Below are 143277 nucleotides of genomic sequence, written 5' to 3'. Positions count from 1 at the left end.
CAACTTTTTCAAATCTCAATACATATTTTTTAAATCCCAAAATAATAATAATATTAAAACATAATATTTTAAACTTTAAAACAAAACACAAAATTCTCATCTCACCCTCCAAACCTGCCCTAATAATATTCGAATGAAGCTGGACGCAATACCTTCTTTAATCAAATGAGATTAGTTTATTCACTTTGACTGTCTAGATCTCATCGACGGAATAGATTTAAGAGGCAAAAGCCTGAAAATTGGAACATCGGATTTTTAATTAGAGCAAAAGATCAAATGCAACCATGCATGTTTCCCAAATATGTTAAACAGTAAACTCACGCTTGTCGTTTTGGACGAAGCGACCCGTCGGAGTTACACCGTTTGCTTTTTGATAGTGGATGGGCCTGAAAGAGTGGAAACTATATAAAGTGATCGATAATGAAGAGTCAAAATTAGGAGATCAGAACATGAGTTGAGCCATTCTTGAGTAGTACTTGTGCAGCTAGTTTTCATTGTGTGCATTGTTTGAGAGAGAGGTTATACGTTGCTAGAGAACAATAATTTCTATTTGGTGGATGCGGCCTTTGGCGTCAGTGACGTCGTCTTTTAATTAAGACTGATCTTTTCGTCTGGTACTGGTCATTCTTTGAAAAAATTGATAGAGCAGCGTCTGAATTAGCAAAATCATGTTTGATCAGGATCATAAAGAGCAGTGTTTAAAGTGCCCTTTTTTAATTAATTGTATCATGATTATTGTATCCTTTTTTTTTATATCACGATTATAATTGTATATATCCTAATTTAATTGTTGTTGGTCTGTAACTACGTACGATATCTGGATTAATGGAACTAATGACTAATAATAATTAAAAAAAAAAAAAAAAAAGGCCGAGGGCACCTACGTACGTAACACCAACGCTAGCTTTTGTCTGTAAATTTAAAGTTTGACAACGCAACCGCAGCCAGTTCGGCGGCTTTGCGAAACTTAATTTGCAACTTTATCACTCTAAAAACGATATTGCATACACACACAAATATCGCTTGTGGCCGTCAGTTAAAGTTCTCTGATCTCAAGTTTGTCATTCATGATGAAAAGGACTGAAAACCAACAGAAGAAAGCTACTGGCTATGAGTTTGGTCTTGCGCCCTTTGTTGGCAGAAATGATCTTGAACTTTGTGGAATCTGGTGGTTTAGAGATAGAGAGAAAGAGGGGAAGCAGGCTGGCTTGACGTCTCTGAAGGAGAGGGAATTCAAAAGCAGGCCGGATGGGAGTTTCAATTCATGTTTCGTTGGAAAGTAGGTGCGGTGAATGGAAAGGAATCACGAGAAACTTGCGTTTTCTTCTGGAAAATTTATTCCAAAGTCTTACTTTTGCATATATATAATATAATATATGGTGCAAATGAACTTGTACACTTTTCTACGCCACAGCATGCATATATGCATGCACCTCTCTCTCTCTCTCTCTCTCTCTCTCTCTCTCTCTATATATATATATTATTAATGTTGCAGTATCAATTTGTGGCATGATCCGAAAGACAGTGTCCTAGTAACTAATTAGCCATGCATGCATATGATCCTGATCAGTAGTACTTCAATGTATCTAGTTAATTACTATTGATATCTAATTTAACTCACGACCTCGTCATTTCTTCCGTCTTTTTTTACAAATCAACAATCATAGAATTAGGAATGGAAACAAATTTAAAAGATAAGACTTCTACAATCTTGAGATGAAAAATAATTAGGTATTTATTTATAAAATATGAATCATGATGTGCCACAAAATATCACGCATGCCCTTAAAATTGTTCACACGATGCACGTAGTACGTACGTGAGATGTGTTTATAATTAACGTAATATTATATATAGTCATAGAGTGTGTAAGTATTATACAATCATTTTAAAATTAAAAAAGAGCAGAGTCCACTATTAAATTTTTTTTTTTTTTTTATATGGATCTCGTATTTATAACTTATATTTTTCAAAGAGATTATGAGGTACTTGTGTACTATAAGACTGTAAATATCAGTTATCTTGTAATTATATTAACTAATAATTATTTCTTAAAATAAATACCACACATATAGTGTTGTTTACACAATGCATTCAACGACAAACAATTTTGATTTAGAGCATTGGCATTGGCTTCATCAAAATTATCTTTAAAATTTGATGAAAATTTGATGTTTTCCATAAATTCAAAACATCATTATACATAACTCCACATTAAATTAGTTATTGGATTCATCAAAATTATAATATAATATATTTTTTAATAATATATATATTTTTTATATTTTACAATTACACTAACTTTATAGATATTAATAATTTAATTTGATACTTAAATTATTATTTTTTAACTAATTTTTTTCTCAACCTAATTACACACATCATACTTATGTGGCTTCATCATCTATTACTTGTTTCCTGTAATTATTGCTTGCTAGATTCAATAGCTCTCATTCCATCACTATATATCAACTACGTGTTTACTTGTATTGGTATCCGCATGCGAAAAATAAAAATACGGTTATGGGATTAAATCAGAATAAAAAACACATTTAGTTGGTTAATAGTAGCACTTCAAAATTCAAATATAAAGAATATTTTATATAAAAATTTAAAAAAATTATAATGATGAAATGAAATAAAATAGGTTAAAGAATATTTTTATAGTACCCAAACTGTAACTCAAAATTTTCAATTTATGTTCTGTCTAATTCAATGCAACTGAATTTAAAAGAAATAAATTATATTTTATATCTGACTAGGCTGATGAATTCAATGTAAATTATGTAATGCTCTCAGGGTTGGGGTTATATATCGGAGATTGATTACATGAATGGCCCTTCCTACGGATTAAGGAGGGAAAGAGGCAAACTAAAAAAAAAAAGAAAAAGAAAAACCAGAGAGATCGCATCGGCCAGCAGTAGTACTACTGCAGATAGAGTCAGAGCTAGCAGACAACCTTAGATAAAACCCGCTACAAAGGCAGACGCCGCTCTCCACTCGTTTATTTTCAGCATCACAATACCATGACGTTTAAACTTCGCATCTCACCCTCTTTCTTCTAAAAAATGATTCTCTGAACTCTGATCCATAGAAAAAGACACTGCCCCTTTTCTCCCTCTCACCCACCTCTCGAACACCGACTCTCTCGATCTTGAAAAGAGAAACGCAGGGAAAGATGCTACCGAGGTCTAGGAACGGTGTCGTTTGGATCGAAGGAGGAAGAGGAGGTGAAGAAGCAGAAGACGCAGCCTGGACCAGAACCAACAATGAAGGCGAGCTCAACAAGGACGACGATATGGGTCTAGCTCTTCCTCTCTCTTCCTTCAAGTCCATGCTTGAGAATGACTGGTACATCAACAACAACGCCCTGAACCCACCTTATCAGGACCTCCATAACCATCTCCCAGGCCTCCCAAACCCGCAAGATGTCAGAGACATAGGCTTCTGCTCGAACCCAAACGACAACAGTAACCTTATTCTGCAGCCCCTGGACTCGTCCTCTTCCTGTTCTCCGTCACAGGCTTTCAGCTTCGACCCCTCACAGTCACAGCCTCCCTTCTTGCCCAACAATTCTTGCTTCTCTTCCCTTATCAACGCCGTTTGCTCCAACCCGTTTGACGATGCATTCGACTTGGGCCTCGAGACCGGGCTTCTCGGCCTGTTCAACCCAGCTGCTTCGAACTCCCCTGCCATGATGGGCTTCACAACCTTGGATTCTCAGCCACAGATTGGTGCTCCCAAACTGAGTTCGGCCTCCGAGTTTCAACGAACTCGGTTGCCGCCGGCATCCGACACCACCGCAGGAATCGGTGGCGGGTTTAGCCCCATGGGTTTCGAGGGGTTTGATAATTCAGGCAGTGCTCTGTATCTGAACAGAGGAAAGGCTTTGAGACCGCTCGAGGTCTTCCCTCAAGGGGGTTCGCAACCCAATTTGTTTCAGAAGCGAGCGGCGCTTAGACAAGGCGCTGAAAAGTCAGGGAATTTGGAGGTTTCGGGTTCGAGATTCAGCGAAGACACGGATAATTTGAAGACTCAGAGCACGAAGAAGAGTGACGTTTCGGGCGACGTTGATGAAGCGAGCCTCGACGTTTCGAGTTTAAATTACGATTCGGATGAGTTCGAAGGTGGCGTTAAGGAGGAGGAGGATTTTAAGAATGGCGGAAGAAATTCTAATGCCAACAGTACTGTCACTAGTAGGGATCAGAAGGGAAAGAAGAAGGGGCTTCCAGCGAAGAATCTGATGGCGGAGAGACGGCGGAGGAAGAAGCTTAATGATAGGCTCTACATGCTTAGGTCTGTTGTACCCAAAATTAGCAAGGTAAAAAGTGATCTTGTCCTTTAAATTTTAGAGGTATTATAATTTTGGACTTTGCTTCGTTTGAGTACCTTGCCTTCTATTTCAATCATATGTACTGGTTAGTAGTTATCATATGACTTCATTTTCTATAGGATGGCCAATGTTTCGCATTGAGAAATAATAACCTGGAGTCTGGATGTCGTTTGTGTCTGTGTTTAGTTATTTGGAATGAATTCTCAACGAGCCTGTTAAAGTCAAAGTCTTTTTTTTTTTGATAAATTAAAGTCAAACAGTCTGTTATCCTGTCTTTGGCCAAGAAGCGCTGAGAATGAGGTCCCTTGTTATCCTCTCTCCCAAATAACACAAGGAAATCTCAAATTCTGTTGAAAACTTGGAGTAAACTAATTTAAGTTTTTGAATTGATTTATCATCTCCAACCGCATAGCATTTGAGGTTCTGTGGCAGTCATTATCTGGGTGCTTTTCGGCCTTTGTTAATTCATACTCCAGATTATATCCTTATTTGTTCACAGATGGATAGAGCCTCGATACTTGGGGATGCCATTGACTACTTAAAGGAGCTTCTGCAAAGGATCAATGATCTCCATAATGAGCTGGAGTCATCCCCACCTGGATCTTTGCTGCCACCTTCTACAAGCTTTCACCCTTTAACGCCAACTCCACCTACACTTCCCTGTCGTGTCAAGGAAGAACTTTGTCCTGGCTCCTTGCCAAGCCCTAAAAGCCAGCATGCAAGGGTAAATTTCACTTGAAGTGTGCATCCAATTTGACATTTTCAGGCTTTTAGTCAATTGCTTTATGCTTGTAAGTTTGTAAATGTGCTGTGAACTCTCACCTACATAAGGATGTGGATGCAAGTATTTTTGTTGATTTTGAGTCGTAAACATGAATGAACTGAAAATGTTTGTTGGTGTCTATACAGCTCTATCTTGCATCAATTCAGTTTGGCCAACATGGAAAAAATCTTTAGAAGTGGAGTCCTAACATATTTGTAGTAGACCACAGTGATCACATTTTTACATTTAACAAACTTTTATGGACTTGATTTTTCTAAATTCAAACAAAATCTTAGCAGCAAATGCTTTGATATGTGTTTGTTCCCCTTGGGGCAAAGCCTATTTACAATGTAATGCTGTCTATCAACTTGTAATACACACTGCGTGGTCCAGGATTTGGGGCTTATGTTTATCAGTGTATGGGATGGGCGAGATTTCTTTCTTCTTCTGCCATTTGAACTGAGACTAGGATGTATTGGTGGGACTAAGCCACCATTTATAAAGACCACGTATTAGACTCATTAGACCATAATTGGGGAATGCCCATGAGCATGCCGTAGGCCCCATAATATGCACTTCCTTATCCGAGACACAAACTCTACTCCTTATGTGCCGAAAGATCGAGTTTTTCATACATAACAAATCATTCCTTGTGATAGTTCAGGACATTGGTTTGATTTTCAAGTTGGTTTTGCATATTATAGGTGGAAGTTCGGGTAAGGGAAGGAAGAGCTGTCAACATCCACATGTTTTGTGCCCGCAGGCCAGGTCTCTTGCTTTCCACCATGAGGGCCCTGGACAACCTGGGGTTGGACATCCAGCAGGCTGTAATTAGTTGCTTCAATGGGTTTGCTTTGGATGTGTTCCGAGCTGAGGTATGCTCCATTTCTCTCATACCAAAATTCAGGTTTTAATGTTTTTACACAATTCACCTTTTGAGTTATGAAGCACGCGAAACATTTTTTATGTTGCTGGTTTTGCATCTTTTTCACTTCTCATCTGGATGATATTGAGATGTGATGAGAAATTTATAAATAGTAGTGAGGTAAAATGTTTTATTGAGTTTTGAAAAATGAAAGAAAAAAAGGTAAATAAAATATAATAAAGTTAAATTTTTAATATTATTTTTATTTTATAAATAGAAAAAAGTTGAATTATTTATTGTGTTTTATTTAGAAGTTTGAAATTTTTTAATGATTATATAATGAATAGATAAAAAAGTTAAGGATTTAGGTGAGGTTCGGATAGTGAGTTGAGATGAAAGGTAAAAGTTGAATAAAATATTATTATAATATTATTTTTTAATATTATTATTGTTTTGTTATTTGAAAAAGTTGAATTATTTATTATATTTTGTGTGAAAATTTAAGAAAGTTATAATAATTAAATGAGATGAAATGAGTTGATATCAACTAAGAAACTAAATGGGATTTTAAAATATTTATATTTAAATGATATTTGAAAAAAAATCGATGACCGAAAGATTTTATTCCCCCGGAGCTGAACGTTTCTGTCCTGTGTATTGGAGCAAAGTGTTGTATAAAGTATGGTGTGTTTATCATTTTTAGCTAAACAAAATCCCCGAAATGATGGTTTTTTTCCCTCTCTCATGGCTGAGACAAGTCTTTTTTTTTTTTTTTTTTTTTTTCTGATTTTCATGCAAAGTGCAACTGGATGTCCACATGCATTGGACTTCACATGAATTACTTATAACATATTTTTGGCATCCCCCTGGCCCTGGTGTATAAAAACTAAAAAGAAAGTTATTTGACAGCTAGCTCGTCTAATTTTTGCATCTTCATGGCTGTGTCATATTAAGGTCATCCAAAGACTTGACTACTTTTGTCCACTGTTCATCAGCAATGCGGGGAAGGAGAGGATGTGTTGCCGGAGCAGATCAAAGCAGTACTCTTGGATTCTGCAGGCTACCATGGTATGATGTGACTCTAGTACTTGGTGAATACGGCCACTTACAATCGAGGAGGAACTAACTGTAGTGCTGTTACCTTACTGCTGTGCCTCGCGTAGTTTAGTTTGTAAATGCATTTGTCTTCCTCTGGGTCTTGTAACTTGTTGGTGAAGGTGCGCACATGCCCAAGTAAAGTCGGTCAGCTAATGCTAGAAGCTTGATCTAGTTATATATTTAATGCAGAATGAATATATTTATATATATATATATATATTATATTATATTATATTGTAGTCGTTCTTCAAAGCTTGGCAAAGTTGTGGTGTTTACCTCAAGTGTCTTATCAGATTTGGGAATAAAATCTTTGGCATCTATATGGATGCCAGAACAGAACGAAATGGCTTTTATAATCTTTCATTCTCTGTCTCTCCAATATCTCATTCTCCCTCCTCTTTTCTAATATTTTTATTTTCTACAATCTCATCCTTATTTACCATTTCTGTCAATTTGCAATTAACTCATTCTTGTTTATCTAGTTTTAATATACTACATATAAATACAGGTTTTTATTTTTTAAATTAATACGGCAGAGAAAAGAGGACATGACTTGCGAGAAAGCTTATTATTTATTAATCCTTATTAAATAAATAAAACGCATATCTAATATCTATAGTTAAATTTATGTATACGAATTAATACGTAAAATCATTTATAATTAAATTTTTACTTTATTAATAATGGGCCGAGTATCTACGCCCCCACAGAGAGGTCCCAATCGGATTCAACTCCCGACTTGCATTTAAATCATTGTCCTGTTAAAATAAAAAAAATTATCCACCGACTTCTCCAACATCTTGATCAAAATTAAAAGATAATTAAAATTTATATAATTTATATAAAAAAAATCCTGTATTAAATTGGACATCTTTAAATAATTTAGATTTCAACTAGAATACTTCACTAAATATAGTTAATTATAATTACTTCATCACATATTAAAATATTCGTATCTTTCCAAATAAATAAATTAAATTAATTAGAATATAATTAACATTTAACATTTAAAATATAATTATTATTAACATTTAATTAGTAGAACTATAAAATGTAATAAAAATAAATTTATTTAATTAATTATTAAATTAATAATATTTTATTATTATAGAAATAATAAATGGATAATCCAATATGGAGGTTGAATTTAAATAAAATAGAAAAATATAAATTTATGTGATATTAACTAAAATTTAAAGATGTATTTAATCAATCCAATGAAAATACGCTTAATATATATAATCTACAAAAGAGTGGTATACATCACGTACATGATGAATTGCTTTATTTATTTATCTGATATTTATAACAACAATATTGATAATAATTTTATTATCTTTTATTAAAATACATATATAGAACAATCAAATATTATATGTTTTTTTAAAAATAAATATTTATTATGCTATAAAAATTTATTTGTGTAGGTATAGAAGGACCAAATCTCATTTAAGTTTTGAGTTAAGTATCTAATATTAATCTTATCATGTATACGTTAAATATGGATTATAAAAATTCATTATTTTAACAAACTATATCATTACAAATTGCAATGGTAAATAATTGTCCCGTTACAATAGCTTTAGATTCAATCGCGGACGTCCGCTTCAACGGAGAGTTTCTCGTCTGAACGATTTAGCTGTGTTTCGATTGTGGAGTATTTTGATATCATTCACTGTTATTTAATATTTTATTATATATCAATCACTATTTATTTTTATATTTTAATATTTTTTTTAATAAGATATAAATTATTTTTTATAAATTATAGTGTAAAATAATATATGATAATTGATAAAAAGAATTATTCTTTTATTATTATTTTTTATTTATATTTTATTACTATTTATTATTATTTAATATTTTATCTTTAAATTTTCTTAAACTTTTTTTACTATTTACAAATCTATCTGAAATCCTCTCACTACGATAAGAAAACGAATTAATAATAATAATAATAATAATAAAGATACTCCGGTCTCTGCGAACTGTGGGTATATTTATTTTATTTACCAAGTAAACAAACACGTTTTGCCATTCAAACGGTCTTCTTCCTCGAACAAGAAGTGGGAGGCGCCGCCGGCTATTTAGTCCGTCTCGCGCATTCCTCTCGCATTCTGTCTCTGTCAATTTTACTCTCCTTCTTCCTTCTCATTCTTCATTCTTCCACAAGCTCTGCTTTTTGGAACCGCTTTGCAGCTCGTTATCAAGGTTCTTTCTGATCTCTGTGCTTGATTTATCCTCTCAAGTTTTTGGTTGCATTTCTATTTTCCTTTTTCAATCTCTCCTACTACCCAAGACGCGCAATAAAAGCGAAATATTAACTCCTATAAAAATACGTTTTATCTTTTTTCTTTTCTATGATTTGTTGGTTCGTTTTTGAACGGCTTGTTTGAATGTTGGAATGTGCAGATCGAGCCGCTGAATTTGGTAGCAATTTTTGGTGAACGTCTTGTTTGGGTTCGGATCTTTTGAGATTTTCCTATATTTAGCGGCTGAACTCTGTATCAATTCCTTGGAATAGCTTGGTAAACCCATTAGCTAATTAATAATGGTGGCCGCGTTGCAAATTGGTGGAGCTGAAACTTTGTGTCCTGTTTTATCGAGAAGATCTTCCTATGGCCGGCCTCCATGGTCAAAAAGCCTTCGTTTTGCTACTTCCGTGGCTTCGGTACCTGGTTTTTCGTATTCGACTGTGAGAAGTTGTTGTACAACCACAGTCGTGAAGGTGAGTTGCGAGGGAGGGATGGTAGACGTTCTTGAGAGGAAGGCAACCGAGAATCAGAGTTTCGGCAAAGCGGATAATCGGTTGACCTGTGTCATGAAATTCGGTGGCTCGTCAGTGGCCTCCTCCAGTAGAATGAGAGAGGTTGCTGAGCTTATACTCAGCTTTCCGAAGGAGAGGCCGGTAGTTGTTCTCTCGGCGATGGGAAAGACGACTAATAAGCTTTTATTGGTACACATATAGTTCTTTTTATGTTTTTCTTCCGTTTTTCAATTTTGGTAACCTGTTATTTCAAGAATTCGTAATGGAATGGTTTCGTCTTTTGTGTTAGGCTGGAGAAAAGGCTGTCGGCTGTGGTGTTACCAACATATCAAGTATTGATGAGCTGAGCTTTATAAAAGAACTGCATCTCAGGCAAGAATAGTGGATTTTCGTCCTGTTTTTCTACGTGTCATAAAAAAACCATAATCATATAATAAATTTGGTCTGACTAGGCGCTTTTTCTTATTCAGGACCGTGGAAGAACTTGGAATAGACAAGTCTGTCATTGCAAGTGAGTTACTTTCTTGTATGTAGGATCGGCTCTTGGTCAGAGCGATCGATTTTGAGTCACATAGTGAAAACTAAATCCAGTTAGGTGTAATGAAACAAGTCATATAATTGTGTGGTATGCGTCTATATATACTCTCAGTTTTGCGTCTTCATGCAATAGTTGTGCTTGGTTGCGTTGAGCAATAATTATGTCCTATTTTGATGCTCTTGATATTAATATGCATCTGTATCTGAATATGTCTTGAAGGGTTCGGTTAAATAGTCTTCTTTGAAATTGGTGCCTTAGAACGGGAAGTAGTACGAAATATAAATGACGTGAGAAATTTTGTTACTGTTAGTTTCTCGAGTATCTAATCTTTTGCTTCATAAGCAGCTTCAAATAGAAATGAAAAGAAAGAAAGAAAAACATATTAAGCTATGGCAAACATTTTTTGATAAGTAGGAGGGTCGGCCAAAACGAGCCAACCCTGTAAGGTTCCACAAATTATGTCGGCCATATGTCTTGATAGCCATACAGCACTCACCAGTCAAGGGCGAGCGTGGCATAATTAGCCAACCGACCCTTTTAACATGGATAGCACCACCGTAGAATTAATTTTTAAAACTAGATTTACTCTAAAAAATGAAAAAGGCAGCTTCGAATACATAAATATGGGTCCTCATACTTTGAGAGCTCCATTATGTACTATGATAGCTTAAGCGTGGTTTACTTTAGCTAGTTGGTTTGAACTTGTCTGCTTGGTGATCAAGTTGAGATTCCTGTTTGAGAGGAAACCTCAAGAAGGAAATGATAAAGGCACGACCAATTTTTACAATTATTTTACAACTATGTTTTAAATGGAGGACATTTTTGTAGAAACAAAGTTGCAAGAGTATCATTATTTTACAAAAATGCCATTAATTTAAAAGGAAGTTGTAAAAAAGTTGTAAAAGAGCTGTCCCTATCACTACTCCCTCAAGAAATGCTTTATCCTATAATATATTTTAGGGGAGTATTTCATTACATCATATTTTCAAAGGAAAGCTTTATATCCTATAATAGCTCTTATGGAGTGGGCTTGTGGAAACACATTAGAAGAGGTTGGGAGGTTTTTCTTCGACACACCCGTATTTAGTTGGGTGATGGCTCTAGGATTAAATTCTGGAAATATATATGGTGTGGTGATAATGCTTTACAAGATCGTTTTCCTCCTCTATTTCAAATTGCTAGTGTTAAAGAAGCTCTAGTGGCGGAGGTTATGGAGATGTTGGGTGGGCAATTTCAATAGAATATTAGCTTTAGTAGGGCATTACAGGATTGGGAGATGGACAGCTTGGCAGATTTTTATAGGCTTCTGTATTCTGTGAAGCCAAGCAATCAACAAGTAGATGGGTTATGGTGGCTACCTGATGGAAAAGGCGCATTCTCGGTTCGTTCTTTTTATAAAGCTCTCTCCCAAGAGCCCAGTACTCAATTTCCGTGGAGAAGGCTTTGGAGGAATAAGGCGCCCCCTAAAGCCATTTTCTTCGTGTGGACAGCATCACTTGGTAAAATACTCACGACTGATAATTTGAGGAAGCGGAGGGTTATTTTAGTAGATTGGTGTTATATGTGCAGGGGTGGGGGTGAGTCAATAGACCATCTTCTGTAGCATTGTGTGATTGCACGGGTTTTATGGTATGAGGTACTTAGTAGGGTAGACTTGGCGTGGGTCATGCCGGAGAAAGTGGTGGCAGTGCTGGCTAGTTGGCCAAACATTGGAGGTATACATCAGATTAAAAGGGTTTGGAAGATGATCCTAATGTGTATCATGTGGTGTCTATGGCAAGAACGAAATGCACGGACGTTTGAAGACAAGGAGAGATCGCTAGAGGAACTGTTAGCATTATTTTATAGCACTCTTTGTATTTGGGCTATTGCAGTTGATTTTAATGGCATGGCCCTTCATGATTTTCTTGTCTCTTTGGCATTCTCTTAATCAGGGTCCTCTATTGTAAATACTGGGCTAGGCCTATTCTTTGAGTAATATATCTTTTTATTTATCAAAAAAAAAAAAAAAAATTAGATAGGGTATTATTATGCAAAAAATAAAAAAAAAAGCTCATCTATGTCTTCAAAACTTGAACAAAGTTGGCAGAGAGTTCTGGTTGTTCTAGACATCTTGAGTAAAGTCAAGAATGAAAAATGTAATACCCCACATCTATGGGGAGTATGATGAACGAAAGTTTGTTGAACCGGATTCCACATTGCTTGACAAAGAGAAGTTCTTGGTATTTATAATGATTCCAATAAAGCTCATATTGTAACTTGGATTAGTCCTTTTGGGTATAAGACTAGATGTAGCTTAGGCTTTTCTTGAGTTGTTACCAATGGTGTAAGAGCTAATCCCAGCCTGGGACTTGAGCCATGCCACGTCCCACGTCTCGTTTATTATCCTCAAGGAATAGGTTAAAATATTTGTATCAACCTCTCTTTATTTTTGGACTATTATTGTCTCCTTGCTTAACCGGTTTTGTATCTAAAAAAAATGCAGCACACAAGATTTATAAAAGACTAGATGATGGTAATTTATTATTGTCTCTATGGCTTAACCAGTTTTGTATCTCAAAAAAAAAATAAAAATTGCAGCACACCTAGAAGAATTGGAGCAGCTTCTGAAGGGAATTGCCATGATGAAAGAGTTGACTCTACGAACAAAAGATTATTTAGTTTCATTTGGAGAGTGCATGTCCACTAGGATCTTTGCAGCATATTTGAATAAAATTGGTGCTAAAGCTCGCCAAGTATGTTATTTCTCAAATACTTGTCTACTCTTAATGCAATTAGCAAGTCAGTATTCTCTAATAACTGGTACATGAACTTTTAACTCCTTCAAAAAAATGGTTAGACCTGGATTTGCTTTTTGATTACCTTGGTAAAAAGCCATTCTTGATAAGAGAATTATTTTTTTATGCAGTATGATGCATTTGAGATTGGTTTTATAACCACAGATGATTTCACAAATGCGGACATTTTGGAAGCAACATATCCCGCTGTTGCAAAGAGGTTACTTGGTGATTGGGTTTGTGATCCTGCAATACCAATTGTTACTGGCTTCCTTGGAAAGGTTTTTTTTTTTTTTTTTTTTTTAACACTGTCCAGCTGCTTTCTTGATTATCTTATTTGGAGAACTCAAGAGTGTTGACTCCACTTGAACTAGACTTTCCTGCGAGGATTCTCAATGTTGTCACTAATTTCGTTTTCCTTTTTGTAGGGCTGGAGGTCATGCGCAGTTACTACGATGGGTAGGGGTGGCAGTGATTTGACAGCTACAACCATTGGTAAAGCACTGGGATTGCGAGAGATACAGGTCAGTGCAGAGATTTAAGGTTTGCACGTTGAAATTTTTCATGAGACTTGCATATGCCTAAGTGATGAGCCACAAGGCCACAGGGGATGAGTGGGGTGGAATTGGGAAATGCATAAGGTTACTTTATTGTCTGTGAAGGATAAAATAAAATAAAACAGCCTGTACATGCTTGGAGAAAGATATTTATCACACAAGTATGCATGTAGACAAAGACACAGATGACTAGATAGTGCCAAATTAAGTGCATACCAGCTATTATTATTATTTTTTTTTTATAAGTAAATAGATAGCTTTATTGAATAGAATGAAACTAGGTAATGGCCAAGTACACAGGAAGTATACAAAGTGAGACGCCAAATTACATTCTAGTGTGCTGAAAAGAAGATAGAGCTATTATTCTTTTCACAACGCATGTGAAAGTATCTATGCAAAATTTGAACAGGATTATGGAATTTGTTTTTGTATAAGTTGCATCTCTTTTTTAATATAAACCTTTACAGGTGTGGAAAGATGTTGATGGTGTTTTAACATGTGATCCTAACATATACTCACAAGCAGAACCTGTGCCATATTTGACATTTGAAGAGGCTGCTGAACTTGCATATTTTGGTGCTCAGGTATCATGATCTTATACCTTATTACCCAGTCAAGTTGTGGAGTACAGCTTCACTTTTATTTTGCTTGTTTGTTTGCTAAAAGGTCAAACTCCGTCCAACAAAGTTTGAGATGTGTTTTTATTGGATTTAGTGAAAGTGGATGGTAGAGAGAATTTATTTGGATAAAAATTCTTTGAGATGTGTTTTGTAGTGGAGTTTGTGAAAGTAGACAGGTAGATCTGAAAAGTTGTTTGAATATAAGTTTTTTGAAATTTGTTTTTTGGGTTTTTGTGAACGTTATTTTGGTTTTTGTGTTTTTTTCCACAGAAAACTAAGCAAATAATTAGATGATTTTTTAAAATATATAGATTTTTTCATCTATAGATGTATGAATTGAAGTTGAAATTTTTTTTACTTGTCAAAAAATAAGAAGTTGAAATTTTTGAAATTTTTTTGAAAAAGCCTTGAACCCAAACATGCTGTATTGTTATGTTTGGAATTTCTTTGCTCCATTCACTTGAGATTATTTGAACAAAATAAATTTGTTGCGCTAAACCTCCGTATCTTCAAATTTATGTAATGTTCTCTAGCTAGGCTGTTTTTATTAGATGAAGCCATGTGTATTCATTCAGGTTGTGTTGTGCAGTAGTTGAGTGTTCCTTGGACATCCAAAAGATAGCTTCCAAAAGATAACCATAGCAAAATTATTTTCTTTTCACTTTTGCAGGTACTGCATCCGCAGTCCATGAGACCAGCCAAAGAAGGCGATATTCCTGTTAGGGTTAAAAACTCTTACAATCCTAACGCTCCAGGTACTCTTATAACCAGGACAAGAGATATGAGTAAGGTTTGTAACAATTTAGTGTTGTTAACTGTTGTATGGAAGACCCCGACTAGTATTAATTTTTCCTTTCTTCAATTGCAGGCAGTATTAACTAGTATTGTTCTGAAACGAAATATAACTATGCTGGATATTGTTAGCACTAGAATGCTTGGTCAATATGGCTTCCTTGCTAAGGTGAGAAAACTTATGAAAGGTGCTCTATTTCCTCTTGATGACTGAACTATCATTTAATTTGCTTGTTGCTTGTACTTGAAGGTATTTTCGACATTTGAAGATTTGGGCATATCTGTGGATGTTGTAGCTACCAGTGAAGTCAGTATTTCCTTGACACTAGATCCATCAAAGCTTTGGAGCAGAGAGCTAATTCGGCAGGCAAGCGTATGATATCTTGTTCCTTGTGTTATAATTTCTTGCATCAATTTAGGATTTCTATTTGTATATACCTTTTGTTCCAAGCATTTCATAGTTTTCTTACAAATTATTCTTTTGCATTTGGGAAGCAACTACTATATCTGTTTTATAGAAGATGCTCTCCTGGCTAAATATGCTACTACAATTATGGGTTTTGTTTGTTTATTAACAAGTAGCCAAATCTTTTCAATGTAGGAACTTGACCATGTTGTGGAAGAGCTTGAGAAAATTGCTGTTGTGAACCTCCTTCAGCACAGATCAATCATTTCTCTTATTGGAAATGTTCAGAAATCGTCGCTTATACTGGAGAAGGTGATGTGTTTGTTTTGCAGATTTATTTAGAGAATCTCTCTCCAATACTCTTAGAAACTTCTTAAGTTGATTGCAACTGTTGGCAAACCTGTGTGCATGAGCCCCATGTCACAGGTTCGATTCCCCCTGGGATCAAATTGCGATTTAAGTGGGAGGCCATGGCGGTGGGTTATTGTGCTAGTCTCCCAGGGGGTTTAGGTTCCATGGGTGAGTTATAAGGGCTCTGCCGTTGGGTGGATTTCATTTTTTTTTTCTTATTTTTTTTTTAAATTAAATTTTGTGAATATTCATCTCTTCGAGAGTTTTGTTGAATAGTTTGTGGTTGTGGAAAGTTTAGGACATGATTTGCTCAAGTTTGAAGGAAGAATGGTTTTAACCTGGATCTCTTATAACGAGTTTCTAAATTGAAGTTCTTTCATATTCTTGGTTAAGTTTTGGGTTAGATTTCTGAGTACTTTTTTCATGAAATTCAACATAAAGTCGTTGCCTTTTGATGCTTTTAGGCATTAGCTTTCTATGTTTCTGTTGATGTTATCGGTCATACATGCAGCTTAATTTTAACCCAGGTGCACAAACACAAACACATGTAGCTGAATTTTCATAAATTGCAAATATTAAACAAGTAGGAATCAATATCCAAGCACTGACATACTTATCAAAAAAATATCCAAGCACTGACATACTTATAAAAAAAAAATACCCAAGCACTGACATGCTACAGGGTCCAGTCATTATGCAGATGTTGCTTTTAATATTGTTATTATGTGTGTCCATTATGGCAGGCATTCCGTGTTCTTCGAACAAATGGAGTCAATGTTCAGATGATCTCTCAGGGTGCATCTAAGGTCTCTCCCACGACTCTTTTCATATTTATTTAATTTTTTGCATATATGTTACATTAGGGTGTACTTCATATTAAGCATCAGACCTCGGCGGGGGTTACTAAGCACCACGACTTGACACTTGGGAAATTTTTATTTTTATTTCCATAAGTCCAGGACCATCAGGCATATATTCTGATAGGAACTTGGACATTTTCACTCATTTATATGCTCAGAAAAAAAAGAAGAGACATTTTTCATTGAAAAACTATTCTTCATGTACAAATAAAGTTCTCTCTCTCTCTCTCTCTCTCTCTTCCAGCTTATCAGAATTTTTTTTTCCCATATTTTGTGTCCTTTGCCCTTTTCTATGAACAAGATGACAAGTCCGATAATGTTCAAAACCATAAGGTTCTTAAGACTTTTGTCTTGCACTATGCAGCTTCTATACATGACACACTAGTCTTTTAATTTGAAAAAGGGATTGCATTATAATTAAGTAAAAAGTCTAGTTTTCTCCTTATATCTTCACGAGTCAGTGGAGTCATTTGAGTCCCAGTTATCTGATAGCCGTGATTATAAACAATAATTGGCGATTTATGTATCTGTCTCACCACTCTGTTTGAATGCTCGTCAGGTCAATATATCGTTGGTTGTAAATGACAACGAAGCAGAGCAATGTGTCAGGGCCCTCCATTTGGCCTTCTTTGAGAGTGATCTTAACTAAACAAGTTTCTTCTGATTCAACATGCCCTCTTCTCTTGCGCGTTGATGGCGCCTTCGATCATTTTGTAGCAGTTGCAATTTTCTCAAGGTTAACTTATTTGCTGTACTACTAGTTAGTTCTCAACATTAGCTCTATGTGTAACTTGATCTCATTGCTCAGGGGACGTTACTTTCCCCCTCTTGTTGTCCAATTAAGATATGCCGTTGTTTGATTCAAAAAAAAAAAAAAAAACAAGATAGGCCATTGTTATCGCCATCTTGTTTCTTCAAGAATATATCATATTTAACTCCAAAGTTATGGATAATGATGATTTTGAACGTCTGCTGCATTTGTGATTTGTGATTTGTGATTTTTTTTTTTTTGGGACTTATTTGCTTCGAAATATGACATGGTCGAGGTTCGGTAAGAAAATCCATAGGAAAAACTCTCTGACAATTTCTTGACTTTTTAATTTGTTTGTATTTGTATTTTTATTTTTTGGATGGCTGAAGGCTAGTCTAAAAAAGCCTACTATGCCGCCTCTATGGTACCACTCAGTGTACCGCTTTGGAAATTTTTTTATTTTATAAAAATATTAAAAAATATTAAAAAAATGTGAAAAGAAAAATGAAGAAAAAATAAAAACTAAAAAATGCCGTGCGGTAAAACCGAGTGAGAGTAGCTCGACTCTTTTGTTAAACATCACCATTTAGGTCTAGAGTAATGCTATAAAATTAAAAATCACACTTACGTTTCGTTCTCATCCAATCGTATAAAATTTGGATACATTTAAAGAAAATAAAATAATAACTAGACAAGTGGGGCCTTTTTGGAGTTTGGACCATTGGACTTTCTAACTTTTGCTTATGAGAAGTGGGATAATATTAAAATTTTGTGAATGGTAATAAGATATTATGAATTAAATATTTTTTAAATTTTGGAAAAGAAAAAAGAAAAAATTAAATAAAAAATATTATAAAATTAAAATATTGTTATAATATATTTTTATAATATTACTTTTGTATGAGAATTTGTAAAAGTTTAATTGTTTTTTATTTTTTATTTGAAAGTTTGAAAAAATTATAATGATTAGTTTGAAAATGTTTGTATTTGAATTATTTTTAAGAAAAAAGTAAGATGAAATTATATGAAAATTTTAAAATGAGATATATTTTTTAATAAGCTCTTGAGTATCCACATCCGCCTCCCCATAATTATTACTCTTTAGCCAAATTTTAGTAAAAAAATTAAAAATTAAAGAAAAGTGGGCTACATTAGACTCCCCAAACTGATTTTTTATTTTTTTAATTCTAAACTTAATTATATATTTAGATATAACTTTTATTCCTGCTCTTTCTTCAAAACTAGAAATAATATCATAAAAATTAAATTTTCTTATTTTTATATCTTTCAATAATATTTAGTAAAAATTAAATATTTTTACTAAATATTTAACTAATTTTCATTAACACACATTTTCACAGTGTTATCTACCCTTTCAATTCCCTACTAATTATATATTTCTAGATTTTTTTATTTCTAATTTAATTATATATTTCTAGATTTTTTTTATTTCTAATTTAATTATATATTTCAATTCCCTACTAATTTTTAATATCTAACAGTTACAAAATATTATCGTTGAAAAATGTGAATTTTGTCAAAAATCATATTACTCTTAAAAACATAATAATTTTGAAAATTTTATCATGCTCGTAAAAGAATAATTTAAATTTTTATTTAAAATATATGCTAGAGAGTAATAATTCAAAATATAAGGAAAAAAATAAAAGAGTAAATAGTTAATATTGTAGAGAGGAGTGAGAGAAAAAAATAATAAAGATAATAGAGAAAGCTTATTTTAGTAGAATAAACAAAAGAATAGGAATGAATGAAATGTAGAAGGTTTTGAAAAAGAATATTGTTATATTCATAAATGAATTATATAAAAGTAATTCTATAAATTGATGTGATTTTATTTGATTCGTTAGATTTATTTTAAAATAAAAATAATTTTATAATCTGACGAATCACATCAATTTACGTTATTTTGTGTAATTTTTTTGTGGTCAGAATATTTCTTTTTAAAAGATGAATAAAATTTAAGAAAGAGCCGTGCTACACAGAACTCCACACTCTATATCACTTAAAAAAATATGTGATTTTATTTTTTTATCCTATTTGAAATATGATATATGAAGATAAAATGATAAAATGATATATTTTTAAGTGGTATGGATAAGTGTAAAACTTCTGTCTAAAATTTAAAATATCCGAAGAAAGATAATTTTAAATTAAAATTTAAGGGAAAATTTGCGAATGCTGGCGTGGATTTGAGAATCCTGTCAAGTTCTTTACTTTTCGCATACTCTCCTCTAATGAAACCATTTAGAACGATCAATGCACTTCAAAGCCTTGCTTCTTTCAGACCCTCTCAAACTCCAAAGCCTCCCCTCTATGTCGACACCCTTATCGATGCCCGTATCGTCAAAACTGGCTTCAATCTGGAAACATGCCTTTCTAATTTCCAGGTCCAGAAATTTCTCGGAAGAGGTGAATTATCAGAAGCCCGTGAGCTGTTTGATAAAATGCCTCACAAAAACACCATCTCAACAAACATGATGATTTCGGGTTATGTGAAATCAGGCAATCTTTCTCATGCTAGGGAGTTGTTTGATGGCATGATTGAACGTACCGCAGTGACATGGACTATCTTAATTGGCGGCTACTCACGGTGTAATCAATTTCGAGAAGCATTTAAGCTTTTCGCCGGGATGCATAGGTGGGCGACGGAGCCAGATTATGTGACCTTTGCAACTTTATTATCTGGATGCAGCGACACGGAGACCACGAATGAGGTAGTTCAAGTTCATTCCCATATCATCAAACTGGGATATCATTCGGCTCTCATGGTTTGCAATTCCTTGATTGATGCTTACTGCAAAACATCTCGCCTGGATTTGGCTTTTCAACTCTTTAAGGAAATGCCCGAAAGAGATTCCGTCACTTTGAATGCATTGATAACTGGGCTCTCAAGAGATGGGCGTAACGAAGACGCGATAAAGCTCTTTATGGACATGCAAAGTTTTGGCTTCAAGCCTTCGGAGTTTACCTTTGCAGCGGTTCTATGTGCTGGTGTCGGGTTCGATGACATTGTATTTGGCATGCAAGTTCATGCTTTTGTGGTGAAAACCAACTTTGTTTGGAATGTGTTTGTGGGAAATGCTTTGCTCGATTTTTATTCGAAGCATGATCGGGTGGGTGATGCAAGGAAACTTTTTCACGAGATGCCGGAACTGGACGGTGTTTCATACAATGTAATTATCACGGCTCACGCATGGGATGGGCAACTCAAAGAGTCTCTTGATTTTTTCCGAGAATTACAATTTACCAGATTTGATCGGAGGCAATTCCCTTTTGCAACCCTGTTGAGCATAGCAGCCAATACACTGAACTTGGGAATGGGTCGACAAATTCATTCCCAGGCTGTTGTGTCAACAGCCGATTCAGAAGTTCTGGTTGGAAATTCTTTGGTTGACATGTACGCCAAATGTGGCAGATTTGAGGAAGCCGAGAAGATATTTGAAAATTTGGCCCACAAAACCACGGTTCCATGGACTGCCATGATCTCAGGTTATGTTCAGATGGGATACCATGAAGAAGGCCCGAAACTGTTCAATGAGATGCGTAGAACCAATGTAATTGCTGACCAGGCCACTTTTGCAAGCGTCTTGAGTGCTTCCGCAAATTTAGCTTCACTCTCGCTAGGGAAGCAGTTACACTCAACCGTAATAAGATCAGGATTTATGTCAAATGTATTTTCTGGAAGTGCACTCGTAGATATGTATGCAAAATGTGGGTCCCTGAAAGATGCACTTCAAAGTTTTCAAGAAATGCCTGAAAGGAACTCAGTGTCTTGGAACGCTTTGATCTCAGCTTACGCACAGAATGGAGATGGTGAGGGCACTCTTAGGTCGTTTGAAGAGATGATACAGTCAGGTTTCCAACCAGATTCAGTCAGCTTTCTCAGCGTCCTAACCGCTTGCAGCCACTGTGGGCTCGTTGATGAAGCATTGGAATACTTCAATTCCATGACTCAAGTTTATAAACTTGCTCCCAAGGGACCACACTATGCATCAATGGTTGATGTGTTGTGTCGCAGTGGACGTTTCAATGAAGCAGAGAAGTTGATGGCGCGAATGCCAATCGAGGCTGATGAGATTATGTGGTCATCGGTACTTAATTCGTGTAGAATTCATAAAAACCAAGAATTGGCTAAGAAAGCAGCAGACAAACTTTTTAACATGGAAGAGCTTAGGGATGCGGCTCCATATGTGAACATGTCCAATATCTATGCAGCAGCAGGACAGTGGGAGAGTGTTGGGAAGGTGAAGAAGGCGATGAGGGATCGAGGAGTTAAAAAGGTCCCTGCATACAGCTGGGTTGAAATCAAACATAAGATACATGTATTCTCAGCGAATGACAAGTCCCACCCACAAATGGGGGAGATATTGAGGAAGATTGATATGCTGGGGAAGCAGATGGAAAAGGAAGGATATGAACCCGATACGAGGTGTGCCCTTCATAATGTGGATGAGGAGCTCAAGGTAGAGTCCCTCAAGTATCATAGTGAACGCTTAGCAATTGCATTTGCTCTCATCAGTACACCAAAGGGGTCACGTATACTGGTGATGAAGAATCTACGAGCTTGCACAGACTGCCATGCTGCTATCAAGATTATTTCTAAGATTGTTGGGAGGGAGATTACAGTCAGGGATTCTAGCAGGTTCCATCATTTTAGAGATGGCTTTTGCTCCTGTGGGGACTATTGGTGACCTTCTAATAATACCCCCCAAGCTCCCCCCATTTCGTGCGGACAGAGCCAAGATTATAAATTAGATGATTTTTTTTTAAAATAAAAAACTCATTCAAATTGCATGCTTAAAAGGAAGATTTCCTTGTGCAGACTATAAATTATCTACCCCAGCTTTAAAGAGGACAAAGCAGCATTCACATTGTAACAGCAAATCAATATTCGTTTAGATGTTGAAGTGATCTCAAATGAATATATTGAAATATGTATTTAATGAATGAAATAAGTTGATATGCGATTTACCGTTTATGAAAAATTAAAAAAATAACAAGTCCGAGATAGATTGAGATGATGTTGACATCTAAACTCAATAATATAAGTATTTTGGAACCTGTTCATGCGCATAATCAATTTGAAGGCATGTCATATTCGTTCATCAATTAATTTTGATCAGTCCTCTATTAGTTTTGCACATATAAATGATGTCTCTCATTCCCCTTTTTTAGCGTACATAATGTAAAATTTGTTTTGCCTTTTCTAGTCATTCTTCAGCAAAACAGAGCTGGCAGCTCCCAAATCCGAATATACATAAAATTCAGAAGAATCTGATTCCAGGCAAACGCAACCATTCTCCCCCCAGAAAGAAAAATACATAATTTTCGCATTTAACTGTCAATTAAGAAGCATACAAAAAGTGAAGGCCAAACCAAAAATACAGAAAACAATAAAAAGCAATAGACTGATCTTTCACAATTACTTCTTTTTGTTGAGCAGATCATCAGGAACGACCTTGAGTAGCTTCTTCTGCTTGGACTTGGCGATCTTCTTCAAGGTCTTGGGATTTGTGATCTTCTGCAGCTTCGTACCGGACCTCAGAATGTTCTCCTGCTTCTTCTTTTCCCGCTCCTCCCTCTGCTTCCTCTTCTCCACCTTGTTCGCCCTTATCGCCTCCTTCAGCTCCGTCATCCTCTCCTTGTACGCCCTCTTGATCTCCTTCTGCGTCTTCCTCTCCTCAAAGCTCGTGCCCTTCCGGCTCACCTTAACCGCGGACGCCCTTTGCTTCCTAGCCTGCTTCCACTTTCGCCCCGACGCCTTCCCGGCTATCACCCCGTCGTACGTAGGCTTCCCGAAGATGGGCTTCTCCGGGTCCTCCGCCGACGCGACTGCAGATTTCTTCGCCGCTGGTTGAGAAGTGTCATCCTCGTCGATCTCCATGGATGCCGACGCTTCATTGCTCTGATTCATGGATTGCTCTCGCTTTCGCTTGTAGGTCTTGCCGCCGAAGCCTTCGTCAAGGCGCCGGAAATCAATCGTGCACGCCATAACCAATCGAGTTGCTACACCCTCGCCAAAAGATGGGGAGTCTTCTAGGGTTTTAGATTTAGTAGGGTGAATATGGACTATGGAGGCATATATGTCTTTGGAAAAAGGGGCCGATGGGATTGGGTCAGGTGAGTAAGTTTGGCTCAATAGTGTCAGTGTGGGATTCTTTTAATTTTTTTAAAGAACCGACATTTGGGGAGGAGAGGGGGTGTTCTCCAAGGTCCGGCCCAATACAAGTCATTGACCATGGGGCGTATAGAATCGGATCCTTATCCTCTTCACTGTTTTGTTTTGTTTTTTTTTCGGTGCTTAAAAATTTTACAAACCACATTCTTATCCTGTTCCAATTTCACTGTGGTGAGATGACATAATCTGTCAACTTTTTATTATGTTTTTTTTTTTTAAATTTAAAAATAGAAAGGGATCCAATGGTGTAATTAATATATGGCATAGTGTGATCAAAGTTGGACAAAAGTCTGATTTTTAACATTACTCCTAATGTTATGCAATAGAATTTCTAATTTTTCTGTTTTCTTATAAAATAGATACAATCTTAAAGTGAGTGTGTAAGATTCGTGTACTTCATAATTAAAAATTAAATTTTTTTTTTATTTGAATCTACAAATATCAATTTTTTTTTTTTTTTTTGTAAATAAATGAGTAAAACTGATTCAGAGCTCTTGAATTTATTTTTCTTCAGATTTTGGGGCATCGGGTTTCTTGAATAAATTCTAATAGGTGGTATCTGTGCAGTTGTTTGTAGAACCAGCTAGGATATTACGGTGGTGGGGTTGCATCCTCTTGTTTGTTGCTTTGATGCCTTCCACAATGTCAGTCGAATCAAATTTGATCACTTTTAAGACGAGGAATGCGCGTTCATTTTGAGTTGGAAGTTCCCACAAAGTATATTTATTATAGATTGAGGAACATATGCAGTTACACAGGGTAAGTAGAGAAGCTGAAGCATATACATTGGTTGAACACTAATATATGTGTTATTAGACAAAGCAAGCAGCTTTCCTCTAATAGACCCCTTTCTGATACTCGCGCTCACAGAAGATTCCTCCAAGATCATCACAAGCCTCTCCTTGGAAAACCCTGCAATAGACATATTAATATAAAGTTTAGTTCGCCTACTGTACAAGTGAAAAAGTCATTGAAGAAGTTGAAATGAATAACAAATAAATCTGGTCTTGATCAAATATTACGTCTTTGCATCTGTGTACTCGAGATATTCTCTGTCAACATCCTCGGAACCGATTCTGGCTGTCCTGTTTGTGGCCTCTGGTTGGAGCCTTACTTCAGGGTATATGTCTGCCAAACAGGCTTCTCCACCAATAGTTTCACAAGCCTCTGCTGGAAATACACTGAAGAAGAACAACTTTCAACAATTAAGTTGGTGTGAAAGAAACCACACGGTACCGTTGATTTCCCACGTTTAGTTTTGTTAACATCAATACATCTCAAACATTAGACTATATAATAATAAATAATAATAATAATAATCGAATGAAAAGGTTTGATGAAAGGTGAAACTAATGACTCACGAGTTTATGGAACTGTAATCAACCGTGGTAGTATCATTAGCATTGGCAGCAGGAGTTGCTTTGATTGAGGTAAAGCGAGCACCAAGCGAGCTAGTTTTAGGAGGAAAACTGGTCAGTAGGGAACAGTTCTTGGAGGGTGTCAAAGGGACAAGGTTTGGAGCAAAGGTTAGAGCTGCCTGCATTTTGAAGTAGTGGGTGTGAAATGTTAAGGTCATCCAGTAATGGGTTTAATCCTCGCAAACAACTACCATTCCATATATATACTAATACCATAGGAAGATAGGGTTGGCTTTGGCTACTAATAGTGCCAGATATTTGTGCATCCGGATAAGGCTTACTTTTACTCCTTGGGGGACCGTCTAATAAGTGATGGAGAAGCTTTGGCTTGTTGCCATCAAGATGGAGATTTTTGTGAAATCTCTTGGGATTTTCCAATCTCACTTTGTCCGGCCTCCTCCCCTCTATTTTAAAGATCAGTCTAATTTTATATAATACGCCATATGAATAAATATCTGCCGCAGTTGCTGCCATGGCATTGATGATTGATGCACCAATGCCTACTACGATCGGAGAGTGAATTATCTTTGTTCCCTGAATTTCCCATTAAAGTTGGTCTGGGTCATGTCACGTAGGAGGGGCAAGAGAAAGGACTTCTTCAGCTATACGAAGTCAAGATCTTATAAAAATAACGCCCTGCCTGCGAGTGGACCCCGGGCAAGCTACACCAGCACCTTTAACACTGGAAACTAATAAACTATATCAAGCTTCTGTTTGATTAAAATCATTTCATGGTTGAAAATATTGTTTCCAGAAATTTTGCTCCGAACAACATTGAAAGTAATGCTTGTTCATATCTTCCACCAACCTAAATTAATAAGGCCATCCATATGGATTAGAACACCAAGCCCCACCGCAGAGGCACCTCTTTATAAAAATAAGCATGTTCAGGAACCAAGGCACAAAGCACTACCTTGGAATATCCTCCAAAATTAGATAAGAATACATGTTCCAAGATGATGACGAATGATCCACCACCCCAATTTCATTAACTTTTGGGAGAACTTTCACAAACTACAACTCCTATCAGACAGATTTCTACCCTACGATCGACTGTATTAAGATAAATTCAAGCCCAACTGAAGAGCCCACAGAAACCTACAACTGCATAAGTATCTCTGTAAACTTAACTCTCAAAGTAGAAATCTCCACGAAGCGAGAAGCACCCAATCAATGAAACTGACATAATGTCCAACTCTTTTTACATGTGCGGAAGTCAATAAAGGCTTGATTAAAAGAATTTGTTACACGAACTGGAAGTTAATACAAATCCTTGTCCAAGAATAAGGTATTATCCAGTTAGGCCTGCTCTTGACCAGCCAGAATGTAATACTGCAGAGAATGACCGATAGAAGGCATTGCTTATAGCCTTATGCCTCAGATTTTAAGGAATGCCTTACACAGACTAGATCATCCAATTTATTGCCATCCATCTTGTATAAGGAGACACCCTGCATTTGGATGTAGTGATCCTGTGCTTCCTTCCTTAGACTCTCAAACGGCATAAGTTCCCATTTACAGTAATTTGAATACTTCCTGACATCGCTCATGTCTGGAGATCCTGAGACAGGTCCACTGTGGTCAGGGTCCACGTTGCCCCACACCTTGCAACTACCAAACTGGCCCAAATCATCCACCTGAACAGCTTGACTCCTCTTTAAGTGCAAAGCAGCAGCGTGAGCTCTGCTTATCATATCTCGACTAGGAACATCTGACCAGTCTTGCTTCCTCTTGGATCTCATGGGAGAATGGATCCTAATAACCTGAGGTATAAACCCGAGCCAGTGGAGATAATGATTGGTGTATATAGTTTGTGAACTCTCAGAGGGAAATGGAGCGGTTAGAAAATTAAAAAGGAGAAAGAGAGAGTTTATCCTTACGCCAAGGCATTCTAGAAGCTGGTAGTATGCTCTTCCTTGAAGTGGATTGTGCCCTTTCCTAGGTGTGGAGAAGTATCGTGTCCTATCAGAAAGATTACAACCTATATGAGCCAAAATGAAACGGAATAGTTTGACATGTAAAGAACATAAGCAGGTGAAAACAAAAGTTTGAAAATCAGGATTTAGCTGACCATTCAGTATAACCAGGATCAACAGTAAAACCATATATGTCAACAATGTCACACATGGAGAGTGCTAGTTCTATAGATTTCATTCCAGTTCCCTTGGCACCTCGACGTAGCACAATACCTTGGAAAAGATAAACAGGATTTGAAATACTCTGCAACAAAAGCAATCCTTGTTAATCACGTCTCCAACAGAGACTCACAATTAGCGATTCAGTAAGTAGCAAGTATCCAGCCACACTAAAACAAGAGCGATTTACTAGGACCATTGTAACAGGTGAAGGAACTTTAAAGAATTAAATAGTACTTATTTTAGGTATCTAGCGTGCAAACTGAAGGATGGTCTAGCACATGGGTAGAAGCACATCTTCTTCTTCTTCTTCTTTTTTATAAGTAAGAGATTACTGCTTTATTTTTTTTTACAAGTAAAAGTAAAGTTCTATTGATATCAAAGGCATCACCCAAGTACACTGGTAGTATACAACGAACATGCCTAATTACTACTAAGCACTAGTGAGAGATACAAGCAACTCATGAAAATTGTCTGTATTACAAATAATGGCTGAAGCCCAAGAGAGTAAAGTATTGTAAAAAAACCACTTTAGCTCATCCAAAGAACGCTCCATGTCTCTAAAGCACCTCTTGTTTCTATCCAGCCACAAACACCACATAATGCAATGACGGATCATTCTCCACACAGCAGTGATGTGGGCATTTCCCCTAAATTCCTGTCCAGCCCCTCAGAAAATCCCTAACTCTTCTAGGGATAACCCATGCCACCCTGATCTGATTAAAGATCTCATTCCATAAATACCGGGCCACAATACTGGGCCACCTTGCAATGTAACAAAAGATATCCACTGCTTTATATTTATGCAACCGCCCTATAGCTGCAGTATTTGAATGGGATGAACAATAAATGGGTACAGAGAAGCTGGCGGTGGAAAATACTGAAACGCTGGGTGCAGGGGACATCCAAACAGATGCTGGTACCTTGGTGATCTTTACGTCCAAAGCATCCGTACACAATAATAAGGAGGGGGAGCTTCAGCCAGCGGCGGGTGAGGTTCTGGACGTAGCAGATGGTATGGATAATGGTGATGAAGATCCTTGGGATAAGCCTACCCCTTTGAACTCACTGCATCCGTTGAATGATCAGATGCAAGCATCAGCTTAGGTACTACTCAAAGCCAAGGAGATTCAACTATGTGTAGGACTCCCTTGCATTGGGTTTGAAGATTAATTCATGGCTTTACTTGCATCTATTGAAGCTGGACACTCCAACTCAAATTCAGTCATGGAGTGTAACTCAGCCAAGAAAAGAGAAAGGGAATTAAAGAGACTTACTTGGTCAGTGAACTATAAAGCTTCAAGTCGTGGTAGGACGAAGGGAAGGGAAACATCTGTGGTTTTATGAAGCTCAAAATTGTCCCAAGGAATGTAAGGGGGCTGAGCAAGTTAGAGAAGCACACCAAAGTCAGAAATCAGCTTTGTGGATGGAAGGTAGACTTTGTATGTTTACAAGAGACAAAATTGGAGTTCATTTCCCTTAGCATAATACAGAGTTTGTGGAATTGTTATCAAGTGGGTTGATCATATTTTCCTTCTAAAGGGGCATCGAGGGTGGTGGAAAAGATGGATGATTGTGTGGAGGATTTTACGGTCGCCATATCTTTCAAGAATGTAGAAGATAGATATCAATGGGCCATTGCCAGTGTCTATGGCCCTAATTCAAATATTGTGAGATGAATCTTGTGGGATGAATTGCCTGGTCTTTGCATCCCATGGAGCCTTCCTTGGTGCATTGGGGGTGATTTTAATGTCAATTGCTTCCCGAGCGAACGATTAGGAGGTCCCAGCTTTAGTTCTGTAATGGTGGATTTTTCTGACTTCATTTACAAGCAAGATCTTTTGGACATCCCTTTAGTTGGTGGCACCTTCACATGGTCTAGTAATAGAGAACACCCATCTTAGTCAAGAATTGATAGATTCCTCATCTCGCTTGATAAAGTAGCACATTTTTCGGATCTAATCCAAAAATGACTTCCAAGGTTATGTTCGGATTACTTCCGTATTATCATTGATTGTGGAGGTAAAAGATACTTCAAATTTGAGAACATGTGGCTGAAATCGGAAGGCTTTATTGAGAGAGTTAGACAATGGTGGTCATCCTATCTCATACATGGAAATCCTAGTTACGTGCTGACTTGTAAGCTGAAGGCTTTAAAGGAGGATCTGAAGAATTGGAATGAGCATATATTTGGAAATGTGGAACACCGAAAAAAATCTCTCTTCAACAAATTACAAGGTTTGGAGGGTGTGGAGGGAGGAGAGGGGTCTTTCAGAAGAAGAAAAGGCTCACAAAAAGCTTGTGATCTCAGATATTGAAAGGATGAATTTAATGGAAGAGATTTCCTGGAGACAAAAATGGAGGGCTTAATGGGAGGATCACGTCGAAACCTCTTGAGACCACAGATCTCACCACCAACTATTATGAACCACTACTCTTAGAATAGTTCTCTTGGAGACCGAGCCTAGAAGGTTTTGTATTCGAGTCGCTTGACCATCAAGAAGTAAGTTGGCTAGAGAGGCCATTTGAGGAGGTGAAGATTTGTAAGGTGGTGAAAAGTATGGCAGGTGACAAAACTTTGGGTCTGGATGGGTTCACTATGGCTTTCTTTAAGGCATGCTGGGAAGTAGTTAAAGATGACATCATGAGTTTCATGAAAAATTATGTCAGCAAAGCCGAGGGGAGAAAAGCTCTCTCTAAATTTTTTCTCTCCGTACACTTGAGAAAAAATGTTGTTTCTTTTTGCCATTGGTAATTTTCTGCGTATGGTGGAAATATTCCTTGGTGTTTAGTTCTTTTTTTTTTTCGGCGTTTTATGAATTGTTGTGCCATGATGGTGTCAACTAGGAATGTTATCATTGATCAAAAGTGCTTTGAGTTCAAGAAGGTTACTGAAAGATGGTGGAAAATCACGGAGAGTAGTTGTCGCATTGTGAAATACATTATCATTGATCAAGAAGCATTGGGATGGTTGACTGTCATGGTGAAGGAAGGTATAGCCTTTGGGGGATCCTCTGTTTTTCTTAGAACGAGAAGAGTTGGGTCTCAGGTCTTGGTGGTGCAGAGACAGCCCAATGCATATGGGAATTTAGTCAAGAGAAGAGGCGTGGCTTAGTAGTGATTCCGGAAGGGAATATGGGGGTAGGTTGGAGGAATTTTGGTGGTATGTTGAAGGAACTTGCTGATATATCCTCTGTTTTGGGGGGGAATAACATAGGAAGTTGTCCATGGTTGTTTCTTCTCTGTTGCAGGGGCACCTTGTTTTCTCTTCGTATAGAGAGGCATTGTCACAAGAGCCAAAATTTGCAGAAAGGACAGTAGTGGTAAAGGCGCAGCAAGGCAATGGGAATGGCACTGGCAGGTGCATGTCGGGGCTGGATTTGGAAAATCTGCTGCAAACAGTGTTTGATATGGAGAAACAAGTGGGTACTTTGCAACTTAACTTGGCACATGTGAAATGGTGCGTGGAGGAGGGGTTGAAGTGGGGTCTAGAGTTGGGCCAGGAAATAGGCCCTTGCAGTGGGGCTGAGTGCTGTGGGTTATAAGGGGAAGGACTTGGACTTAGACGGGCCTCAACCAAGGCCATTTCATGTGGCCCAGCAGGTTGGTTCGCAGGCCCATTCGCGTGGCCTTATGGGGCAACAGGCCCTCTCGAATCCACTAGCCCAGGCCCAGCCGCTGAATCCCATTTGGAGACGCAAGGAGTCAAGCGAGGTCACTCCCTCGTCGTCGAACGGGCCGCAACCTCCACTGCCGGTGGTGGCCTAGAGGTCGACGTTGTTGGTAGCGGATTCGCCTGCGAGGTCTGGGACTCCGGTGATCGTGCCTGCAGAGTTTAGGAATTCTGTCTTTACTAATCCCGTGAGACCCATCTCATCGTCGGAAAGTGCACAGAAGCCGGCGTGAGAGTAGGGGTCGTCGTCGATGGTAGTAGGTTCACCGGCGAGGTCTGGGGGTTTGGAGAGTGAACAGGCAGCTTCCAGAGCTTTAGTTTCGAGTAGTCAGTTTCTGAGAAATGGTTGTGTAGTGCCGAGAAGGACCTGCTATCGCCGGAGTCTGCACAAAGTAGTCGAGTGTGGTGGTCGGAGGCCCCACTGACTGTTTTGTGCCGTCTGTCACGCCGGAATGTGGGCTTTCGAATCTTGTGAAGGATTTGGGCTCTCAGAGAAGGTTTTCTCCTCTGAAGATGGGTTTTTTTTATGGAAACAAGTTGGAGGATTGTGTGGGAGGGGATTTTGAAGCTGGGATGGGACTTTCTGAAACCTTTGTGGCACCTAGTGAATCTGTTGCAACTAGTGTCTCAGGTTCAAAGTCAAACATGCAATTGGCTCTGTTTGTAGTGAATCTGTTGCAACTAGTGTCTCAGGTTCAAAGTCAAACATGCAATTGGCTCTGTTTGTAGTGAATCTGTTGCAACTAGTGTCTCAGGTTCAAAGTCAAACATGCAATTGGCTCTGTTTGACAATAATAGTGCTGGTGGAAAGGGGGCTGTTTTAACCCCTCTGTGTACACTTCCTCCCAGTTCTAAATACGGGAGTAGGCTGTCAAATTGGGTGTTTAAGAAGGTAGAGGAGTTACAAGATGTTATTGGAATCTCTTTTGGAGGTTAGGAAAAACAATTCAAAGCCCTTCTGGTGGCACTTGAAGACAGGGGCGGTCCTACGCTGGTAGTTGGGGGGGGATAGCCCCCCCCCCAAAAAAAAATTTTTTTTCAAAAATATGCTTTAGTACATGGTTTTATCAAAGATATCCTAATATAAAGATTATTTGCCCCCCTCTCCCCCCCAAAAAAAAAACATTTTCAAAAATCTCATTTAGTATTTAGTTGTCTAGGTTTCTTTTACTTTTTTAATAATTTTTTCATAATTATACCTATTTTTTGTCATTAATAAAATCTCATATTTTTTTTTTTTACATCTCAGAAGAGGCAATAAAATATCTTGATTTTTTTTTATAAGCTATTTGGTAAATTTACAACCTCATTTTTCTTATTTATTATACTTTTCCTTTTAAGTCTTCCACTAGTTAGCTTGTTTGGATTAATTTTGTTAGTAAATACATATATACTACCATCAAGTTAACAATTAGGAGTGAATGCAGCAAATCTCGCATAGCTATTTCTATCTATATTATAGAGACTTTACAATATTCAATCTTAGATTCAACAAAAGAATTTATCTTTGTTTACTTAATTTTTATCATTTGCTTCAACAAATCTTACATGGTTATTTCTATCTTAATTTTTATATTTCACTTGAGTCCGATGGAGCTCAAGTGAGAGGGTTAGATTGGTGGTTTTAATAATTTAGTTCGTTCCTAGATAACAACCTTATATGATTAATGTTAAATGTCGGTGACACACTTTGCTATCTTAAATTTCGGTTACTGTTCACTACTACATATGACACACTTTGCTAATCGCCCCCCCACGCACCAAATCCTAGTTTCGCCTCTGCTTGAAGATAGCCACTCGAAGTCAGCCACAAAGCGGGATAGGGAACTTAAAAGGCTAAATTGTTCCATCAATTATGATGTAAAGGAAGGGAGTGGCGGAATGGATAGATCGAAAGGGAGGGGCAATCTATGTCCAAATGACGCCTAAGATTTTATCTTGGAATGTACGGGGCTCAATGATCGCAATAAATGTCTTTGAATCAAATCTTTATTGCGAATGTGGAAGGGAGATGTGGTGTGTTTTCAAGAAACAAAGTTGTGTTTTATTGATAGAAGAATTGTGCGGAATTTATGGGGGTGCTAGTATGTGGGTTGGTCTTATTTAGCCTCTTGGGGAGCCTCAGGCGGAGTATCATTAATGTGGGATAAAATAGTGGTTGAAGCGATTGAGGAGTGTATTGGAGATTTCTCGGTTGTGACTTTATTTAAAAATGTTGTTGACGGATGGGAATGGGCACTTGTAGGCTCCTATGGTCTTAATGTGGATAGGGAGAGGAGCTGGTTGTGGGAGGAGTTGGCGGGCTTATACTCTCTTTGGGATATGCCGTGGTGCATGGGGGGTGATTTTAACATTACTCGCTTTCCAAGCGAGCGATCAAGGCATTATCGGAACATTGTGGTTATGGAGGAGTTCTCCGAGTTCATTTTTTATCTGGATCTCCCCCTGGTAAGGGGGGAATACACTTGGTCAAATGGTTGAGTGTGGTCAAAATTGGACAGATTCCTCGTCTCTCCTTCATGGGAAGCCCACTATCCGGAAGTTAGTCAGAAACGGTTAGCTCGAATCAGCTCATATCATTTTCCTATATTACTAGATTGTGGGGGTATTCACAGGAGTCGCCAGTACTTCAAGTTCGAAATCATGTGGCTAACATCGGATGGATTTGTAGAGAAGGTGTGTGCTTGGTGGTCATCGTATCATTTTCTTGGTACTCCTAGTTTTATTGAAACAAGACCTGAAGAAGTGAAACTTGGAAGTTTTTGGCCACATCAATGATCAAAAGTCAACACTGTTAGAGGAATTGCAGGAGCTAGAGGGCAAAGAAATATTGGGAGATAATTCGAAGGAGGTGTTATTGAGAAAGGGCACGGTTATGAAAAATTTGGAGAGGGTTTTGTTGTCGGAAGAGATTTCATGGCATCAAAAATCCAGGGCCCTTTGGTTGAAAGAAGGTGATATGTGTACGAAATTCTTCCATAAAGTGGCCAATTCACATCGGTGAAACAACGCTATTGTCGCTACTTTCAGGCTCTCTGGTGCTATCTTCTCCCCCTGAGTTAGAAAATTATATTGTGCACTATTATGAGACCCTTCTCTTAGAAACGGTTTCTTGGAGGCCGAAGTTTCGATGCCTTGTCTTTTGAAGCAATTGACTCTCAGAATGTGAGTATTTTGGAGAGACCTTTTGATGAAGAAGAGATTTAAAAGGTTATCTCTGGGATGGCTAAGGATAAAACACCAGGTACGGATGGGTTTTTTATGGGTTTCTTTCAAACTTATTGGGACATAGTGAAAGGTGATGTTTTGCAGGTCTTTAGTGAATTTCACTCTTTTCAAAAGTTTGAAAAATCTCATAATGCGACGTTCATTGCTTTCATTCCTAAGAAACATAGGGCTTCAATTATTGAGGATTTCCGCCCTATAAGCCTAGTTAGTGGTGTTTATAAGATTATTTCAAAGGTTCTAGCCAACAGGTTAAGCCCTATGCTGGAACATATTATCTCCAAGCCTCAGAACGCTTTTATTCGTGGGAGACAAATTCTTGATTCAGTGCTTATTGCAAATGAATGCTTGGACCATAGATTGCGGGAGGGAGGTTCAGGTATTCTTTGCAAGCTTGACTTGGAAAAGGCGTATGATCATGTAAACTGGAAATTTCTCTTATACTTGCTTGAGAGGTGTGGCTTTGGAGATAGGTGAATTTCCCGGATGCGTCATTGTATTTCAACCGCCTGGTTCTCAGTTCTAGTTAATGGTACACCGGTTGGTTTTTTTTATAGTTCCCGAGATTTAAGGCAGGGAGATCCTCTTTCTCCTCTTTTGTTTGTTATAGTTATGGAGGCCTTAAGTCGGATGGTGCAGGCTGCTGTTGGTGGAGGTTTCTTATCTGGTTTTCAAGTGGGCAGTGGATCTAAAGGCCCTATCACCATTTCACACCTTCTTCTTGCAGATGACACCTTAGCCTTTTGTGAAGCGGATAATAGCCAGATCCAAACCTTACAAGCATTGTTACTTTGCTTTGAAGAAGTATCAAGGCTTAAAGTGAATCTTGGTAAGTCTGAGATGGTTCTGGTGGGTGCGGTCTCAAATATCCTTAGTTTAGCAAGCTTATTGGATTGTAAGGTGTCCTTTTTACCAATGAAATATTTGGGTCTTTCGATGGGTGCAACTTTCAAGGCTAGAGCTATATGGGATGGGGTGGTGGAAAAGACAGAGAAAAGATTGGCTGGCTGGAAACGGGTGTATTTATCGAAAGGGGGTCGTCTCACTCTTATCAAGAGTACCCTTACTAACCTCCCCACTTATTAGGGCTGTACAAGAAACCGAGAAACCGACCTAGACCGGCCGCCGGAGCTCGGAACCGGCCGAAACCGGTGAATAACCGGTCAGCGTGCGGCAGAAAATAGTATAAACCGATATTGGCCGGTTCGGCTTCGGTTCAAACTTGGTTCAAACAGCTGAACCGGCCGATTAAAGAAATGTTATTTTTTTTATATATTCTGTATTCAAAACGACACCGTTCCACTTAAACTGTTAAAACCAATGTTTTGAAAATCGTTTCGTACCGGCCGGTACGGCCGGTATTTGCCGTACCGGCCACTGGGCCGGTACAGATACTACCTGTATTTCTTACCGGCCATTTCAACCTGTGTTTCGGCCTTTACCGGCCGATATTTCGGCCTTCAATTTTTTTTTTTTTAAAATTTTTTCAAACTACAAGCTCATTTTTTGACCCATAATTCAGATTAGACTATTTATAATTTATATATATATGTATTTATATATAATTTATTTATATATAGACTATTATTTTGAAATATAATTTATTTATATATCGACTATCCCGAAATGCTATCCCGAAACGCTATCCCAAAACGGTACCGGTACCGAAATATTTCGTTCCAATGCCTTGACCGGTACAGCATCTGGTATGATATTCAAAACATTGGTTAAAACACAACTACAAATTTAAAACGACGCCGTTCCACTTAAGTTTGTAGTTGTGTTTTAACATAACTGAAACGACGCCGTTTGGTATTAAACCAAACGACGTCATTTTATTCATAACGTATTAAAAAAAAATTAAGTAGAACGACGCCGACCAAACGGCGTCGTTTGGTCGCCGATGAACTGACCGTGAACCGCCAGAGAACTGCCGGTGTCGAGACGGCTGTTGTTTCTTCTCCCCATCGATCGGTTTCGGCCGGTTTCCTCCCCCAAAAATAAACTATTGGTCGGCGTCGGTTTTACCCCAAAACCGCCCCGATGGGGTCGGTTTTCACCCCTACCACTTATTTCTTATCTTTGTTTCCTATGCCTGCAGGGGTGGTGAATAGGAGCGATAAACTCTTTAGGGCATTCTTATTTTTTTTGGGGGGGGGTATGGGGGAGGAGAAGAACTTTCATTTGGTTAGTTGGAAGACAATATGTGCCCCAGTTGTATATGGGGGGGTTGGGAGTGTGTAATTTAAAAACTTTTAACAAAGCTTTATTGGGGAAATGGCTATGGAGATATCACTCGGAGGGAGGATCATTGTGGAAGGAGACTATCGACACTAGATATGGTGCTGCTTGGGGTGGCTGGTGATCCAATGAAATGAGAGGGGGGTATGGTGTGGGTTTATGGAAGTTTATAAGGAAGGGCTAGCCTTGTTCCGAAAAACAGATTCGTTTTTAGCTGGTGAGGGCAATCGTATCAGTTTTTGGCGGGACGTGTGGTGTGGTGATCATGCATTGGAAAGGGCTTTTCCGGCACTCTATCGTATTGCAGCTAATAGGGAGACTTCAGTGACAGATATGTGGTTATTTGTTCCTGGTTCTCATCAGTGGAATATTCTCTTTATTAGGGATTTTCATGATTGGGAACTATCTATTATCTCAGATTTTTTAAGTCTATTATATTACATGGGGACTCCTCTGGCACAGTGTGATAGTTTGAAGTGGAGGTCTAATAATCACAAAAAATGTATTGTTAAGGCGTATTATAACATTTTGGTTACACAGGACCATAATCCGTTCCCTTGGAAGAACATTTGGAGGTCTCGTGTGCCCTCTAAAGTAGCCTTTTTTGTATGGAACACCGCTCTTGGGAAGATCTTGACTACGGACAATCTGCGGAAAAGAGGATGTGTAGTGATGGATTGGTGTTGCATGTGTAAGAAGAATGGAGAATCTGTGGACCATCTCTTACTACATTGTGAAGTAACAAAGGTGTTGTGGGATGAGATCTTCCAAAGGGTTGATGCTGCTTGGGTTATGCCTTTGAGGGTGGTGGATTTGTTGGGTTGTTGGATGAAGATGCAAGGTTGTCAGCAAGTGGCAGTAGTGTGGAAGATGATCTCGTTGTGCATCATGTGGTGTATTTAGACGTAAAGGAATGCACGTTGCTTCGAAGATAAGGAACGCTCAATAATTGAGCTAAAGAATTTCTTTCTCGACACCTTAATGCTTTGGTTTTCCACTATTGTATTAAACGGAAACAATGTCCATGATTTCTTGTCTTTAATTTATCGTACTTAGAATGTTTTTAGGTGTTCATCTGTATATTTCCTGTATACATGGCCTATGCCTATTTCATTTATATCAATAATATTATTTCTTACTTGTAAAAAAAAAAAAAAAAAAGTTTCAAGAAAAAGGTAGTTTTGAAAAAAGCCTTGATACTTTCATTGCTCGCATTCAAAAAAACCGGGTGTGGTGGAGATCAAGGATCTTCGTCCCATTAGCTTTGTGAGTAGGATGTACAAAATCCTTTTGCAGGTATTGGCTAATAGATTGAGTGCGATGTTGGAGAAGATTATCTCAACACCCCAAAATGCCTTCGTAAGAGATAGACAAATTATTGACTTGGTTCTCATTGCCAACAAATGCTTGGATGGTATAATCAAGTCGGGTGAACCAGGGTTATTATGCAAACTTGATATGGAAGGCATATGATCGAATTAATTGGAATTTCTTGTTACACATGCTCACAAGGTATTTGGTGAGAAATGGTGCTCCTGGATTAAATTTTGTATATCCACCGCATGCTTCTCCATTTTGGTGAATAGTACTCCAATGGGTTTCTTCGGAAGCTTGAGGGATGATCCCCTATCTCCATTACCTTTTGTTTAATAATGGAAGCTTTTAGTAAAATGATTGTAGGTCTCCTGGAAGGCAAACTTCTATTTGGATTTCTCGTGGGGGAAGCAAGAACCAGCACTCTCGAGATGACTCACCTCTTATCTGCGGATGATACCCTTGTCTTCTATGAAGTTAACCAAAATCACATTCAGGCTTTGAGGGCTCTATTACTTTGCTTTGAAGCGGCATCAGGTTTGAAAGTGAATTTAGCCAAGTCAAAACTAATTCCAATTGGAAATGTTCCAAGTGTATGTTCCAAGTGTATTGAGCTTGGCCGATATTCTGGGGTGCAAAGTTTCAACCTTGCCAATGAAGTATCTCGGTCTTCCCTTGGGTGCTTCATTCAAAGTCGAAGTTTATCTGGGATGAGTTGTTGGAAAAAAATGGAGTGTAAATTGGATAGCTGGAAGAGGATGCACTTGTCTAAAGGTGGTAGAGATACGTTGATTAAAAAAGTACTATCTCCAACTTGCTCACATATTTTTAATCATTATTTCCACTACCTAGCAAGGTGGCTCACCGGTAAGAGAAATTGCAACAAGAGTTCTTATGGGGGGAATGGATGAAGAATTCAACTTTCATTTGGTGACTTGGGCTACGGTTTGTACTCCGACACACAAGGGAGGGTTGGGAATTTGGAGCTTATTGGCTTTCAATAAGGCCTTAATGGGTAAGTGGTGGTGGAGATACCAATCATGCATAGGTGTTGCTCTTGTATATGTCCCATGTACTTGGCTATGCCTACTTTTCTTATTATAAATTTCTTACTTACTGATAAAAAAAAAGCCTCTAGAAAATACGGAATTGAATTGCCTGGTGAGACAAGGTTTTAACCTTAATCATTGCATTGAAGTCTCTGTGTGTCACACTTTTAATTATTAGTACCTCATCAGCTGCAAGAGAAAAAAAATCAGTGAGTCATAAAACTCAGTATCATGCAACAGCAAGTTCATATTACGATTATACCATCAATGATTTCGAACAAATGGATATAGACAAATCTAAACAATTTTCTTTCTTTTTTTCTTCAAACTAATTAAATTGGGCGAGTATGTAGTCAACCAAGGACCAAGATTCAGATTGTAGGTTTCCATTGAAAAGACTAAGCACAAACTAAGAGCGTTTCTGTGAAAGTTGGATGAAAGGATAGCCACTACTACTAAGAATCTTGCATCATCATTCACACATCTCACAATACATTAATAATCGGCTAACAGAACATCATCCAACAGGACAAGACAAACTTGAAACTACCATGCCAATATTGAAACGCAAGGGCAGCACAATTATTGTTCCCATCATCATATTGAAACAAAGGAAAAAAAAATCATACAGCATAGGATTTTAAGAATTTTGGTATAAAGAACTTACCAGACCCTTTTAAAATAGTAACCATATTACGAGCAGCACCCCTCACTACAAGTCGAAAGTCCCTCTTCAAACCAACATACTTGGCATATGTCTACACAGTATAAGAAAAGGCAAGATGAGTAATTCCAGAAAGATTAGTACTGAAAACCATTATACTCAAAATCACCTACACTATAGTGGATGCCCATAAAAATAAGGTATGAAGAAAGAAGCATCTAAGTTATTCCAAAGATTGTTCCCGGTCTTCAAAACTCCGACCGTTCCTTTCAAGCAAATGCACCACATAAGGCATTATATATGTCTATGGAAAATGTCATAAGAATTCAATCATCACCTCAAATTGGTGGAGCAACATCACAGTACACTTAAAAAGACAAACATGAAAAGAAAAAACCTTACACTACAAGCAAAATCATTTACACCTGAAATATGGCAACCCTGCCTTTTCAATTGCCAAAATCCCCTTTTCCTCCCTCGGAATATCCTCCCGGGTAAAAAATGCACAAGTGAAGCCTTTACAGTCTGATTTAGCAAAATATGTGTCACTTCATTAACCACCCAGAAAACATGACTCCATAAAAAAAAAAAATTGCTTACAAATATCCAACAGCTCCTCTCAAATGTACCGTACTTTCCAAGGAATTCTTCCTTTTCCATACAGCCACTCTAGAGTCAGATTCATCTTTAATGTGTAATTTCAAACAAAGTCAAAAACCATCCAAGATAGCTCTAGTTTCTACCAGTGTGTCATGCGATCACCATAGTGAGATGAAAAGGAAGCAATAAAAGAACCATGTGCATCCCTAATAATTTCTCCTTCACCACACATCCCCTGATTTCCATAGCAGTTTCCATCCACATTAATTTTAAACCTCCCAACAGCAGGTCAACTCCATGATAAAATCTGCATTCTAGGTACTTGTGAGCTAAATTGACAAGCCTCCAAACTCTGCAGTAATAAGCAATCCCATTTTTGCCAACTTTTTTTTTTTTTTTATCAGTAAGAAAACTATATTGCTCAAAGAATAGGCCTAGCCCAGTATATACAATAGGGAGCCCTGGCTAAGAGGGCACAAGAGAGACAAGAAAATCATGAAGGGCCATGCCATTGAAATCAACAGCAATGGCCCAAGTACAAAGAGTGCTATAAAATGATGCTAACAGTTCCTCTAACAATCTCTCCTTGTCTTCAAACGTCTGTGCATTACGTTCCTGCCACAGGCACCACATGATACATATTGGAATCATCTTCCAAACTGCTTTAATCTGATGCATACCTCCAATGTTTGGCCAGCTGGCCAGCGCTGCCACCACATTCTCCGGCATAACCCAAGCCAACTCTACTCTACTAAGTACCTCATACCATAAAACCCTTGCAATCTCACAATGTAATAGAACATGATCTACCGGCTCTCCCCCTCTCTACACATACAACACCAATCTACTATGATAACCCTCCGCTTCCTCATATTGTCGGTAGTGAGCATTTTGCCCAATGATGCTGTCCACACGAAGAAAGCAGCTTTGGAGGGCGCCTTGTGCCTCCAAAGCCGTCTCCACAGAAACTGAGTGTTGGGCTCTTGGGTGAGAGCCTTATAAAATGAACGAACCAAAAAAGCACCTTTCCCGGCGGGTAACCACCAAAAACCATCTTCTTGTTGATTGCTTGGCTTCACAGAATACAAGAGGCTGTAAAAATCATCAAAACTGTCCATCTCTCAATCTTGTGCTGCCCTACTAAAGCTAATATTCCAGTGAATTTGCAACCTTTTAAACTTTGAAACTTTAGACATAGCTTCAAACAAAAGAGTTTTAGCCTTGAGAAAGATTGCCATCTTCTCCTCCTTAACATCCTCCATGCGAGCTTTACATGGTCCAACCACAAACACCAGCTAATTATGGGTAGCTTTTCAATAACACTTTACTTTACCTTACTTATAAAAAAATGGTAGTTAATAAACCAATCACAGCACCCAACTGTGAATGAAAAGATGTCATGCAAAACCACTTGGCTGGTGTTTGAATGAAGTGATCATTGTCCACGCTTGGCTGCAGACAATGATCACATCTAGAGGACAAGGGAATATTTAACTGTTGCATGGAAGAATCAAAAGGGAGATCCTTATGGAAACTTTTCCACATAAACACATACATTTTACAAGGAGCATACGTGTATCACGCCCATTTACACCAACCAGCACGCTATCCATGACCACTGATTCTATTCCAAGCACCCCTAATTTCAATGAATTAGTCATTAACTGCCCAGTCAAAGCCCCCTACCGACTCGTCAATAAGCTGAACACTCCAGCCATTGCCAGTCCACAAATCAGCAACCTTAATTTTGGGACAAACAAAATTCTCAACTCTGTCATCCAATGAACCCAAACCAGACCAATTATCATACCAGAATTTCATCTTTCCTTAACTCTCCTTTGTATACTTCATGTGTACTTGGGCTTCATCTATTTACTTGATTTAATAAAATTTTCATTTTACCTATAAAAAAAACTATATACCATATTTGGAGAGGTATGGTATATATGTATGTAGAAATATGAATATAATGTGAGCAGAAACCTCACATACATTGATGATAGGGAAACAAATCACCTCATTAACAGGAGCCTCGTTGTCTCGTATAACAGCATCATGACTATCAATCTCTTTCCCAAAATTCGTTTTCAAGAGATCTCCCGAGTTTCCAACAACCGCACATTTGCGAAACTGCCGGGGATGAAAAGGGGGTTTTGCAGGTAAAATCAAATTGAGGTGTTCCTCACAAAGGGTCCGATTATAGCATTTATCTGCTCCCCTACAACCAAGAAAACAAAGTATTAAAGATATTTGATGCATTCTAGTAAACCAAATAAGAGATGGCACATATAGATCAGAACCATACAATTGTGCTATCCTTTTTGCAGCATACTCTAGCCACCCATCAGGTCGAGCATCAAGATACTCTCTTGTCAACACTGTAGTCATGTTACGATACTGCAACTCATAATCATCAATACCCCATATTCTCCCAAAAAAGATAATTACCCAGATGGAAAAGGACAACATCTGACCTGTTCCCATAATAGAATCGCCTCACAAACATCATATGTATACTCCAAGGGTTCATATATCTTAAACTGAGCATTGTACTGCATTCATTAAAACTAAAGCATTAGCACTCAGAAATTTATAACAAAATGCATCATAGCAAGTCGGAGCAAGAGAGTAAGAGAGAGAGACCCAGGTGCTGTTAGTGCCTTTGGGGAATCTAAGAATCAATTTGCAGTGGTCAATACTATGTGCAGTGAGTCCAAGCCCTCTGTTTGCCTACACCCAGTTCCAAGCTTAGTATAGTACATGCACACTGGCATAATGAAACAACACAGATAGATGACCAGATATATAAAATAGAAGTGCCGTTCTTTCCTCAATCGTCGGATTTTTCTGAGCACTTCTTTTATAAAATCAATAAGCATGGATACAATATCGCAGAGAAGAAAATAAATGTGCCAAGTATACTAACAGACCCGAATATAACAAGTTTTAGTTCAAATCATATCCAACTTGGCGAGTTGATATTGAACCAAGTCAAATACCCCAGAAAGCATTATTGAGAGAGATAATTGAAATGAACACTAGCAACTTATAAAAAAAAAAAATGAACACTAGCAGATAAAAAGAAATCGAATTATGGAGACAGAGAGAGAGAGCGAGCATATTTAAGTATAGCTGGTGAGAGAAAGTAAGATATTACGAGATATATGGAATTTTAACGAGGGATGTGGGAAATGATTCTGTGCTAACCACGCATTGCTGAACACTGGACTGGAATTCAGATAAGACCCGAGCTTCTGCCGTGTCGAGATCGGGTTTCTGATTCTTTCCGTGCAGATCAGGTTTCTGATTACCTGAAGAATTACGTAAAAATTTCGGATTATACAGAAAATGGGAAAAAGAAAGTAAATAGGGGGGAGGGGGGTTGGGAGTGAAATGGAAAAGAATTAAAAGTGATAAGAGGAAGATGCTAGTGTTAGAAAGATATAAGTGAGAAGAACCTGAGAAGAAAGAGGATTGGATTGCAAAAAATAGAAGAGAGAAGAGTACAACAGCGCACACCAGATGGAGAAGCGCCGGTCTTTTGTTGTTGCCGGATGCCTTGTGAGCTCTCATCGAGAAGAACCACTCACCAACAGATAGGAAGATAGACAGAGGAAAGAACACGGGTCGGGCATTTAGAAACCAATCGTCTGCAAACGACGCCGTTCTTTTTATTAGCGCACAGCCTTCCATGACTCCGTCTTCATCTCTGTCGCTGAAAGTAAGAAACCTTAAATCTACTACAATTTTTTGTGATATTTATTTTATAGAATGAAAATTAGAGGAATGATGAGGTTTAATCAGAGATGGAGGATGTGATTTTGTGAATTGTGTGCTGTGGAGACTTGATTGTGCATGTGGTTCATTGGTTTGAATAGTTGATGTTTGATTTGTACAGTGTGTTCGTGTGTGAATCTCTCCGTGATTAGTTTATTTTTTTCATTTTTTTCAAAACCTTAAAATGATTTCGGGTTTCAAGGATAAATAATTTAGAGATTTCAATCCTTGAAACCTCTAAATTATTTTAAGATTTCGGATTAGGGTTCCAATTACTATCAATACTAAATTTTGAACAATTAAACTAATGGTAATAAACTGATCTTAGGTTAAAAAATATATATATATATTACATTCCAATTACTATCAATACTTTCTTAGTTTTTTACCAAAATTATCAATTTATACTTTAAGCTGTTAATTAAATTTTGAGGATTTACATTAATGTGGGATAAGATCTAATCATTAATATCGTTAATTAGTGCGTCTTATTTTTTGTTTTATCAACATGAAGGGTTAGAATTTAAATCAGGTGGATGAAAATCACTAAATTTTATTAATTAATATATGATGCAAGTTGTTTACTTTGATAGTCTAGTACGTACGTATTCAAATTATAAAAATAATTAATAGTAGTTGAAGTATAGAAATTGTAGCTTAATTCCCCGAAAATATCTTTGTATGATCTATTAATATTTGAGATGATTAAATGTTACTTATGTTAGAAAAGTATACATACTTTGCGCTCAAGCTCATGTCTAATTAATACATTATCACTTTAAATTGTGAATTGAAAAGATTTCTAATAATTTTCTTATGCGTTCCGCTATTTTTAAATATCGATCTAATTTGTTTTAGTTTTACAAGCGTAGTCATAGAATCATTTGGTTGTGTTTTTAATTGAGTGTTTTTTTTATATACTTTCACATTCTTATATTTTTATGTAAAAATTCCTTACAACTTTTATAACCCATTTTAATTGGGTATTTAATTTTTTTTATGTTTGATGTTTTTAATTTTGATATTTCATTTTTTTTTTATGCTTGATGTTTGATCTTCCAACTTACAATATATATGTTAATGCTTGGATGTTAATTGTTTGGTATGTTGCTATGTTTGCTTTAATTTTAGATTTCTTGTTTGTTTGAGTTCATGAATATGCCAGTAGATTCTAGTGAGAGCTCTCATTTTCATACCCAGGATACCCCTACACTTACCCGTACTCCTACTTTTACTCGTACCCTTACTCCTAGCCCAACACCTACCCCTACAGCACCTTGCCCCACCCCCAAGCTCAACAAGAAATATGCTTCTATAGTTTAGACTTAATTCACCAAATTAGAGGGTGGTGACCCCAATAACCCACGAATCAAGTGTAACCATTGTGAAAAAATTTATGGATGCCACTATAGGAAAATGACACCTCACAATTAAAGGTGCACTTAGAAGAGTAATGTAAACAAAGTCCAATATTAAGATCATTACAAGAGAAGAGCTAATTTAGGCTAGAAATTGGACTTAAAAAAATGAGAGATGAGACTAGTGGAGGTGCAACTTTGAGGGGATATACTAAGTATGATCCCAATGAGTGTAGAAGACACATAGTTCGTATGATCATCATGGACGAGCTACATTTTCAAGTTGTTGATGGGAAATGGTTTCAAGCGTTTGCTTTGGAACCAAGGTTTAATATTCTTTTTTGCCACACAGTGGCAAATGATGTAAAAAAATATTTTTGGCCTAAAAAAGAGAAGTTGAGGGGTGAATTGGCCGGTCAATTTGTTTGTCTTACCATTGATACTTGGACATCAGTCTAAAATTTTAATTATATGTCTTTAACTGTGCATTTTGTTGATTGTAATTGGACATTGCATAAGAAAATTATAAATTTTTGTCAAATTACCAATTATAAGGGTGAGACAATTGGGAAGACCTTAGAGGCCGTAATAAAGGAGTGAGGGTTGACTCGAGTTCTTACAGTCATAGTTTATAATGTCTCGTCTAATGATATCGCATTGAGATATCTGAAGACATATCTTAGAGAGGCAAATCAGACAATCTTGGGTGGTGAGTGTTTGCATGTGAGATGTGTGGCACATATTCTGAATCTTATTGTTACCGATGGTTTGAGGGATCTTCATGACTCGATTGCTCGGGTCAGGACTGCTGTGAGATGGCTGAGATCTTCTCCTTCGAGGTTGGAGAAATTCAAGGTTGTTTCAAGGTCTATGGGCCTAACATTCAAGAAGGGTATTTGTACTGATATGCCTACACGATGGAACTCAACATTTTTTATGTTGGAGGCGGCCCAAGAATATTAGTATTTGCACTATTGGGTGATGAAGACATCCAATATGTTAAATATTTTGATGATCATGGGGAATTGGGAAAACTCGTAGATGATGATTGGGATATTGTATATAGTTTTATAAAGTTTTTTAGGTTTTTTTATGAGGTCACAACGACAATATCTGAAATTTTGTACCCTACATCCCATCAATTCTGTCAGCAAATAGTAGGGTAAAAGAAGAATTAGATGGCATGGTCACATTAGGATGCGGGAGATGGCATTGGTTACGAGGTTAAAGTATGAAAAATATTATGGAGATTTTACTAGGACGAATATTTTGTTATATGTAGCTATCGTCCTTGACCTGAGCTTTAAGATGGATGACATGGTATTTGGATTGAGCCTTGCATATGGACAAACATGGGTAGAGCTTATTGCAGTAAGGGTTTCCCTTAGTAGATTATTTGATGAGTTTACCGTCTTGCGGAGTGGTAATTTTGCGGTACCTACATCTACCCCCCACCAGTTCAAGAAGTCGATAGTGGGAAAAAACGTAGATTGGACTGGGGTGAGAGGTTTGAGCAAACCCCCTTAATGCGGAGTTATGTAGAGGCTCAGTTAGAAATAGACAGATACTTAGCAGCGGAGGTAATACCATTTTCACGAAATTTCGATACATTTAGTTGGTGGAAAGTGAATGCCGTGAAGTATCCCATTATTGGAGAGATAGCCTGCAGTCTTTTGGCCATCCCTATTAGCATCGTAGCCTCAGAGTCGACCTTTAGCTTCGGAGGGCTTGTATTGGATTCATTTCGGAGTTCATTAGCTCCTACCACTTTGAAGGCTTTGATTTGCACGCAGAATTAGATCAAAAGAACTCCAATTCATGTTTCGGATGTTCTTGAGTATGAGGAGGCCGACGTCAATGAGGAGGGTGGTGATCAACTTGGATATGGTATTTATTTTAATTTTATTTTCTAATTTCTTATTAATTAATTTATTTTCATTTAATTAGTATTCATTAATTTCATTTCAAATTTTATTATTATAGTGATACATGAAATGCTTCGATGCAGTATGGCTTTGTATTGAACCCACCATTGCCATGGTTTGCACAATTTGTCATTTATTTATTTTTTGCATTTATAATTTTATATCATATTTTAGTATCTAATTATTTTTCTTGTATATTTTGTAGCTTTTATATGCTCATCTGCCTCATCTTCATCTCAAATTCTAATTGCCCAATCCTAATCTTAATCTCATATTGGTTAGTACTTTTAATATTTTGTATTTTAATTTTTAAAATTTTTGTTTCATTTTATAACTTTATAATTCTAATTTGTTTTATTTTTAGCTTATTAATATTTCAGATTTTATAACTTATTAATGTTTATGATCTTGATTTTCAGTCTCACAGTAGTCGACACAACTCACCACTCAGTGAACTCACCGCCACAGCGTCATCCCAAATTGATCAAATTGAAAAGTTATGAGTTATAATTGTTAATTTACAATTAAGTGTAATGTTGCTACAATAATTAATAGTACAATTTGTAATATTTAATATTTTTAGAGCAGTTTGTAATATTGTAATAGTTTAAGTTTATTAGTTCTCTTAGAGTCTTAATTTGTATAATTATAAATTATAATTTGTAATAGCTTAGTGTTTTAGTGATGATTATTACTTAATTAGTTAATAGTTGAAATTTAGTATATAGTTAATAGTTCTATCTATATATATATGTATATATTTTTTCAATTTTTAAATATATTTATTTTTTTAGTTAAATTCTAGACCCAAAGTGGTCCCAAAATGGATTCTAGGCCCAAAAATAGATTTTGGATTATTTAGGGTCCAGAAAAATGAGCTAGGCCGAAGGACTGTTGGGGGGGTCCACCACGACGAACGGACGGGTACTCCGCCTCCGCATGGGTGGTGGTGGGGTCGGAAAAATTTTTGACACCCTCACCCATGCGGGGACGGGGGAGGGGTGGCCCCGCCCCGTAGGGCGTACATCTTAAGGCCTATACAAATAATTACAATATAAAAGAAGCCCTCTCAGATTTTATTTATTAGAAGGATAGCTAAATAATTCCTATGAATGTAATTTATCAGCCTGTTGAAGATTAGATCCTTTGACCAACCACATGACATGTTAACTTCTCAATTACATCTTAAAAGCTCTTCACCCTTATTTAAACCTTTTATTATCAAAAAGAAAAACTCTCACACGACAATTTAATAGATTGAATGGCACATGCTTCGGTACATATATTCAGGTCTCAAGGTGCTGCAGCTTTAATTTATTTCCTTCGATTATAGTGAATTGCAGGGAACAATCATGCCACTTGTATCAATAAAGCACAGAACCCTTTTCAGAAACTTCACAAGAGCTGGAAATTACAAGTTATAGGTTCCAATACTCATCCATTTTACATCGACGGTCATACAGGGGTCATAAATAGAATCTCATTTTCTTTTCTCTATTTTTGAGATGGGAAAGCACCATAGTAATCAATACCGCCGACCACCAGCTGTTGACAAAAGTACGCGACTTGGTTTCTTCCCCTTCTTCCCTAGCTCATTCATCTTGGGCGCATCCAAAGTTTCAACAGATTTTGCTTTGGAGACTACATTGGCAAAGGAAGGTGTGCCTGCATTTTGGGAACCTGTGGAGACAAAAGCTCAAACATCAGAGGGTAGGACATATTCCAGCAGCAGATTTCTAACAGCGTTAACAGAGAAAACAGGAGAAGGTAGTTTAGCAAGCTACTGATGCTCCATCCTTTCATCTATTTATGAATCAAGAGCAGCAATTACAAAGCATTTGAACATCAAGCATAATCAAATTTCACACTAGTGAAGTACCGTTTACAACAGAAGAATTGGTGGTCACTCCACTGTTGGGCAGAGAATTGGGTTCTTGAATTTTCAGAGCAGCAGAATCGTGACCGGCAGCAAAACCAAGCCTTGTTACATTTGAGAACAGCCTCCTCTCCCCAACAATTGGAGGGCTTGACGATGTTGCAGGAGAACTTCCCAAAGCTGTAAAAGGGAAGATGAGAATAAACATGTGAACATTCTGTAAACTACAATCAGAAGGGAAAAACTAATGCTGCAGTTCAATACAGCCATCAGGATCTTCATTCAAGATTCACATCCACAAAACACAACTTTCTAACTTTTCGGGAGGTCCTGAACATTAAAAGTTGAATAAAAATATTATAAAGTTAAAATATTGTTAAAATATAATTTTTTAATATAATTTTTATTTTGTAATTTGAAAAAGTTAACTTTTTTTTTGTGTTTGGAAGTTTGGAAAAGTTGTAATGGCCTCATTTGTTTTCACAACCATTCTCATATCATCTCATATAATTATTACAACTTTCTCAAATTTTCATAGAAAATAAAATAAATAATTCAACTTTTTCAAATCCTAAAACAACAATAATATTAAAAAAATATATTTTGACAATATTTTATTCGACTTTTAACTTTTATCTCAACTCATCTCATCTCATTTCATCTGCGAAAACAAACGAGGTCCTAAGTAATGATTAGATGAAACATTGAAATTAAAAAGTGTTTGTGTTTTGAATGGTATTTGAATGTTGAGATGAGATGAGATAGGTTGAGACCATCTGTGAAACCAAACGGGGCCTTAGGTTATCACATGTAGGATGTCTGCTCATTTCCTGACAAAGCAGATTACCTTCAAAGTCATCCATGGAAAATGCAGGCAACTCATCACGAGAGGTCCGTCCAAAACTTGATAATACGGGCAGGGACATGGTATATGCAGCAGCAGCAGCAGCTTCAGCCTCAATTTTCTCCCTTCGGTCCTATAAATAAAATAACAAATAGTTAATTCTAAAAGCATTCACAAGTTCATGTTAAACTTCAACAAAAAAGATAGCGAGAGCAACTCAACCACAACATCACAAACAATGCCGCAGTTTTTCTCTCCAGGTTTTGTGTGCATGAGGGTGCGCCAAGAACAACACAATCGTTATAAAAAACAAAGAGATCAAACCCTTATTCCCTAAAGCACCATCATAAACCACAATATATAATGAAACTAAATATCCCTCCTACATTCTTGATGTGACCCTGAAATAATGAGGTAATATATGGGATTTTTAGTAATGACATTGACCATCAATGAATTCTCATGTTAAAAACCTTATGTGAATTGAGAGATTAGAGTTATCTAGCAAAATTATTAACAAAAATACCTCTATCAAGTGTACAAACACAAGCACAGCTCAGAACGGGAGATGATACCTTCCTGGCAAGTTGTTTCCTCTGCTTTTCACGCTTCTTTATTTCGTCCATGAAGGGGTGCAGGGCATCAGGAGAGAGTGTCTCACTTAGATCAATTTCACAAAGCTGAAAAAAATCAGGTGGCCAACAATCAAAGCTAATAAGCAAACCACATGAATATTTTTGTTTTTGACAAGTAAAAAGAAAGATATAACCACATGAATATTTAAACTAGAAAAAAAATAGAGATAAAAATATACCTGAAATGTTGTTGTTAAAGAAAAATGGCTTAGGTAACGATAGCGCCTCCGAATGGCCTCTGACTGAGTGACAGTCTCCAACTGTAAAATCCTGCCACTTATTCTGCATCAGAAAACGAATGAGTAAAAAATCCACCTATATAAATAATAGTACATCAGAAAACGACTGAGTGACAGTCTCCAACTGTAAAGTCCAGAAGCACGTACAGAAATCCTTACAAGTTTCTTCCCCATGTGTATATATCTATAGATATTAAATTCTACTAGATAGTGAGACAGATATTCCATAGGTCAGTATATGATCGAAGGAACTCACTTTGCAGATGAATTCAAAGCTACCAAGTTTCAAGAAGTGCTTTTTTCAGCACGTTGTTTTTTGGTCTTTTGGGTAGGCATGGGGATATCAAATAACTCTAGATCTATATTTGAAATATGTCTTATCACAAAGAGGTTTTAACTGAGTTTTTCTTCAAACCTGTGTGGAAGCATATCATAACTCCCATAATGATGTACGAGACACCTCATGTTTAACGGATGAAGAATCAGATGCTGACCATCAGCAGCCTGCAACAGACACAAGCACAGAAAGGTAAACATAACAAACGTCAAATTTTACTTTAGAAAGAGAATAATTTGGGAACAACGCACATGATTTCTAATAAATAAGTCCAAACAGAAATTAGCAACTTTAGGCATTAATAGGAGCATTAGAAAAACATCTAATGTTCACTAAAGCATCCCACAAGCAAGATCATTGCCATACCATTGGTTTCAGCCTAAGGTAATCGCTAGTATCAGCTACTCAATAATCTTGGTCATGGTAAATGGTGTTTGTGAAAGCAAGAACTGCATGTGAGAAGCACTTTTCTAGAGCATTTCGGTCATCCACAGAAGTTTCAATAAAACAAAGCAGCTTTTCCTCTCTATAAAATATTAGGTGCAATTGCTTGTTTTTCCCCATTTTTTCCACACACACAATCATGTCATTATTGAAATCTTCCCTGGACTTGATTAATGATAGAAGATCCTGCCAATGGTCAGGCCTTCATGGAGAGAGAACATGTTTAAATATGAATGCTCTTTAGACAAGCTTCAGCAAAGCAATGTTAGCCAAATAATTCAGTAAATCATGACAGCCGAATCTATAAAGCGCTACATACAAACTGAAAAAGATATTAGATCCATACCATCTCCTTAGGAAGGTCACTAAGGAGATGGTTTTCAGCCATGGCAGTGCTCGTTGGCTGGCCAATACAGTGGAAGAATGCTCTTCATCGGAGGGAAGTAGAAATTTTTACAAGACGTATTGGGATGGTACGAAGGCATTGTTTGTTCATCGACACTCAAACGATTTTGTGCGTTACTTAAGAAGTAACTGGATATGGTGGCAGTGGGCGTTGCGGTCCTCTGGTGATCCCGGAAGGAACGGAAGGGAGGGGTCGGAAATACCTCTCAATGGAAATGAAGCATGCTTTGTCCATGCATATTCAGGTAAACAAGACGCCGGTGTCGGCTGTACGTATGGACAGAGCAGCAGAAAAGGGAAAGGAGATGGGGAGGCAAGACAAATTGTATTTGAAGCTGCGATGGGTGGTGCTGGGAAACGAACAACAGTATTGGATGGTACGGACCACTCCTTGGCATTACAACAAAAAGAGAAGGACAACAAGGGACTTGTAGCAGAGAATGGTCGAGGGGATGTTGTGATATCCCATATGATATAGATAAGGGTAAGTGGTGTATAGGATCCCACATTGCTTGGGAAGGAGAAGTTCTTGCTCTTTATAAGGTTCCAATGGGGCTCCAATTGTATCATTGACTAGTCCTTTTAGAGTATAGGCCATGTGGTTTGGGCCTTCCATTGGAGCGTTACAGGGTAGGTGGTGTATGGGATTCCACATTGCTTGGGAAGGAGAAATTCTTGCTCTTTATAAGGTTCTAGTGGGGCTCCAATTGTATCATTGACTAGTCCTTTTGGAGTATAGGCCATGTGGTTTGGGCCTTCCATTGGGGCGTTACAGATGTACCGGAAAGGGGAGTGGCAATCTGTCCTATGCTGCCAAAGGGAGGTGAAGGGGGCCCTTTTTGGTTTGAAAGAAGAAATCAGATTGTTGACAAAGGCAGTAGAAACTCTTATAGCTAAAATGGATTTAGGCTTGGGCTTGGGCCTAGGCTTGAGACAAGGTCAATGTAGATCTGGTCTTAACAAAATAAAAGCTAAGGGCAATGGGCTGAACCTCAGGCCCGACAAAGGCAAAGCCAAGGTTATTATGGGAACGCCAAATCCAACCCAAAATGAAATGGCGTCTTAGAAGGAACGGGCCTTCCTTTGAGAAGGGCTCCACGTCCTCAGTTGGGCCGGTTGAGACGCCAACCCAACACCGGCAAGGGGTGTCACAAATATTGTCGCCAGCAACTTCAAGGACTGTTTCCGGCAACCTTTGCACCCGAAACCTTGTGTCGGACCGTCGGTGGGGTTGTCGATAACTGAGGAGGCTGCGCAGCTGGGGTTGGCGATGCCGGGAGGGCCATTGTCCAGCGGACTATCCATCACAATGTCAAAATAATAATATAAATAATGTATTTTAATAATAATATTTTTTTATATTTTGCAAATACACTCCAAATATTAATTAATAATTTAATTTTTACTTAAAATTATTATTTCTCAACTATTTTTTATATCAACCTAATTATCCAACATAATATAGTCTTGTTTACAAAAAATATTTCTTGGAAAATCTGGACATAATATAGCCTTGTTTACTAATGAAAGTTTTAAAAAGAATTTAATAAAGTCTTGTTGATTATTTGTGAATAAAATATAGGTTTGATAGGTGAATAATGACTCTCCAACTTTGAAAATTCCTTTAGAGTTACTATAGCTCAAAGTCTAAACTAAAGGTTTTTAGTTAGTCCAATCCATGTCATTTATACAAAACTTAGCTATATTTTGGATTTCATTGGTATTTGGCTAGTCCAATGCCAGTGCTCTTAGACTGTGGAGGCATCCAAGGAGGCAAAATGTATTTTAAATTAAAAAATATGTAGCTTAAATCTGACAGTTTTGCAGATAGGGTTAGACAATGGTGGTATTCTTATGATTTCCAAGGCTCTCCCAGCTTCATAATGGCAAGAAAGTTAAAAGTGCTGAAACATGATTTGAAGCAATGAAATGAACGAGTGTTTGGCAATGTTATTCTATAGAGACGCTCCCTTTTAGAAGAGTTACAGGGTTTAGAGGGCGAGGAGGAGGCAAGCACTCTCTCTGAATCCGAAAGAACTCACAAGAGTCAAGTAGTTATAAAACTTGTACGAGTAATATTGATGTAAGAGATTTATTGGAGACAAAAATCAAGAGCATTATGGCTCAAGGAGGGAGACAAGTGCATGAAGTTCTTCCATAGGGTGGCTAATTCACATTGGAGGAACAACACCATTGATATGTTGATGGTAGGTGGAGCAGTTTCTTTGGATCAGTCAATCATCAAGAACCACATTACACAGTATTGTGAACATCTCCTATCTGAGGACTTTTTCAGCATCCAAGGACTTTTTCAGCATTAGATCAACAGTGTGCAGGGTGGCTTGAGAGGCCCTTTGAAGAATAAGAAGTATGCAAAAGTAATCTGAGGTATGGCTAGTGACAAGGCTCCAGGCCCTGATTGTTTTACCATGGTCTTTTTCCAGCCTGTTGGGAAGTGATAAAGGGTGACCTTATGAGGGTATTTCAAGAGTTACATAATAATGCCAAATTTGAAAAAATTCTCAATGCTACATTTTTAGCACTCATTCCCAAAAAGGTGGGGTCCATGGATGTTCGAGACTACCATCCCATTAGCCTTGTGAATGGAGTCTAAGAGATTCTCTCCAAAGTGCTAGCAAAGCGAGTACGGTGATGGAGAAGTTTATCTCGAAGCCGCAAAACGCATTTGTCAAAGGCAAAAAAATTCTAGATTTGGTCTTAATTGCAAACGAAGTGTTGGACGGACGACTCAAATCTCGAGAACCTGGGTTACTTTGCAAACTAGACATGGAAAAAGCATATGATCATGTAAATTGGAAGTTCTTGCTTTATTTACTTGCAAGAGCAAGATGTGGTTTGGGAGAGAATGGCTGAATTGGGTAGAATTTTGCATCTCAATAGTCCGCTTTTCTATCATGGTGAATGGTTCACCGGTGGGTTTCTTCGACTCCTCCCATGGTTTGAGACAGGGGGATCCACTCTCTCCCTTACTCTTTCTATTTGTCATGGAAGATCTCAGTAAGAGGATTGTAGGCCTTGTGGAAGGTGGTTTTCTCTACGGTTTCTCGGTGGGGAATGGTAATTATGGCTCTATTGATATTTCTCACCTACTATTTGTTGATGATACTCTCATCTTTTGTTGAGCAAATCTCGGGTATATCCAATCTTTGAGGGCTTTACTTCTTGTTTTGAAGCTGTCTAGGGATTGAGAGTTAATCTCTCAAAGTTTGAACTGATACTGGTGGGGACTATCACCGAAGCGGCAACTCTAGTCGCTTTCTTGGGATGTAAGGTATCTTCTCTACCCCTAAAGTATCTTGGCTTACCCTTGGGCGCTTCCTTTAAATCAGAGCGGATTTGGAATGCTGTGATTGAAAAGGTAGAGTGCAGATTGACATCTTGGAAGAGGTTGTATTTTTCTAAAGGTGGTAGGCTCACTTTGATTAAAAGTACTCTTTCTAACCTACCCATCTATTTTCTGTCCTTGCTCCTGCTCCCAGCAAAGGTTGCCAACTGTATTGAGAAGCTATAAAGCGATTTCTTGTGGAGTGGATTGGGGGACGAGTTCAAATTTTATCTGGTCATTTGGTCAATGGTTTGTACTCCAATTTATGGGGGTGGACTGGGGATTCGTAACTTGATGAAGTTCAACGAAGCCCTATTGGGCAAATGGTTGTGGCGGTACCAACACGAAAAGGGGGTCCTGTGGAAGTCCGTTATAGATGCACCGGTTGGGGAGGCTTGGGGTGGTTGGTGCTCGAATGAGGTACGCGGTCCATATGGGGTGGGTTTGTGGAAATACAATAGGAAGGGTTGGGAGACCTTCCGGAGACATGCCCATACTGTAGTGGGTGACGGCTCTCGTGTCAGATTTTAGTATGACAATTGGCATGATGAACAAAGCCTCAAAGACACTTTCCCTGCCATATTTGAACTCGCAGGAGCAAAGGATGCAGCGATAGCGGACCTCTTGGCCTTTTCTAGTGGCTCCCCTCAATGGAATGTTGATTTCACCAGGGCAGCCCAAGACTGGGAGTTGGAGGTTATCACAGAGTTCTATCGGCACTATATTTCATACGTATGACTGAGGGCACCATAGATAAGATGATCTGGAGCCCTTCCAAGAAAGGTAAATTCACTCAAATCATTTCACAAAGTTTTAACGAGACTAGGCATGCCCACATTTCCATGGAAGAGTATTTGGCAAACGAAAGCTCATTCAAAAGCAGTTTTTTTTTGTTTGGACAGCATCATTGGGCAAAATTCTCCCCATAGATAACTTAAGGAAACATTGGGTAATGGTGTTAGGCTAGTTTTGCATGCGTAACAATGGTGAATCAGTAGATCATCTGCTTCTACATTGCGAGGTGGCCAGGACCATGTGAGATTATTTTTTTGCATGAACTGGATTATCATGGGTCAGGCCTCTTAGATTGGTTGATTTTCTAGCAAGCTAAGTAATTCACAAGTTGTAGCAATCTGGAAAAAAGTTTCTATATGTATGTGTTGGTGTATTTGGCGGGAGCAAAATGATAAAAGCTTTGAAAACCGCAAAAGGACAATGGAGGAGCTGAAAGTTTTCTTCTTTAAAACATTGTTCTTATGGGTGGAGGTCATTCTTTGCAACGGATTAAATGTCCATGACTTTTTACTATCAGTTGTAAACTCTAGTTAGACACTTCTCATATATACTCATTGTGTACTTGAGCTTTGCCTATTCTTATGAATAAAACTTGATTACCGATAAAAAAAATTAGATCTATACTATTTGGTTGCCAAAATGCACCTAATCCCCTACACAACCGATTATCAGTCTGCTAGGAAAGATTGGAAAACAAAGGGAGAAAAGAAGGATATGTGACACTCAGTAACCTAGTAGAAACTACCGATAAAAAAAAAAAAAAAAGTAACCTGGTAGAAATTGTATGAGTTCTTGTCCTTTGCATCTCTAGTTTCATTTGAGAGCCTTTGACGACTCTGGCTTTCACCATATGAAGAAGATAGAGATGCATCTTGCCCTTCCAGCAATTCCCTCTGATTTGCAGTTTCATTATCCAAATGTGCCCCTCCATTTGACTCTCCCAGTATTGAATTACCAGACCACTTAATTTGGTCATTGACATGGGTAGACAGAGTTCCACATCTAAAACTACTCTCATCATAATCAGTACGAGTGGCACATGCAGTTGACACGAGTACATGAGATTCAGCCTGAAAATCAGTAATTTTATTTGATCTGTGACTCTCACCAGCCCAGTGCTCATTCCAATACTTCTTCCGCTGTTCTAATTGTTCCATTGCTGCACATACATATGGAAGCTTCTCTAACTCATCAACAAGCCCTGAATCTGCTTTGACTAACCAACTATCTAGATCAGATATTGCTTTTCTAACTGAGAGATCTACATCTGAAGTAAATGTAAACTTAGAAAATGGATCACAGATTTCATGATTGTGACAGAGCATGATATCTGTCTCTTGTTTGCTTTTATGTAATAGAGAAATGGAATCCTTTTGCCGAGTCAAAAGCACGAACTCAGTAGTGTCACCAACACAATGTTGTTTGACATTCTCAATATAGATGGTGTATAGATCCTTTGGCGATATCATCACAAAACATAATGGACATCTTTTCCAGCTGTCACCTTTATGATCCTCCTCGCCCATTAACAAGTATTGCAAAATACATGGGAAACAAAAGATGTGGCCACATGAGGTTATTTGTGGACAAAGAGGATACTCCAAACAAATCGGGCACTGAACTGGAAACGGGGTTGAATACATTACACATATTATATCCTCCCACCTTAACATTTTATCTGGATCCATAGATTCAGGAGTATAATTTCCTGAATCTAGCACCACGAATTTATAATTTGCCTGAAGAAAAAGATCCTTGTTGTATGGCTTTGTCTTCTGCTGCCTTCTTGGTGGCAGAGCCCTTGGTTGATGTTGAGGACGAGAAATAGGATCATAATGAAAATTCAGCAAGTGGTTACCATTCATAAACTGGGCTTTTCTACCTGATGAATGCATATTGCTTCCATGAGAATTTAAAGACACCATACTTCGTTCGGTTCGAGGAGAAATGATAGTTCCTGACATCCTCCCCATCAACTGGGCTGATCCAACCCCTCGTCCACCTGAGTGACACTGGGAATCTGTATCACTGCTTTGGTGAGGCAAAGTCTTCGTTTCATTCGGAGTCCCAGTATCATTTACCTAGAGAGGAAGAAATACAAGCAAAATGCACGATGTCAGCTTCTGCAATTTCACCGCAAAAGGTTTAACATCCTAATTACTTCTTGTTTTGAGTTTGCACTGCTAACTACTTCCAATTTCCTGGTTGTTTCATAAAAGCATACTAGACCAACTGGCAACCGATCATGCTTTACAAAGATGAATTGTTGTACATATGGGGATTGTGCAAAAATAAAACTTATTCTGAGAGAGAAGAACAAACAAAAGAAAAGCAATTAAAGCTACCTTTTTGGAAGATCCACCAAAATCTTTTTCGGCTGAAGCCAATGAAACTGCCAAATACAGAAAATTACGCACGTTAAAACCCAAAAGTGTAGCATTCAAATATCAAACACAATCAAGCAGAGGAAACCAATCATACAAACTAAAATAAATCTCTGCAATATGTTGTAATTCAAAGCAATTCTACTTTTCCTCTTACTGTGCTAATGGAACTCTAATCATATAAACCAAAAGGAAGACAAACCGAAAGCAAAACAAGGACCATTAAATGAACCAAAATGGCTACGCATTTTTTGCTTTCTTTCTTTGAATTACTAATTAGATTTTTTTTTCAATACAAAAACGAAAGCGATAAACCCCACACAGCTGAGCCTCTTAAGCTCAAATTAAGCACTTCAGTTCCTCATTTCTAAACAAAACAAACAGGGGTACATCATTTCCACTGTTTTCAATAATTCCAACCTAATTATAGGGTTTGAGTAAGATTTTTTAAAAAAAAAAGAACCAAAGAATAGTAAAAAAAAGAAGAAAAAGTAACCTGAATTATAGCGGAGCATAGCGATGGGGGATTGAGAGTCGGAGATCTGGAGAGATTCGACTTGGGGGGAAAGAGAGGGCGGAGATGGAGATGGAGAAGGAGATTGAAGGAGGTCACGTATAGTTGTTCCATGGTGTTGGGAATTAGGGTATAGAGGGAGCGAAGAGGAGGAAGTCGAGGATGTAGAACCTTGGGTATGGTTGGGCAAGATGGACATGAAAGTCTTGGAAGGGACTGAGGAGGTTCGTTGCGCGTGGTGGTTCAGCAGCAATTGTGCTCTCTCTCTCTCTCTCTCTCTCTCTGGGTCTCTGACTCTCTCCCTCCTTTTCTTTATTTATTTCGGTATCAACCGGAGCATCTTCCACCGAATATCGGTTGACGTACGTCAATGACTCGATACCACAACATCCTGATCCCGTGTCACCATTTTTGTCAAATCAGCAATGATATACAAATAACATATTATATAACAATATTTTAAATAAAGAATATTTTTATAACATATTATAGATTTGCTATCCTAATGATCCTCTTTTGTTTTAATTCAGAAATTTCATTTTTACAATATTCTAAAATTTGCTTGTTCATTTGAAGAGAGGTAGCTTTTGTTGGAATATTTTTCTCATCAAAATCTTTAATGTATGAGAGAGAAATTATGTGTTTCTTCCTATACCAAAAAGCATTGAGTAAATCAGAATAAACATCCGTTACAAGACGTTTGTTAAAATCATCAATTTTTGAAATCAATAGAGAAGAGGATAATTGTTCAGAAATCTTTTTGTATTTAATTTCCTGTTGGAGGAAATTCAAATGTTTTTCTTTTGCTAAAAGCAAATATTTCTTACTCTTATCGAAATCAATCTCAGAACGGGAAGCAAAGTAAAATTTTACTTTTTGACCAAGGGAGTCGGTAGTGATACCGTCATGTTTTATAAAAATATTCTTTATTTAAAATATTGTTATATAATATGTTATATAAAATATTATATATAAATCATTTTTCTTGTCAAATATGAGTATATACCTCCCACCCTTCCCTTTTCTTTTGTTTTGTTTTTTTTTTCTATTTTTGTCAAAAGTATTAAAATAATATTGATTAATGAGACTTGTTTAAATTTAAAAATTTAAACAAAAATCATCTCTACTCATTCTCATTACAATTTTTTTAAAATTTTCATATAAAATATAATAAACAATTCAATTTTTTCAAATTTCGAAACAATAATAATATTATAAAATAATATTTTATTCAACTCATCTAAAATCATCTCATCCGATCTCACTATCCAAACTAGCTGTAAGGAATGGATTAAGGAACACTTCCTGAATAAGATCCAAACATTGCTTCAAAAAAAGATCCAAACACGTTCTATTCATAATTTTTTTTTAATTTCTGAAAAATATCATCATCATCATCATCATCATTTTAGGTCTTCTTTTTATTTTTATTTTTTATTTTTTTATTTTTTAAGTCATTTTATCATCAATATTGGTGAAGGGTGGGTCTCTAGTCCTTATCGTGATTCAGTTTCCTTATGGACCCACGATGGTGAAATACTGAAGTAGTGCTCATCACCCATGAAATCAACATGATCCACAAAAAGAAACATAAAACAACACCACTTTTGACAGAAACAACAGGGTTCCATCTTATATTCAGATAATACACCCAATGTAACTTCCTTAATGTTGCATCCATGTCCAGCCTTAACTTTGATCGCATAGAGATTGAGCTAATTATCTCGTTATTAACACCCGTGCCTACTTACAACCGAAACGGAGCTCCAGTGGAATTTAGCACGTCTTCTGAACAAACAATGACCTCACCATGAAAACATTTCCCATTATTAGGCATCAACTACATCACCATGGACACTGGATTGAAGTCAATAACAAAGGTACGGATTTCCATGGGGGCGAGTTCTATAACAAGTTTTGCAGGATCAACAGGTCCACCCCTCACGATCTTTTCTTCTCGTGAAGAGCCTTCCACTTTCCAAACAAGCCTCTTCTTCTCCATTTCTGTTCTTTCTTGGTTCGCAGATAAGTTTGTCTCTGTGACTTTACTGATCTGAAACAACGAAAGAAGTAGAACATCATCAGAGAAAACAAAAATAGTGGGTGACAAAGATGGCCCTGGTTAATGTCATGAACCGGTTGCCTCTACCTTCTGCTTGGGGAACAGCTTTTTCAGCTCTACGCGTGTCAGTACAGAAAGATCCCTGTCCTCTCCAATCTTGCATAGTTTGAAAAGCCAATCAAACAGACAAAATCAATATTTGAAGGGAGCACTCAATTAATTTCTAAGCAAATGAAGTACTCAGACACACAAGATGTGATTGAGAAGAATAAAAGTAAAACCTCAAATAGATGTGCTAACCGAAGGAGAACTTTTCCATCATCAAGCTCCTGCATAATTCCATATTTGAATAGATAAAGACAATGTCAGCAGATCATATTTGGTGCCGTCACAATTTTTCCTGTGGTTGTGTTGGCCTGTGACCCTTTCTTTTATTTTATTTTCAAGTTAATATCGAGTTGGGCATGGCCCATTTACTGTTATTAGAATTGTTGAATTGTCCTTATTTTACAGTCTGGTTAAGTTTGCCCTTGGCCCATTAGTTAGTATAAGGAGTATTTGTAGTGGGAGGACCAAGATGTAAGGCATGCAGAAAATTAATAGAATTCTCATTTTCAAGTTTATCCTTCTTCTTCCTCTCTATTATTCTGGAGGTTTCTCACCCTCCAAGTGAAATTGTTCATTCAACCCTCAGGGGTGTGTTACAGATGCCACCATTAAGGAGTTGGCCACACAGCAGATTATATATATATATATATATATTTTACTTTTTAGTCATAAAAAAAAGAGCGGTTTTCTGTTTCTTCTCTATTCTTACTGTCTTACAAAAAAAAAATTATAATGAAATGAAAAACAATTAGGAAACTATAAGATGCAACAAGTACCTGGAGAGTTACTAGAGCAACATTATCAGGTAAACTGTAAGAGGAGTCAATCCCTGAAAAACTCGCTACATGGGAATTCATCCAGTTATCACCATCCTGCAAAACAGGAAATGACCTTTCTATTAACTAACACTCTAACAAGACTAAAAATAATGACCTTTATCTTTTCTTCTTCAATTTCACCTGTTCGGCAAATGCTAGAAGAAGTGGAGAATATATCTCCTGGCCAACAGTACGACGCCACTTAGCACCCTCTCCCAAGGGGTCAAATCGGTAATAAAACTTTCCTTGGATCTGAAAAAGTCAAAAGAATAGAATGCTAAAAGGTTCAGCAAATACTTCATATTGATGTATCTTTTTTTTTTTTATAAGAGAGAGATATTATTGATATCTATGAAGTAGGTGTAGCCCTTGTACACAGGAAGTATACAGAAAGACCCCTAAAAACATTCTAAGAGCGATAAATTAACCGATAAATTAAAGACAGGAAATCATAAACATTGTTCCCATTTAGTACAATAGCAGAAAACCAAAGCATTAATGTGTGAAAGAAAAAATTCTTCAGTTCCACCATAGTGTGTTCCTTGTCTTCAAAACATCGCGCATTCCATTCCGCCCAAATACACCACATGATGCACAACGGAATCATCTTCCACATTACAGCCACTTGATGACAACCTTGCATCTTCCTCCAACACCCCAACAAATCCACCACCCTCAAAGGCATAACCCAAGCAATATCAACCCTTTGGAAGATCTCATCACACAAAATCCTTATTACCTCACAGTGTAATAAGAGATGATCCACAGATTCTCCATGCTTTTTACACATGAAACACCAATCCATCACAAAACATCCCCTCTTCCTCAAATTATCTGTGGTCAAGATTTTCCCAAGAGCAGCATTCCAAACAAAAAATGCAACTTTAGAAGACACTCGAGACCTCCAAATATTCTTCAAAGGAAACGGAGTCGGATCCTGTGTTGTCAAGATTTTATAATACGCCTTAACCGTACATTTCATATGATCCTTGTTTCTCCACTTCACTATGTCGCGCTGTGACGTAGGAGTCCCCATGGAATATAGTAGACTGAAAAAATCTGATACATTAGATAATTCCCAATCATGAAAGTCTCTGTTAAAAAGTACATTCCACTGGTGAGGCCATGAGAAACAAACCGCATATATGCCACTGAAGGCTCCATATTAGCTGCAATACGATAGAGAGCCGGAAAATCCCTTTCCAATGCATGTTCTCCACACCACACATCCCGCCAAAAACTGATTCGATTACCCTCTCCAACTACCAACCGAATATGTTTTCCAAAAGAATCATCCCCCCCCCCCCTTATGAACTTCCATAAACCCACACCATGCCTCCCTCACACTTCATTGGAGCAGCCCCAAGCAACTCCATGTCTAATGTTAATAATTTATTTCCATAATGATCCCTCCTCGGAATGATATCTCCAAAGCCATTTTCTCAGTAAGGCTTTATTAAAAGTTCTTAGATCACTCACTCCCAACCCGCCATACACCACAAGAGCACAAACTGTCTTTCATCTAACCAAATGAAATTTCTTTTCCTCCCCCATACCCCCCATAAAAATGCCCTAAAGAGTTTTTCAATCTTGTTCACCACTCCTACAAGCATCGGAAACAGAGATAAAAAATATGTGGGAAGGTTAGTAAGGATGCTCTTCAGTAAAGTGAGGCGACCCCCTTTTGATAAATACATTCGCTTCCACCCAGCTAACCTAGTCTCTATTTTCTCCACCACCCCATCCTATATAGCACTAGCCTTAAAAGATGCTCCCAAAGGAAGACCTAAGTATTTCATTGGTAGAGAGGACACCTTGCAGTCTAAAAGGCTAGCTAGACTGAGGATATTAGAAACTGCACCCACCGGAACCATCTCAGACTTACCTAGATTCACCTTGAGCCCAAACACTGCTTCAAAACAAAGTAGCAGTGCTCGTAAAGTTTGGACCTGGTTGCTATCTACTTCACAAAAGAGTAGAGTATCATCTGCAAATAAAAGATGAGAGATGATGATGGAACCACCAGTACCATTACCCACCTAAAACCTAGATAAGAAACCTCCACCAACAGTAGACTGTACCATCCGGCTAAGGGCCTCCATAACTATAACAAACAACAGAGGAGATAGTGGATCTCCTTGACGCAAGCCCCGAGAACTATCAAAGAAACCAGCAGGTGTACCATTAACTAGAACTGAGAATTGGGCGGTAGAAATACAATGACTCATCTAGGAAATCCACGTATCACCAAAACCACATCTCCCAAGCAGATATAACAGGAAATCCCAATTCACATGATCATAGGCATTCTCCATGTCAAGCTTGCACAGGATACCTGAACCTCCTTCCCTCAATTTATGATCCAAGCACTCATTTGCAATAAGTACCGAATCAAGAATTTGTCTCCCACAAATAAAGGCGTTCTAGGACTTGGAAATGATCTGATCCAATACAGGACTTAACCAGTTAGCAAGAACCTTTGAAATAATCTTATAGACACTACTAACCAAGCTTATAGGGAAAAAATCCTCAATAATCGAAGCCCCATGTTTTTTAGGAATGAGCACAATGAACGTCGCATTAAAGGATTTTTCAAACTTTTGGAAAGAGTGAAATTCACTAAAAACTTGCAAAACATCACATTTCATAATGTCCCAACAAGTTTGAAAGAAACCCATTGAAAAACCATCCGGACTCGGCACTTTATCCTTAGCCATACCAGAAATAACCTTATAAATCTCATCTTCATCAAAAGGTCTCTCCAAACCACTCGCACTCTGAGAATCCATTGCCTCGAAAGGCAACGCATCAAGCTTCGGCCTCCAGCTAGCCGATTTTGTGAGAAGGGCCTCATAATAATGCACAATATGATTTTCTAGTTCGGAAGGAGAGGATTGTCAATGGACAGCTTTGCTGTCCATCATCAATCTTATTTCCTTCTTTCTTCTTTCCTTATTTCGCATTTACTTCCGTTACTTAGGCTTGTACAAAATATATAGTTTCCTTATCAAGCTAAGAATGCGAGAATCACTCGACAATTAGTTTCTTTCCATGTATAGTTCTCTTGTAAAGTTTCTATATAATATACAGATCACTCAAAGGCCAATTCATTCGGCCATTCATATATCGTATTTCTAGTTATCTTGACATGGTATCAAGAGCCGGTTGATTTTTTTCCAATCTCGGTTTCGTTGTTGCCTGCGTGCACGATATTCGGTCTTGGCTTTGTGTATCGGCGTAGTCTGAGTCTCGGCAGCATCTCTCAGCTCCTTCGATTTTTCGTGTATCACGACAGTCGGTGCGCTTCGTATTTTTTTTTTCTTTCGGAACTCAGTTTCTGGGCTTGTCGGCAGGTTCTGTCTCAGTTGTGGGCATTTTCGGCATCGTCTCCCTCCATCGACTCGCTCCTCTGCTGGAGTCGCGTTCTCGGCAGCCTTTGTTTCCGCTGGGTATTTCATTTCTCATTTCTGAGTTCTCTGTTTAAGGGGTCGTTTTGGCACATTATTTTCCCTCGGTCTCGTATTATTATTTTTTTGGCTTCTCACATCTGTTGGCAGAAATAATCTATTGGTTCTTTAAGTTTATTCTGGATATTTTCCTTTGCCTCGGTTTACAATTGTTTGCAATGGATTCTGCACCTGTGTGTGTCAAATTTACAGGCAAAAATTATTCTACTTGGGCTTTTCAGTTTGAACTTTTCCTCAAGGGAAAAGATCTTTGGGGCCATATTGATGGCACAGATGTTGCACAAACATCCAATCCTGAAAAATTCAAAGATGTCGTATCTTCTCCTTCTTGGGATGTGCTTGATGCTCGGATTATGTCTTGGCTTCTTAGTTCGGTGGAGCCACATATTGTCACCAACTTGCGGGCTCATTGCTCCGCTCAGTCCATGTGGAATTACTTGAAGAAGGTTTATCATCAAGATAATGATGCTCGTCGCTTTCAGTTGGAACATGCGATTGCCATGTTTCAACATGGTAGTTTTTCCATCCAAGACTACTACTCGGCATTTTTGACTCTTTGGCAAGAATATACTGATTTGGTTATAGCGGATGTTCCTGAAGCCGCACTTTCGACTATTCAGAAACTTCATGTGACTAGCCAGCGTGATCAGTTTCTGATGAAACTATGCCCAGAATATGAATCTGTTCGCTCTTCTCTACTGAACAGATCCCCTGTTCCCTCTATGGATATTTGTTTTGGTGAGTTACTTCGTGAAGAACAACGTCTTAGTACTCAAGCTATTCTGGAGCAATCTCATGGTAGTTCCGGGACAGCAACTGTGGCTTATGCTGCCCAAGGACAAGGATCACCTATGACTTCTAAAAATTTGCAGTGTTTCTGCTGCAAGGCATATGGGCATATTGCTGCCAATTGTCCTAAAAAATATTGCTCTTATTGTAAGAAAAATGGTCATATTATCAAAGAATGTCGTATCCGCCCCCAGAATCGTCAGGCTCAAGCATTTCAGACTTCTGTGTCTGCTTTTCCCGGAGCGACTTCTGCAGCACATGACTCTTCCTCAGGTGTTTCCTCTGATCTTGCACCTCCTACAGCAACCTATTGCACCCCTGAAATGGTGCAACAGATGTTAATTTCAGCATTATCTGCGATGGGGTTTCAAGGTAAACATTCTACTAAACTCTGGTACGTAGACTCGGGAGCTTCTAATCACATGACAAATACGCCCACTGCTTTGTGTCATGTTCGGCCCTATGTTGGTCACTCTGCTATTCAAACTGCCAATGGTAGTTCTTTACCAATAGCTGCTGTCGGAGATGCCTCTTCCACATTTACTGATGTGTTTCTTGCTCCTCAACTTTCCACGAATCTTATTTCTGTTGGTCAATTAGTGGATAACAATTGCGCTGTTAATTTTTCTGGTGATGGTTGTGTTGTGCAGGACCAGGTAACGGGGGAGCCGATCGCGAAGGGACCTAAAGTGGGGCGTTTGTTTCCACTATTTTTACCTGTTCCAGCACTTTCTCCAGTTTCTTCTATTACGTCTTTTGCTTGTAATAATGTTCCTAATCTAAGTATGGTGTGGCATCGTCGTTTAGGTCATCCCAATACTCAGATTTTGTCTCATGTATTGAACTCTGGTTTTCTTGGTAATAAAGAATGTTCATCTTTATCTCGAGTGTGATTCTTGTAAACTTGGTAAAAGCAAAACTCTTCCCTTTCCTTTGCATGCTAGTAGAGCTTCTCACTGCTTTGACCTTATTCATAGTGATGTTTGGGGACCTTCCCCCGTTAGTTCACATGAGAAATTTAAATATTATGTGACTTTCATTGATGATCATAGCAGATTTACTTGGATTTATTTTCTTCGTTCTAAATCTGAGGTTTTTCGTACTTTTACTACGTTTTTAGCATATGTTGACAATCAATTTTCTGCGACTATTAAGACATTACGCACAGATTCTGGTGGTGAATATTTGTCTAATGAGTTTCAGGCTTTTTTGGCTTCTAAAGGTATTATTCATCAACGTTCATGTCCTGCTACTCCCCAACAGAATGGAGTAGCCGAACGCAAAAATCGCACTCTTCTTGACATGGTACGTACTCTCTTGTTAGAGTCCTCTGTTCCATCCATGTTCTGGGTCGAGGCTCTGAAAACTGCTACTCATTTGATTAATCGTTTACCTTCCCAAGTCTTACACATGGAGTCTCCTTATTTCCGCTTATTTGGTAAGCAACCTAGTTATGATAATCTCCGTACATTTGGTTGCGTATGCTTTGTTCATTTACCTCCTCATGAGCGACATAAATTATCTGCTCAATCTGTTAGATGTGCATTCTTGAGATATAATGTGTGTCAAAAGGGATTTGTTTGCTATGATCCTACGTTACATCGCACACGCATTTCTAGGAATGTTATTTTCTTTGAAAATCAACATTTCTTTCCTGTGTCTTCTGTGCCCTCTCCTCCCACTATGGTCCTCCCCTCCTTTGAGCAGCCATCCTCAAATTTTCCTCAAGTCAGCTCTCGCTTTAAACCAGGTATTGTGTATACAAGACGCTCCCGCCCACAGTCTCTTCCAGTGGCTCAACCGATATCTGATCCTAACATGCTCCAGAACCAGTCAGTTGCAGCACCTCCAAAGCCCTTGGTACGACGCTCTCCTCGAGTGTCTGTACCTCCGGATAGGTATGGTTTTCCTTCTGGGTCCTCTATTTCAGCTCTTACTGTTGCATTATCCAATTTTGATATTCCCACGTGCTACTCACAAGCTGCCAAGCATGACTGTTGGCAACAAGCTATGCAGGAAGAAATTGCCGCTCTAGAGGCCAATCATACCTGGGACATTGAGCCATGTCCTCCAACGATTGTTCCTCTGGGTTGCAAATGGGTTTACTCAGTCAAGGTTCGATCTGATGGAAGTTTGGATCGTTACAAAGCTGTCCATTGACAAAGATAAGACCTGAGTACCTGAATATAACGACTCGATAGCGTTGCTATGCCGATGTGAGTTAGCCACTTTGTGAAAATACTTCGTATACTTATCTCCTTCTTTCAACCAAAGGGCCCGGGATTTTTTACGCCAAGAAATCTCTTCCAACAACAAAACCCTCTCCAAATTTGCCATCACCGTGACCTTCCTCAATAACAACTCCTCCGAAATATCACCCAAAAATTCCTTACCCTTTATCTCCTGCAATTCCTCCAACAAAGATGACTTTTGATTGTCAGTGTGGCCAAAAACTTCCAAGTTCCACTTCTTCAGGTCTTTCTTCAAAGGCCTTCAATTTACTTGCAAGAATAAAACTTGGAGTGCCTAAAGACTGATATGATGACCACCAGGCACGCACCATCTCTACAAATCCTTCTGCTAAAAGCCACATGTTTTCAAACTTAAAAGACTGACGACCCCTGTTCATACCCTCACACTCTAGAGTAATAGGAAAATGATCTGAGCTGACTCGAGCTAGTTGTTTCTGACAGACTTCCGGAAAGTGAGCTTCTCACGACGGAGAAACAAGAAATCTATCCAATTTGGACCAAACCCGACCATTTGACCAAGTATACTCACCCCATACCAATGGAAGATCCATAAGTTCCATATCAAATATGAACTCTGAGAATTCCTCCATAGCCACAGAATTTTGATAATGCCCCGATCGCTTACTAGGGAAGAGAGTTACGTTAAAATCACCCCCCATACACCACGGCACATCCCAAATGGAATGTAGGCCCGCCAACTCCTCCCACAGCCTTCTTCTATCCCTGTCCACATTAGGGCCATATGTGCCTACAAAAGCCCATTCTCATCCATCAACAACATTTCTGAAAAGAGTCGATATTGAGAAATCTCCAATACACTCCTCAATCGCCTCAACCAATCTTTTATCCCACATAAGTAACACTCTGCCTGAGGCACCCTCAGAGGCCAAGTAAGACCAACCCACATACGAGCATCCCCATAAGCTCTGCACAATACTTCTATCAATAAGTTACAACTTTGTTTCTTGAAAGCACACCACATCACCCTTCCACATCCGCAATAGTGATTTGAGACGAAGCCATTTATTGCGATCATTGAGCCCCCGCACATTCCAAGATATGATCTTAGGCTTCATGTAAACATAAATTGCCCCTACCTTTCGATCTATCCCTTCCGCCACTCACTTCCTTTACATCATAGTTAATGGAGCAAGTTAGCCTTCTAAGTTCCCTATCCCGCTTAGAGGCTGACTTTGAACGATTAGCTTCAATAGCCACAACAAGGGCCTTAAACTGTTCTTCATAGCCTTCGCAGGACACCCCAAAAATAGCTTGTAATTCTTCCACCTTTTTAAACACCCAATTTGAAGGACAATTCCCAAGTTTAGAGCTGGGATGGAGTGAACACGGAGGGGTTATAGAAACTCCCTCTTCCCTAACACAATCTTTATCAATCAAAGCCAATTGCAAGTCCAAATCTGCACCTGAGCCACTAGAACAATCATCTTAACCTCTAAATACCAAAAAATTATCAGAAGTCCTCATCTCAACTTCATATTCATTTCTAGAGCAATCCCCCATTAAATCCCCAGCAAAACCATTAATCTCCAAACAGGGTGCACCTATCAGAGTCCCCTTATCATGTTCCTGCGTGACAGACGATGCCAAAGAGACACAGAAATCTCTGATCACCTCGTACGGCGGTTTCTGTGCCATCACCGTCGTCAACGTGTCGTTCTCAGCTCTGCAAAAACTTAAGTTCGCATCTTTGGGCTTTGCCGACACCTCCTCCAATACCCTGGGCTCTGCTAGCACCATCCAACCTTCAGACGGTACCAAAGAGACACAGAGGTCTCCGAACACCTCATACGGCGGTTTCTGTGCCATCGCCGTCGTCAACTTGTCATTCTCGGCGCTGCAAAAACTCAAGTTCGCATCTCTGGGCTTTGCCAACACCTCCTCTGATACTCCAGACCTCACCGGCTAACCCACCGTCATTATTGGCACTGATCCCTGACCCACCGCCGACGATGAGGGTTGAGGCCCACTCGACAATGATGCTGGGACGTCACTGTTTGCTTCCTTCTGTCTCCATACAGGCAGCACGGGCTAGGCCTGCATATCAGGCCTCTGGGCCGCTTGAATGGGTAATGGGTGAGGCCCAACTGAAGCCCCAATCTTAAGCTTAAGCCCCTGAGATTGCTGGGCGTGTTGGACCTGTGTGCAAGACCTCTGGGCCACTTGCCCAGCCTGTGTATGAGGCCCACCTGAAGCCACTTGCTTTCCCTTAAGCACCAATCCATCACCGAAGTCCCTTTGCATCCCTTCCTTAACGCATCGTTTTATAAAACCAATGTTAGTTTGTAACATACCCACTTCGTCTCCATCTCCACCAACACATGCATCAGAGTTTCCAAATGCAGCCCCAACACACGCCTACTATCATCATCGCATAACTGCTCCATCACCAAAGAGGAAGTACTTCCTGACCTCCCATTAGGTTTCGGCGCTAATGCTTCTTTGTATGAGGAAAGACATGGTGCCCCTGCATCGGAGGAAGAGGTAGCCATGGCAAACTCCCTCTGTTATTTCTTCCTAAAATAGAGGAGGTTGCAGCAACTTCCAACAACAATTCCCCAAAATTTCTCCATCCCACCCCTTTCCTCCCTTCCAATATCGCAAGTAAGCCACGCCGCTTCTCTTGACCAAACTCCGAAACGGATAAAAAATTCCCAAATGAGTTGCGCTGCCTCTGCACAACCAAAACTTGAGTTCCATTTCTATGCAATCTAAGAAAACCAGCAGGCCCCTAAAAAACTGCACCTTCCTTCAACATGGCAGCCAACCAACCCAAAGATTCATGGTCCAAAGAGATAAACTTCACAGCACGACAGCTGCTCTCAGTGATTCTCCACCACCTAGCATTTAACTTCTTAAACTCAACATTTTTGATCGATAATAACATTCCTACTCAACCCCCTTACTTCGTAACTACTCATAATGTACTGAAAGACTAAACTAAACAACACAGATAACCACCACCGTTAATAGTAAACTATCACCGGCGAGAAGGCATAGCATTTTTTTCTCAAATGTACGGAGAGAAAACATTATTGTATAGTCATGGGTATACATTTTTCAACTATTGATGTATCTTTAGGAGGTACTTAATGCAAAAAAGCATTGCAGTCATGACTCGCTAGCTAAAGGCAACATGAATATCTTCATGGAATTGCTCTACATATAATTGAAGTTCTAACTTGTATATTGTTGCTATAGTAACCATAAATAATAAAAATTAACAGGTAATTGTATGTAAAATCCTTAATATAGATAGCCCCGTTTGGATTTTAATGAAATGAGTGATAGCCAAGAATTTTCTGAGACTGTTGGAAGACGTAAAGCTGACCAAAAAAAACACATCTGGTGACAGTTTTCATCTGAAGTTCCAGCTTATTGTTTTAGCATGCTTCATTGCATTCTTGAATTATTTGAGTGATGACAAATGAGTTTCAATGAGGGGTGCTTACTGTTAGTCCTGTGCATTTATTATGAACACAGACTGTTTCATTTAAGGCCTCTGCAACACCTCTTGAATCATCAAGTAGCAGTCTCCTGTAAAGTAAGACGAATGAGAGGAATTCCGATAATGATTCTGATAACATATGGTGCATGAAAAGATAAATCATGAATACACTAATGACCATTCAATCAGTTCTACCGTGCATTGTCTTAGATGCTAGTTGCAACCTTCATAATTCCTTTAAGTACAGAATTATCTTCGGAAAACGGAACATATTTCAAGGAAAAAAAGGGCAAGAAAGGTGTTATATAATTTAATACCCTGAATTGAGTCTAAGAGGGCGGTGAAGCAAATTTCCTAGAAGGGATTTTTGGCATTTAAAATGAATGATTTGAAGAAGCCCCAATTGCAACATTGACTAATCCTTTTGGATTATAAGCTCCAGTGTGACTGCTTGGACTTTCTTTGGATCGTTATAAATGGCATCAGAGCCAATCCTAGTCAAAAGTGTGGGGCTTAAGTCATGCCACCTACAACAATATAGTTTGACGAGTACGAGGAATTTAGGGGGGAGATTGTAACACCCGAATTGAGCATATGAGGGTTGTTAATGAGAGACTCCACATTGTGTGAGACGGAAAAGTTTTTACTGTTTATAATTACTCCAAGGAAACTCCAATTGAGACAACTCAAAGAAAGCTCAAGCCACATCTAGAATTCATGGTGAGACAGACAATTGGGAAGACCAACATACCTGTGGAGCATCAACTCTATTTGTCCATCCACTGTGCTGGTTCCCCCAATAGACCGATCCACCAAAATTGAAAATTCTGTTTGATTATCTTGCATGTAAATCCCAAGATTAATCTGAAAGGGCAATGTAAATGATTTGTCACTCGTTGTTAATCATGCTTAGGTGTCTCTTTTATACGCCCTGTGACATGGGTTATGCCTATTATTCCCATCTATAGAATCTTTTGTTACTTGTGAAAAAAATGATGCATCAAGCAAACGGTTGGGGGAGGGGGGGGGGGGGGTTGGGGAGATAATTACTGATTGAACTTTACAGTGAAAACTATATAATAACAGGGCTTAAATTGCCTATCCATATACTTATAAAAGATTGCCTATCAATATCACCAATAAAAATCTAGTTTACTGATAAAAAAACAATAGCAGGGCTTAAATTCATGTAAAAGTGTATGGATGAGTTCTGTAAACAAAAACATCAAATTTCACTACAGAATATCATTTTTACCTTGCAGTCGACCACACTGTTTTAATTTTTGTACTCAGTGGATTTTAGTGGCAATGAGAAATTGATGGTGTATCATTGCTCTGATACAATTTTAGTTTCTCCCTAAGCAAAATTCCCAGAGGATACCAAATAGTAACCAAATGATAATAAATAATGAAAATAACGTTGGTGATAAATGATGATAAATCTTCATCGTCATAATTATTATTATAACGAAGCTCACTAAAACCAACATTTAGCAAGCATAACTCAAATAATCAGATGGAAAACGGCCACTCCAAATTTGAGTAAGCCAATCTGAAATTGGAGCTTACTATCATTATAATAGAAATAAAGAACTTAAATTTTTGGGTTAATTTCTAATTTAACATTGTATAGGGGCAATGATCTTGTGTCCCAAATTAAAATTTGGGGCTAAGTCCTCTTTAAAAAAAAAAAAAAAAGATCTTGTGTCCCAGTTAAAATGTCAAATTCTTTTCCTAAAAGGTGAGTCCATGTGCTGTCTGATCTTGCATGTCAGGGGGTCATAGAATTTATAATTTCAATGATTAAATTCATTATTTCCTATCAGCTTCAGCTTTTGAAAAACTTGGTAATTTAATAATATTAAACAAACCAAACAAACTGGGCAAATAGATTTATTATGAAAGAAGAATAAATAAACATACTGGATAATAATTTCCAGCAACTGGTTGATTCACTTCTAGGTCCCAATCTGTTCGATAATCACGAATCTGCAAGTCAAATGAATCCTTTAGATAATTTAATGAGGACACTAGAAATTGAACATTAAGTCATTGAATCAAAGAAATGCTCACCTATGTCATCGACTTCCAAAGAAAAAAGACAATTATTTCTTTTGACTAATCACTCAGCTCTACAACACCGCCCATATATTGTAACATCAACACATAAATAGAGTACAATTTCAAGCTAGAAATCATTCATAGCATCAAGGGGAATCTGGAAGAGGTGTGGGACGGGGGGGCTTCCACCAAAATTTCTTTTGAAAAACTCCCTCTCCCTCTGATCCGTTTGAAAAAATTAAAAAATATATTCTTGGCCCTCCCTCCCAAAAATACTTGAAATAATCCCCTTAACTACCCAAAAATCTATAATAGTTATAGATAGTAAGAAAGGACTAGATGCAACTTTATACCAAAATATCAATTAGATGAAGAAATGGGATTGATATAAAAATTTTAGAAAAAAATTAAAGATCCATATTAATTCTTACCTATGAAAAAAACACTAAAAATTGTATATAGGTTTCCACTAAAATACAGAATCTAACCCCCCCAAATCTTATAAAAAGTTGAGCTTTTCTCAAAAACTTAAAAGTTTGGCCTTAAAAATTTTCTAAAAGTTAAAAAGTATATATAAACTCATAGCGTATAATTCTTTTCTATTTTCCTTGTCCCCCAAGTTTTTCTTTGTTCTATTCTACTTTCTCTTTTTTACGCATGATTTTCTCCATTTTCCCTTGAGTTTCCTTTGACATTTGTCCTTTTTTATGCTTGCTGAACATATCCTGGTTTTTGATAAATAGAAAAAACCATTATCTGTAATTTGTGCTTATAACTATATATGTGTGTTATATATCTCAACTTGATAAATATATTGATTTTTTTTCATTATTTGAATTATATTTATAATAATTTATATATATATATATATGGCATGATACGCATTATGAAAAATTATATTAAAAATATTTAGTTATCATAATACTAGTTCGGCTCCCCATAGATGAACTTTTGGATCCGCCACCGCATGGCATCATCTGTAAACTTAGAGAGCTTTGAGCAAAAGTGTCTTTCTCTCGGTGGAGAATTCCCATTATATATAGAATACAAGCTGATCTTCAGCCCTTAAAATTAGCTAAACTACCATATGCAGATCTGTCTAAAGATAGCCTACAGCTAGTATATCCTAATTAAGGAAAGAATATCTAAAGATAGTCTACAGCTAGTGTATCCTAATTAAGGAAAGAATAAATGATTTACAAACATAGAAGATAGCTTTCAAAGCTGTACAAGGTAATGAATTTGCCTACTTTAAATGGACAGCTAATTCTGTTGACATCCCCACCGCCTCAAATTGATGCTGGTAAATCTACAAGCATCAATTTGCTAACAAGGAAATTATGGCGCTGACATGTCATTGATTTGGTGAAGATATCCACAAACTGTAGAGTAGTGGAGAGATGTGGGAGGGTAATAATCTGGCGGTCATAGGCTTCTCGGATGGAGTGGCAGTCAACCTCTATGTGCTTCGTGCGTTTGTGGTAGACAGGGTTGGCAACAATTTAAATGGCACTAGAGTGTTGTCAGGATGTAGTGGAGTAGGTTGAACTTGGGAGAAACCAAGCTCGAGGAGACCACGCAACCAAATGATCTCGGAGCATGCAGCAGACATGGCACTGTACTCTGCCTCAGTTGATGATTTGGAGACATGGTCTTGCTTCTTGCATTTCCAAAAGATAAGAGCATCACCAAGAAACATACACCATCCAGTAGTAGATTTCCTAGTGTCTGGGCAGCCGGCCCAATCAGAGTCACTGTAGGCTCGTAGCTAGAGTGAAGAACCAATGGGAAAAATAAGCCACGACTAGGTGTGCCAAGGAGGTCTCGAATGATACGTCGGACTATGGATAGGTGGAGATGCCGAGGGGCTTGCATGAACTTGCTAATGGTGTGAACAGCATAAGAGATGTCTGGTCGGGTGACGATTAGATGGATAAGACTACCAACCAACTTCCTATAGAAAGTAGGATCCTCAAGAAGTTCCCTTTCGTCACGTCGATACTTCACATTAGGTTCCATGGGAGTGTCAACTGAAGCAGTGTCTATGAGTCCTGCTAACTGAACCAGATCCTGAATATACTTGTGTTGGTTCAAGAAGATACCTTGAGGCCGATGATGCAACTCTAACCCCAAGAAGTGGGTGAGCTGGCCAAGGTCTTTCATGTGGAAAGTAGAATGCAACAATTTCTGAATCTTGAAGATGGCCTCCATATCAGAAATAGTGATAATGATATCTTCCACATAAACAAGGAGAACAACCATGCCCTTAGACGTTTTTTTTTTATAAGTAAATGGTAGTATTAATAGGAATACACAAAACCCAAGTACACAAGGAAATATACAAGAGATAAAACCTATCTATATGCTATAAAAGAAACAAGAAAATCATGTACATTTAGGCCATTAAAATCTATAGCAATAGCCCAAAGAAGTAGGTGAGCTAGCCAAGGTCTTCCATGTGGAAAGTAGAATGCAACAATTTCTGAATCTTAAAGATGGCCTCCATATCAGAACGAGTGATAACGATATCGTCCACATAAACAAGGAGAACAACTATGCCCTTAGATGTTCTCTGTAGAAAAAAGGAGAAGTCATACTAACTTTGAGTGAAGGAAAAGCCAAGGAGAGTGGATCGAAACTTTTCAAACCATACTTACGATGCCTGCTTCAAACCATACAAAGAGCGTTTTAGTTTGCAAGCATCATTAGGTGAGGAAGTAGGCATACTAGAGGGAAGTTTCATGTAAACTTCCTCCTTGAGATCACTGTGCAGGAATGCGTTCTTAACATCCATTGGAGGTAAAGGCCATGATTGAGATGCAGCAAGAGCTAGTATGGTTCGCACGGTGGGCATCTTAGCTACCGGTGCGAAGGTTTCATCGTAGTCTAGGCCATACTCTTGCTTGTTGCCAAGAACCACTAACCGAGCCTTGTGACGGTCTATAGATCCATCGGAACGAAGCTTGATAGAAAACACCAACTTACTGCCAAGTGGTTTCACGGATGGGGGACATGGAACAACATCCCAGGTCTGGTTTTCTTCAAGTGCGAGAAGTTTTGTTTCAATAGCTTTCCAACAACACTCATGCTCTATTGCCTATTTATAAGACGAGGGAATAAGAGTAGAAGACAAGGTGGCTGTCAAGGATAAAGGAGGGGTGAAACCAAACCTATTTGGGGGTCTACGAACCCGAGTACTGTGTCTAAGAGGAGCGGGTGCAGTTGCTGGAACAGGATGAACAGTCGGGGAATGAAGTTGAGGGGGCTCGTGAGGTGCGGAAGTCTGATTTGATGTGGCTGAAGAGCATCGCTGATACACTAGGAGAGGCTTAGAAGGTGCGGGATCTGTAGAGGAGTTAGTAAACAAGGGAAAAACTGAAAATGAAGGAGAAAAAGAATCGTGGTGGGTGGAGAAAAAATACTAGTTTTCCAAAAAGATCACATTTCTAGAAACCCGAATACAACGCAGATTTGGATCATAGCAAAGAAAACCTTTTGGTGTACAAAATATCCTAGAAATGCACATTGGACTGACTGAGCCGTGAGTTTTGTGCGTTCGTGTGCATGAAGATGAACATAGCACACACAACCAAAGATACGAAGGTTAGAATAATTTGGAGTGTGACCAAATAACTGAGTGTAAGGAGAGACGTGGTTCAATGAGGGAGAAGGCGATCTGTTGATGAGGTGGACAGTAATGGAGAGAGCTTCACACCAGAACTGAGAGGGCATAGATGACTCTAAAAGAAGGGTGCGGACAACATTGAGAAGGTGACGGTTTTTTCTTTCAACCACCCCATTTTGTTGGGGGGTTGAAGGACAAGATCGTTGAGAGATTATGCCATTAGTTTGCAGAAATTCCTGAAACACATGAGACATGTACTCACCCCCATTGTCAGAGCGAAGGATTTTGATATTCGCAGAAAATTGAGTCTGAATATGAGCATGAAAGAGCTTGAAAGAGCTTGAAAACATAAAATACTTCCTCTTTAGAATGCAGGAAATAAATCCAAATGAACCGACTATAGTCGTCAATAAAGGTGACGAAGTACTTGTAATTAGCATGAGAAGTAACCGGTGCCATACCCCACACATCACTATGTATCATATCAAAAAGTTGGACTACTTTTGGTGTGTGAGTGGGAAATGGCAAAGTTTTACTTTTGTCAAGTCAATAAGAATTGCAATCAAATTGAACAAACACTAAGAGATGGTGACTCTTTATTCCCAAGTAAACCAAAATTTAGCAAATCATGAAGTACATCAGAGTTTGGATGTCCTAGAATGCCATGCTCAGTAATCAACATGAGTAGAATTACAAGTGACAAAGGGCAAAGGGAAACATGGATACAAAGGAAATTGGAGAGGAAAAAGATGTCCTACTTTAGGCCCCCTTGTGATCATCGTCCCTGATTGTTGATCCTGCACAATACAACCAGATTTAGAGAATTCCACTTTACAATCATTATCAAACAACTGACCGACAGAAACGAGATTAGTGGTAAGACCAGGAGAGACAAAGACACCGGTTAGAGAAGGAGAAACATCACCGGTGGCTGTGATAGGTAAATGGTTGCCATTAGCAGTATGAATCTTGAGATTTCCAAAATATTTATTATATTGGTAAGGAAATGAGCATTATTTGTCATATGATGGGAAGCCCCAGAATCAAAGTACCAAGGTGGTGATGTAGAGAAGGGTTTACCTGAAAGTCCTAAAGTGGAGAATGCAAAAATGATCATTTGTTGAATCATTTCAGGGGTCATGGGTTGAACAAGAGCAGGAGCACTTTGTATCAGAGGTGCTGTATCCATAGAACTCCCAGTACTAGAAGAGGCAACTGAGGCAGTATATGTTGTTTAAGATCTCTTGGGGGGGTCAGGTAGGGCATTCCTTGATAATATGGTCATCCTTTTTGCAGTGGTTGCAGAATTTTTTGGGATAGTTTGATGTGAAATGGCCAAATCCTTTGCAACAAAAACACTGAATAGTGCTCATGTCCCTGCCTCTTGGCTTGCCTTGTGCTACATAAGCCACGGGAACAGAGGTGGATCTACGTTGTTCCATGGTGGTTTGAGTGAGCAGGCGTTGCTCCTCACAAAACAAATCATTGAGGCATGCATCCAAGGAGGGGACAGGATCTCAGTTCATAAGATTAGACCTGGTGCCTTCAAATTCAGATCTCAATTTCATGAGAAATTGATCCCTCTTAGTAATTTCATGGACAGTTTGAACAGAACTAAGACCTTCAAGAGGTAAGGTAGCATAGACTATATCAGTATAGTCAGCCCAAAGATTCATGAAGCTAGAGTAAAAATCAGAGATAGAGAGACTGTCATGTTGGAGATTGGCCAAGTCATGTTCAACTTGGAACCAACGAGCAGTGTTGTGCTGACTGTAGAGCTTCTTCAGGTAAGTCGACATCTCGGCTGCAGCCTTGAAGGGTCGAAGGTTCAAGATGATGTTGGATTCGACAGATCCTAGAATCCACGCTATGATTTGAGCATCCTTGACCTCCCACTTGGCGTTTTGATCCTTGTCTGTGTTTTCGTCAAGAGCAGGGTTGCTGCCATCAACATGGCCCCATAGATCTTGCCTTTGACAAATATCATGAAGTGGAATGCCCAGGCTGAGAAGTTTTTGCCATTAAAACGAACCAAGAAGGCATCAGACTTATCCGAAGACATGGGGCCGAGAGAACTTGATCAAGAATAACCAAGAACAAGGGACTGAACTAGGGCTGAGTTGGACAAGAGACACGTGAGGATTCAGAATTGTGGCTCTGATGCCATGTAAACTTAGAGAGCTTTGAGCAAAAGTGTCTTTCTCTTGCTGGAGAATTCCCATTATATATAGAATACAAGCTGATCTTCAGCCCTTAAAATCAGCTAAACTACCATATACAGATCTGTCTAAAGATAGCCTACAGCTAGTATATCCTAATTAAAGAAAGAATATCTAAAGACAGTCTACAGCTAGTATATCCTAATTAAGGAAAGAATAAAAGATTTACAAACATAGAAGATAGCTGTCACAAGCTGTACAAGGTAATGAATCTGCTGACTTTAAATGGACAGCTAATTCCGTTGACATCATCATGTACCCAAACTAAACATGCTTAATATTGTATACAACGGCAAGTAACATACCCTTTTGATAAAGTCACGTCCATTAGAATCTGTGTAGAATGCTTTGTTGGTATCCATGGTAGTTGTAACTTGAGTTACAACTTCTTTTCCAACACCATCATCAATAGGTATAGGTCCAACCTGATATTACATATATATTCCCGGTATGCATGTATCGTTCAGTACATAAGAGGCAGAGAAGCAAAAATAACAACACCAACAAATAACATTAAGTCAGCTGTCTGGTAATGCTTACAATAAACTCAACTTCAACATGCTCTTTCCCCTTCTGCAGTCTGGTAATCTGCAAACACATTTTTATGCAAAATTACTGGCAACAGGGAAACTGAATCACTATTAAGTACTAAATATAAAAGATATTGTGCTCTAGCACTTATTTTAATAGCAATATTAGATAAACACATAATTATCCTACTTGAAACCCTCCAATTGCCCAAGTCTCAATCAAACCTTGAAGTATAGCTCCTTCACTATTACCTCAAAAGGACAATCAAAGCTAGAACATAGAGGTGCTTATGGAAAATATAACATGTTTTGCTCTATATTTTCATCTTCATACTTTCTTTTATAAATATCTTCATGTTAATTTCATATTTCACAAGTCCAAAGCAAAGCGATAACCACGGGACAAATTTGATGATGCATTTACCAAAAGCCTCTCCACGAAGACTTCTTTAATGGGTATGAGTCCTACAACTACATCCTCAACTGAAACAAGACAAAACAAACATACACATTTTGGTTGTTAACTTGACTCTAGAAACTTCTAAAAGTTGCAAATTGTCTTTGGCTTCCAAATACATTAATGAAGGTTCAAAGAGTTTCATAAATATGCTTCAATTTACTAAAATATTTTATCAATGAATATTGAGTGATTTGGCTGGTTTTGAAGGAAGAGCGTCTAGTGTTCTCCTATTTTCTTTCCCTTATTTTCTTCTTTGGCGTGTCATTGTTTGCACCATCCCAAACAGCAATAAAAATCCCTGTTTTGCTTCTCTCTTTGCAACTGCAAATCAGACAATGCTCCAATCAAGCCCTAAAGAAAGCTATATATTTTCCTCGCTGATAGCTATCATACAGCCCTCTAATCCAGTCCTAAAGAACCATCTTAATTGTTGTGCAGAATCCCCTGAACTCTCAATTCCTGCAGCTTCTCAACCACAAAGATATGATCTTTTCAAAGCTATTTCGATCTAATCTAAACATCCTATTACCTTTTCCCCACCATATAAACCCCAAGGTCATAACTTTCCTAAACTAAAGTCCACCATAAGCGCACAGGCAGATTTCAAAGCGACTGCATACTATTATTTGATAACATAATTTCGTCATCATGAGCATAAAATAATGGTTTTTGCACTGCTGAAACAGAAGAAAAATGGAAAAAGCATTTATAACAAAAAACATTCGTCATAAACAAGTAAGGCACCTGATAAATCCATGGATTGATATGTTGATGTACTTCTTCTATTACTGGTCCACGCATAACAGTCAACGGAACCTGAAACTTTTATGAACAGCCTTAACTTTATAATTTCCATGATTCTTTGTTTGGATGGAGAATGTGTTCATAAGTCATCGCGCACCTGTTCATCAGGCTTTACGGGAAATGTACCATTCGGACGGAAGATATATGCCCCTGAGTTCTGAAAAATAACTCAGAAAAGGATTTGTTTTATAAGTAAACGATTATTTTAACAAAAACTCTATGTGCAGTCACTTTTTCATACTTCTTGGGCACTCCACTGATGTGATTGGCTGCGTCACTTTTTTTTAATATAAAATAATTGTTTTGGCTAATCACATCAATTGAGTGCGCAAGGAGGAGATAAAAGTGACTGTATGTAGCAGAACTCTTTAATAAAAAAGAATAAGCATAACCCAAGTACACAAGGGGGCATATAAGAGGTAACACCTATTTAGGAAGAAGAAATGGAAACAAGAAAATCATGAAAATCGAGGCCATTGAAATCTACAACTTTGGCCCCTAGAAACAAAGTTCTAACAAAAAGTAATCAATGAACGATCCATAATTTGTTCAGCCTCACAAAATATTAAAGTATCATCTGCAAACAAGTGAGAAATGTTAAGAGTAGCCCGATTTATGTCACCAACTGAAAATTCAGCCAAAAAGCCACTGTTAACCATGGCAGATATTATTCTACTAAGTGCCTCCATGACTATGACAAAGAGGAGTGAGGACAAAGGATCCCCTTACTCAAGACCTCTAGAATTGTTAAAAAGGCCAACTGGGCTATCATTCACCAAAACTGCCAACCTCACCATCGATATGCACCACCAAATCTAAGAGCACCACGTCTCCCCAAAACCACACCTCCCAAGCAAGTACAGTAGAAAGGCCCAATTAACTTGATCATAAGCCTTCTCCATATCCAACTTGCCTAAGATACCCAAATAGCTAGATTTTAATTTACAATCTAGACATTAAGTGGCAATGAGTACTAAGTACAAAATTCGTCTTCCCCATACAAATGGGTTTTGGAGTTTCGTAATGATCCGCCCCAAAACCTCTCCTAGACAATTTGCAAGCACCTTGGAGATAATCTTATTCACCCCCATTCACAAGACTAATGGGCCGAAAGTCCAATCTTCTTATGAATAAGTGCAAGAAAAAGTGGCATTGAGACTTTTTTCAAATTTTCCAACCGAAAAAAATTCCTGGAATACACCTTCATTAAGTCCTCCTTCACCACTTCCCAACAAAATTGGAAAAAACTCATAGAGAATCCATCTAGACTAGGTGCTTTGTCTTTTACCATCTTCCTCGCCACTTCATGAATCTCGATCTCCTCAAACAACCTCTCTAGCCAAGAGACATTCTGTTGCTCAATGGTATCAAAGGCTATCCCATCAATCTTTGGCCTCCACCCCGCTTGCTCGGTAAGTAACTGTTCAAAAAAACCAGCAACATGCTCTTAAATCACAAGAATCTCCGTGCAAGCAGCTCCATCCTATATTCATAATCTCGATGGCATTAGTTCTCCTATGGGAGTTGGCCACACTGGAAAAAATTCGTGCTTCGATCTCCTTCTTTCAACCACAATGCTCGGGATTTTTGCCGCCACGATATCTCCTCCAATAGGGTAACCCTCTCTAGTTCTGTCTTGCGAGAAAGTTCCTCCAAAGAAAGGGCCCGTCCCTCTTGTGTCCTCTCTACCTCATGAAGCTCCTCCAATAATGACTTATTGTGGTTGCCTATATCTCCAAAAGATTGCACATTCCATAGTTTTAAATCTTTCTTTAACGCTTTCAATTTGCCTGCAAAAATGAAGCTAGGGGTGCCTTGGATCTGATAGGAGGACCACCATTACCAGACCCATTCCATGAAACCTTCAAGTATCTTCGTCCTCCTTGAATACCTCCACAATCTAACAAGATAGGGAAGTGATCGGAACAAAGGCGAGGTAGTCTTTTCTGACATAACTCCAGGCAATGAGTTTCCCACTCCGAGGAAACTAAGAATATGTCCAATCAAGAGCACGTTTGGTTATTAGACCCCGTGAATGCTCCACCCATAAGAGGAATGTCCACCAAACCCAAGTCAAAAATACACTCCAAGAAATTCATCATTGCTGGTCACAACCTACTTTCTCCCGATCTTTCACTTGGGAATCTTATAACATTAAAATCCCCACTTATACACCAAGGCAAGTCCCACCAGCTATGTAACCTAGCTAATTCCTCCCATAGAATGTGTCTACTGCTGTCCAAAGTCGGCCCATAAATTACAGCAAAACCCCACCTAAAATTATCTTCCACATTCTTAAAGGAACATGCACTGTGTACTCACCAATATACTCCTCCATTTTATCCACCACCCTTCTATCCCACGTTATGAGTACTCCCCCTGAGGCCCCAACCAATGCAAGAGAAGCCCAGTCAACATATGGATAGCTCCACAAACTTCTAATAGTACTTCTTGAAATAGTTTCCATATTAGTTTCCTGCAAGCACACAATATCCGCCTTCCATTCACGGAGCAAATTTTTTATCTCTAGGCGCTTATTAACCTCATTAAGCCTCGGACATTCCAAGATGTAATCTTGGACTTCATAAAGAATATGTCGACCCCCTCCCTTTGGATCTTTCTCTGCTTGAGTTGCCCTCATAGTTTATAGACCACATTAGTCTCTTGAGCTCCCTTTGTTTTTTAGAGCCAAATTTTTTGAGCTGAGCATTTCCTACTTCAATGATAGTAAGCAAAGCCATGAATTGTTCCTCAAAACCCTCACACTCAATCCCCACACAGTGTTGGATTTCCTTCACCTTATGAACAACCCAACCAAAGGCAGTAGGCTGACACGATGGCAAAGACTTGAAAGGTATAGGCCCACTATCATTCCGTCAGCACCCCTGTCTCCTCCTCAGCAAAGGGAGACCTGCACTCCCACTCAGAAATATCGCTAATAGGAACTAGCATCCATAAAAGTCCTTCACTGACGTCCTCGTCACCCCAACCTCAGTACACAGCTCACAATCAGTAGCCACTATCTAAAAGCCTTCGCCGAAGAGGATACCATATGAAACTCAACATTTCCATCATCTATGCTACCCATCGTCCTTTTCTATCCATACTATGCCGGAAAACTGAAGACCGATGGTGAGGAAAAGTGGTGACCCATGTCTAGTACTGATTTTGTCGCTTTTGTCGACTCCACCACTACTGTATCATCCATATCAGCTGATGTTGATTGTTCCTCAACATGTTGCAAGTCTATCAGGACCGCCTCCGGCAACGTTGGCTAACTCTCACCGGTCGAGGGCCTTGCATCACAGCCTTCACGAATCTTCCATATGAGTCTATCGGGGTCGGCCTTAGCCTTTCCTTTGTCTTGGCCCATGAGCTAAGGCCCTTTAAATCGGCCCGAACCCACCTTAGCCTTCCCTTTGTCTTGGGCCTTGGCCTTCGGGCTGAAGCCCATTGAGGCTGCCCACACCTTGAAGCTCGGACCAACCTTAGACTCCCCTTTACCAGGTCCATGTTCCAAACTAGGGTTGTACAAGAAACCGTAAAACCGACCGGGACCGGAACCGGCATAGAACCGGTCGGCCGGCAGTTGAATTTGGCCAAAACCGATGTCTAGTGGTTCGGTCCAGGTTTAAGCTTGGACCAGACCGCTAAATCAACCGATAGTTTAAATTTTTAATTTTTTTTTTAAATTATACATATATGAAACGACGTTGTTTCACTCGAGTGAAACAACGTCGTTTTGGGACTTAGTGTTTGAAAAAAATATAAAGGAAACCGCGCCTCTAGGGTTTAAACAAACGCATGCACGCACCCTTCTTCTTCCTCATTTCTTTCTCCTCATTTCTTATTTCACACTTCACAGTGCCGCCCCCTCCTTTCTCTCAATCTCTCTCTCACGGCGCATGCAACCATCTTGTTAAAACCCCTAGAAAGTGGCATCGGGACAAGCCTCGACACTGCCCTTGGGAGGCAAAGACAGCACCATGGCCAACCTACACGCATGCCTTGGCTCGTGCCGTAACAAGCACGGGGCACCCAACATGCATGCATGCCTTGGGCCGTGTGTTGACACGCACGAGGCGCCCAGCATGCAGGCCAGCGAGGTTAGTGGCTGAGCACAACCCAGCGCGCTGCCTGGCATGCACACGCCCATGCGCATGTCCAGACACACAGTCCTGCTCCGTGCACCCATGCGCGTGGTATTGCACACGCCCCTGCATGCACCCCACGCCGCACACCAACAAGGTTAGTGGCATGCCTTTGTAGGCATGTCATCCAGCGCACGACTTCAACCCATGCCTTGCAGGCTAAGCCAGTGTTGTGCCCACCAGGCATGCCATCCAGCGCATGGCTCCAACCCATGCCTTGCAACCTCAACGCCCAGGCCACTAGCCTGGATCATGCAAACCCAACGCCCAGGCCACTAGCCTGGGCCATGCAGCACGCACACATGGCTCACCACCAGTAGGCCTTACATGGCACCATGCCATGCCCACCAGCAGGCCCTTGCATGGCACCATGCCATGATCATCAGCAAGCCATGTCGTGCCCATCAGCTTTGGACCAGACCGAACCACATGCACCATCCCAACCCACCCATGGGCTCATGCAAGCTACAGGCCAACTTGGCCCATGCCTATATGTTATTGCTTTATTTATTTATTTTTTATTTAATTATCTTTCAATGGACCTTTTGGGGGTTTCCACTTTGTAACTCTTATAAATAGGACCCTTAGTCTTTTCTTTCACATCTTTTGACAAATTCCTTTTGAACAGCTTTGTTCTTGAGATCATCTATTTCAATGCTTAGCACTTGGACTGTTTGGGGTGCAATTCATGAATCCCTAATAAGATAATCACACTTTGCAATTTGTGAATAAGTGTGATTCGATTTATCAATCTTACGAGTATTATTTATTAATTCTCTTGTCTTCCACTTTCTCTCCATTGATCTTATTATTTTATGTGCATTGATCTTGAATTGTTCTTAAGTTGTTATTGAGAATACATTGTGTTCATCAATTGTTCATTGCCGTAACACACATTGCCCCATTTGATCCATCCAAACACTTAGTGTCGCCCACTATAGTGTTTGCCCTAAGTCCACCTTCCATAAAGTGCTTGCCGCCACTCTCCATAAAATCCTAGCCCTCACTTACCACATTCGGCCCTTCCATAATTGCCCTTCTTCCATCCCACTTTCCCATAGCCGAAACCCTCAAGTCTCCATAAGGAAACTCTTTCCTTTTAGGAGTCTTGACTTCCTCCAATTCAAATCTCTTAATTTAAGGAATTGATAATCCTCTTCAATTCCTTAAATCCCTCATCCCTAAAATCTCTCAAGTCAACCATTGACTATCCAAACTAGCCAAACCGAATCCTCAAAGATTCCTACCACTTAGGAATCTTTCCTAAAACATCTCCACTCATCAATTTCAACAACCTCAATTGCCTTGCAATCCGAAACCCTAGCCTCCCTTCCATCTGGTGCCAACCCTAATTCCCTTATCCAATTTCGGCAACCCTAGTTGCCCCATACCGAAAACCCTAGCCTCACTACCTTCCACCACCCTAGCCTCCATCAACTTAGCGCCACACTCAAGGAACAAGCTCTAGCCGTCCACATTGAATTGCATTCCCTAAACACTTAGCCAACCCAATTCCATCAACATCTACATCATTCCATCACTCAAACACCTAACATTTGTTGAAGGCCAAGCAAGTTGGCAAGATCACTCGGTCATCATCTTCACCAAGGCAAGTTCGTGGACTTAATGTTTAGGGACAAGACCGAGGTCCCTCTCTCATCACTCTCTCTCTCTCTCTCTCTCTCTCTCTCATTGAGTCACAACAGCGTCATCACTCTCTTTATCTCTCTCACCGCAGCGTCATCTCATGCAGGGCCACCTTCGTCGCCACCAAAGATGCAGACGAACCGACTGGAGTTACACCGAGACCGATGTCGATGGTTTTCTCCCCCTTCACCAACCAGTTTCAGTCGAGATTTACACCATTTCAAGGTATCGGTGCGGTTTCGATTTTGGAGGTGGAGCGACTGCAGGCATTAGAGCATCTCTGCGCAATAAAGCCTCCGTCACCCTCCCGTTAAGTAGCATAAAAATATTTTCTTCCACCCTTCAAACATTCCTCCAATGCTTTGGCAAACCATAGCACCGTGGATATCCCCAGACTCATCTCTTCCACGACTCTTCAGCTCCTCTCAGTAATGTGCAAAGAACTTCCATCCCTCGTTAGTACAAAGGCTTTTGATTCTATTAAATGTTTCAGAAATCCCATATTCACACTCGATAGCAAAAGGAACTCGCTGCATAAATGCCACGAGCCACCATTGAACTTTGAGTGTATGGACTAGATAGTTCAACTTCTAATTTGTGCAATTTCAAAAAGCAAGGGAGATTTGCAATAGAAGATGAACTTCGTCTACCTGAGTGTCTTTGTCATTTCCCTTGAATCCAGAGTAATAACTGTACGATTGTTCAACTGGTTCCTCAATCTGCATAATTGACAATTTTGTGCATTAGTTCCCAACCTTTTTGTTTTCCTGCTTCCTTCCTGCTTTTGTTTGGGGTGGATGAGGCAGAAGTGTTAAGCAAAGTCAATTATTAAAAACATAGCAATAACAAAAACATTAATCACAATAACATCAATCACATTTAACCATATTTTAGAAGACACAAAGTCAGAGAAAATAATGGACAATGCAATGTCAAAATAAGCTTCAAATAATAAGTGATTATGAAAGTGTTGGGGGCATTACATACCAAGCTTCTGCTATTAACGTAATTAGTAATTTTTCCATGATCTATGGAAAAAGTAAGCTTTAAGTTTCCTTGACCAACTTCAACACTAGATTTTTCACCACTCTGAAACTGGTATAGAGATGATCTGATTGAACTAGCACCTGCAACCAAAAGGGAAAATAATTCAAAAACATGTGACAGTACCTTGAATAATGGATTCATGGTTTTCCACTTCACAAAATAAATGCTTTTTTAAAACAAATACGTTTATTGCAATAATAAGAGTAGACCTGGCTTTTTCATGCTGGAAATAGTATACGTGCTGAAACCAAGTGGTGGCACAGACACCTTAAATGCAAGCAAATACTTGGGTGTCTGAGTTGGACTTCGACCTACATATGCCCTAACATGGTAGTTCCTTAAGCCCACATAGGCTGTGGCCAAAGGAAGAAGCTGAGATTCAATTTCTCTTCCCTCAAAGTCATGCACAGTAACATCTTCATTGATAACCTAGAGAAAATTAGAACTTGTAAGTAGGATAATAATATTTTGCCAATCTATTTTACTCCGGAACATGTTGATTATGAAGAAAAAAGGATTTTTGAAGTATAGAAACGGCCAAAAGACAAATGGAATGCACACACAGACACACAACTGAGAACTATTGTCATCAATGGAATATTCTAAACAAGGCCTTTCATTTTTTATTTTTTTTTATAAGAGGTAAATTTTATTGATACAAATGATATAGGCATAGCTCTTATACACAAGAAGTATACAAAAGAACACATAAATACATTCTAGGATCGATATATTAAAGACAGGAAATCGTGAGCATTGTTTCCATTCAGCACAATGGCTAGAAACCAAAGCAATAAAGTGTGTACAAAAAAATTCTGAAGCCCCACCATTGTGCGCTCCCAATCTTCAAAGCACCGCTCATTCTTTTCCGACCAAATACACCACATAGTGTACAACGGAATCATCTTCCACATTGCCGCCACTTGAGGACAGCCTTGAATCTCCTTCCAACAAGCCAATAGATCAACCACCCTCAATGGCATTACCCAAGCGACATCAACTCTTCTAAAGATCTCATTCCACAGCACCCTTGTCATCTCACAATACAATAATAAATGATCCACCGATTCTCCCTGTTTTTTACACAAATAGCACTAATCCATCACAATGAGCCCCCTCTTCCTCAAATTGTCCGTGGTCAAGACCCTCTCAAGAGCAGCAGTCCATACAACGAAAACTACTTTAGAAGGCACATGAGACCTCCAAATATTCTTCCAAGGGAAGGGAACCCTACTTTGTGATGCCAATATTTTATAATACGCCCTAACTGTACACTTCTTGCTACCATTGGATCTCCATTGCATCCTATCCCCTTGTGCCGTAGTGTTTCCCAAGGAGTATATCAACCTGAAAAATTCTGAAATGGTGTACAATTCGCAATCATGAATATCCTTATTAAATAGGACATTTCATTGGTGAGAACCATGGGAAAATACCCGCAAATCACCACAGTAGCCTCCCTGTTAGCTGCAATACGATAGAGAGCTGGAAATACCCTATCAAGAGCGCGATCTCCACACCAAACATCATGCCTGTCACGGAGATATGATTTGATATGATTATTGTATTTTAGTAACATTTTCCTTTCTAGTTCGATACTTTCCTTTCTAGCTAGATACACACGTAATCGTGTAAATACTTACCTTGTATAGATACTTACCTTGTAAATTCCCTTCTATATAATGAAAGCAATCCCTATGGAAAGGAAGTGATTTTATTGGCTGGTCTCCAATCGGGTAATCATGTTCTTACTCCCTTGGAGGTAAATCTTAAGCTTCGTCAGAAGGAAGGCAAGCTCCTATCAGATCCATCCTTGTACCGACAACTCGTTGGGAGTTTGAACTACTTGACGATTACTCGTCCTGACATTTCTTTTGTTGTGCAGCAGGTCAGTCAATTTATGCAGGCCCCCCAACACCTTCACTTAGTTGCTGTCAGCCGCATTATCCGACATCTGAAGGGCACCTCTACACGCGGGTTGTTTTGTCCTATGGAATCTTCCTTACAATTGGTGGGGTATAGTGACGCTGATTGGGCCGGATGTGCGGATACTCGTCGCTTTGTTACTGGTTGGTGCATGTTTTTAGGCAATGCACTCATTTCTTGGAAGAGTAAGAAGCAAGACAGAGTTTCCAAGTCCTCCACTGAGTCTGAGTATCGAGCAATGTCTTCCGCCTGCTCTGAGATCACAAGGCTACATGGGTTATTGGGTGAACTTGGTTTTCCTCAACTTCAGTCCACTCCTCTTCATGCTAATAATACCAGTGCTATTCAAATCACTGTTAATCCTGTCTTTCATGAGCGTACGAAATATATCGAAATCGATTGTCATTCCATATGTGAATCCTTTGACAGACATGTGATTACACTTCCTCACATTTCTATCGAACATCAAACTGCAGACATATTCATTAAAGCTCTTTCTCGGCACCAGCATTAGTTCTTGGTTGACAAATTGATGCCTTTTGATCTACCAGCATCAATTTGAGGGGGGATGTCATGGAGATATGCCCACGCCATACCATACCCCCCCCCAACCCCACTTCGTTGGAACACCATACTCTCAGGCCACCATTAGTAATTGGGGAACAAACTTTATTCCAATTAACAAGATGAAATTTTGTTTCCTTCCCCACTCCCCCCAACCAAAAAAGACAAAAAAACCCGAAATAATTTCTCAATCCTATTCGCCACCATTGTAGGCAAAGGAAATAGAGATAAGAAATAGGTGGGGAGGTTAGTTAACGTGCTCTTAATCAATGTGAGTCGACCCCCTTTCGATAAATTCAACCGTTTCCAACTGGCTAGCCTTTTCTCTACTCTCTCCACAACCCCATCCCACATAGCTCTAGCCTTCAAAGTCGCCCCTAACGGGAGGCCTAAATATTTCATAGGCAAACAAGACAATTTACAATCCAGAAGACTCGCCAGGCTGTTGATACTGGGCACCAAGCCCACCGCAACCATCTCGGACTTACCAAGGTTCCCCTTAAACCCTGACGCAGCTTCGAAACATAACAAAAGTGCACGTAAAGTTAGAATCTGGCCATGATCTGCTTCATAAAAAAGGAGGGTACTATATGCAAATAATAGATGTGAGATTATGATAGAGCCATTACTACCATTACCCACCGAAAACCCGGATAGAAAACCTCCTCCAACAGCAGCCTTCACCTTTCATCCAAGTACCTCCATAACAATAACAAAGAGAGGAGGAGACAACGGATCCCCTCGCCTCAATCCACGACAACTGTTAAAAAATCCAGCTGGGGTGCCATTAACTAGCATCGAGAAGCGAGCGGTAGAGACACAATGTCGAATCCATGAAATCCACTTATCACCAAAGCCACACCTCCCAAGCAAGTATAATAGAAATTTCCAATTTATATGATCATATGCCTTTTCCATGTCAAGCTTGCATAAAATACATGGAGCTCCCTCCCACAACCTATGATCCAAGCACTCATTGGCAATGAGAACCGAATCAAGGATTTTTCTCCCCCGAACAAATGCATTTTGAGGCTTAGAAATAATTTGTTCCAACACCGGGCTAAGCCGATTAGCAAGAAACTTCGAAATGATCTTGTATACTCCACTCAAGGCTTATAGGGTAGAGGTCCTCAACTGTCGTAGCCCCTTGTTTCTTCGGTATAAGAGTAATGAACGTCACATTGAGGCATTTCTCAAACTTCCTGAAAGAGTAAAATTCAAGGAAAACCTGCATAACATGACACTTCACAATATCCCAACAAGCTTAAAAGAATTCCATCGAAAAGCCATCTAGACCCCATGCTTTATCTTTGGCCATGCCACAAATGAACTTATAAATCTCGTCTTCGTCAAAAGGTCTTTATAACCACCTCGCATTCTGCGAATCAATAGACTCAAACAACAAATCATCTAACTTCGGCCTCCAACAGGCCGGTTCTGTGAGGAGGTTCTCATAATAATGCACAATATCATTTTCTAATTCAAAGGGGGAAGAGAGCATTTGAGTACCTAAGTAAAGTGTCTCAATAGCATTGTTGCGCCTATGTGAATTAGCCACTTTATGAAAAAAATTTGTGCATTTATCACCTTCTTTTAGCCAAAGGGCCCTGAATTTTTGTCGTCACGAAGTCTCCTCCATCAACAACACCATCTTCAGTTCAGTCACAACCAATCTCTTCCTCAATAACTCCTTCTCCGAAGTGTCTCCCATCAATTCCCTCCCCTTTAACTCCTATAACTCCTCCATAAGGGTAGTCTTCTGGTTGTCAATGCTATCAAAAACTTCCAAGTTTCACTTCTTTAGATCTTGCTTCAAATCCTTTAGCTTACCTACAAGAATGAAATTGGGAGTGCCTGAGAACTGGTAGGAAGACCACCAAGAATGCACATTCTTTACAAAACCATCAACTGCTAACCACATATTTTCAAACTTGAACTACCGGCGTCCCCCATGAATACCTTCACAGTCTAACAAAATAGGAAAATGATCCGAGCAAACTCGAGACAACCACTTCTGACACAACTCTGGAAAGTGGGCCTCCCACGAAGGAGAGACAAGAAACATATCCAATCTCGACCAACCCCGGCTATTTGACCACGTGAACGCACCCCCGACAACGGGGCAATCCATAAGGTCCAACTCAAAGATGAATTCAGAGAACTCCTCCATGGCCGAGGAGTTGCAATAATTCCCCAATCACTCACTGGGAAAGCGAGTAATATTGAAATCCCCATCAATACACCATGACACATCCCATAAATAATATAAACCCGCCAATCCTCCTCCCATAGCCTTCTCCTATCTCTATCCATATTACACCTATATGTGCCTACATAAGCCCATTCTCATCCATCGAAAAAAATTTTAAATAAACTAGCAATCGAGAAGTTTCCAACACACTCATTTACCACCTCCACCACTCTTTTATCCCACATTAAAAGAACGCCGCCCGAAGCTCCCAAAGAGGCCAAGTATGACCAACCCACATACGAACACCCCCACAAACTACAGATGATTCTTCTATCGATGACTCGCAATTTTGTTTCTTGAAGACACACCACATCAACTTTCCATGTCCGCAATAAGGATTTTATGCGAAGGCATTCATTCGATCATCAAGCCCCCGCACATGCCAAGAAAGGATCTTAGGTTTCATGAGTACAATGAGTGCCCCTCCCTTTCAATCTATCCCTTCCACCACTCCTCTCCTTCACTTCATAATTAATGGTACATATGAGCCTTTTGAGTTCTCTATCTCGCTTTGCAGCTAACTTTGCTCGACCATCTTCAATGGCTATAAGAAGGGCCCTAAACTATTCTTCAAAGCCTACACAAGAAATCTCAATACAAGCTTGTATCTCCTCTACCTTCTTGAACACTCACTCCAAGATAAGGCTTTCTGGGTTAGGACTAAGGAGGAGTGTGCATAAAGAGGTTGGTTCAGTAAACCCGCCCCCCCAAAAAAAAAATAAAGCACTCACTGTCACAAATTGCCGCCCCCCCCCCCCCCCAAAGTTTAAAAAAAATTCAAAATATATTCTATATTTTATTTATAATTCTATAAATATAGCAAATGGCCCCCCAAAAAAAATTTACAATCCCCATATGTTCTTTAAAATTTTTGAAAATTTCAATATACCTAAAAATGTCTTTCTTCAATTTTTTTCCTATAGTTCAAAAATTTTATATAATTTCTATATATTATTTATTTTCAAGGATGTGGCCTCACCAAAATTAAATTAAAACTAAGTTTAGGAAAAATAATAAACTTATTAATATGGATCTCCAAGTTTTTTTGTTATACAATATTAGACTTCTTAATATGGAATCCAAAATGAAAATACAAGAAATATTATTTAAGGTTGATGATTTACATGAAAAATAGTTGAGAGGTTTTAACCTCTAGACCTCATTAAGTAAAAAAAAAAATTATTTAAGGTCTCAATTATAGCATTATATGCTTAATGTGACACGAAAATATATAGCTTTTGCATGAAACTTGATAAACTAGCTTAGATACCAGAATGAAAGATGACCTTTTAGAAGATCACTTGATAGTTTCTATGAAGAAAATAAGTTCTAAATATTTCATTATAAAAATAATAATGGATTAATATTATTCTATGAAACATTATCGTCAGAAATTTGAAACATATATTAAGTTATGCTTTTTAGAATTTTATTTCTATGTATATGTAACAAATTATTGAGATCTAATTTTATATATAGTTATATTTTTATGATTTTTCAGTTTCTTTTTATTTTATATAAATGTGTCACACAATAGAAAAGTTGGCCCCCCTTATATAAGTTCCTGGTTCCGCCACTGCAAATAGCCCATAGCAACTTCGAGTCTGAGTCCCTCATATTCGAGTCTAAAGCGTGGCCTTGAGTGGATTCCTCGCTGGTCAAACTTGCACTGTCGATCATCACCATCACCACCAGATTGCCTTGAGAGCCCACTATATCATTTTCTCGTGTGTTTTCTAGGAACCCATCCATCACAGGCCGACCAAGGAAATGGGAGAGGCTTCAACTCTCGAGACCCCCTCTGTTGGGATTCCGACCGCTAGTTGTCTAGATGACAGTGGGGATGCAGTCGAAGCATCGACATCCTCCCTCGGCCTATTCTATGCTCGATCCGGCATGTCAAAAGAAATCAGAGCTCGAGAAGTGGTAACTTCCATAGCCCGGCACGTCGGAGATTGCTCTGAGTGCCATCTCTTGCTGCATGGCCCCCATTGATGGTTCAGCAACCTTCACTATGGCCCCCTGGCTCTTCACCGGCGATGGTGGTTGAAACCCATCCGTTGATGGCACTACGGCATTCGGGTTATGTCTCCTCCAAACAGGCCCCAGCAGTTGTTAGTTCTGCCTGCCCAAAGGTTGAATCCCAGCATCAGGGCCCAGCAGAATTTTTTCTTTTCCTTTACTACCCACAGACGGCCCACTCTGCTTACCCACTTGGACTATTCTCCTATTATTACTTTCATTGGCCCATCGTTAAGACCCAAGCTCACCCTACCCTTTTTTCCTCCTCAACACATCGTATTAACCAACTTACATTAAGTTGTAATTCATCCAGTTGGCTCTTCATCTCCTTCATCGCCCGCATGACCATTTCCTTGTTTGGACCGACATCTCCTCTGCCACCCCCCTCAAGTCTCTGGACCCCTACAAAAAGGGCGGTGCTTCCTGACCGTTGCAGCAGTGCAGTCCCTCTCAATCGAGCCAAAGTGTCAGACTTGACATCCAGCCTAATAGGTTGACGAGATAGGTCCAAAGCCCTTGGTTGTTGGAGAGCCTCCATGTATGACCAGGAAGAAGAGTTAAGCAGAGCTACCGTCGTCACTGGCGGTACCAAACCAACAGAGCAACCTTCTCGTCCAGCCTCCCTCAAAACCTCCGCCAGCTTCCTCCATCCCTGTCTTCAGGTATAAACACGCAATTTCGGCGACCACCCCTCCATATTCCACCAGTACCATGAATGCATCTTGGAAGTTTGAGCACCTCTGTACTATGTACCCCCTATCACCTTCCTGATGTGCTGTATAGAACTCTTTTCTCCCACCCTTCAAGCAGTCCTCCAGAGCTTTGGTGAATCAGCATGTCATGGCTAACTCCAAACTCATATTTTTCACAAACTTCCTCCCTCTTTCACAAACTTCCTCCCTCTTTCAGTAAGGAGCACCCTATGGCCATCCCTTGACACCTCAAATGACTTTGATTCTATAACACTGGCTTTTGAACAACCCATTTTCCTCCCCGTACAAAAAACACGCATAATCAAACGCCCATGATCACCATTGGAACGAGTTTACGAAAGGAAAAAATGTACGGAGAGAAAGCGTAGAATTTTTTGTTGTCAAAAATTTCTATAACCCACTACATAACAAGGCCTTTCATTTTACATCTAGAAAAACACATCCATGAAGAGGGAGTGAGATAGAGATTTTAATATTTATTTTTTCTACATTTTCCATTATTTATGATAGCAATCAAGTCATCAATTACTAACCTTGATTTCAAATGGTCCAAATTGGAAGTGGTTCATACATATACAAGGGGGCATTCACGTGTATAACACTTTTAGGGGAAATGTTTATGTTCGAGTTATTCATCTATAGGTAGTTCTCTTTGCAGGGTTCTCCCTCCTGTGAGTCGCAAATGACCTTCTTCCCCACTCATCTCCTATCTAAGTGACAATCTTTCTCGTTGGAAATTATTTTCTTGCTATTATTTCAATGGGTTTTATGAAGAGGTTGTTGGTGGATTCTAAAGTATTTATTTTATCTAGAGAGGATGGTAGGTCCATTAGAATCTTGGAGAGGAGCAGGAAAGTTAGTAAGTTCATTTCTCTAAGTGGGGAGTTTGTGAAGTGGTTGATAGCGACGATAGAGGCTTGTATAGTTGATGGGAATGGCAAGGAGTTTTACAAAACGATTAGAGATAGCTCTCGAGCACTTGTGGCACAGAGGTGTTTGAACTATTATGGTCGGTTTGTGGTGGTTGCGGAGTATTTGGGAGGGGGTAGAAGGGGCTTCATCATCATTCTAGAGGGTGAGAATGGAATAGGATGGCGGAATTTTTCTAGTGCCTTGCGTGAAGCCTACAACTCAGAGGAAAACAGAGGTAAAGCTATGGTGTTTGGTAACCCTGTAGTTCGACAAAGGGAGATATGGAAGAAACCGTTCAGAGGGAGGCGACGGTCAGGGGCATGGAATCCTTCAAGGATGTTCTAGTGCGTCCGGCACGTGTTCATGTAACTCAAAATCCCATTGCTTGTCAAGGGACGGTTGGGCATAAAGTTGTCGGGAGGGGGAGGCAGAGGGGAGTGCCGGCATGCCTGATGTTGTTAATGGTCTACCGTGTGGGACGAACAGAGACGAGGTGGCTCCCAAGGGTGGCATGCAGGGTTGATAAGACGAAGAGTCGTTGGTGTCACTGTGGAGGGAATTAATGAAGTTAAAAAATAAGATGAATATTGTTATGCTAAAGTTGGATAAGGAGCTGGGATTGGATGGGGAGGTGGGCCGTGAGGTGGGGGGATTTAGTATGAAAGCCCTAGGCTGATGATAAGAAGGCCCCTGGGCTTTTACATATGGATGGCCCTAATAGAAAGGAGGGTGGGCTTTCACTTAAAGGAAAGTAAAAGGCTGGGCCAGTTTTGAATAAGGCCCAACCCAGTTTAGCATGGCGGGCTAAGTCGTCCGTGGGTCCATTGGGCAAGGAACCTTGACTCAAACTGTGTTGTCAGCGCCGACGTGGCCTAGGCCTCTCCAAGTGGCGGATTTGTTGCAGAATTCATCATCAGTGTCATCTGAGCCTCCACAAGTGGCGGATTTGCTATAGAACTCGTTGTCAATGTTGTCTGAGCCTCTCAAAGTGGCAGATCTGCTGCAGAACTCCTCTTCGGAGTCGTCTGAGCCTCCACAAGTGGCGGATCCACTGCAGAACTCAGCGCCAGCGTCGTCTGACTTTCCCTATGGGGTGGATCTATGATGGGACACATCGTCAACTCCTTTTGAGCCTCTAATGAATGCTAAAACTATTGTAGTGCATGTTGGTTGTGCTATGGATTTTAGACGTCGCGGCCATTGCTATTAATGTCTTCTGGGGTGTTGCCAATCCCTGTTCTGGTGCCAGTGTCTTCACAAAATATTTCACCAGAGGTCTCTAGATATTTTTTAGATGTCCAATCGTCTGATTCTATTGGAGTTCATTTTAATTTTCCGTTACAGATGGGTGTTGATGGGGTGGTGAGTTGTGTTGTAAGAGTAGGGAAGAAGGTCTTAAGCAGGGAGAGGTGTTAATGTCGCAGGAATGTTGCCCCCTCATGCTGATTTGGGTCTTAATCTTCATCATGGGTTATAAAAAACTAAAAGAAATACAAGACTGTGTGGGTATTTCTTGTGAAGGTTTTGAAGGGCAATTTCGGACTTTGCTTATTGCTATTGAGTCGAATCACTTTTTGGCTACAAAATCAGCTTCAAAACGTGATATGGACTTAAGGAGATTAACACGTTCTGTCAATTATGACTCAAAATGAAGGAAGTGTCAGTCATGATAGATCCAAGGGGTAGGGGGACCAAGCTGATGTTATGAAGCCAAACATTCTATCTTGGAATGTTCAGAGGCTGAATGATCTTAACAAACGTTCTCATATTAAGAACTTGTTAAGAGTATGGAAGGCTAATATAGTTTGTTTGCAGGAAATTAAGTTGTGTAGGGTGGATAGAATTCTTATCATTAGCTTGTGGGGTTGTTCATACGTGAAGTGGGTTTTTCTTGCTTCAAATGGGGCATCGAGTGGTGTGTTGGTGATGTGGAATAGGAGGATGGTGGAGATTTTGGAGGAATGTATAGGGGAGTTTTCAGTAGCCTGTCATTTTAGAAATGTAGATGACGGTTTTCAATGGGATTTTGTTGGTATTTATAGCCCTCTTGTGGACAGTAGCAGAAGCTTGTTGTGGGAAGAGCTTGATGGTTTCATTAGGCTGCGTTTGGATGTTAAGCTGAGTTGAGCTGGTTGAATTATTTATGAATAGTAGTGAGTTAAGATGGTGGAGTGGGTTATGTGGGGTCCACCTAAGATGAGTTTAAATGTGTTTGAATGTTAAGATAAGTTTAAATGTGTTTGAATGTTAAGATGAGTTTAGATGTATTTATGAGCAGTTGAAAGAGATTGTGGGTCCCGCGTGTAAAGAAAAGAAATGAGCGCCTTAAAAGCTATGTTATGAAGTCATCCAATTAGTGAGGAACGACATTAAATTTCAAGACATTAGGCACAGTTACAATAATAGAAGTACTCACCGGGATTTGAACTACATCATCTCTCTTCCATCCAAGAGCATTGTAGGCCAAGACTATCTACAAAAATGAGAGAAATGATAAGATGGTATGTATCAAAATGGAATAGAAAATGCCACAATCATTGCAAGGAGAAAGAATATTTTCATTACCAAATTCTGTCCTTGAGACAGATCAGCTTCTGATGCCGGACAGTAACTTATATTCAGAAGTGGGCACTAAAAAAACAAGAAAATAAAATTAAGGGGGAGTAGAGAAGAGAACAAAGAAAAGTCACAGGTCAAAATCAATTTTAGCATTTTCATTTTTTTAAAAGAAATTTTTTGTAGGGTCAAACTTGACATGAATGCCAGTAATTAAATATCCGTGAATAACATTACCATCCCTTAGATGTGATGCATGCAAATTAGAAATTTCATCCAAAAAGTATAGCATTAACAAGAGAAAAACTTGTAATGTGCTCAAGAATCAAGAGGTCAAATATACGGTCAACCAGAGCTTAAGGGTAAATCTAGATATTACAAATGGCTGTACAAATGCCATGATAAAATCAGATATTCAAGCAATAGAGTAAAAAAGCTCATGAGCTTATGGCTCATTATGTTATACCTGTTGAAGCTTCATGGTTGGGTTCCCACATCCAGTATCTGATGCAGACTGAGCCAAGCAAGCAAGTGAAGATGCAACTAATTCCTCAGCCTGCACAAAGATAATGACAAAGTGAGAGTGATCCTTGGCCAAAATGGAGAGAACAACATTGAGAAAAAACGCTTTAAAGTGTAAAGCCAAATTCACACCTTCGTGTATCCTATTGACAAACGTTTTGCATAATCATTAGCCACATGCTGCTTTTCAGTACCAGTAACTGCATCATGATGCTGAGCAATTGCTAAAGCATCTGCAAGTGAGTCTGTGTTGGGCCCATAATTACTCCTCCCTTTGAAAAACTCCAGTTGCCTTGCTGCCTAATAATTCAATAGAGAAAGAAATGCCAAACTCTAAAACTGTCATTAGACTGTAACCATTTATTCATGATACAAACTGAAAGTCGGATAAATGATACCAAATAATAGCCACTCATTAATCTGACATAGCGCTTGAGAGCTGGCCTACTGGTAAAGTATCCTGTCCAGTATGCATTTGCACGATCTGCATAACTGGTATGGTAGATGCTTAAGAAAATGTTGGCATGAAACAGCAAGCAAATAATTTATACGACATCCAAACATTAAACTCACGGGAAGAAGTCTTCAGTCTTGATTGGCCAGGATTCATCTCTAGCATATTTTGCATCAGTATAAATGGATGGTGTAGAGTACAGAGCATTGACGCGGCCATCCTAAAAGGTATTACGACTGTACCAATTAGAAGCAGTTGGTCTCACAATATAAAAAGAAGAATCTTAAATAATGAGCTACTTATCTTTGAAAAACATGTATTCTGAGAGGGAAATGTAAACTCATTCAGCATGATTAAAAAGTTTTAACTGATGTTAAACCCAAGTGGCCAAACCTAAATAATCACGCTTAAAAGAAATGGAACACATGCAATGCAAATTCTAACATAGTTTTGAGGATCATATCCTACATTTTAGCAATGCTAACATGTTGGAAGGTTGATATAATACTGAGCAACATAACCCCAAAGGGTTGGCCCAAGTGGTGAAGGCCTTGGTCTTGGGGTATCATTCCCTTCAATGTCCAAGGTTCAACACCTCATGGGTGCAAACAATCTTTTGGGGCCACACATCCTAGTGAAAAGCCAGCGATTTAACCAGTTCTGTGTAGGGAAACTTCTGACGGTGCGGTGCACGGGACCGGAGTTTACTCTACAAGGTTGGGTCCGAATAGCCTTGCCTTGGAGAGGTTTCCCAACATAAAAAAAAAAAATACTGAGCAACATTGATTTTCTTGTACCTCTAGACAGTCATGCCTAGGTGTGGCTCTTGTATATGTCCAGTGTACTTGGCTACGCCTATTTTCAACAAAATTCTTATTTTCTGATAAAAAAAAAAAAAAGATATAATACTAAGCAACATTGGGTACACAATGATACATACATAAATTCTAAATATCAAAATAAGCAGTATAAGCATTACAATATTAGGTAGCATGTCTTCTATCATTTGTTCTTCAGATTCAACCTGAATGATGTTTGAATTTCACAACCAAAAGACGAAACAATGTTTCCTTAATGCATCCATGCATTCTAGCAGATTCTTAAGATTATTTCAACAAATGATTACCCGCATCCTCTATATGAAATATAGTATACAATAAAGGGAGTGACTCATCTAATCATCTAATTTGCTTTCCTGCAAAACCTTTTTTTTTTTATAAGTATAATTTGCTTTCCTGCAAAACCATGAGACAGGCATAATACTGCAAGATTCTCACTTAACCAATATTTGCAGTTTTAATGATAGGTCACCTTGTTGACATAATGAATGAGTTTGTCCATCTGCCGGAACCATGTATGCGCATACTGATACTTAAAATCTGTCCCCATTGTCCACATTATATGATTTGTTCGAGTTATATTAGCCTGAGAAAGAAACAATTGCTATCAGCAACTAATAGAGGCCCCTCATGAAAGGAGAATGAGAATTATTTTCAGGGCTCAATTGGACAAGTCAATCAAAGATAGATCTTATTCAAGTTCAAGAGAATGAAATTCTTCATATATTTTTAAGAACTTGCGACATTGCTTTGGCCAAGGTTAGTTGTCATGTTGATGCATAAGTGACATCTCCTAAAATAGATGTAACTTCTCTTGTTTTGATAAGTAACAGAACCTAAAGTAGCTGTAACTCGTACAGATACTTCTGAACTATTGTAGATTTTGCTTTTCCAGAAAATCTAATGGAACACTAAAACTTGGCAAGCCCAAATTATGGTGCCACTTTTGTGCAGGGATTCAAGGTTGGAAAGCCTAATAGCTTCAAGAAAAATCTGTCGCAATGCTCCAGTTTAACATGGATACACATACAGAAACTTTTATACATACATATACACATAAATAAGATGGACATACAGAAACTTTGTTTCTTTCATCAGTAAGATACACAAGCAGAAACTATATAGAACAAAGTGAATGATTTGCCCTAGAGACGATAATTTCAGAAAGAGGCTAAGGCCTTGTTTGTTTTCAGGAAGGGAGCGGCTAGGAGCAGGATTAGGTGAAAAATAGAGTTTTACACCATCCAATCATAGTTTGACACGTATGAATTTTAGAAAATGTAAAAATATACTTGGTTGTAGGGAAAACATGGACTTAGTTGTTGGTTTCTCTCCTCTCCTGATTCCCGTGTTCCTCCCCTCTCCTCTGTACCCTATTTCACCCCCCACCCACCCTCTCTCTCTCTCTCTCTCTCTCTCTCCCTCCTCCGAACCCGATTGTCTGATTTTCGACCCTGATTCTCGGCCCCCATCTCTCTCTCTCTCACTCTACTCAGGCCGAAGTGAGGAACCTCAACCGTCAATCAATCTCCCTCGCAGCCTTCACTGAATCATAGGTACATGCATTGAGCCTAGCCATGGCTGCCAGATGCTGCAACCTATGCCCATGGAGCACATCTTTGTGCATATATATTAAAAAAATGTGAACTAAAAAAGGGTTAAGAATAAGTATGTGTTCATTTAGACTAAAATTCACGGGGACCCATGTCGCCTAACAACTAATTATTTCTGAATAATGGAGCTTGACTTCATTGAAAGCACCAACAATTTAAGATTTTACAGAGATGAATTAATGTGTCCAGAATTAATAATTTTGTCTCACTTGAGAAGCTTTTTTATGGACTTGACAGCCTTGGTTTGATGAGATATATATGTAGATTCATGAACCAATTACATCAACTGGAGAGAGAATGAAGATTCACTAGATGGGCTGGAGACGAGAGAGAGAGAGAGTGAGTGAGTGAAAGGAAACCAAAAAGGAAGAAAACAACCTAAATGCAAAGAGGATTGTGGAGAATGAGACAGAACGAGGGTAATAGTCTACAGTCGCACTCACAGTAAACAAAATAAAAAGCTTACGTGTTCTCTTTCCATTAAATGGTGTAAACTTCTAATTTACACCCTAACCGGTTTGAAGCTTTTCTCTTTCAAAAATCATTTCAACTCATCTCATTTAATCATTACAACTTTTCCAAACTTTCAAACAAAATACAATAAACAATTCAACTTTTTCAAATCTCAAAACAAAAATAATATTAAAAAATTATATTCTAACAATATTTTAACTTTATAATATTTTTATTCAACTTTCATCTCAACTCACTATCCAAACAGGCTAACTTAAATGACAAAGAATGCCTCACCATGGAGGAAAAGAGATACAAATAAGAAAAGCTTAAAGGAGTGACAAAATGAGAAATCAGACAAAATAATCCCTTGTATGTAGGGTGAAGAGATTTGCCCATTTACCTGTGAAACTGCAGCAGCAACAAAGTCATTTACTCGGTCTTGAACATTGTAGTCGAACAAGTTAATGTCATCCTTCATTGAAAGATGTAATGAAATTTAACTTTGCAAGCAAAGTAGATATTCAAATGCTGATGACAAATTAACAAGATTTTCATAATTTTTACTTGAACTATAGGGGAAGCATCGTTAACTTCAAAGTAGAAACCACCAGGTGGGGGCTCATAATTTTCAGGGAATGCGCCGGCAAAAATCTGCAGAATTTAGGAGACTAACAAAAATTCAGGAAAAAGGCAAAGGAAAGATAGAAACAAGACTAAATTCATTGAATGCATAGTAAAAAATATTAGTTCCAATTATCCGCTTGAGTGAAATTGTAAAACTGCTGAGGAGAACCCAAAAAGTAGAAGGGAAAGAAAACTTGCTCCTCACCTGAGCAGATGAACCAAGGCTCTTGGAACCCTGCCAGACAACTTCAAGACTTTTCTCATTTTTGCGCTTAGCTCTGTCTTGGTAATCTATTCGACCAAAGAAAAGTGAGTCGAATCCAACCTACACAAATAGCAGATATTGACCAATGCGGGGCATCAAACGGCTCTTGATTAATTATGAGTTTCCATATTATCTATTGTTTGAAGCAGAATGAAAATATTATAAGCAAAGTAACTAAGTATATGGAGATGATTACTTCTGCTCCCAACAAATATGCCTGTACTGCAGAATGTCCAAAGGGATCTATTTGCCAACCAATTCTTGGAACAACCCCAAACTCCTTTTTGATAAACCGATGCCCAAGGGTTGTCTGATCAATCATGTCAATGTAATGTGTTGCTGCCTCATCATGCATGCACATACCCCCATTTCTACAACAGTGAGAAAAGAAAAAGAATCAATAACAAAACTTTTGAAATATGTGACACTGTCAATGTCTCATTCAATTGACCCCAGAAACATAAAAGAATGATTCAATTCCTAACCCCAAAGAAATTTATGGGAAAAAAAAAACACTATATGACTTATATTTAACATAGAACTGTGCATTACATGAACTCCAGTTGACCTGAGCTCACCAGCCGCTTGACCACATCCTGGACTGTCTCACTCTGATCTCTCCACCATCGTTGGAAAAATGCCTGAGTTGATGAAGCAGGAGAAAAGGTGATATAGATACTATTTTCCCAATATAAGACGAATCTGTAGGTGGCAATAATGAACAAATGGTATGATCTAATTACAAGTTGGGAACCCATGAACAGGTTCAAGACACTGGGATATATAATTCCTTGTTTTACAGTTTTTAACTATGAGAAAAAGGGTGCCCCTCTTTATAAGTTATTTTCCCCTTTTACCTATCAAAAAACTAAGAGAAAAGGAAAGAGAGCATCGGTGATATAGAGAATAATTGAAAGGCAATTAAAAGAGTCTTCTTTTCATAAATTTTCCTGTCCTCAATTCGTATTCTCCTATCTCTATATGCAAGTCCACCATACTCCTTTGCGTTCTTCATATTCTCCACCAACAAAACCTTGACGCTTTGTTTGTTTGATGGGAAAATGTAGAAAACTAAAAGAAACAGCAAAGTTTAACTCACATTATCCATTAAAATGTTTTGTTTCCATCCACTAAGACAGTAGACAAAAGTTTAGAATTTTAGTTTCCTTCTTGTCAATAACCAGACACAAGTAAATTTGTTGCGACGGAAACGATAAATATGGACCAACAAACTTGCCTGCTCAACATAGATAAACTTTCGATTCTTGTCAGCCAACAGCGCAGACACCATAGAATCCAATACATTCTGAACGCACGCCCCCTGAGCGGCCAAAAAACAACAAATCTTAGTTATTGTAGATCAAACTCGAACGGAAAATGCTCGAGAGGCAGACGGATTCACAGACAGTGCTCGTGGTAAATTATTTTGCCTGTCCTTGGCCCTGTGTCCGTGAATCCGTCCGTCACTGTATCATCACTCAACTCTAACACCCACAAACCCAGAGAGAGAGAGAGAGAGACCTGGATGGAATTGTTGGAGCCAACGTAATACTGGTCAACGGTCTTCAACCAACCAACATCGTCGTGAGTGTGAGGAACCAAATGGACATTAAGCTTTCCGGGGACAATGCTTTGAGAAGTATTGTATGCGATGAAATTGGATTCCGTACATAGAATCCCAGCAAAAAGGACAAGGCAAAAGAACACATGGAGGATGCCCATCACAAGCCTAGTTCTAAAGGGAAGGTTTTTTAGCCCAAGCTTGAAGGATTTACAAGAAACAAGACAAAGGTAGCAACAAGGTTTCACTTTCGGTCACAGGCTTTGATTGCTGTCGTTGAATGCGTGATTGATCAGAAAAAGGTGGGTTTGGCATGGATATGAAGGCTCACAAATTACAAGCGTCCTACGGAGAGGATTCAGAAAGACTAGTCAACTCCGTATCGGGCAGAGCTGTGGAGATGGAGATATGAAGTGAACTGGAGATGCCATGACTGAACTGGAGATACAAGCGTAGAGTTAAAAAATGTCTAATTCCTGTGACTGTAAATGCTTGTAGTTTATAGTCGGGAGAAAGTGGAGGCAAGGGCGTGCCCTCAAATCACATGCATACCTTGATCTGTAGCTTACCAAAAAACAATAAACAAAAAGCGTGATCTCTAAGCTTCACAGATGGGTTTCCATCTTCTTTGCAAATTACAAACAATAGTACGTACCCATCACGTGTGAGACACTTATTAATTGAAAAATACTTTTTTTTCAAACAAAAATTGTTATCGTCCTCTTTTTAATCAATGATTTGAATACCATACCGAATGTCATATTGGTTAAGATATTAAAATAAATATTTCGATATCGGTATCGTTTCGTATACCGTTTTGAGATAGTCGATATATGAATAAATCATATTCTAAAATAATAGTCTATATATAAATAAATTATATATAAATACATATATATAAATTATAAATAACATAGTCTGAATTAAGAGTCAAAAAATAAATTTATAGTTTGAAAAAATGAAAAAAAAAATTAAAAACTTAAATATAAGCCGGTACAGACCGAAATATAGACTGGTATAGCCAGTATTTAGGCCGATATGAAATATATATGATACATGTACCGACCAGTACGGTACAAGATTAAAAATAATGTTGTTAATACTTCTGGTCCATAGGGGTGTTCATCCGAATTCGAGTATACTTGGATCGGGTTGGTCCAGGTCATACCTAGGCCGGAATCCGAGTGAATCCGAATATTTCAAAACTCGAATTCCGTGTTTTGGGTTGAATCTGAATTTCTTTTTTTAATTTTTAAAAAACATTTTTATTATTAATTGAAATTCAAATATTTTGTCTCCATTTAGAATTTCAAATCATATTCTCAATACAACATAAGCTTGTAAACAATTAATTAACTTTTTAACTAAATGCATGTAAAAATAAAAAAATCAATATTTTTCATGTAAAATGCATGCGATATACAATATGCAATTAACTACATATTACATTATTTGAACTAATTTGCTAAGAATATTACAAAACACATACATTGTTTTAATCAAACTCTAATATACAACAAATTGTTTGCAAAAAATCAGAAAAATTTGTAACAATTAGCTCTTCTTCCAACAATTACAAGATAGTGGCTTTGACAAGCTCTCTTAAAAACTAGTATTTGATGTTGTTGCACGCCATATGAAAAATGAGCATTTGTTACAACCTGTACAAACTAGAAGTTGTAATGCAAATTCTAAATCAATGAGGTTAAAGTTAATTAACTATAAACAACTTTCATAACACATCATATTTTTTGAACTATCAATTAAGAAAATTGAACAAAAAAATTGAAAAATGTAGGATTTTTTGTTTATTACCCCTGGTGAAAATTAATTAAATTGAAATAGAAGTTATATGGGGCAAAGAAAAAATAAGAATAATCTCGTGACATTTCAGGGCATACCTTTGTTGAAGTATTAAGAAAAAACATGTTCATGAAACAAATATATGGTAAAAGCGGGATTTTGCATGAATGGATACGTATTTACACATCGTGCAATGTAATTTTGGAAAAAAAATAAAAATAAGAAATAAGAAAAAGAACTTACGTTATGACCAATGACAAAAAGTCCACCAATCAGGTTTGTCAATGCCAAGGCTATAATGTTCACTGCAATACGACGTAAATATATTTGTGCTTAGAATTTAATCTTACTTGCAAAGAAAATGGAACTCAAGTGCATTTTCCTTCAACTCCACCACTGTCTCCATCATTATTAATTATAAGGCTTTGAGTATTTAGAGCTAACAACTCTAAATAGAACAAAATAAAAGTTAAGATAATCATTTTCTAAACATCATAAATAGCTACAATCTCTAGATTATGCAAGAAGAAAACACTTACTCTAGATTTTTTTCAGTATGAATGGAAAGAGAGACTCACAGCAGCCTTTGTTAAAGATGAAGGTAGATGATCATCTAAAAAAATATTAAAAATGAGTTAGATAGATATCAAATTTCAAATTTACCTTCAAGGTTCATCGACTGTATATATTTTTTAAATGTCGACAGGTTTGATCCTTAACCAATTTTGAGTGTAAATGAGAGATTCGACAGTCTCTGGAGATAATGAACTTCTAAGAGCATCCTCATTGGCTTGGCCAAATGAGGAGATTAGCTAAAATTTAGATAATTTGTACCAAAAAGACTCTACTTTGGATTGGCCATCTCTAAAATAAATTGAATATTTGCTATAGTGATTAGCCAAATATAGAGAGCCACGATTGATTCACCAAACATTAAAATAATAATTTTTCACTCCAATTAAGTTTAATCACAATTTTTTTTATTAGCATTAAATGACATTTGAAAATATTATTTTTTTAATATTAATTTAATTAGAATATAATTATTATTAATATTAAATTGGTAGAATTATAAAATGTGATACAAATAAATTAAATAAAAATTATTAATTTAATAATATTTTATTATTATATAAAGAGTGAATGGCTAATCTAATGTGGAGATCGAATTTAAATGAAATAAGCAAATATAAAAAAATATGATATTAACTAAATTTTGAAGATAAATTTGACCAATTCAATAATAATGCTCTAAAAAGATCTAAGATGCATCCTCTAGTACTAAATACGGATTCCGAAGCAACAATAGAAATAGGGTGGCTAACACATCACGCGTTACCTCAGTAAAAATAGGATAATTTATGGTATTAACTCTCCATCAATCCAAAATATCAAAACTAGATAATTTTCGTACATACCCCTCTAACAATTATCAATCTAATTATGATCCAAACTCCATAAACCTTGAAGGTTTTTCTCTACCCTGATATCAAAATACGATCTAGTTCTGGAGACGGCTCGCCTTATTACATTTTCTTAATTACCAGGAAGACCATAAAAATATCAAAAAATCTACTCAACCTCCTACTATTCATACAACCTCCACACTCCACATTATTTTTAATTTTTAATTTTTTTTTATTAAATATTTATTATATAAATAATGAATAAAAAATTTAAAATAATTTAAAAAGAATAAACTCAAAAAAAAATATTAAAAAAAATATTAAAAATTTAAAAAAATATAAATTATGGAGTGCGATGGAGGTTGTATAACAAAGCTCTAAAAATATAGAAATTCAAGAATCTCAACAAAGGTGGAGTACAATTATTTTCTGTCACATGAAACGAGGTCATGATTAGAGTTCCACGCTGCCAACTCGATATTAGGAGTTCATATTTTATTTGAAAAAAGAAGAAAAGGCTTCGACACGACTGGTCGTTGCGAATGCATCTCAAAGTAGACTGACAAGGCAAGAGCAAACCATTATCCGCCAATTTAATTGCAAACGTTTCAATTTCTTCTTATCCATTTGGGAGATCCATTATTCAATTCGGGATTTTTTTTTTTTGTTGTGGGGAATGTTGGCAGGATTTAGGAAGCTCACGACGCATACTACCTGCCAAAATGTACCATTTAATACTTATCATTCCCACCCTCGCTTAAATTATAGTGTTTTTACTTTTAGCATTCAAGGAACAATAGCAAGGCTTACTGTTGCTTCGCTGGCACACTGGCGACTTAACAATAACAAGGCTAGACCGCACACCACACTGTTGGTTGCTAGTGTATACTTTTTGTTTTTTCCAAAGCTAGAGCGCATCCCTGCTGCTGCATCTTCTCCCCCAAATCATATATTATATCCACACAGTTCTCTCGGAACCTGACCCAGAAATATTTGAAGTTGTTTTTATTTCTTTTTCAGTCAATATCCCTTAAAATCCTGTGCAAAATCTTAATTGCTTCAAACCCTTTACCACTTCCCCACCCACCAGAGTTTTGGTGCATTTATGGTGGAGACAAAGGCAGAGAACAACCGGCATTTATCATTGCTTCAATGCAAGTATTTCTTTTCTTTCACCTGTCTTGAGAAATTTGGATTTTTAAATTTTTTTTGGACTGAGATTTGTGGGTTTCACTTGGTTACTTCTTTGCTTTCTTAGAGATACAATATTTGTATTCAATCCTCCCCCTTCAGATCTTACCACCGAACTTGACCTTTGCACTCTTCGAAACCTTTTCCAATTCGATGGTTATTTTCTTCCGCTTTAGCGGATTCATGGGTTTATGGGGGTAGTGTTTGGTTGACGACAAAATGTAGGAAACTAGGAAAAGATTTGAGTATTTGTATCTCAGAGAGGGGTAGGTGACGGCTTCGCAGTGAGGCGGCTTCGCGGTGTGGTGGGGAGGGGAGTGGGGGAAGCTCTTTGCAGAGATGGGTTTTTGGGGGACGGGGAGGCAAGATGTGCGTAGGTTTTTTGTTTCAAACCGAAACGTGAGGTAGAAAAATTAGACCGATGCCTGGTGTAGAAAATAAAACCAGCTTTCATTTAGAATTTTTCTAACAATAATAAAAATAAAATTGATCTTCTGTTACCCGCGGCCGAATACATAGGCAAAAGCTTCTGCTTCAGGAACCATACATTTTGAGGTAATCAAAGTCAATAAAGAAAGTGCGGATTTCCATTGGGGCAAGTTCCACCACTAGCTCTACAGGGTCAACGGGTCCTCCCCTTACCACCTTGAGTTCTTCCGCAGGGCCTTCCACTTTCCAGACAAGCCTTTTATTCTCCATCTCAGCTCTTTCTTGATTGGCTGATAAACTCATCTCTGTCACTTTATTTATCTGAAAAGGAACATATGAATTAAGGCAGGTTTGTCAATGATTAGGGCAGTTTTAGAGTCATGCACAATATTGTACTTACCTTCCTGTTTGGAAACAGCTTCTTCATCTCCACACTACCCATCATTGAATAGTCCTTGTCCTCTCCAATCTTTGAACACATCAAATACCCACCGAGGCATATGAGTAGAATACCAAAACACAGATAATATTCAACTAAAACTGTCGAAACAGGGCAACGTGTTCCATTTTTTGCTTCTTTTGCAAGACCTAGACAGTTTCAAAACAGTGCCAGAAGGCTACCTCGACTTCCGGCGATAGCCAATTCAAAGTTCCTCAACAGCGAAAGTGCAAAAACAGTTCTCAATAAAAGACGAATGAAGAAACTTGCAAAATGATGTTAGGTAGGAGATTAAGGGTCCATTTGGCAATACAATTATTCTAAAGTATTCTCAAATTTTAGTTCCCAAACGTCACTAAATACAAAATATTTTTTAATTTTTAATTTTTAACCTTTTCATCTAATCATTATCTAATCATTATAATTTTTCCAAATTCTAAAATAAAAAATAATACAACTTTTTAAATTTTAAAATAAAAATAATATTAAAAATTTATATTTAAATAATTTTTTAACATTATAATATTTTTATTCAACTTTTTCTCTCATTTTCAAAACTAAATAAAATATCTTAATTCAAACAATTTCATTATTATACAGATATACTGAGATATTCTAGATATACAAACGGGACCTAAAACTTTCTGACCATGCTGACAAGATAGACCAAAGGACACCAGAGATGCACGCATCCCAAGCACGTGTGCATATAGGTGCATAAGCATGGAAAAAACAACAAAGTTGGATAAAAAAATGACATCAAATCATGGTTTCAATAGGAAAGTATTATCGTGACTCATTCCACAATAAGGAACCCACATGCAGCAATGTAATACACCAACTTAAAAAGCAAATTTTGTTGATAAATCCATTATTCAAAGCACTTAAGGTTAACCAAGAAAATCTTGTTAAGTTGGTATACACTCAGAGAGGCAACAATTTTAGCCATATAAGCAGATAGACACACCTCATACAAATGAGCCAGCCGAAGAAGTACTTTTCCATTTTCAAGCTCCTGAAATATCAAGAAATTAAGAAAATTATACTTATCTCCTTCTCCTAAACATTAATGGGAGGGAACTTGCAAGAAGTTTTCATAGAAAAAATTTTCGCTATGGAAAAACGTTTTCATAGACCCTCATCAATCCGCAGCACAATAGCTTTCCATGGAAAAGTACTTGGAGAAATAAGGCGAACTTTTTTCGCTTGGACTACTTTGGGCAAGATTTTGACTATGGATAACTTGCAAAAAAGCCGGTTGACTGTTGCGGACTGGTGCTGTATGTGCAGAAAGAATGGTGAGACTGTGGATCATCTTGTGAGGTTGCTAGATCGCCATGGGATGATGTCTTTAGAAGATTGGAGTTAGCCTGTGTTATGCCTGCTACATAGGTTGAACTCCTGGCTAGTTGGAAGAATTTGGGCGAAATTCCACAAATCACAGTTGTGTGGAAAATGGTTCCTATATGTATTCTTTGGTGCCTATGGAAGGAAAGAACTGATCGAACTTTTGAAGATAAGGCGCGAACATTGGAGGAGATTAGATTGTTCTTGGTTAAAACTTTGTTCCTATGGGCAAATGCCGCAGATTGTAATGGCCTAGATTTTCATGATTTTTTTGTTTCTATTTCTTTATCTTAACTAGGTGTAAACTCTTGTATATATCCTGTGTACTCATTCATGCTATGCCTATTCTATTTTTTTTTATAAGTAAATATAATCTGTTACTTGTCAAAAAAAAGTTTTCATAAATGAATTTTCTCATTACCTGGAGAGTTATCACTGCAATGTTATTTGGTAAAGCATAGGAAGGATCAATCGCTGAGAAAGAAGATACATGGGAGTTTATCCAATTATTTCCGTCCTGCGAAAAGAAAAACTGTTCACTTAAGACTGTGGCCATGGCACCTAGTCAAAGTCAAGAGTTCTCTTTCACCTGCTCTGTAAACGCCAAGAGAAGTGGGGAGTATATCTCCTGGCCCACTGCCCGACGCCACTTGGCACCTTCTCCTATATGATCAATTCTGAGATAAAATTTCCCCTGGATCTGCAATATGGCCATAGATCAATAATTGAAACCAAACAGAAGACAGTCTGACATTCTGTTATATAATTGAGCATAAATTAATAAATTTATCTGGGAAAAGCCCGGAAGGCAATGTCTTGTAATGATATACAGAATCCAAAAACCATGACTAGTAGAGATCCTTCCAAACTGACCACATGACAACATGAGCAGGTGGGAAAAAATAATGATAGACTATCGCATGTTTGTATGCAAAATGGTTAGATAGCTTACGGTTAAACCTTCGCATTTGTCTAAGACACAAATTGTTTCATTTAATGCCTCACCGACACCTCTTGAATCATCATGAAGCAACCTCCTATGGAACAGAGAAGCATATTGAGATCATGACAATACAAGAAATCAATTATACAAGTCAAATGGATAACCATAGAATAAAAGTACAGAATAATTGATCATTGTTGAAAGCAGTGAAAGATATAAGAAACCTATGGAGCATCAGCTCTATTTGGCCATCCACTAAGCTGGTTCCTCCCACTGAGCGGTCCACCAATACCGAGAATTCCTTGCTGCTATCTTGCACATAAATTCCAAGATTGATCTGGAATGACAGAGAAGGATTAAAACAAGAAAACTTTTTTAAGCAAGGGAGCCATCAAAATAAAAATCAAACTAAGATTATGTATAGAGAGTTCTCTTTGCATGCTTTCAAAAGACACTCGGTGCTTTAGACCATGTATTCCTCAAAGAGTAGTGTTGCGTGTACTTACAATTTTACTTACACTTTTACTTACAAGACTCATTTTGTTAGTTTTTTTTTGAATTTCAAATTTTATGATTTTCAATATATCAATAACTGACATGTGAAGAAGCAAGTTTTTTGTAAGCTTTTCTTAAGTACATTTAGCATTTTTCATTCCTCAAAAGGCAAGTAAGCAAACCAACTAGAAGATGATCCGCCGATTCACCATTCCTTTCACACATAAAGCACCAATCCATAATAAAAATACCACGCTTCCTCAACTTATCAATGGTCAGATTTTTCCCATGAGAGGCCAGCCAACCAAAAAAAGCAACTTTTGGGGGCACTTTGCTTTTCCAAATGCACTTCCAAGGAAAAAGAGCAGATGAATAGGTTGACATAATATTGTATAAGGATTTGACTAAGAAATTCTTGTTCCCGGGGTGAATCCACAGCAATTCATCGTCCCCACCACACTCCAAGTTCAATGCAATACAAGGTACTGTAAAAATCAGAAATATCCACCACTTTCCAATCTTGAACAGCTCTAATGAATCTCACATTCCACCGCACCAGGCCATTCGAAGTGTCCATGTATTCAGCTACAGAAGCTTCCTTATTCAATGCAATTCTGAAAAGAGAAGGGAAAACCTCCTTTAAAGCAACATCTCTGCACCAAACATCAACCAGAATCTAACCTTGGTTCCTCAACCCGCCACAAATATGATATTACGAATGAAACCCTCCCAACCATTCCTAATAAATTTCCATACTCCCACACCATACGCTCCTTGCACTTCATTTGAGTTCCAACCTCCCCAAATTCTCCCAAATTTAGCATCAACAACGATCCTTCATAAAGCATCTCTTTTTTTATGGTACCACCACAACCATTTCCCAAGTAATGCATTATTAAAAATACTCGGCTTTCGCTTTCTTATCCCCAAACCTCCACAAGATAGAGGGGTACAAATCTTGTCCCATTTAATCAAATGGGACTTTTTCTCATCTCCCAAGCCTCCCCCACAAGAAAGCGCGAAAGATATTTTCCATTCTATTAGCCACACCAGCAGGAACCGGGAAAAAAGATATAAAATACATAGGGAGATTAGATAAAGTACTCTTACTTAAAGTGATTCTTCCCCCTTTAGATAGATATATCATTTTCCAACCAGTCAATCTATTCTCGATCTTTTCAATAAAACCATCCTATATTACCTTGGATTTATGATGTAGAAGAAGAGATACATTGACACTCCCAAATGAAGAACCACCCACTGAAAAACCAGACAAAAAAGACCCATCCACCGTTGCCTCCAACATTCTGCTCGACACATCCATAACTAAAACAAAGAGAAAGGGAGATAGAAGATCTCCTTGTCTTAAACTACGGGAACTGTTGAATAAACCCTCTGGAGTACCATTAACTAGCACTAGAATCTAGCAATAGTGATGCAATGCTTCATCCAATTGCACCACCTCTCCCCAAAACCAAATTTACCAAGAATATAAACCAAAAAGTCCCAATTAACATGATCATAGGCATTCTCCATATCTAGTTTGTAGAGAATATCTAGAACACCGGATCTTATTTTACTATCCAAACATTAATTTGCAATGAGTACCGAATCAAGAATTTGTCACCCCTTAAAATATGTATTTTGTGGCTTCCAAACAATCTTCTCCATAACGATGCTTGTGTGATTGGCAAGAATCTTCGAGATGATCTTATACACTCCACTCACAAGACTGATGGGACGAAAATCTTTCACCTCCACAGACTCGGCCTTCTTCGGAATAAGAGCTATGAAAGTTGTATTAAGGCTTTTCTCAAATTTCATATACGAATGAAATTCAACAAAAACCTTCATAACATCCTCAATAGTCCCAACAAACCTGGATTAAAAAGAAGAAAAAAACCCATTGAAAATCCATATGGTCCCGGTACTTTATCATTGTCCATTCCTCTAAACACATTATGCACATCTTCCTCTTCAAACATCCTCTCCAACCAATCAGCACACGACTGGTAAATCAAGTCAAAAGCCAACCCATCAAACTTAGGTCTCCAAGGGAATTGCTCCATAAGAAGTTTATAAAAAAACTGTACAACATGTTCCTTAATTTCAGATCTGTCCAAAAGAGCATTTCCTTCCGAATGCAGCACCTCTATGGCATTAAATCTTCTATGAGAATTAGCCACTTTGAAAAAATTTGGAACACTTGTCCCCTTCCTTCAACCAAAGGGCTTGAGACTTTTGTCACCATGAGAGTAAGTTCTTCCAAATCAGCCACAACAACATGCTTCCTTGCCTTCTCCTCATCCGAAAGAACCCTGACAGTCTCCTTTTCATCAAAGCAAGAAAGATCCTCAAAAAGAATCTTCCTTTGATCATCAATCTTCCCAAATTCTTCATCATTCCACATTTTCAAGTCGATTGGAAGTGTAGATAACAAGATGGAATGTGAAAGTAAAAATTCATGTGTTAAAAATTTTCCAGCATCCTCTATCAATCAATCTCGCCAAGAAGGCAGCATTTTCTCCCTACGAGAACCCACTGCAACAGTTCCCAAACCAAACAGGATGGATCTATCAGGTTTATGGGTTGTGTCTGGGTTTCAGTCAGAGTCATGAGGTAGTGTGTGGATTTCAATGGTTTGTGCATGCACTCTGTTGTCTCTCTTTGTCGTTGGTGTAGCCAAATCTTTGGGTTTGGTTGTTTGTCCTTCAAAAGGGCATGTTTGGCTGGAGGTGCTTGGTTTACCGATGTTCTATAATTGGTTGGGTCCAGCCATGTGTCTTTAAAACGTGGCAGCCTCACACATCAGTAATGTGGTTGCCTCATACAATGATAATGAGGTGGATGGTTGTGGTCACTTTGTCATGGTTGTGTTTTCGCTATGTCATGACTGGGTTTGAGGCTATGACAGCGTATTTTTGCGGTGGCTGTGTAGCCTTAATGATTGAGGGATTTGGAAGAGTACAGAGAATATGGTCCTTTGCAAGTTTTATTTCCAAGTATTTGCGCTTGCTCTGGTGAAGACAGCAATAGGAGATATTGCAACATTATTTGAAGGATTAATGCCTTTGCAGAATAACCCTTGCAGAAGCTCCATAATTTTTTCAGATTCTTCTTATGTTTGTCAGTGATGCAGCATTCAAAAGACATTGGTATCTGTTTTGTGAAACTAAATGGTTCAAATGAAATCCAATGAGAAACAAAGAATTTTAAGGCTGTACACTGTTTTATCAGTGTTTTATTTCTTTTTATAAGCTTATCACTGTTTTATTCTTTGTCTGTCTTTGTGAGTTATTGATTTGTTAATCCAGTACGAGCAGGTTGCACTGATGTTTGCATAGTTTATTTATGAGATTAACATATTTACTCCCCCCCCTCCCCTCCAAAAAAAAAAGTCTCCACCATTTTCCTGGGGGGGAAGAAACATACCGGGAAATAATTTCCAGCTACAGGTTGGTTCACTTGCAGGTCCCAGTCTGTCCTGAAATCTCGAACCTGCAAATCAATTAGAAGTATAAAGTTAAAGCAAAAGAAAGGTTAATAATATAATAATACTCTCTGCATTCTTTTCAATCTAGCTTACCTGTAAGTTTCTCTTCCAAATATCTCCATTGAAATTTTCATTCTTAATGACCATAAAGATCTTAAGTTCACGTATTCTAGTTATTCCTCCCCCCCCCCCCCCCCCAAAAAAAAAAAAAAAAACAAGAGACAAGAAGTGTTGGCAGTAAGATGCAGAAGATACAAGTATTAGTCTGAATTCACATCGTTCCAATCATCAGTAATGCAGCTAAATTTTACTTCAAGAAAACAAATCCCAGCAGATAGTAAGTATTGACATACACGTTTGACGAAATCACGTCCATTAGAATCTGTGTAGAATGTCTTATTGGTCTTCATTGTTGTTCTAATCTGGGTTGTGATTTCTTTTCCAATCCCATCATCCACAGGTATGGGCCCAATCTATAAGTCATGCACATAAACAAATCAAACATCAAATGATTTCACAGCCACATAAAAGCCACACAAAAATGCAAAAATAATCAATTTACAATAGAGGTTAACTTACACTGAACTCAACTTCAGCATGCTCCTTTCCCTTGAATACTCTGGTAATCTGTGCACACAAGCAGTATTATATTATAGAAGTGGAAGGCAAAAGAATCTGTAGGTGGCGGAAAAAACTGGTTCTTTGTATGCATAATGTTATTGTTCAAAAATATATTCAGAAAGAAAGTAGTATATAAATGTATCAGGATCTAATACAACTGTCTGATCTCTTTTTTTTTAAATTATTGACACCGGGTGTCCGGAAATAAATTCCCAACTAATCCCGGGGGTGCACAGGCCCTCAGCAAAGAGTTTTCCTCAAGTGCACCTTAAGGGGAAATTTTCCTAGTCTAATGGCCCCTAAAAATAATAGAACTAATTAAAGCACTTGGGTATTTTATCTCACATTTCTATAATTACCAACAAAATTACAAGAAATAATAGCTGAAAATTCACAGGTGAAACCACATGCAGCATTTTCGATTATGGCTATTTTGAGACAGCTACACATAATTTTCAGCCTCTTCAAACAACCCTCACCTGTGGCCCTCACAAAAATACAACTAAATTGAAGACAACCATGGAAGTAAGCCTAAGTCAGCTCCACAGACTTCTGAAACACCATCTAACCAGTCCACAGAATCATACAAAACAAGAAGTTCATACACAACTGATCAAGTCCATATCAACCATTAACCATTAACCAGTCTACAGCTCTTATTTACCATCCACAACAACCTAGGTAAATGGCACTCCCATCCAACAGATGTATTGCATTGCCATAGTTCTCCCGACAGATGTACTACTGCAAGAGCACCTTCAAGCCATGCATGTTGGCGTTTCTCTCTAGACTCAATAACTCTAATGTAAAAGATATGCAGCTGCATCTTCACACATTTGACATCATCACCAAGCTCTTTAGATATGATTTTAGACGAAGACAATGATTTTTCACTATCATTTGATTGGATGAGATAATCAAATCAAGGCACTGTATATTTCAGAGGTAAAAATAATAAGGTTTAAGACAAAAGTTGGAGCATCACTGTGTGCACACTCTTTTGCCAAGTAAACAACCTGAGATATCCATGGGCTGATTTGTTGGTGTACTTCATCCAATATTGGACCCCGGAAAATAGTTAAAGGAACCTGGAACAAGCATAATATTGACTTGCAATCAAGCAGGCATTCTAAGCAATATTTATGCCAAGAGATGTTTATTAATAAATTTAAAATTTGTAAGATATTGAGAGAACATGATTACCTGGTGTTCAGGTTTTATCAGAAATGTACCATTCGGGCGGAAGACATATGCCCCAGAAGCCTTCAGAGACAGGCAAAAATATAAAAATGATGATAAATCTCACAGCTTTCTTTCTAGATATGAAGAAAGAGAAATAGAATGATCTTACAATAAATTTAAGCTTTGATATATTAGATTTGCCTACCTGAGGATCTTTATCAGTTCCATCATTTCCGAAGTAATAACTGTATGATTGCTCAGCTAATGCTGTGACCTACAGTAATGAGGGGAGGAGTGATATAAAAAGTTGTAAGAATACATCCATCATTTAAGAACATACAGAGAAAAAAAAAAAAAAAAAAAGCATCTCAACCTATGATAGCACGATAATTAAACTTAATCGTCCTTTTCAATTTCTAGATCATAAGCTTCAAAGCATACTGTGATGCAACATAACCCAGGGCAAAGACAAAGTCAAATCAACAGTATATCAGAGCACTGTGAAACAAAACCATCCACAACAGAGTATACCTGATTTCTGCTATTAACATAACGAGTAAGTTTTCCTTCGTCTACAGAATAAAGTAGCTTCAAACTGCCTTGCCCCACTTCTATGGTATTATCTGTGCTTCCTTCTGATGTGTATACCATTGAAATGGTGGAACTAGGACCTTTATTTCAGAAAATGGGAAGATGGAACGTAATATTATATGTCAGTAACCTGGAACCATGGTTTCCTTAAGTAGTCCTCCTTTTCTATGAATATGTACTGGACTGAAAACAGGTGCCTAACCTGTCTGTTTTGCACTTGAGACAATGTAAGTGCTGAAACCAAGAGGTGATACAGATGCTGAAAATGCAAGCCAATACTTGAGCGCTCCATTGGTGGATTTACCAGTATATGCTTTGACATAGTAATTTCTTATACTCAAAGTGGCATTTGATAAAGGTAGGAGCTGAGATTCAATATCCTTCCCATCAGAATCATGAACAAAAACATTCTCAGAAGAAACCTGTAGCAAGTTCAATTTGCAGTCAGCTATAATATAACTGAACTTTAAATTCTTAAGATTTTGAATGAGTGCTATGTTTTTTACTATATGTTTTTTAGTGATAGCTATAATTATAAAGAGAAGAATTTGTACATGATTTTGAATGAGTGCTATTCAATATTACGTTCATGCGTGCGCACACAGCTCCTCACGTAAATTGAAATTGTAAATGTTTTTTAGTATCTTTATTTATGTGGAGGAGCTGTATGTGCACACATTTAACCGAGTGAATACATAGAGCAACTGCGTTTCATTTCTAGATAGTCACATAAAACAATGAAACTTATCAAATAAAGGTTTGATTTTTATGTCATGTGAAACCTATCACCATGAACTATTTGGGGTGCTTTAAGTGACACGGAGCAATATCGATAAGGTGCAAAGATCAGAATCATTAAGCTTAAGAAAAGAAGCTTCCACACATACAATCGCAATTAAGATATACAAAGGATGAACAAAAATGTATAGAATAATAAAAAAATGTGGAGCAATTGATGAAACCTATTAAGGAACGAGATTTTTGAGAGAGAGAACACTGAAGATTTAAAGCACTCACAGGAATTCGTATTACTTCCTCCCTCCTCCATCCTAAGGGATTGTAAACAACAACCACCTGCAGTAGAGATAGAAAATAAGAAGACATACAATATCCAAGATCCCGGGCCTAATCTTTAATGCAAGGGAAAGTGAAATAATTTAAAATAAAATGATACGTTACCATGCTTTTCTCATCCAACAATAAAGCTTCCGATGGAGGACAGTAACTTATATTAAGAAGAGGACACTGCCAAGTATGAAATTCCATGCGACAGGAATTAGCAGAACATTTGAAACTATGTGAACTAAAAAAAAGTAAAATGGTTCTCAACTACAGTGTTGAATGAAATTCAAGAATGACTATAAACATAATTAGTCATATCTGTACTCTTCACGAAAAGTTTTGCATGAAAGCCAGAGCAGAGCATTTCAATGACCTTTTTCTGCCTTTCATGAATATCTTCTTAGAATACTTGAATGACACTCTTATACATGATAAGTTTGTGGAGGGGAGTTATTATAATTACATAACACATTCCATCCCAACAGATACTAACATCTAAATTTATAGATCTGGTTGTTTATTCTATATATCAAACATTTTTTAAGGCACTGTATTTTAGGATAAAGTGCATGCTCACATTCACAAAAAAAGTGAACATGAAATAAACCCAGAGTTTATGTTGCAGGAGATAAGCATACGAAAGATGAATTTTTTTTTTTTTTTGATAAGCAAGCATAAGAAAGATGGAATTAATATGAACTACTTATAAGATCATCCACAAACTTTGCCCCCTTTGGATAGTGAAAGTGTTTCATCTCATCTCATCTCATCTAATCATTACAACTTTCTCAAATTGTAATGGGCTGGACAAAGGAGAAGTTCAAAACTTTGCTGAAGAAGGTAGAAGGGGCATTGGGCCTGTTAATGGGCTTAGGTCATGAATCGAGAGTCTAAGGCATCTATTGGGCTTAATGTTGTTAATAATACCGATGTTATTGGGCTGGACAAAGGAAATAAGGTCAGGCCCGCAAAGCGGTGGGTAAAGAATCAACACCAAAGAGCCCAAATCACATGGTGGTTCAGCCCAAACAATCAACGGCTCCAATGGCTGTGTTGTCAACACAGAAAGAGTTGACTACATCCGGCGACTCTTCTAGGGGTACTCTGGTGTCGAGGTATTTTCCGGTGGTAGGGTTGGCGACGTCTTCTTCAGTTTCCTTGGTTAGAAAGAATGAATCTCTCTTTAAGGAGATTAGAGAGGAGTCGGGTCCCTCATTTTCTTCGTCGCAACAAAGTTATGGTGGCTCAGGGCAAGTCATAAGGGGGGAGATAGTAGAAGAGGGTGATCGCAGTGAGGGGTTGAGGGCGTATGCCCCTGGGTTCATCAAGAAGAGTGTTTATGGGGTTCCTTGTACCCAGTTCAAAAACTCTAACTAGTAGATGGTTCTCGCTGGAGGGGAAGGATATGTGTTTTGAGAATCTGGTGAGATGTTTGAATATGATGAAGAATCTATTCATGATCCTTTATGTTCCATGTTACCGTATACAATTTTAGGAATTTATACAATTTAGGACTCTGTTAAGCTGTACAAATTATCTTTCTATGTATAGATGCTGAATATTAGGAATCAATTAGACTCCGTGTATAGATTGTTTTTACATTAATGAAGGTGGGCCGACTACAGTTTTCCTGGTTTGTCTTTTTTTTTTTCAGCACTTTCTGTTCATGTTGGTTTTCAGCACTCTAGTTGGAGATTTTACTCTTGGTTCCATCATGTCATCCGATAAATTAGACTCGTTCCATATTCGTTTTACTGGCAAAAAATTATTCCGCTTGGGAGTTTCAGTTTCAATTATTTGTCAAAGGGAAAGAGTTGTGGGGTCATATTGACGGGAGTGATCCCGCACCTACAGATGTAGCGGCTTTGTCTAAGTGGGAAATCAAGGATGCTTGGGTTATGACCTGGATCCTTAATTAGCTCGGTTGAGCCTCACCTGGTTCTCAATCTGAGGCCTTATAAAACTGCCGCTGTCATGTGGAATTATCTAAACAAGGTTTACAATCAAGACAACACAGCTCGGCGTTTTCAATTGGAGTATGAGATGGCTAATTTCACACAGGGAAGTCTCTCAATTGAGGAATATTTTTCTGGTTTTCAAAATCTTTAGGCTGATTATTCAGATATTGTTTATGCTAATGTTTCCGCTGCAACTCTTTCTACTGTTTAGGCAGTGCATGAAACAAGCAAGAGAGATCAATTCTTGATGAAGCTCTGTTCCGATTTTGAAATTGCACGTTCTAATATGATGAATCATCATCGTGTACCATCTTTGGATGCTTGTTTGAGAGAACTTCTTCGTGAGGAGCAGCGTATTGTAACTCAGGCTGCCATGGAACATCAAGCTAATTTTAGTGCACCTATTTCTGTGGCTTATACAGCACAGGGGGAGGAATAAGGGTAAAGACATGCATGTTGTCCAATGCTTTTCTTGTAAAGCTTTTGGTCATATTTGGGATTGCCCCAAGAAGTTTTGTAACTACTGCAAGAAACAGGGTCATATCATCTCTGCTTGTCTCATTCGACCTGAAATGAAGCAGGGTACTACTTATCATGCCTCCACTTGTGCCACTAGTTTTGCTGCATTGCCGGCTGTCTCACAGGTTATTCCTATTCCTGCTCCTACAACCTTAGCAAACCCGACCACCCTCACTCTTGAAATGGTACAACAGATGATCATTTCTGTTTTTTTCTGCTTTTGGGCTCTTAGGTAATCTTAAAGTTTCTTCTAAGCAATGGTATTTTGACTCCGAAGCCTCTAACCATATGACCAATACTGTTGTTCCTCTTTTCAGTGTCAGAAATTATGATGGCAATTTAAATATTAACACCGCTAATGGCAGTTCTGTTAGACCCCTTAGAGATGCCGCACATGCCCTAGTCATGGTGGGGACATGCACCTTGGCTAGCCCACAAGCATGCCTTGGCTCGTGGGATGACATGCACGGGGCGCCCAGCATGCATGCATGCCTTGGCCCGCGCAATGGCACACATTGGGCGCCCAACATGCGGGCCAGCGAGGTTAGTGAGTGCCTACTCATGCGTGCAAGCATGCGTCGCGCGCTCATGCGTGCAACACTGCACCGCGTGCCCATGCTCGAGGCATTGCATGCCTTGAGCTCATGCGCGTTCCAGTGCGCAGGCCCATGCGCCACACAACCAGCCCGCGCGCGCGCACGCACGCACAACCCCTGCCGCATGCCAGCGAGGTTAGTGGCATGCCCCACAAGCATGTCATCCAGCGCACGGCTCCAGCCCGTGCCTTGCAGGCTATGCCAGTGGCATGCCCACCAAGCATGCCATCCAACTCATGGCTCCAACCCATGCCTTGCATCCTCAACGCCCAAGCCACTAGCTTGGGCCATGCAGAGTTGGCACCTAGGCCACTAGCCTGGGCCATGTAGCGCACCAACATGGCTCACCATCAGCAAACCATGCAGCACCACTTAGCCATGGACCAGCCCGAAGACCACCATGCACCATCCTAGCCCACCATGGACCCATGCATGCCACGACCAAGCTTGGTCCATGCCACTATCATGTCTATTTATTTAATTTAATTAATTAATTATTTCCAATAGACCTATTGGGGGTTTCCAACTTGTATTGCTTATAAATAGGACATCATTCCATTGCTTGAGAATTTTTTGGCAAATACCCTAGAGAGAGGATTATTGTTTGAAAGATCATAAACGGTGCCTTTGCACTTGGGCTTTTTGGGTGAAGTTCGTGAATCCCATAGAGAGAATCACACTTTGCAATTATTTGAATAAGTGTAATTCATTTATTTTTTTCTTGCAACTTGGTGCAATTCGTGAATCCAAATTGTGTTTATCAATATATGAGGTTTATTCAATTCTTGTGCAATTCATGAATCAAGTGTTGAATTATCACTATTGTTCATTCAAGTTCTTAAGTGTTTTATGCTTTTGGTCTCGAGTGTTCTTCATTGTGTTCTTGGTGTTCATCACATTTTTGCTCTTCTAAATCCAATAAACCCTAGAAGTCGACCAACCCTAGTGTTAGTCAACTTTCCATAATTGCTTTGCTTCATCCACTATACCCTAGCCGAAATACACTTCCCTCCTTGGTGCAAAGTCCTACTCGGCTACCACTTGCCTAATTTGGATTTGCCCTAGCTGCCCACTCCACTTGCCATACTAGTGTTCCTATAATTTAGGAACCCTAGTTGACTATATCCTTTCCCATAACTGGCCATATCCTCTTCCATATTGAGTCCCAAGATTTTATGAATCTTTCCTAAAATCACTCAAACATCCAACCCGTCCAACCCTAGCCGTCCATCACTAAACCCTAATTCCAAAACCCTAATCCTAAACCCTAGCCGTCCATCACCATCTTCCAAAATCTAAACCCAAAGTCCAAGTGGTGCCAACCCTAGTTTCCCACTAGTGTTGTGCGCCCCTTACTTCCATTGTAGTCCAAACACTTTACCACATTTTTCACCATTCCATACACCAATTCAAGCCTAAACGCATAACCTCACCTTACCAAAGTTGTCATCTTTGTGACCATTGTTCGAGAATCAAGCAAGAGAGGAACGGACTTTCGGTCATTTAAAGGACATCCTAGGCGTGGAGATCATAGTGTTTAGGGACTTTGACCGAGGTCCCTAACAAGTTCTCTGCCTATTAGTGTTGTTGGTGATCTTTCCTCTTCCTTAACTGATGTTTTTGTGTCACTTAACCTCTCCACAAATCTTATTTCTGTTGGTCAATTGGTTGATAATAATTGTAATGTCCATTTCTCTCGTTCTGGTTGTGTTGTGCAGGATCAAGTATCAGGGAAGATGATCGCGAAGGGGAATAAAGTGGGACGACTCTTTCCTCTTCACGTTTTTCCTTCCACCATAGTTCCTAGTTTTCCTTTACTTTCCTTTGCATGTAATGTTATTGGTTCTGGAAATAAGATGTGGCATAGACGTCTAGGCCACCCAAACTTCGATGTACTTCATACTTTGTTTAATTTTGGTTTATTGGGAAATAAAACATGTTCTTTTCTTAATCTTTCTTTTGATTATACATCATGCAAACTTGGCAAAAGTAAAGTTCTCCCTTTTCCTCATCATGCATCTCATGCCTCACTATGTTTCGATATTATTCATAGTGATGTTTGGGGGATTGCACATGTTGTTTCTCATGCGCTTATAAGTACTTTGTTACTTTCATTGATGACTTTAGTCGCTTTACTTGGGTTTACTTATTACGGGCCAAGGCTGAATTTTTTTAAGTATTAAAGCGCTTTCTTGCACTTCTTGAGACTCAATTCTCTACCAACATCAAGGTCTTGCGCTCTAATTCTGGCAGAGAATACATGTCTAATGAGTTTCAAGACTTTCTTCAAAATAAAGGGATCACCTCTCAGCATTCTTATCCTTTGACACTGCAACAAAATGGTGTTGCTAAGAGGAAAAATCGTCACCTTCTTGATGTGGTAAGAACCTTTTTTCTTGAATCATCTGTTCCTCCTCGTTTTTGGTGTGCAACGCTTTCTACTTCGGTTTATTTGATCAATCGTTTACCCTCTCCTACATTATATCATGTTTCTCCTTTCTTTAAGTTATTTGGCCATTCTCCTTCATATTCTAATCTTCGAACATTTGGTTGTGTTTGTTTTGTATATCTCACTCCTCATGAGCGACATAAACTTACTGCTCAATCTGTTAAGTGTGCTTTTCTTGGTTATGCTATACACCAAAAGGGTTATGTTTGTTATGATCCTCATGCTCATCGTATACGGGTTTCTAGGAATGTGGTTTTCTTTGAAAATTAATATTTTTTTCCATCTCATGTTGAGTTGCCATCTGCATCTTTATCTCTTTTGCCTAACTTTTCTGATTCTCCGACAATTGTGGAAAGATTCAAACCTGGTTTTGTGTATAAAAGACGTAGTCGACATGAGTCTTGTTCCACTTCCTTTGTGCCCCCTCACGATCTTGACCCTGCACCTTATTCTTCTCTTGCTTCCGCCACTCTTCGCCGGTCTACTCGCCCTTCTCGACCCCCTGATCGGTATGGTTTCTCCTCCCTTGTCTCTCTTGTGGCTACTTTATCCTCTATTTTCTTTCTCTCGTGCTACAAACAGACTATGGAACATGAGTGTTGGCAAAATGCAATGCAAGTGGAACTTCAAGCACTTGAGAAGAATCATACTTGGGATATTGTTTCTTGTCCTCCTACAGTCAATCCTATTGGGAGTAAATAAGTTTTCTCTGTAAAGCTTCATTTTGATGGGTCTTTGGATCGATACAAAGCTCGTCTTGTAGCTATGGGTAACAAACAGGAATATGGGGTTGACTATGAGGAGACATTTGCTCCTGTTGCCAAAATGACCATGGTTCGAACCATCTTAGCTATTGCCGCTTCACAGTCGTGACAACTGCATCAGATGGATGTGAAGAACGCCTTTCTTCAATGTGACAACTACATGAAGCTTCCATCTGGTATGACTACTTCTTCTCCTCATAATGTTTGTAAGCTGAGGCGTTCTCTATACGGGCTAAAGTAGGCTCCCCAGGCCTGGTTTGAGAAGTTTCGTAGTACACTTCTTACCTTCAACTATACACAAAGTCAATATGATTCTTCTCTTTTTTTCCACACGTCTGATGCGGGTATAGTTCTTCTCTTGGTTTATGTGGATGATATTATCATTACTGGCACCGACTGTGATTTGATTACTAAGCTTCAGAAGATGTTACATGCAACTTTCCATATGAAAGATTTTTGTCAGCTCACATACTTCTTGGGACTAGAGGTTCATCATCGGGCCAATGGTATTTTCTTGAACCAGCATAAGTATATTCAAGATTTTATCACATTGGCTGATTTAGAGGACACTTCTTCTATTGATACACCTATAGAGGTAAATGTCAAATATAGGAAAGATGAAAGGGATCTTCTGGATGATCCTACTCTCTGTCGGTGCTTGGTTGGAAGTCTTATCTATTTGACTACTACTCGACCGAACATCTCCTACGCCGTTCATCAGGTCAGCCAGTTTATGTCTTCTCCTCGGTACCTTCATCTTGCTGCAGTTCGCAGCATTATCCGCTATCTTTGAGGGTCGCCTACTTGTGGATTATTCTTTCCTACAAGCTCATCTCTTCAACTTGTTGCCTACAGTGATGCTGATTGGGCTGGATGTCCGGATACGCGTCGATCTACTACGGGTTGGTATATGTTTTTGGGTGATGCCTTAATTTCTTGGAGATGTAAGAAACAAGATTGTGTTTCTAAATCATCTACTGCTTGTTCTAAAATTGTATGGCTATGTGGTCTTCTGGAGGAGTTTGGGTTTCCTCAGACTAATTCTACTCCTCTTCATGCTAATAATACTAGTGCTATTCAGATTGTCACCAATCCCGTTTTCCATGAGCGCACCAAGCACATTGAGGTTAATTGTCATTCTATTCAAGATACCTTGGAGAGTCGGCTGATATCTCTTCCTTACATTTCTTCATCTCTCCAAGTGGCCAATGTGTCCACCAAAGCAATGACTCGACAGCATCATCAATTTCTTGTTGGCAAATTGTTGCTAATTCACATCAATTTGAGGGGGGATGTTGCCGTATACAATTTTAGGAATTTATACAATTTAGGACTCTGTTAATATTAGCTGTACAAATTACCTTACTAGGTATAGATGCTGAATATTAGGAATCAGTTAGACTCCGTGTATGGATATACTTTCGTGTATAGATTGTTTTTATGTTAATGAAGGTGGGCTGAACACATTGAGTTGTTTTTCCAAAAATATTCTCTTGGTATTCTTGATTTCCTGAGTGTTTTGACATTCTATTCCTCCAGGTATTGAATGGATTAATTTTTCCTCTTATTAGGTCTTGAGAAAGGTGGATGAGATTAAGATTGTGTGGGGATCTCCTACGATGGATTTGAGGAAGAATTCAGAGCTCTCCTTACAACTATTGAGGCTAGTCAACCATCATTTGCTAGATCTACTTCAAAAAAGGTGAGGGAATTGGAGAGATTATTGTGTTCTACTATAATGCTAGGGAAGGGAGCATGTATAGAGGCAAAGGCAAGGAGAGGGCTGCCAACTGTGTTTTTTCTTTTTTTATAGTTAATAAGAAATTTTATTACTAAGAATAGGCAAAACCCAAATACACAGGACGTACACAAAGGAAATACCTATTACACACTAGAAAACAAAAAAGAGGCTAATACAAATTCTGAAAAGTTTCATCATTCAGTACAAGAGTCTTGGCCCACAAACACAAAGTACCAAAGAGGTAATCCGTAAGTTCTCCCAAAGAACATTATGTCTTCAAAGCATCTCCCAAAAATTATTTCTTGGAATGTTCAGGGACTAAATGATTTTCGAAAACGTCTCCAGGTAAAATTTAATCCATAAGTGGAGGGCTGATGTACTTTGCTATCAAGAAACCAAATTGAAGTTTATTAAATCAAACTATTATAAATAGTTTGTGGAGTTGTCATTATGTGGGGTGGGTTGCATTAGTTTTGAACGAGGCTTCGGGAGGTATCATTGTTATGTGGGATAGAACAGTTATGGAATAAATAGAACATTATGTGGGAGAATTTTTGGTGGCTTATCATTTTAAGAATGTGGATGATGGTTTCGAATGGGCTTTTGAGGGTGTTTATGGCCCTAATTTGGATGGTAGTAGGAGAATTTTGTGGGACAAAATGGCGGGTCTCTGCTGTTGGTGGGATCTTCCTTGGTGTTTTGTGGGGGATTTCAACACTACTAGGTTTCCTAGTGATCGTATGGGGGATTCTCATACTTCTCCTGCAATTGCAGTTTTTTCAGATCTTATTTTTGAGCTGGACCTTATTGATTTACCTATGGCGGGTGGGGACTTTACGTGGTCTAATGGGAGAGAATGGTCTAGACTGGACAGATTTTTGGTTTCTTCTTCTTGGGAAGCTCATTTTCCTGATTTATGTCAGAAGAAGCTTCTGAGGTTATGTTCGGATAATTACCCCATTATCTTGGATTGTGGGGGCTTTAATGTAGGGCATAGGTACTTTAAATTTGAAAATATGTGGCTGGAGGATGATGGTTTTGTGGATAGGGTGAGGATTTGGTGCTCTTCATACCATTTTTCTGATACCTCAAAGTTTTATTTTGGCTGGAAAACTCAAAACTTTAAAACAAGACTTGAAGAAATGGAATGTGGAGGTTTTTGGTAATGTGGAAAGTCAGAGGAAGCATCTCTTGGAACAGCTGCAGTTTTTGGTGGAACGGGAGTTGTTGGGGGAGATTTCAGTTGAGGATAAGAAGAGAAAAAGAGGAGTGGTTGCTGATTTAGAGAAGATTACTCTTATGGAGGAAATTTATTGGAGGCAGAAATCCCGGACTCTTTGGTTGAAGGAAGGCGACTTTTTTCACCAAATGGCAAACTCTCATCGAAGAAATAACGCCATTGAGGTTCTTCATGCAGGTAATTGTATTCATTCGGATCATTTGGCTATTAAGGAACGTATTGTGAATTTTTATGAAAATCTTTTTCGGGATGAATACTCTTGGAGACCTAAGTTGGATGGGCTGGTTTTTGAGCCCACTGACCAGCTTAGTGCAAAGTGGTTGGATGGAGCTTTTGAAAAAGAGGAAGTACTTGATGTGGTTAGAGGAATGGCGAGGGATAAAGGTCCGGGCCCATATGTTTTTTCTATAGCTTTTATTCAAGCATGTTGGGACATTGTGCGAAAGGATATTATGATGGTTTTCTTGAATTTCATTTGTTTACGAAATTTGAGAAAAATCTTGATACTACATTTATTGCACTTATTCCTAAAAAGGTGGGGGCTGTGGAAATGAGGGATTTTCGGCCTATTAGTTTGGTCAATGGTATTTACAAGATTATTTCTAAGGTACTAGCTAACTGTATGAATGTGGTGATGGAAAATATTATTTTCAAATCTCACAATGCATTTGTGAGAAGAAGACAAATTCTTGATTCGGTTTTAATAGCTAATGAGAGTTTGGAATAGGCATATGGTCATCTTAACTAGGAGTTTCTTTTATACTTACTTAAGAGATGTGGTTTTGGAGAGAAGTGGTGTTTGTGGATCAAGCATTGCATTTCGACAGTCAAATTCTCTATTTTGGTGAATGGTTCTCCGGTTGGTTTTTTCAGTAGTTCACAAGATTTAAGACAAGGGGATCCTTTGTCTCCTTTTCTTTTTGTTATTATTATGAATGTTTTGAGTAGAATGATTGAAGCGGCGGTGGATGGGAGTTTCTTGTCGGGGGTTTTGGTGGGAGATGAGTCTCCGGGCAGCATAAAAGCTTCACATCTTTGTTTTCCTGACGATACTCTAATATTTAGTAAGGCTAATCAGGATTATCTTCGCTCTTTGAGAGCACTATTATTATATTTTGAAGTTGTTTATGGTCTTATAATTAATTTATCTAAGTCTAAAATAGTTCAAGTGGGTTCTGTCTTGAATATTTTGGATTTGACTAATATTTTGGGTTAAGGTCTCATTGATACCTATGAAATATCTTGGTCTTCCTTTGGGTATTCCTCATAAATCTTTGATGATTTGGGATGGTGTGATTAAGAAGATTGAGAGGAGGTTGGCTGGTTGGAAAATGATATATTTGTTTAAAGGGGGAAGAATTACTTTGACTAGGAGTACGTTGTCTAATCTTCCAACGTATTTTCTTTCTCTTTTCCCTTTGCCTGTAGGGGTGGCTAATATAATTGAGAGGAATTACTGGAATTTTTTGTGGGGCGGTTATGGGGAGGAACCAAAGTTTCACTTAGTAAGTTGGAACAAGGTTTGCTCATAGTTTAGGGATTCAAAATTTGAGACTTTTCAACAAAGCTTTACTTGGGAAATGGCTATGGCGGTATCACCTTGAGAGGGATGCTTTTTGGTGAAATAATATTGATGTTCGATACAAGAGATTGTGGGGGAGTTGGTGTTCTAAAGAAGTTAAGAGTGTATGGGGCAGGTTTGTGGAAGTCTATTCAAATTGGTTGGGGGGAATTTGTCAATCATTTTAAATACAAGGTGGGTGATGGGACAAGGATTAGTTTTTGGCATGATATTTGGTGTGGGGATATGGCTCTTAAGAGTGTCTATCCTTCCCTATTCATAATTGCAAGTGATCAAGAAGCTCCAGCGTTTGATTCCTTTATTTTGTTAAACAACAATCTCCAATGGAATGTAAATTTCATTATAGATGTGCATGATTGGGAAGTGAATATCGTTTCTGATTTTTTTGGAAGATTATAAGACAAAAGATTGTTTAGGGAAGGGAGGATAGTTTGTGGTGGATTCACGCAGGAAATTCCAAATTTTCGGTTAGCTCCTTGTATAAGGAGTTAACTTGTCAATGTGCCCATAAAATCCCTTGGAAGTGCATTTGAAGATCTAAGGTGCTTAGTAAGGTTGCATTTTTCTGTTGGTTGGTGTCCTTAGAAAAAAAAAAAAACAATTATAATTATAAGTAAAAATATCTTAATATCAATAGGCGTAACCAAGTACGCTGGGTGTATACAAGAGAGAACATCAAGCCCATAATAGAGAGCTCCTAGTGAACATCGCCTCAAAGGGAGAAATTAGAAACCTATCCGATATACACCAAGCCCTATTGGGACAAAACACGCCTCCCCAAAGCAAAGCAAGTCACTGTAACTACCTCAACCCCTTGTTTCCCACCCAATTAATACTCCACCCGAACAATCCTACGAGGACGGAGGAAGGCTTTATGCCCTCCCTCTAGTCCTCCCTCGACTTGCACTACTTCCCTTTGCGTCGTAGTTGATTGCCCAAGAAAGATGCATTAACTCCCTACCATTCTTAAATCTTGATTTTGTTTCAAGCGAGTGACCCACCTCAATTGCAGTGAGTAGTGCTATGAATTGGTTGTCAAATCCTCCATATGTAATCCCCACACACTGTTATGTCTCATTAACCTTTTGCAAAACTCAATCCGATGATGATCCAACTATATTGTTTAACAAAGGAAGAGATAACAAGGGGACAACATCTTCTTTAGACACAGCTCTCAACTGTACACCAAGCCCTAAACATTCATCCTCGCAAGGCACCAACGACAAACCCATATTTTCCCCCCATCATCTCTTGCATTCAAATCTCGTACATCCTCAACAACTCCATTGGTTCTCTCCAATGGTGACATGTCACCATTAGAGGTTTTGGGTTGGCAACAAGTCTCGACAATACATCAAGTTCCTTCACCTCTGGTGACCCTTTATGTGCAACTTCGACAGACCCTACATCTCCTTCAGACCTCGACAAGTAGGGTTTCCATCTCCTTTAATGTATTGTACATCTCTTTTTCAGCCATACTGCCATACTCCTCTTTTTCAAAGGAGTCGTACTCCTTCTACTGGTTCTGAGCTTGCGTGATCTACAAACCACTTTCACAGTTCCCCTTCTTGCCCCTGGTATCAAACTGAGTCACCGAAGCATGACCCATCTTCAGAGCTGCCGCATATGATTGCCTGCCACAGTGGTTGTGCTTGGGTCTTTTTGTTTCAACTCCAAGTTCATGTTCTCATGACCAAATGTCCTCTTCTGGCTTTCCCTCCTTGATACATCAACATGAATGGAGAAAAACATAGCAGCGGCTCTGCGTAATTCAACAGCAAACTTCTCCCAACCTAGACCTTCATACCCTTTAGGAATGACTACATCACTCCGCCAACCTCCTCCATCATATTCGGTGACAGTTAGATACCTACCATGCACGTTGGAGCGTCGTTGACCCATGAAGGCTCTGATTCCTTCGCGCAAATGTTTTGTGAATTCCAAATTTCACCTAGCCTGTAACACTGCTTCCACTGTAGCCACCCTATACCACTATGACCCATAGCTACAGACCTCTAAACCCTTCTGCTTCTCTTCACAATTTTTAACAAGGACCTCCATGCTTCTGGTAAAATCTCAAAAGCCTTCGGTTCCACCCAAAAGCGCACCAACTGACCCATATTAATCTCAAACCTTCGATTTCAGATGCAGGGGCTTCCCAATCTTCATTCCCCTCGAATGTTTATGCAAAATATATGAGAGCAAGCCTTTGGTGCAGATCTGAGGCAGATGAATAGTTGGAAACCAAGAGGAACACAGCTGAATAAGAAGGATCTGCGTGGTTTATCTGTAAAAACAGAGCCCAACCGCAACCCAATGGTCCAAGAGTGTATGATCGGCAATTTCTATTCGAGATGGCAATGGAGCTGGCCTCATTTCCGACAACATGAGAACAGAGCTTTCTCTCCTCCGTCGCCGGAGAAGATCTCAGCACCAGAGTACTCCTAGAAGATTCGTCGGCCGCTGTCAACTCTTTCTGTGTAGACGACACATCCAATGGAGTTGTCGGTGTTAGGGTTGCGCCACCTCACACTAAGGGCTCACAAGACAAACGCACTCTCTCTCTCTCACAGATACAAAATGGGAAAGAAGAAAATGTTAGAAAATGGAAACACGGAAAGGAGCATAAGAAAAGGTTAGGAAAATTTCCAGCCAGAAGCGCCGGAAATGAAAAGACGATGGGGGGACATGCAAGGGAGAGAGATACGAGTGCCTTTGGAAAAATTTTGACCACAGATATTTTGAGAAAGCGTGGATTATTTGTTGAGGATTGGTGCTTCGGGTGTAAGAAAGATGGTGAATCTGTTGACCATTTATTTCTTCATTGTGAGGTGGCTAAGACTTTGTGGGATGAGGCTTTTGGTAGGACAGGTATTGCTTGGGTGATGCCTAAGCAAGTGGTGGATCTTTTAGCATGTTTACAAGGTTTTAAAGGGAGTCATCGCATTGGTATCATATGAAAGATGATTAATTCATGTTTGATGTGGTGCTTATGGTAGGAAAGGAATGGGTAGTGCTTTGAAGATAGAGAAACTTCATGATTTGCTTTTAGCCTATTCTAGTTCCTAACTTGTATTTAGATGTTTTCTCTTGTATACTTCTTGTGTACTTGGGCTATGGCTATTTACTTGTCAATAAAATTTCTTATTACTTATAAAAAAAAATTAGTCAAACCATATAAGCTACTATAACATGATTATTCTGCCGTAATATATAACAGAGTGCATGTGCATACAAGTTTTGAGGTAAAGAAAGAAAATAATCCAATAGTACAATACCTGCTGAAAATTTGTGACTAGGTTCACCTGTCTACGACTAGATCTCGATTCTGCCAGGAAAGCAAGTGAAGAGGAAACCAACTTCTCAGTCTGTAGAGAACTATAACTGGAATTATTAAACATTCACAATAAACTTGCAAGGTCAAAAGTCATATCATATTTTTGGATATCAAACTAAGATGCACCTCTGCATAGCCCATATACAATCGTTTCGCATAATCAGCAGCAACATGCTCTCTTTCTGTACCACTAACAGCATCATGATGTTGAGCGATCGCAAGAGCATCAGCTAGTGCATCAGTGTTTGGTCCGAAATTACTCCTGCCCTTGAAGAATTCCAACTGCCTTGCTGCCTATTGTAGAACCAAAAAAAAAAAGGCAGCTTTACATGTTTAGAACGTGCCAAGAAAGCCTAGAAGGACATGATAGAATCACTTTGTAAAGAAAGAAAACGTGAACAAGATCTACCAGATAGTAGGCACTCATCATCCTAACATAACCTTTCAAGGCTGGCCTACTTGTGAAGTAACCAGTCCAATAGGCATTTGGATGATCTGCATACCTGAATATGATTCATTGTTTAGATGCAAAAGTCAGAAAACAAAGCTGATCTTGTTATCAAAAATAGAGAGAGAGAGAGAGAGAGAGAGATTTTTAATGCCAAAATGATAATAACAAACTCACGGGAAGAAATCGTCAGTCTTACGAGGCCATTTTTCATTTGCTGCATGTTTTGCCTCAGTGTAGATGGATGGGGTTGAATACAATGCATTGACACGCCCATCCTAAGAATGTTCCAAAGAAACAATTGCATACAGCTAAGAAGCCACATAACACAATGAAATACATGATCATCTTCAATGAGGCTTATATAGTACCTCATTCACATAATGAATGAACTTATCCATCTGCCTGAACCACGAGTTTGCATATTGATAACGAAAATCTGTCCCCATGGTCCACATAATATGATTTGTCCTGGTTACATTAGCCTGTAAAAGATCCTGTTATCATCTATCCGCAATAACCATAGAGTTATAAAAAAATATAAAAATATAAAAAAACTCCAGTTGATAATAAGGAACTTCTATTGATACTTGGTGAAGTATAATAAGTTCAATGACTTCCTGAACTTGAGATGGAACAATAAAATGACCATTCAACTGGATCTTACATCAACTGATCAACATTACCCATGAATCTGAATATCAAAACTAACACCGATTCAAACTCTTAATTTTCATTGCTTCTATAGACAAAACCTTGAAATTATGTCAACCTGTGCGAAAGCAGAAGCTACAAAGGCATCGACTCGCTCTTGAACATTATAGTCAAACAGGAGAACATCGTCCTTCAATAGACAATATTATGTCAATATGAGTTCGAGAGAAAAAAAAAATTCAGGAGTAGCAGCCGTACTTTTACAAAAACATAAAAATAAAAGTATAAAATAACCTGAATAGGAGGAGAAACATCGTTGATCTCAAATGTGAAACCATCAGGAGGGTCATAATGCCTGGGGAATATCCCAGCAAATATCTGCATATGAAGTTTGCAAAAGAAGTCAGAAGAATGCATGGGACATCATCAAATTAGAATGCATAAAAGACGTTATAAATTCTCATGCCAAACAACAGGAAAGGCTAAAAGAATAAAGACATCATGTCCCTAACCTGGGAAGATGAACCAAGGGACTTGGAACCCTGCCAGACAACCTCGAGACTCATTTCATTTAGTCTCTTAGCTCTATCTTGATAATCAATTCGAGCAAAAAAGAGGGAATCAAAGCCTAACTGCAACAGAAATTCAGGCACATGAGGAAGATGATGCTCATGCAAACACACACCGCATGACTACCTCCTTGGACCTTGATCCAATTCTATTATGGTTTCCAGGCTAACCATTATTATTTTGCAACAGAAAGTAAATTTCTAGAAGCAACAAACTCTATAGAAGAGCTTCAAATTTTCTAAATGCATACCTCTGCACCGAGGAGGTAAGCTTGCACAGCAGAATGCCCAAAAGGATCAATCTGCCAACCAACTCTAGGAACCTTGTCAAATTCATCTTTTATAAACTGATGCCCTAGAGTGGTCTGATCAATTAAATCAATGTAATGAGGAGTGGCCTCGTCATGCATGCACATACCTCCATTTCTTCAAAATCAAAAAACCAAAAAAAAAGGTACCATATGAGACCAAATAATCACAAACTTCTATCAAAATTGGGGATTTTCATATATTATAAAGTTCAATTCATAAAGAAAGAACTGGTATATCAATTAGTTTGTGAAAATCATACATGAACTCAAGTTGACCAGAGTCGACAAGCTCCTTGACTTTAACCCTCATAGTCTCACTTTGCTGTCTCCACCATCTCTGAAAGAACGCCTGAAAGCAATTTAAACCACAATCAGTTAACCCAACAATAGTCTGCATGCACTGTAAAAATTACTACCTTCAATAGAAACCCAAAAGAAAAAACCAAAACAAATTACGAAATTTCAGGAGTTTTACCATCTCAACGTAAATGAATTTCCGATTCTTATCGTCCAACAAAGCCGAAATCACAGAGTCCAACACGTTCTGCACACACGCCCCCTACTCCACCAACCCCAAATTTAATTTTCTTTGGCCAGTAAAAGTAGTCGGAACTAAAGAGAAAAAGAAGAAAAAAAAAAAGATTAAGGAGGGAGAACAAAAAAGTAGCAGGGGGGTACTCGAATGGAGTTGTTAGCGCCGACGTAGTACTGATCGACGGTCTTGAGCCAACCGACGTCGTCATGGGAGTGAGGGACCAAGTGGACGTTGATTTTTTCGGGGACGATTCTTTGAGTGGTGTTGTAAGCTATGTACTTGGATTCCGATGATTGAATAGCCGCTGAAGAAACGAGCGCGAAGAAGAAAAGCACGATCGCCATGGCTCTCCAGCTGGACATCGAAGCGCACGGTGCATAAGCAATAAAAGATTGAAGAGGGAGGGAGGGATAGATCGTCGAAAGAGTTGGTAGATAGATGGTACGTACATATCTCTTTTTTCTCTCTTTTCAATTTGGACAGGTTGAATGGTGAAAGTGTTTTATTTTATTTTATTATTATAATTTTTTTAAATTTTAAAATAGTAATAATATTAAAAAATAATATTTTATTTAATTTTTAATATTCATCTAAAATCCTCTCATATTATTTCAATATTCAAACCGTACCTTATTGTAAACCTTAACACAAGTAGTAAGAGAACAGAATGATTGCAACGTAAAAGTAGCTCTTTAAGAATTTAATATCATTTATTTTTAATTTCTTGTATTACATAATGTCATGTGTCGAATTTTGCATATGAATGGAGTTAGGACAACGAGGAAATTAGTGTATTTGGTAGAATGGGTTTAATGCACATATGCAGGGTAAAGCCCTCATCTGGTTTAAAGATTTGGAAAAGTATGGCATGTTATTGGATTGGGATGCTTTTGTTAAAGTATTGTTGTTAAGGTTTGGGTCTAGTTGCTATGATGATCCCATTAAAGCCTTAACTAAACTTAGACAGACTGATTTAGTAAAAATTATAATGCTAAGTTTGAAGCATTGTCGAATAGATTTAGAGGTTTGTCAGAAAACTACAATTTAAGTTGTTTCTTAAGTGGCCTTAAGGATGAGATAAGGCTGCTTGTAAAAATGTTTAGCCCCACAAATTTACTATCTACCTATGGTCTAGCCAAAATTCAGGAAGAACATGTCTAGATCAGCTAAAAGGTGGCAAGAAACAACAACAGTTATGGGTATGATGGAATTACAAAAGCATCAATGAGTTATAAAGCAAATAGTACCAAGAGTAGCAATGCGACCAGTTTACTAGTACAAAAGATTTCTCGAGCTCAAATGAATGACAAGAGGAAGAAGAGTTTTTGCTACTATTGCAATTCTAAATGGGTTGCTGGGCATAAGTACAAGAATCTTAAATTGTTTTTTATTGAAGAAATTATGGAAGAATTTTCCAATGTGGAGGAAGGTGATGGGATGGGAATGAGTTAATTGGGGCAGATCAATCTTTGTGCTTTTTGGAAGGAATTGGCAAGCCATAGATATCTTTACATGCTATTACAAGAGTTGTGGGCCCTAGAACGATGAGAATAAAAGACAGAATTGGAAGGTAGTGGATTGTTATTTTGATTGATATTGGAAGTACCCACAATTTTGTGGATCCAGTAGTTGTAAAAGGGCCCAATTAATGGTTAAAGCCCAAGAAAATATTATGGTAAATATAGCAAATGGTGATCAAATTGTGAGTAAAGGCAGTTATGATGCAGTTTATATGGTGATACAGGGGACTGCATTCTATGTTGATGTGTTTGTTTTGGTGTTGGTTGGCTGTGATGTTATTCTTGGCATATAGTGGTTATAGACATTGGGTAATATTTTTGTGAAATTTTGAGGAGCTCTTAATGCAATTTTCTTATCATGATAAGAACTTACAGTTGAATGGTTTGAAGCAAACCACGTTGTTTGAAGAAACTTCTAGCTTGAAGTTAGAGATTTAGAGAAAAAATAGGTGATGTTGCATCTCATGGACAAGCTGTCAAAAGATGTTCAGCCTCCTAGGGAGATTCAGAATGTGTTGACAAGCTATCAAGACGTGTTTGTTGAGCCCAAAGGATTACCCCCTAATAGGCCTCATGACCATGCTATTCATCTACAACCTAGAGCTAGGGCAATATCTGTTAGACCCTACAGATACCCTTATTTTCAAAAGGAGGAAATTGAGAAGACAGTTAAGAAGCTATTACAGAATGGAGTGATCAGGCCAAGTCAGAATCCATTTTCTTCTCCAATTTTGTGGGTCATAAAAGTAGATGGAAGCTGGAGGAAGTGCATCGATTACAAGGCTTTAAATAAGGAAACTGTCAAGGACAAGTTTCCTATTCCAGTAGTAGAAAAATTACTTGATGAGCTGAGTGAGTCTCAGATGTATTCTAAACTGGATTTAAAATCTAGTTATCACTAGATTCGGGTAAGAGATGAAGATATTGTTAAAATTGCTTTTAGAACTCATGAAGATCATTATGAGTTCTTAGTTATTATGAGTTATTAGTTATGCTTTATGGCTTAACTAATGCACCCTCTACTTTCCAGTCATTGAAGAATTCAATTTTTAGACCTTATTTCAGGAAAGTCATCTTGGCCTTTTTCGATGATATATTAGTATATAGCAGTACTAAATCTGATCATGTGCAACATTTGAAAATAACACCGGATATTTTAAGGCAAAATCAATTATTTGCTAAAATGAGTAAAGGCAGGTTTGGATGTGATGAAGTGGATTATTTGGGCCATTTAGTATCCATGGATGGTGTGAGGACAAATCTTGCTAAGTTGCAGGCTATGGTTGATTGGCCAGTTCCTAATTTAGTTAAAACCTTGAGGAATTTTCTGGGTTTAACTGGATATTATAGGAAATTCATTCGGGGTTATGGGGGCATTGCTGCTCCTCTTACTACCCTACTGAAAAAGAATAGTTTATGTTGGAATGATGAAGCACATGAAGCTTTTCAAAGGTTGAAGCAGGCTGTTATTAAGCCACCAGTGTTGGCACTTCCTAATTTTTCTAAGTTGTTTGTGATTGAATATGATGCTTATGGTATAGGTATAGGGGCAATTTTGATGCAAGAATCAAGGCATGATGCTTTCTTTAGTCAAGCCTTGAAATGAATGACTCTAGCATTGTCTACATATAAAAATGAACTGCTGGCGTAGGTATCAGTTGTTCAGAGGTGGAGACTTTATTTGTTGGGTCAGTCCTTTGTTGTTAGAACTGATCACCAGAGTTTTAAGTACTTGCTAGAGCAGAGAATTGGCACTCCTATACAGTAGAGATGGATAACAAAGTTATTGGCTATGATTTTCTTGTGAAGTATAAGAAAGGCCAAGAGAATAGAGCGGCAGATGCATTGTCAAGGCAATTTGAATAATCTGGTGGGGAAGTATCTAGTTCTTTGTTTCTGATTTTTTTTCATACTATTATTTGGTTGATTGAATTGAAACAAAGTTATGCTACAGGAACTTCTTAGAAGGTGAATGAGGGTCAAAGTTCTTCAAAGTTCTCTGTTAAAGGGGGATTCTTATTTTATAAAAGCAGGTTGTATGTGCCTAAGGATTTGCAGTCTATCAATAAGTTGTTGCACTTATTACATAGTAGTCCAGAAGGTGGCCATTCTTGTGTTGATAAGACTCTTTATAGAATTTGAAGAAATTTCTTATGACCAAGGCATAAAAAATCAGTGAAGGAGTTTCTTCGTGGCTGTGATATTTGTTAAAGGGTTAAGGTTAAACAATCTTTACTAGGTGGATTGCTTCAGCCTCTACCAGTTCCAGAGAAGCCATGGTCAAACATCTCAATGGATTTCATTAAGGGTTTGCCAGTATCTAAGGGTCATTCTGTGATATGGGTGGTAGTAGACAGATTAGCTAAATATAGTCATTTTGTTTCGTTGGCTCATCCTTACTCAGCTAAGACTATTGCCTAGCTTTTCCTACAACACATCTTCAAACTTCATGGGTTTCCACATACCATTGTTTTAGATCGAGATCTAGTGTTTACAAGTAGGTTCTGGAAGGAACTTTTTAAACTACGTGATGTTCAGCTCTGCCTTAGTGCTGCCAATCATCCTTAGACGGATGGGTAGTCTGAGGCTATTAATAAGAGCCTTGAAACGTATCTAAGGTGTTTTGTTGGTAATCGGCCTAGAGATTGGGTGAAGTGGGTGTGTGTAGCAAAGTGGGGGTATTATACGTCTATACATACATCAAACATCTATTAAGATGACACATTTCCAAGCACTTTATGGAGTTCCTCCTCCATGGTTGTTATCTTACATGCCGGGTACGACCCAAGTGGCTTAGGTGGAGTAGCAACTATTAGCTAGAGACTAGATCTTGCGCCTACTCAAGGAAAATCTTCAGCAAGCACAGAATCGCATGAAAAGGTTTGCAGATCTAAAGAGGAAAGAAAGAGTTTTTCTGAAGGTGATTGGGTTTACCTGCGGCTACAACCGTATAGACAAACCTTTGTCGCACAGCGCAGTTCTCTCAAGTTGGCTCCAAGGTTCTTCGGGCCCATTCCAGATTCTGCAGCACGTGGGAGATGTTGCTTACCGTCTGTGACTTCGAGAATCTTCTCAACTTCACCCTGTCTTCCTCGCAGTTGAAGCTGAAGTTGGGTTCCTTTGTCGTGGTTTTACCACTGCTAACTCTAGTTGATTCAAAGGGATTATTGAAGTCAGAACTGGTCAAGATACTTCAAAGGAGGATGAGGGAGCGGAACAACAGAGCCTTAACAGAGTTATTGATTTGTTGGGAAGGACAATCTACAAACGATACTACGTTGGAGGAGTATCGGTCATTGACAGCGACTTTTCCACACCTGGTGGGCAATGTGTTCTAAAGGGGGGAGGTAATGTCATATGTCGAATTGGGTATCTGAAGGGAGTTAGGGCAATGTGTATTGGTACAATGGGCTTAATAAGGGTTGGGCTTAAGAGTAAGAGTTGTGCGTTTAATTGTAATGATGTTCTGTATGGGAATCGAGCCCATATGTAGTTACAACCCATCATTAGTATTGAAGTAATATTGACTATAAAAGTAATACAAAGTCTAATGAATAAATCATCAAAAGAATTACAGTTAACTCAAATTCTCTCTCTAGATTCTTTCTTTCTTGGAGTACATTCTTTACATTTTTTTGGAGAAAGCCCGTGACATATAAATGATTATCAATATACCTTTTATAGGAATAACAAGATAAGGAATATGAAAGGGTAATATATGAATTAATGAGATCAATAATTAATTTATTAATTCCAATAGTTGATACATGAATGCAATAGAATTCTAAAAGGTGAAATCTAAATGGTCATCCACTAAGTTTATGTATATATTTATAAAAATCTCCCTTAGATAACCATACACAAAGAACATGTATCGTTAAAATCTTACCAAGGAAAAACTCGATGGGAAAAAATAAAGGCGAAGAAAAAATAGTGCAATATTCTTGTACACCTTGGAATGCTATAATGTTGTAGAATTGCCTCATTAAAAGTTTGCAAATGAAATCAAATAGGGAAAACCTTAGCGAAGATAAAATTGTACAATCCATTTGATTGTTTTATCCCCCTAAAAAATATGTAGAGTTTCTATTGTTTATCATAAAATATCACTGAGTAGAAGCATTCCAATATGTACCAGCTTCTTAAATGTCACAACTAGTAATGCTTTAGTGAATAAATCCACCAAATTACCACATGATCATATTTGTTTGACATCAATATCACCACTCTTCTGGAGCTCATGTGTATAAAATAATTTTGGTGATATATGCTTGGTTTTGTCACTTTTGATATAGTCTCCCCTGATTTGTATGATACAAACAACATTATCTTAATATAATGTTGTTAAGCTATCTTTGATTGTGGATAAACTACATTTTTTTTAATGTGTTAA

The 143277-nt window shown here is 38.5% G+C and overlaps 9 protein-coding genes and 1 non-coding gene across 16 annotated transcripts; 3 read left to right on the top strand and 7 right to left on the bottom strand.

The window, feature by feature from the left end:
• Positions 1-2899: 2899 nt before the first annotated feature.
• Positions 2900-7291, top strand: LOC109001301 (transcription factor ICE1-like). 2 transcript variants are annotated; one of them, XM_018978523.2, is made up of 4 exons: positions 2900-4321; positions 4833-5057; positions 5801-5971; positions 6916-7291. In XM_018978523.2, the coding sequence occupies exons 1-4, from the start codon at positions 3179-3181 to the stop codon at positions 7033-7035; spliced, it is 1659 nt and encodes a 552-aa protein (XP_018834068.1). In that variant the 5' UTR covers positions 2900-3178; the 3' UTR covers positions 7036-7291. The 2 variants fall into 2 exon arrangements, with proteins under 2 accessions (XP_018834068.1, XP_018834069.1); XM_018978524.2 differs by having other exon boundaries at positions 2905-4321; positions 6957-7291.
• A 1799-nt stretch (positions 7292-9090) lies between these two features.
• On the top strand, positions 9091-17693 carry LOC109001299 (aspartokinase 3, chloroplastic). 2 transcript variants are annotated; one of them, XM_018978522.2, is made up of 14 exons: positions 9091-9270; positions 9472-10015; positions 10116-10198; positions 10297-10337; positions 12945-13099; positions 13273-13422; positions 13570-13665; positions 14166-14282; positions 14989-15108; positions 15187-15279; positions 15361-15477; positions 15712-15828; positions 16611-16673; positions 17287-17693. In XM_018978522.2, exons 2-14 carry the CDS (start codon positions 9611-9613, stop codon positions 17374-17376), a joined length of 1647 nt encoding a protein of 548 aa, XP_018834067.1. In that variant the 5' UTR covers positions 9091-9270; positions 9472-9610; the 3' UTR covers positions 17377-17693. The 2 variants fall into 2 exon arrangements, with proteins under 2 accessions (XP_018834067.1, XP_018834066.1); XM_018978521.2 differs by having other exon boundaries at positions 15361-15483.
• On the bottom strand, positions 10777-10904 carry LOC118344328. Its single transcript, XR_004798101.1, has one exon. It is a non-coding gene; the product is annotated as a U11 spliceosomal RNA (small nuclear RNA).
• Positions 17694-19700: 2007 nt separating the features above from the next.
• Positions 19701-22369, top strand: LOC109001298 (putative pentatricopeptide repeat-containing protein At2g01510). The gene has a single exon (XM_018978520.2). It carries the CDS (start codon positions 19734-19736, stop codon positions 22188-22190), a length of 2457 nt encoding a protein of 818 aa, XP_018834065.1. The 5' UTR covers positions 19701-19733; the 3' UTR covers positions 22191-22369.
• Positions 22370-22715: 346 nt separating this feature from the next.
• Positions 22716-24085, bottom strand: LOC109001296 (coiled-coil domain-containing protein 86). Its single transcript, XM_018978518.2, has one exon. It carries the CDS (start codon positions 23489-23491, stop codon positions 22922-22924), a length of 570 nt encoding a protein of 189 aa, XP_018834063.1. The 5' UTR covers positions 23492-24085; the 3' UTR covers positions 22716-22921.
• A 285-nt stretch (positions 24086-24370) lies between these two features.
• On the bottom strand, positions 24371-25284 carry LOC109001297 (light-regulated protein 1, chloroplastic). The gene is made up of 3 exons (XM_018978519.2): positions 25039-25284; positions 24700-24858; positions 24371-24589 (listed from the first exon to the last, which is right to left on the bottom strand). Exons 1-3 carry the CDS (start codon positions 25251-25253, stop codon positions 24514-24516), a joined length of 450 nt encoding a protein of 149 aa, XP_018834064.1. The 5' UTR covers positions 25254-25284; the 3' UTR covers positions 24371-24513.
• A 643-nt stretch (positions 25285-25927) lies between these two features.
• Positions 25928-43617, bottom strand: LOC109001295 (sialyltransferase-like protein 1). 2 transcript variants are annotated; one of them, XM_018978516.2, is made up of 11 exons: positions 43455-43616; positions 43204-43307; positions 42640-42726; positions 42471-42548; positions 42302-42393; positions 42013-42214; positions 39400-39490; positions 38863-38921; positions 27167-27315; positions 26976-27057; positions 25928-26858 (listed from the first exon to the last, which is right to left on the bottom strand). In XM_018978516.2, the coding sequence occupies exons 1-11, from the start codon at positions 43567-43569 to the stop codon at positions 26466-26468; spliced, it is 1452 nt and encodes a 483-aa protein (XP_018834061.1). In that variant the 5' UTR covers positions 43570-43616; the 3' UTR covers positions 25928-26465. The 2 variants fall into 2 exon arrangements, with proteins under 2 accessions (XP_018834061.1, XP_018834062.1); XM_018978517.2 differs by lacking the exon at positions 42640-42726 and having other exon boundaries at positions 43455-43617.
• Positions 43618-48341: 4724 nt separating this feature from the next.
• On the bottom strand, positions 48342-59252 carry LOC109001292 (RING finger protein 10). The gene is made up of 9 exons (XM_018978512.2): positions 58858-59252; positions 58323-58369; positions 56748-58058; positions 51066-51154; positions 50591-50693; positions 50352-50456; positions 49780-49909; positions 48936-49112; positions 48342-48736 (listed from the first exon to the last, which is right to left on the bottom strand). The coding sequence occupies exons 1-9, from the start codon at positions 59072-59074 to the stop codon at positions 48582-48584; spliced, it is 2334 nt and encodes a 777-aa protein (XP_018834057.1). The 5' UTR covers positions 59075-59252; the 3' UTR covers positions 48342-48581.
• Positions 59253-60460: 1208 nt separating this feature from the next.
• On the bottom strand, positions 60461-106227 carry LOC109001290 (probable alpha-mannosidase At5g13980). 4 transcript variants are annotated; one of them, XM_018978508.2, is made up of 30 exons: positions 105620-106227; positions 105336-105419; positions 104651-104739; positions 104295-104469; positions 104039-104158; positions 103774-103860; positions 103610-103681; positions 101613-101726; positions 100421-100521; positions 100246-100339; positions 99980-100147; positions 99792-99881; positions 99335-99400; positions 99186-99242; positions 88591-88810; positions 88322-88461; positions 87985-88053; positions 81634-81693; positions 81477-81554; positions 80283-80330; positions 80048-80167; positions 78282-78320; positions 73761-73826; positions 72589-72701; positions 71842-71926; positions 62005-62115; positions 61822-61917; positions 61219-61266; positions 61025-61093; positions 60461-60928 (listed from the first exon to the last, which is right to left on the bottom strand). In XM_018978508.2, the coding sequence occupies exons 1-30, from the start codon at positions 105818-105820 to the stop codon at positions 60716-60718; spliced, it is 3093 nt and encodes a 1030-aa protein (XP_018834053.1). In that variant the 5' UTR covers positions 105821-106227; the 3' UTR covers positions 60461-60715. The 4 variants fall into 4 exon arrangements, with proteins under 4 accessions (XP_018834053.1, XP_018834054.1, XP_018834055.1 ...); XM_018978509.2 differs by having other exon boundaries at positions 81477-81548; positions 105620-106226; XM_018978510.2 differs by lacking the exon at positions 78282-78320 and having other exon boundaries at positions 105620-106226.
• A 4263-nt stretch (positions 106228-110490) lies between these two features.
• On the bottom strand, positions 110491-137808 carry LOC109001289 (alpha-mannosidase At3g26720-like). Its single transcript, XM_018978507.2, has 29 exons — positions 137508-137808; positions 137305-137388; positions 137090-137178; positions 136770-136944; positions 136462-136581; positions 136244-136327; positions 136068-136139; positions 135667-135780; positions 135473-135573; positions 135257-135350; positions 134974-135141; positions 134789-134878; positions 120779-120844; positions 120617-120673; positions 119802-120021; positions 119540-119679; positions 119214-119282; positions 119030-119089; positions 118843-118914; positions 117785-117832; positions 117559-117678; positions 117145-117210; positions 113442-113554; positions 113227-113311; positions 112864-112974; positions 112696-112791; positions 111895-111942; positions 110889-110957; positions 110491-110809 (listed from the first exon to the last, which is right to left on the bottom strand). The coding sequence occupies exons 1-29, from the start codon at positions 137724-137726 to the stop codon at positions 110594-110596; spliced, it is 3066 nt and encodes a 1021-aa protein (XP_018834052.1). The 5' UTR covers positions 137727-137808; the 3' UTR covers positions 110491-110593.
• Positions 137809-143277: the final 5469 nt, after the last annotated feature.

This window comes from Juglans regia, chromosome 1, assembly GCF_001411555.2.
Source record: "Juglans regia cultivar Chandler chromosome 1, Walnut 2.0, whole genome shotgun sequence".
In the NCBI taxonomy this organism is placed as follows: Eukaryota; Viridiplantae; Streptophyta; class Magnoliopsida; order Fagales; family Juglandaceae; genus Juglans; species Juglans regia.
This window is presented reverse-complemented; position numbering and strand designations above follow the sequence as displayed.

Coding starts and splice junctions, on each gene's coding strand:
- LOC109001301 (XM_018978523.2), top strand. CDS start 3,179: ATGCTACCGAGGTCTAGGAACGGTGTCGTTTGGATCGAAGGAGGAAGA. Junction 4,322..4,832: donor TTGTACCCAAAATTAGCAAG/GTAAAAAGTGAT, acceptor ATTTGTTCACAG/ATGGATAGAGCCTCGATACT. Junction 5,972..6,915: donor TGGATGTGTTCCGAGCTGAG/GTATGCTCCATT, acceptor TGTCATATTAAG/GTCATCCAAAGACTTGACTA.
- LOC109001299 (XM_018978521.2), top strand. CDS start 9,611: ATGGTGGCCGCGTTGCAAATTGGTGGAGCTGAAACTTTGTGTCCTGTT. Junction 10,016..10,115: donor CGACTAATAAGCTTTTATTG/GTACACATATAG, acceptor CTTTTGTGTTAG/GCTGGAGAAAAGGCTGTCGG. Junction 13,666..14,165: donor TGGGATTGCGAGAGATACAG/GTCAGTGCAGAG, acceptor AAACCTTTACAG/GTGTGGAAAGATGTTGATGG.
- LOC109001298 (XM_018978520.2), top strand. CDS start 19,734: ATGAAACCATTTAGAACGATCAATGCACTTCAAAGCCTTGCTTCTTTC.
- LOC109001296 (XM_018978518.2), bottom strand. CDS start 23,491: ATGGCGTGCACGATTGATTTCCGGCGCCTTGACGAAGGCTTCGGCGGC.
- LOC109001297 (XM_018978519.2), bottom strand. CDS start 25,253: ATGACCTTAACATTTCACACCCACTACTTCAAAATGCAGGCAGCTCTA. Junction 24,859..25,038: donor GATTACAGTTCCATAAACTC/GTGAGTCATTAG, acceptor GTTCTTCTTCAG/TGTATTTCCAGCAGAGGCTT. Junction 24,590..24,699: donor GAGTACACAGATGCAAAGAC/GTAATATTTGAT, acceptor TGTCTATTGCAG/GGTTTTCCAAGGAGAGGCTT.
- LOC109001295 (XM_018978516.2), bottom strand. CDS start 43,569: ATGAGAGCTCACAAGGCATCCGGCAACAACAAAAGACCGGCGCTTCTC. Junction 39,491..42,012: donor ACGAGGCTCCTGTTAATGAG/GTGATTTGTTTC, acceptor TATACTGTGTAG/ACATATGCCAAGTATGTTGG. Junction 38,922..39,399: donor TACTATTTTAAAAGGGTCTG/GTAAGTTCTTTA, acceptor TTTCTCTTGCAG/CTGATGAGGTACTAATAATT.
- LOC109001292 (XM_018978512.2), bottom strand. CDS start 59,074: ATGTCCATCTTGCCCAACCATACCCAAGGTTCTACATCCTCGACTTCC. Junction 58,059..58,322: donor TTGGTGGATCTTCCAAAAAG/GTAGCTTTAATT, acceptor CTTCCTCTCTAG/GTAAATGATACTGGGACTCC. Junction 51,155..56,747: donor ACTCATACAATTTCTACCAG/GTTACTTTTTTT, acceptor TGTCTGTTGCAG/GCTGCTGATGGTCAGCATCT.
- LOC109001290 (XM_018978508.2), bottom strand. CDS start 105,820: ATGGGCATCCTCCATGTGTTCTTTTGCCTTGTCCTTTTTGCTGGGATT. Junction 100,522..101,612: donor TCATTCATTATGTCAACAAG/GTGACCTATCAT, acceptor AATACCTTTTAG/GATGGCCGCGTCAATGCTCT. Junction 73,827..78,281: donor TGATCACAAGGGGGCCTAAA/GTAGGACATCTT, acceptor TTTGACTTGCAG/ATTCGTGATTATCGAACAGA.
- LOC109001289 (XM_018978507.2), bottom strand. CDS start 137,726: ATGTCCAGCTGGAGAGCCATGGCGATCGTGCTTTTCTTCTTCGCGCTC. Junction 136,328..136,461: donor CCCTTGGTTCATCTTCCCAG/GTTAGGGACATG, acceptor CTTCATATGCAG/ATATTTGCTGGGATATTCCC. Junction 119,090..119,213: donor GAACTGATAAAGATCCTCAG/GTAGGCAAATCT, acceptor CTGTCTCTGAAG/GCTTCTGGGGCATATGTCTT.